This window comes from Saccostrea echinata, unplaced genomic scaffold (assembly GCF_033153115.1).
Source record: "Saccostrea echinata isolate AGI-Se365-2 ecotype Australia unplaced genomic scaffold, CSIRO_AGI_Sech_v1 ptg000033l, whole genome shotgun sequence".
Lineage (NCBI taxonomy): Eukaryota > Metazoa > Mollusca > Bivalvia > Ostreida > Ostreidae > Saccostrea > Saccostrea echinata.
Window position 1 is genome coordinate 639,274 of NW_026889782.1, and position 144,179 is coordinate 783,452.

At 34.3% G+C, this 144,179-nt stretch overlaps 3 protein-coding genes and 2 long non-coding RNA genes across 5 annotated transcripts; 4 read left to right on the forward strand and 1 right to left on the reverse strand.

Annotated features, from left to right (window-relative positions):
- The first annotated feature begins 594 nt into the window (after positions 1–594).
- On the forward strand, positions 595–1,490 carry LOC133198561 (uncharacterized). Its single transcript, XR_009722492.1, has 3 exons — positions 595–654; positions 853–888; positions 1,396–1,490. It is a non-coding gene; the product is annotated as an uncharacterized LOC133198561 (long non-coding RNA).
- Positions 1,491–3,780: 2,290 nt separating this feature from the next.
- On the reverse strand, positions 3,781–5,192 carry LOC133198562 (putative nuclease HARBI1). Its single transcript, XM_061334638.1, has 3 exons — positions 4,854–5,192; positions 4,504–4,758; positions 3,781–4,237 (listed from the first exon to the last, which is right to left on the reverse strand). The coding sequence occupies exons 1-3, from the start codon at positions 5,186–5,188 to the stop codon at positions 4,012–4,014; spliced, it is 816 nt and encodes a 271-aa protein (XP_061190622.1). The 5' UTR covers positions 5,189–5,192; the 3' UTR covers positions 3,781–4,011.
- Positions 5,193–26,993: 21,801 nt separating this feature from the next.
- Positions 26,994–28,345, forward strand: LOC133199068 (G2/M phase-specific E3 ubiquitin-protein ligase-like). The gene is made up of 4 exons (XM_061334955.1): positions 26,994–27,202; positions 27,497–27,601; positions 27,712–28,025; positions 28,122–28,345. The coding sequence occupies exons 2-4, from the start codon at positions 27,591–27,593 to the stop codon at positions 28,343–28,345; spliced, it is 549 nt and encodes a 182-aa protein (XP_061190939.1). The 5' UTR covers positions 26,994–27,202; positions 27,497–27,590.
- Positions 28,346–45,578: 17,233 nt separating this feature from the next.
- LOC133198563 (uncharacterized) lies at positions 45,579–47,143 on the forward strand. The gene is made up of 3 exons (XR_009722493.1): positions 45,579–45,643; positions 46,590–46,737; positions 47,071–47,143. It is a non-coding gene; the product is annotated as an uncharacterized LOC133198563 (long non-coding RNA).
- Positions 47,144–65,441: 18,298 nt separating this feature from the next.
- On the forward strand, positions 65,442–102,700 carry LOC133199069 (transient receptor potential cation channel subfamily M member 2-like). Its single transcript, XM_061334956.1, has 17 exons — positions 65,442–65,486; positions 65,903–65,924; positions 66,130–66,258; positions 69,612–69,955; positions 70,083–70,190; positions 71,524–71,601; positions 79,297–79,390; positions 81,331–81,486; positions 85,593–85,692; positions 89,965–90,196; positions 90,459–90,521; positions 91,332–91,484; positions 92,766–93,041; positions 94,683–94,875; positions 96,618–96,783; positions 100,706–100,911; positions 102,560–102,700. Exons 1-17 carry the CDS (start codon positions 65,442–65,444, stop codon positions 102,637–102,639), a joined length of 2,445 nt encoding a protein of 814 aa, XP_061190940.1. The 3' UTR covers positions 102,640–102,700.
- Positions 102,701–144,179: the final 41,479 nt, after the last annotated feature.

A 144,179-nucleotide genomic window follows, 5' to 3' on the forward strand; every position in this document is an offset into this window, starting at 1 on the left:
GCTCATGCGCAGTACGCTGTGCGGGAAAAGTGAAAGTAGCAGACGATTGCGCAACATGAGCGACAGTACTAGGAAAAGGAATTGGAGTGCCGGAGAAATATCTCTCCTCGTGGATCTTGTATCCGAGAGGAAAGATGTTTTGAGAGGGCGAGCCCAAATACTGCTTCTATTTCAAGAGAGTTATCATGTATTTTGTTTATCCTGCTACATATGGTTTTACATATGATGTCTAGAAGGAACTATTTTTAACAAATTTAGGCACATTTCTGTAGTGGAAACAATGATATGGTGTAAACAATAATGTATATGACATCCCAGTGTTTTTCAAATACATCAAAATTCACAAGACTTTAGCCATTGACCATGTTGACTGAAAAATTAAAGCTTTGATTTATTAGGTTACCTTCATTAGGTCAATGCAAGAGGTGGTTGTGGGTTAAAAAACATTAATTTTTATTGGTATTTAACCATGAAATGACAATTTGAAAACAGTTTTTTTTTCACAAAATGTAGAGAATTGAAACATTATAAATTTCAAAAAAAGAACATATACATGTGTATGCATATATCTGCAGTAATAAAAGTGTATTTTTACAGTGGTCATTAATACATGTAAAACTTTGGAGGATCAGGATGGCTCTAAAAGAAGTAAATGTAAGTAGTAAAAAGTGTTATATGTATATTTTTATTGATTTGCTTTTCCTTTCTCTCTCTCTCTTTCTCTTTATAAAATTCATACAGAATGAATTTTAATTATACATACTTCTTTACTTATTTTATGAGTAGAAAAAAGGAAAAATTAAAGTTATTGATTTTAACTGTAATTACCTAATAAATATCGTTTGATTTCAGATGAGAAACAAAGCAGTAGAAAGCAGAAGCACACAGGTGTGTTGATTTTATATGTTCATGACAGTTATCTTGCAAACACTGACAATTTTGGCCTCCAACTCCAAATACATTCATAAATCTTATATGATTTTTTTTATTGTCTTTTGAGTTATTTGAGTTATTTCATAATTAAGGACATGTTAGAGGAAAAAACATTTTATTACATTTTCAACAGTGAAATACTGTGATTTATTTATTGAATAAAAGTGATTTTCTCTCACAGTGTGAAAGGATACCAAAATGATATTCGCACTCGTGAAAATATCCAAAAATCCTGTCGCACTTGTGAAATAAATTCCATATTCATCTACAAAACATTGAATATCATCTATATATTTTATTAGATTTTAATTACCTTCCTGTTCAAAGAGAGTTAAATTCAATTTGTGTTTTGATTAAAACTGCTTTCATCTTAGCTTGTTTTACTATTATTAGAAGTCCATATATTATTTTAATTTAAACATTTTTGCCTAAGTGTATTTACTAATTATTCTTAATTTTTAGGAGAAGATACATCTGAACTTCTCATCATTCAGAAGGAAATGTTGGAGATAATGAGGGAAGATGTTGCCATCAAGAGGAGAATACTGGCGTCTTTGGAGGAGTTGGTGACTCTAAAGAAAAAAAAATAAACACCTTGAAGAGCAGGCCAAAGGCCCAACATATTTTGAGTTGTAATGTATTTATTACATGTGTGGCTAGTTTTTAGCTCACCCGAGCTGAAAGTTATAGTAAGCTTTTCTGATCACATTTTGTTTATTGTCCATCTGTCTGTAAACTTTTCATATGTTGACTTCTTCTCCAGAACCACTTGGCCAATTTCAAATCACAAAGCATTCTTGAGTAAAAGGGATTCAAGTTTATTTAAATGGTATCTTTTAAAAATCTTCTTCTTAAGAACCACTTGGCCAGAAAAGTTGAAACTTATATGAAACATTTTTAGCTCACCTGAGCCAAAGGCTCAAGTGAGCTATTCTGATCACTTTTTGTCCGGCGTCCGTCTGTCAGTCTGTCTGTCTGTCTAGCTGTCTGTCTGTCTGTAAACTTTTAACATTTTCGACTTCTTCTCAAGAACCACTGGGCCAATTTCAACCAAACTTGCTAAAAAGTATCCTTGGGTAAAGGGGACTCAAGTTTGTTCAAATGAAGGGCCACGCCCTCTTTCAAGGGGAGATAATAAAGAATTAGTGAAAAATTAATAGCATCTTTTAAAAATCTTCTTCTCAAGAACCACAGGGCCAGGAAAGATGAAACTCATGTGGAAGCAATCTAGGGTAATGGAGATTCAAGTTTGTTCAAATCATGATCCCCGGGGGTAGGATGGGGCTACAATGGAGGATCAAAGTTTTACATAGAAATATAAAGGAAAAACCTTTAAAAATCCTCTTCTCAAGAACAGCAAAGCCATGATGAGTCATATTTATATGGAAGCATCCTCAGGTAGTGTAGATTCAAGTTTGTTCAAATGATCAGGTAGTGTAAATTCAAATTTGTTCAAATAATGAACCCCAGGGTAGGGTGGGGTCACATTCAGGATTAATGTTTTACATGGGAATATGTAATAGAAAAAAATCTGCTAACAATGAACAGCTAGGCCATATTGACTAAGGTGAGCTTTGTGGCCAATGGGCCATGAGGATCAACTCTTCTTATCAAAGTGTTTAGCATTCATCTTTTTGTCTTTTGTGTGTCATCTGTTTACCTATCACATTAATGATTGTTTGTTTAATGTTACCTGACTGACCTTAATTCCGTGCTCCAACACAAAAATTTTTTACATGCTACACATAAGGCATACCCGGTAAATATATCTCAACTTCTCTCTTGTTAAGTATCCATTTTTACAGCTTTTGGGTAGACTGTGTAATAAAGAGATTTCATATATATAGTAATCATTCCCAAGTTAAGAAGGCGGGGGGGGGGGGGGAGGGTTGTGGCCATTTTCAGACTATATTGATCTCCTTTAGAAGAAGAGCTCCATATAAAGATATACAAAAATGATCAAATTTTAAAACTAAAATTTATGAAATGTTTCTTTACAAAATGAAAGTTGACAGGTTAAGATATACCTAAAAAATTAAGTTATATCTGATGGTTAATTTGTTGACCCCCCAGCCTCCTTAAGCAATTTTTTTCTGCTAAAACATGTTTACTTCTGTAAATGGCAGGGTCATATTAGTTATGATTTTACTAATGCATTCCCATGTAAAAAGTTTGGTTACATTTTGATCCCCTAGAGCTAATGTTGGGGCCACAGTATAAATTAAATGTTACAATTTTTGATTTTTATGTGAATGAATGGGAAAATACTTTGCTTTATATGTTCTGATGAAAAAAGCAAGACCGTGTTGATTCATGCTAGTGTTGGGGCTCTTGTTTATCTTCCTTTGAAATTTCATCCTACTCTGTGCAATGAAATATATTTATTTATAACAAATTTCCTTCAAATAGTCATTTTCAATCAATTTTTAGAATCTCCATTTTTTTCTGTTAGTTCATTTTAATATATAAGGAAATTATGATGCTGCTGCAAAGAAATATTTATTTTACAAAAAAAGTTCCAATTTCATTGGTTTATATCATATATTATAGAACAGTCACATGTATTACATACCGGTATTTTTAAAATGGATATACAAGAATCCAGTCTAAACATAAAGTTTTACATGTATGTGCAACATACATTAAACACAGCATTTTTTTTAAATTTGTATACAATTTTTGATCCTTGATTTAAATGAAATTTTCAATTTTTACATAAAATAGAAATTTGTCATTTGTTCTTAACACTTTTCAAATCTGTTAATTAAATTTTTATTTTAAAATAACCCTGTTTATGTGTGAGTAAACAAACAAATGTAGCTTTTTTTTCTTCTTGTTATAAATTACTTGTACACAGATAAATTAATTCAAAATTAAGAGTAAGAGTTTATCTTGTCATTTTTCCAGAACTCTGCCACATAAGAAACTTATTCATTTTTTGTTTCGTGGTGGTAAGGATGCACTAAGCCAGCATATGTCTTTTCAACCAGACAGTTACATAATAATTGAATCCGTAGAATTTTTAAAGGTATAATGATACCTGTGTATATATGAGGATAACCTACTATTGAGCTACCACTAAACAAAAAGATGAACAAGTCTTTCACGTTGCAGTGTACCATCACGATCTTGTCCCAGGCAGACAGTGTCCTCCTCAGAATTTATGTCAACTATATCACCCCCAGGAGTAACCAAAGGAACTTTCCTCTCGATGCACATGTTGTGCAATTTCATTGCAACACTTACCACCTTAATACACTTTTCAGGACTGAATGGCAAACACCCTCCAGTTTTGTGCAAGCACCTGAAAAAAATGACCATATTGAGCCTCATTCAATATTAATTTTGTGATTGATTGATTGATTGATCGATTATTGTTGTTTTACGCCTAGTCGGCAATATTTCAGCCATATTTCGGCGGTATGAATTTAAATATTGTAGGAACGGTTTGAAAGTTTTTGAGTTTCTCAGGCTATTAATTTTGTGTACATTGCTAGAAAACAATAACCCAGGTGAAATTAAATGCAATTTTTACAAGATTAAAACCAATGGTTGATGCTATACATGTACCTGAAACGCGATTTGAGGACGCCAAAGGCCCTTTCTACAACGACCCTTGTCTGTCCGTGGGCCTTATTATAGCGCTCCTCTGCCTCTGTTTGTGGATGCAGCTTTGGGGTCATTAAGTACGACTTTAAGGGGTATCCGGAATCACCAACCAACCAGCAGTTGCCTAGCCCCTCCAAAACCTCACGCAGCCTGCTATTGTTAAAGATGAAACTATCATGAACGGATCCTGGCCACTTACACACCATGTTCGTGAATCTGTAATATTCATATATCATAAGATATACACTATTGTTTATACTTGAGAAGTAAATGTACACGTATGAACAGTATATGAATAATCAGTCTCTAACCTTAAAGCTGAGTCAACCACGCCTTGAACGTTTAAGGCGTGATATCCTTTACGACATATGTACACATATTCGTCTTCCTTTGGAGCCAGGATAGGAATCAATGTCCCATCGATAGCGCCTATCACCCCAGGAAAGCTTGCAAGTCTGTAAAACTGTGTTTTGGTTTTTACGATTTCATGTTCTGATGTTGGAAATTGAATATTTTGCAATCGCAGGTCAAGGGCTGAAACAACTCTGTGTATAATTCTGGATACCGTGGGCTGGGAAATCCCGTGTATGTCCCCGCACTCTGACTGAAAGTCTCCTTTTGCCAAGTATCGCAAACACACCAGCATCTACACAATTAAATAAGACAAGATGTGTCTGTGAAACACCAGCCATTCAAAAGTCATGGCCAAGGTTAACGGTTTTTTAAAAGGTGAAATGTATTCGTACCCAAAGGAAGGTCTTGTCTTGAGGATTGCATAGGCGTTGGAAGCAAATTGAAAGTGGGGTGGCTAATTGAAAGTGGGGGGGGGGGGGGTTAAATCAACAAAAAAGGTAAGCCACAATTTTCAATGCCTATACAAATACAAATATTTAATTGGCACAAACACAATTACAGTAATTGGTAAAGGCCCACACAGAACACATTAATAAGTATAATAATACGGTAGAACACAACTAGAATACAAACAATTGGTGTAGCAAATAATGTAGTGTAATAAGTCTATCTTTGCAAAAAGGGGGGGGAAGCCCCCCCCCCCCCCCCGCGGTTCCGACGCCTGTGGAATATACATGTAAAATACGAAAGCCATAGCTCCAACCAATTAAAAGTTATGGGCAAGGTTAATCAACTAAGAGACAAAATATTTGATTTGACTATACTGTATGTGTATTGAGGGGGGGGGGGTTGAAGCGATTGGGGGTACGTGTGCTGAAATAAATGCCATAAAATGCATCTAACATTGTAATTTTGTTAATTTAAAAAAATAAAATTGCTTAACCTATTGTTCAAATTTAATTAATGGATCTCCACCCCACGCCCTCCCCCGAACCTTGGCTTGTGACGATGTGGAAAAAAGATTTTAGAATATAAACTTTAACCATTGATAAATAGCAATTTCCAAGGATATATCTTTCTTTTGTAAATATTCAGACAAAAATATTCTGATACCATTACCATACATTATTACTTCTCTGAATTAATAAACCGGACCGGGGGGGGGGGGGGGGGGTATTAGATTATTCCCACTGTGAACAAGCTATTTAAGCTTCCTTTTGGTATGTGAATGTTACTTTACTGGGTCTACAGACACTTTTCCTGAACTGAATTCCTCTTCATTTTTAATAATACAAAGTAGACAGTGAAATATTTGGTGTTTAAAAAATTATCGGGAGATTTTTACGATAAAGGCTTTCTATTTTTGATAGCAGAAATTTTGAACATCGGCAAGAAGTATATAAAATAAATGGGATGTTATCCATAAAAACTGCATGTATCATTAGAAAATAGGGGAATATTATCATTTAATAAAACAGTAAGGTAAAAAAAAAAAGAAAAGAACACAATACGAGTACACACAACGAGTCCCCTTTTTTAGAATTAATTTTACAATGGATTTCAATCGGGCATGGAATTCATACTTTAACAAAATATTAAAATGAAAGTAGTCTGTACTGGTATATTGAATGTATACCTGTGTTATTTCAGGTACCGCATAACTTCGGGAAGTTGGATTTCTTATATCATCTTTCACAAGGTCCGTTAAATGTAAAATATCCTCTCTTTGAAAACGGTACCGTGCTAGTATGTCACTGTCCGTCATTGATTCGAGCGGATTTGTTCTGTCTCGAAATATCCTCGGTGTAGGTAATTTTCTAGTTCTGTTTTGATTTTTTTCTTTCATTAATACAATTAATGCGGCGGCCATTTTTACCTCTAAGACTGTTACCATAGTAATCTTAGACTTACGACAGCCTCAGGGCACTCGTAAAGTTACGATAATTTTTTATCGTAAGATTATCGTAAGTATTTTTGTGAATAGCTCAAAGTCTCCAAAAAAATCTTACGACAATCTTACGTCTACGATTTATCGTAAGATCTTTTGTGAATAGATGTCCAGGACGAAACCTGCATGGCTCGTGCTATAACTATGCCATTTGCCAAAGCCAATCATGTCCTCACAAGGGAATGACATTCACTCACTGAAGGTGATGACGAGCGTAATTTAGAAAAGTTAATTTGGAAATATAAAAAAGTTCCTCAATGGTATTTTTCAAAAATGCGTCATCATCAGGATCCAGGACAACGACAGACTAAACTCACTAAAGAACTTTGTAGGTTTGTCGGTGTACCTACAGATCACCGTCTAGCCGTTTCGGATATTAATGCTTTTGAAGAATTTTTGAATGTTGATATTTTGGTGATAAGGGCTGTAGGCGGAAATAAATTTATCAAAACCCCTCCCGAAGATAGTATAAAACAACGTCTCTATTTATATTTATCACATGTAGAAGATAAAACTACTGGAACCAAAATTCCTCATTTCGATGCTATTGTTAATATTTGTGGGTTTTTTGGCAAGTCAAAGTTTTGCTCGCGTTGTTTAGTTCCGTACAAAAATTTACATCAATGTGAATCCACGTGTTACGTATGTAAAAGAAAAGAAGAGTGTAGACCATCTAGAGTGAAAATGAGTTGTAAATTATGTCATATGACTTGTCGATCACTCTCTTGTTACAAAAGTCATTTAGTTCCGCAAGGTAAACGAAAAGATTCGGCGTATGCCAGGTGGTGGAAGTGTGTCACATGTCAGAAAGTGATAGATCGAAAGGTGCTTGAACCCCCAAAACACGTGTGTGGCGAGTGGATGTGTAAGAGTTGCGGGAAATATGTCCCAGATGACCACCTGTGTTTCATACGCCCAAACGAAAGCAAGAAATCCATCCCCAAATTTATTTTTTTTTTATTTTGAGTGCACGCAAAGCGATTGCATTTTACAATGTCCCGAAGGATATACTCACGACCCGGCGCGATGTAAAGACTGCAGCGGATCGACTTCTTCGTTGTGTTCAAATTGTCAACAGTCGCATTGCGGAAAGTTTGAACACGTTCCAAATTTAGTCATTACTCACAAAGTTTGCGAGATGTGTATAGATGAACAACACATCGACGTTAAGTGTCAATTCTGCGGAACGCGATGTCCTGAATGTGATCATTTTGATCATGAAAATGATTGTATCAATAATGAACCATGTGAAGAGACCTGCGGTTTTCAAGGAGAAAATATTAAACAACAGTTTGGTCAATGGCTTTTTTGAGAACATCATAAAAATTATACCGCGCTAGCTCATAACATGAAGGGATATGATGGGTATTTTTTTATTAGAATATCTAGTCGAGAACAGTATCATACCGGAAGTTATCTATTCGGGATCAAAACTTATGTACATACATGTCGCGAATCAATTAAACATCCGAATTCTCGACTCTTACAATTTTTTGCCTTCAAAACTATCCAATCTACCAAAAGCTTTTGGTTTAAGCGAATTAAAAAAAGGTTATTTCCCTCATTTCTTCAATACAACTGATAATCAAAGTTACGTGGGGCCATACCCCGATCCTAGTCATTACGGATGTGATACTATGAGTAATACAGATCGAAGCGATTTTTTAGCATGGTATCAGGCGAAAATCGATAACAATAAACAATTTGATTTTGCCAAAGAAATTGTAGAGTATTGTCGAAGTGATGTTGATATACTTCGTCAAGCTTGTTTAAAGTTTAGAGAAACTTTGATGGAAATTAAAGGTAAAGGTGCGTTTGAATTAAATGACGAGGGGAATATTGAATATTATTTAAAAGGTAGCGTGGATCCGTTCCACCATGTAACCATTGCCAGTGTTTGCATGGTAGTTTTTAAGTCTAAATTTCTGCACGAGGACTTAAAAGTTAAACTTAGACACGAGGATGGAGTCTTATGGGCAGAAGCCAGGCGATTTGATGGAGAAGTTCGCGTAAACATTCCGGGAAGGGGGTGGGTTAACACACAGACCTTACAAGACGACGATTATTTTGTAGAGGAGGAGCAATTTATCGATAGTCCCCTTGCTCAAGTTCCATCATCGGGATATCATCGCGATCAGTATAGCAAAGCTTCATTTGAGTGGTTAGAATGGGTAATGGAAAAAGAAAAGAGAGAAGGAAATGTTCCGTTATATATAAGACATGCTTTAAATGATGGAGAATATAAAGTTCCAAATTCAAAATATAAATTAGATGGATGTTGTAGGGAAACAAACACCGCTTATGAATTTCATGGATGTCTATGGCATGGGCGTTCTATATGTTACCCGGAAAAACGTAGACTTCGCGTGCCGCGCACTAATCAGACCTTAGATGAACTGCTTGCATTAACTATAAAAAAAAGAAAAAATATCTCAAATCTCTCGGTATGACTGTTGTGACTATTTGGGAGCACGACTTTGCGCAGTGATGACAGACAACACTGAGGTGTCCGACTTTGTGGCCTCTTTAGACTAACAGAAAAGACTGAACCCCCGAGATGCATTTTATGGAGGGAGAACTAACGCCGTTAAGTTGTACAAGAAAGTCGAAGAAGATGAAAAAATTCATTATTTAGATATTTGTTCTCTTTATCTGTCCCGTTAACAAGTATTGTAAATATCCCCTTAAACACCCCCAAATCATAACTAGGGATTTTCAAAGCATTGAAAATTATTTTGGGTTAGCTAAAGTAAAAGTATTGCCTCCTAGAAATCTTTACTTTCCCGTTCTACCTCAAAGAATAAACGACAAACTAGTGTTTGCTTTGTGTAGGAGTTGTGCAGAACAGGAGAGACAACTGCGTTGTACTTGCCCTGATGAAGACCGCTGTATCACAGGAACATGGTGTACACCAGAGATAGTTCGGGCAGTTCAGGCCGGTTATAAGATTGTTAAAACGTATGAAGTATATCATTTTGATTGTGTTTCTTCACCTGGTGACCCTGAAATGACCTTTTCGGTGGATACATTGATTTATTTCTCAAAATAAAACAAGAGGCTAGCGGTTGGCCGACAGACATACAAATGGAAGATGATGCTTTGCAATATATTTTTGATAATGCAGCTAAGGAAAATATTCAACTAGACCGCGAGGCTATTTGCAAAAACCTCGCACTCAGATCTATTGCCAAATTACTTTTAAATTCATTTTGGGGAAAATTTGGGCAGCGCTTAAACATGCCTCAAACATCCTTTTTTCACGATACTGAAGCTGACAATTTTTTTTGCAAATCTTTTTGATCCGTCTAAAGAGGTCACAGACTTTCATATCATTAATGATGAACTGATCCATACTACATGGAGAAACAAAAGTGGTCTCGTTAAAGAAGATTACCAGACAAATATATTTATTGCAGCATTCACGACCTGTTGGGCCAGGTTAAAACTTTATGACGTTTTACACATGCTCGACAGACGTGTCTTATATTTCGATACTGATTCCGTTTTCTTTGTCAGTAGAGGAGACGATGTAGAACCAGAAATTCGACCTTACCTTGGACAGTTGACTAACGAGTTAGCTTCTCCTGATGATTACATTATAGAGTTCGTGTCTGGAGGTCCTAAAAACTATGCATTTAGATCACTTCAAGGAGAGCAGATCTGTCGCATTCGCGGGTTTTCACTCAATTATAAAAATTCACAAATCTTAAACTTTCGTTTCATGTTAGACATTGTTACAACTGACCAGAGCAAAACTTTGACTGTAACAAATCCTGCAAAATCACTAGGTCTAAATACTTGTATAAAATATATAACACTGTAGAAAATAAACAATATCAACTTGTTTATTCAAAGAGAGCAATACTACCAGATTCGTATGACACTTTACCTTACGGATATTGATAAGTGTACAATTTTTTTTAATGCTCTTTTTATCTTTTTTCTTTTATGTCCATGTAATTAAACCAGGAGTCTGGTATATTATAGAACAACATATGACAAGACTTTTTTTTATGATTTATTGTATATTTTAACAACATGAATTAAAATGTTCTGATTAAAGTTTAAACCATTGCTGCTTCTTCTTCTTCTTCTTTTGTATAGACTTGTGCACAGGAAACCCGGGTGGGGGTCCGTTTGTTTTCTTTTTGACGATATATCCAAAACCTTGTTGATTTTTCTTCTTTTCTTCCAATTGCTCGTTTGGTAAATTGTCTTTTTCTCCTTGAATGATCTGTGGCTCTTCTTTTGATTTTAAGAGTATGTCATATTTTTCTTTTGGTATTAAAAGTAACTCCCGAGACATTATTTAGTATACTCAATGACGGTTTCAGTAAAATAGGTGGTATTGTATGTTCCCGTAGTAATAGATTTCGTTTGGCACTCGTCTTTATCGACTTGCTGCTCAGTTTATGAATGGTGTTTTGATGAGGAGACAATCTCTTAATATAATACTTCGTTAATGGAAATGTCCCCTTGTACACGTTTAAAATTACCTCACATAAAGCCTGTTGTTGGTTTTCGGTCATCGTTCTTAATAAAGCTTTTCTTTGTTTGGGGTCCTCTGAACATAATGTTTTAAGGAATGCTGCATTTGATGTCGCCAGAAGGCTCATGGTACTCGAAATAACTCTTTTTGGTATTATTCCCTCGGTAAATATATCACGGTGTCTTCCTGTGGAAATATATGCGTGCGCAACCTATATTGATCTTGACTGGCTGGTTTCATATCAACCAATAAGTATCCGTATGGTTTTGATGTTGCTTTTTGATATGTGTCCTTGAAATACGAGGATTGCCCTGGATAGACTTGGGCCCCAAATGACAGTATCTGTCTCGAGTCTCTCAAAGAACAAAAAAAAAACACGTAATGACAGTTTAAAGACAAACTGCGAAAATTCTTTGACTGAAAAAATAAATTCTGGGTTAAAAAAACACTGTGCAATTCTTGTGATGTGCCGCGATGCTAAAAACTGCAACGGTTTCTTCACTTTTTGCTACCTGTGTCATTAAATCGTCTAAAATCAACACGATATGCTTCATATCTTCCGTCCATTCTTGTATTTGATCTTTGGACGGTAACCCTTGATATAAACCAAAATTCGGAATGTTTTGTTCCATGTCCTCGAACAAAGGTTGATACTGACTATAACAGTAAACTATTTTGTGTGGCGGAATTTCAAACATTCTGTTTGAATTCGTAAAATGCGATAAATAAAATGAGTTTTTCCTGACATTGTTGCGCCTGATATCATACAGGTTGTAGGTGATTGAAATCGTAAAACGGATTCGTTTTCCCAACAATGCATACTTCCTTCTTCTAGTATCAAAGCTCAAATGATCAACATTTGTACTGTGTTGAAAGTATTTATAAGCAACACTTTTTTTCTCCCTCTACAGATATTTACTTACAAACTCTTTGACATATGTATCGGGATTAGTACAGTGGAGTAATATTTCTATTATTTGTGACATTAAATAATTATAGCATTTCATCCATATATAAAACAATACATGATATCCACATGAAATACTCTCTTTGTTTTCGATCTGAGCATTATTGTATAAACAACTTTCAGTTATTTTGTAAAAACATATCAAAGGCAGCATTGTAATATCCTGGTGCATTTCCCAAACTGTCGTAAAATTCGGCATGTTTCGGACTGTGCATCCAGAACACTACCCAGTGACTTCCTGGCAGATATGAAGGGTCGGTGTTGCAGATGGGTATTTGGATACTGTTTGTGGTAGATTGTTTGAAGAAAATACACCTCTTAATACAGCAGCAGTATGTCAGTTATTTTTCGTTCGCGATAATAACTCACGGGCATTCATACTCGGGTGTACTTGATGTCTCTGGATTGATCAATTTCAAGTAAAGCGGGAAATTCTGCATAAGCCAAACAATTTATTATTTCTGTAGTATTCGCAGCAAATTTCACTTTTAATCTGATACTTCCCTGCCGAACTAAATTTATATACTCTTCTCCTAGATCACTTGGAGCGAGATTAATTGCGTAACCTGCATATTCCTCGCTGAACATGGTGCGCGTTATGCTTAGTCCGGCGTCTTTGTTCCATTTCTCAGCCACTTCAAATAGATTCACAAATGGTGTGACGTGATTCTCGTTCACTCCTACATCAATTTTCATGGGTCTTGCTGGAATGCTTTCGCCGTTCACGTACAATGCAATTTCTTCTGTCAAATTTTGAAAATTAAATATGTTTTTGGTGTAACTACCATTTACTGCAGCCTGTGAGATGAATGCAAAGCATGCCTTTGTTGGTAGATTGTTGGACCAAACGTTTTGCCATATAAAACTTCAGACCCCGAAGGACAAGTGTTCATCTTCACTTCTGTTCTTATCAACGGATATTTCGCTGTAGTTTCTTTCAATACTCCTGCATGATTAATTAACACCCCCACTGTCCACTTTAATCATGCAGGCTTTAAAAGAGACGTCCAACAGTTGTACTTTGTACGCAGGGGTTGACTCTGCACTCATAACCAATAATGATGCTCTACTCCGAAATAATTTTAGGTTTACGTCTACACCATTTAATATGTATTTATCCAAACGGAAAATGTCTTCGTACGAAGGTCCTTCTAAATCAAAAATTCTGCTCTCTTTTGTAAAGATATACCTTTTTAGCTCACCTGAGCTGAAAGCTCAAGTGAGCTTTTCTCATCACCCGTGGTCCGTCCTCCGTCCGTCTGTAAACTTTTCACATTTTCAACTTCTTCTCAAGAACCACTGGGCCAATTTTAACCAAACTTGGTACAAAGTACCCTTGGGTAAAGGGGAGTTTAAATTGTTAAAATAAAGAGCCAAGTCCCCTTACAAGGGGAGATAATCAAGAAAAGACAAAAATAGGGTGGGGTCATTAAAAAATTTTCTTCTCAAGAACCACTGGGCCAGAAAAGCTGAAACTTAGGTGGAAACATCCTGTAATAGTGTAGATTCTAGATTATTAAAATCATGACCCCCGGGGGTACGGCGGGGCCACAATAGGGAATCCAAGTTTTATATTGAAATATATAGGAAAAATCTTTAAAAATCTTCTTGTCAAGAACCACTGAGCCAGAAAAGCTGAAACTTATGTGGAAGCATCCTGTTATAGTGTAAATTTTAAATTGTTAAAATCATGACCCCCGGGGGTAGGGCGGGGCCACAATAGGGAATCCAAGTTTTACATTGAAATATATAGGAAAAATCTTTAAAAATCTTCTTCTCAAGAACCACTGAGCCAGAAAAGCTGAAACTTATTAAGCATGCTGTAATAGTGTAGATTCTAAATTGTTAAAATCATGACCCCCGGGGGTGGGGGGTGGGGGGGGCACAATAGGGAATCCAAGTTTTACATTGAAATATATAGGAAAAATCTTTAAAAATCTTCTTCTCAAGAACCACTGAGCCAGAAAAACTGAAACTTATGTGGAAGCATCGTGGGATAGTGTAAATTTTAAATTGTTCAAATCATGACCCCCGGGGGTAGGGCAGGGCCACAATAGGGAATACAAGTTTTACATTGAAATATATAGGAAGAATCTTTAAAAATCTTCTTCTCAAGAACCACTGAGCCAGAAAAGCTGAAACTTATGTGGAAGCATCCTGGGGTAGTGTAGATTCTAAATTGTTCAAATCATGACCCCCGGGGGTAGGGCAGGGCCACAATAGGGAATACAAGTTTTACATTGAAATATATTGGAAAAATCTTTAAAAATCTTCTTCTCAAGAACCACTGAGCCAGAAAAGCTGAAACTTATGTGGAAGCATCCTGGGGTAGTGTAGATTCTAAATTGTTCAAATCATGACCCGGGGGGTAGGGCGGGGCCACAATAGGTATTACAAGGGGGAAGCCTGGTAATGAACAGCATGGCCAAAGTTACTCAGGTGAGCGATGTGGCCCATGGGCCCCTTGTTGCCAAACCGCCGTTTGTTCCACCGTATGCATTTCCATCGTCCATTGTTGCATCGTCTAGGTAAAAAAGTTGTGATTGTAATTGCGATTCTGAGGCATCGGTGCCACTGGACAAGATGAGTTTTAAATAGGCTTTCCATGGGTAATAACTGGTGTTCAGAGATACTAATTTCCCGTTCATATATGTGTCTATCTGGGACCAAAGTAATTGTAGAGAGAGGTTTATGATACCAGTTTTTTCTTGGGCTGCTAAAGCTGTTCCATCTGCTTTGACAATTTTACATTTTGCATATAAACGGCTTCTACGTAAATCAATGTATTCGTTTCCTTGACCAGGTATGGAGATTTCAATCGGGGCATCTTCTGTGTTATATGCTGACACTGGTCGGTATTCCGCAAAATATATTTTTTCTACTGCAACTTGATTGGGCGGTACGGTAAATAAAGACAGTTCAGCAGGAAGTCCGATTTCGGTAATTTTGTCACTGAGAAAAGCCATTTCTTACAAACTCTTTTTTCCCTTTGAAAATATATTGGACGCCAAGTTTGTAACAGTTGTCTTTAATTTTTTAAACGTACAGTCTGGTGGTGGTCTTTTCCCTGACTTCTTCCTCTTCTTGATTGAAATGTGAGATTTCTGATCATTCTCCGCTTTTATACTAACTACGGGAACGTGTGGAATATTTTCACGAATTTCCTCTTTTAATTCTCCTTTGGCTCGTTCTTCTACTGCTGCGAGGGGAGTCACCTGTTTTCCTACTATTTCTTTCGGTTCTTCAACTGTAATATGTGGATTAACTGGTATCATGTAAGGCTTCTTAGAATACATCCCTGCAATACCACTGCCGGACTGTCTTCCTTTATAATTTCGAGGATTAAATTTTCCGTCTAACATGTTTTTGTAAAATGTCTTCCATATTCTAGGGTCAGATACGTACGTCGATCCAGACATTATTCTTTATAAACTTTTCAACTTCAATAACAATGTCACAGACGTTTCCTCTTTTAGAAATGAGGCGTCCTGTCCATTTGCATCCTTTATATATATGTGAACATCGTGGACCTGACCTAGTCTCGCGGACACTTCATAAGGATATGTGAAAATTTCATTCGGTGTAGATTTTTTCAAATTTACACGCCTTAATAGTGGAAGTTCTTTGTCCCCGACGATTGTGTCCTCACATAGATTTGTGTAAATATAACATACGTTTTTCTTTTATTTGAAGGTAAACAAGTCTCTAGTAATGCTACTGACCAGTGTCCCCTTAACGTTAATTGTCTTGGAAGATGCACATAAAAATCATAAGGCTTATTGTCCCTGTACAGATCAAGGCTGTCTGTGCATTTTAAAACCATCCGAATATCCATTACTTTAAATTTATAGGTCAATCAATTCTGATTTTTTAATCCAGGAATTGCATTTGGAAGGCCACTGGTACCAAGATACCAATACTTCTTTTTCACTCTTTCTTGTCCTCTCCTTTAAAATTTTATCCACTTTCCATACAGTGTCTTCCTTTTCATTGACTTTCTGCTGTTCCTGTGCATAAAATGTACCGGAAATTGGATCATCTGTATAGTCTTTTAGTCGGTATACTTCAATACCTTCATGTCGATATCTGTGGGTTATTACGAATATTTCTCCTGTCCATTTCTGATCGTATTCGCGTTGAAAGGTGCGTTTTAAATGAGAAATTCGAACTCGATCATTTACTTTGAACTTGTATTGCTTTCGTTTGGGTTTCTTTTTTATGGAAAACTTCTTTTTCCCATTTGCATGTTTATCTCTTTTTGTCCTCTCTAAAAATGCATTAAATCTAGCCTCTTCCTGTGTGTCTTTTATTACGTTTACTGGAGCCATGTTTCCTAGAGATCTAGTCAGTGTCGCGTTGATGCTTTGAGTAATGTTTGCTAATTCATCTACAAATTTGTATGAATATCTTTGTACAAACATTCGGTGTAATATGTTCTCAAGTTTCTGAATGCTACGCTCTGCAAAATTACTTTTTGTCTCATTTTCTGTGTAAATTGCGTGGACTCCTTCTTTCTTTAAAAACGATATCACCCATTTGTTTTTAAATTCGCTTCCTTTGTCCCTTCTGAGTATTTTAGGTTTTCGCCCTTTTGCAAATATTGATCGTAGACCTTTAATCACCTCATTTGCCGTTTTCTGTTTTAGTGGGGCTGTAAAAAGAAATCTGGAAAAAATGTCTTGTAACACCAAGATATACTGAATTCCGTCGTTGTGTTTTGTAATATTTTTAACATCTTGTAAATCGCCATCCCAGATGGAGTCAATTGAGTCAGTTATGATATGACGTCGTTTAAATTTCCGCTGCACTCTTTTGTTTGTAATGAGTAGGCATCAGTATCGGACAAAAATTGTCTGATTCTGTGCAAGCCAATTTTGTATTTCCCTTCACGTTTTACAACTTGGTATAATTTGTAGGGACCACTAAATGCAGCAGGGTGCTTTGTATCTGTCCATATATTTTCTAAATAACGTTCCTTTTCTTTGGACAACATTTTTATTAATAATTGAAAGTTAGATATGTTACATCTTTTCATATAAATAATTGTGTGTCTTCTTTTATCATAAAACTCAACCTTTTTTTAATTTCTCTATTCTGCATACATTACAACATATGTTAGATCATCATTTAATATTTCATATATTCGTTTGGATTACAGCCAGGACATTTTAACATTGACATTTGGTTGTCATGATCAAGATAACAATATCTAATATCTAACTCTTTTTGAAACCTCTTTCTGAGAACTGGGATAGTCTTTTTAAGTTCTTTCCACATATCAACAGGCAGAGAGATGCCCTTTCTAGTTGCCACGATATTTTCTGCGTCTTCTGGCTTCCACCATTTTCTTATATCTACCCACTTGTAACCCTGCTCCACTGTAACATGTACGTTATGACCCAGGTGTTCTTTATAAGAAACATTGCCATCTTCTTTTTGTGAATCTTCTATTGCTTAGTCAATTTCATCGATGCAATCCTCCGTTAATTTTTTCCATTTTTCTAGATGTAGAACTATACCCTTCTTTGATGGATACTTTCTCCCAGTAGGACTGGTGTCAAAATATCGTATATGTATATATACGCTGCCCTCATGTCTCTGTGCTGATACGTGACAATTATTTCCTATGTCATATTCCTCATCTGTTTTCTTCTTGTATGGTTTGACTCTCTTTACATCTTTTTCTTCCCCCGCATCTTCAAGAGGTCTCTTAGATGAAACTATTAGAAAATTGTCCATTTTTTAATTCACTGTATGTTACTTTACTATAGCTGTTTATATACATATTCTGTTTAACATTTTCCACACCCCTCTTTTTTCAACCATACATTTGCTGGGGCTATATTACACCAACAGTCTTTACTCCTCCTATCTGTCTATTATCACTTTATTCTTGGGCTATATCTGCCCAACCAATCATATTTCAGGGCTAAATATTTGACTCTCCTCCCCCTTTTACTTATCGTATGGGGCAATATCTGACCAACTAATCATCATTTGGGGCTATATCGGTGATTCTTCCCTCTTTTGGGTCTGCTTGACAGGTGGGTTATACAGCCTAACCAATCATCTGAGACTCCTCCCATACTATATCTGTGACCCCCCCCTCCCATTTGCTTGACAGCTGGGCTATAAAGACCCCTCTGCAGCACGTAACTTTAATAGCATTTCAGACTGACATTGTTAAAGCGTGTTATGAAACTTCATTTATCATAAAATTATAAAAGAATGAATTTTGGGTGTGTATGATTGCTGTACATTCTTGCATTTTCTCAAACTAAAATTCATCCTTAGTATTTAAAAAAGTGGAAATTCTGTGGCATATCAATAGAACATATTAAAACTGTAATCAAGAAAAGTGAGAATAAAAATGTAGAAAGCAAAAACCGATTCACCAGTGTTGACGGTAAGTGTGCAGTGATGTGTGCAAAGTCAGCAAATCTAACACGCCCAGTAAAAAGTAAACAAAAACAGTAACAGAGCTTGTGCCATGTTTACAAATGCAGGTGTTTGATGTAATGTTATGAAGAATATTGTTGTCACTGAATTTTAAAAATTCCTGCAAGTTCAAATCATTACACTGAATATTTTCAAAAGTTAAATTAGAAATTTAAAATTATAAACAAAATGGCAATATGAACTGTGTCCATGTCCCTTTAACATATCTACCTGGCAATGTTTAAGTAAAATTTGTTCTGTGTTTTGAAGTTAAATGTAAAAAAAGAGACTATATCTTAATTGGTTGGTACTTACAGATACTACTTGGTAGATGAAAGAAAAAGTGAGCAAGCTCACATACCCCACGCTCCCCAAAAACTCGACAATGCAATACGTAATGAATGGCACAGTGCATTTTAAATACACAGTATAATTCAAAAAGGGGCATTACTTGCAAAAAGTCATCACGTCAAAACTTCTAGCATATAAGGACATTCAAATCTTTGCATGTTACAAATTTAATTGGGCTGAAGTTTCTAGATAAATAATGGAATCAAAATTTCTTGGTACTATACAAATTTATACATTATGTCTGAAATACCTACAAAGTTTCAGGAAATTCAGTGCAGGAGTTATGCTGACAAACAGTTATTTAAATTCCTCAGAGATTTCGATTTGTTAATGAGTGTAAGTCCATGTCCTACACATGGCAATTTACACATTTAAATAATTGATGGAAACAAAATCATGATGTAGTCATATGAATTTGTTTATATACTGTACTTATGAAATTATTTAAGGCAAAGCACCAAATTGAAGGGGGGGGGGGGGGAGAACTATCCAAGATTTTGTGTGTGTGTGTTAAATCATAAATATTTTGATCTCAAAATCAATAGGGGTCTTTTAACGTCATAAAATATTTCACATAAAATTTTATTACAAAAGCTGATTCCAGTGGATTTCCGTAAAACCTAGCTGGAAAGTTTCTTCAATTATAGGCAAATCTCTTAAGGCAAATATAATGGAATCGGAATTTCCTGGTAATATTCACATCTACACACTGTGTACTAAATATCTGCAAAGTTTGACCAAATTCTGTGGAGCGGTTTAAGAGGAGTTGCACTGACAAACTGCTGATCTCTATATTCAAGATATGGCCACAAATCTAAGTTGAAAAGTGCCGAAATTCCCAGAAAAATAATGGAATCGGAATTTCCTGGTAATATGCACATCTACACACTGTGTACTAAATATCTGCAAAGTTTGACGAAATTCTGTGCAGCGGTTTAAGAGGAGTTGCGCTGACAAACTTTTCATCCCTATATTCAAGATACAGTACCGACCAGACACAACCTAACAGAAAGCGAACCCAAAGCGCACCCCGGGTTCGCTGCCTGGGTCCGCTTGGGGTTCGCTGTAGCGGACCCCGAGCGAACCCGGAGCGCACCCCGAGCGAACCCGCAGCGGACCCAGAGCGAACGCCGAAAACGAACCCCAAATTCAGTAGCGAACCCAGCAAGCGAACGCGCGTTCGGTGTTGCGTAACTGATCTGTCAATCAGGATTAGCGATAAGACGTGTTAACCAATCAGCGCGTCGACCGATCAGCATGCCAGTTTGTCATTCGATGTAAATAAAACATTCTACAAGCAAAGCGTGTTTATGTTCAGTGTGAAATTATTATTAACACGATTAAATAAATATTTATATTTATAAATCAATATCTAGGTAGCATGTTATATTTATACATTTATTTTCTTTATTTTTTATTTTTAAAATCCATTTATTTATATTGCGTAAATTTATCAGACAAAGAGTTCTTTAATGTATAAAAGAAAATAATGGTTATCACAATTGTTACTGAAAAAAAAAGAAAAAAAGTATTTTGAGAAATTATAACACTTCATTATCTCAAGATACTGTACAAGATTAAGTATATGTACGTGCTTTCATTCATTTATTTTATTTTCATAATTCTAATTTACATTTTTGTTTAAATCCAGATCAACATCAAAATTATTAATCTTCGTAATTGAAAAAAGTAAAAATAAATAAATAAATAAATTAAAAAAAAATAAAGAAAGAACAGCATAAATGTACATGTACAGTATGTCCAATCGTAAACTACTATGGTATTATTTTGATTTATCTTTTACAAAAAAATAATGTAAAGCTTGATTTACCTTGTTGTTGTTTTTTATTATTATTAACTGAAATAAAAAGAAAAAAAACAACGCGCGACTTACATATACATTATTGAACAAACTAATTATCGGTAGTAAATAAGCAATATAATAAGTCGTACAGTATTGAATTCTTTTAAATAGCGTAACTTTAAATGATAAAGCGTATTTAAGATGTTTAACGATTTTTTTTCTCTGATGATTGGTCCCGTTAACTGCTTATTGTGGTCATGATATTTTTATATCAATACATCAGAAATGTACATTTTTACAAAAAAAAATATTAATTCCCAATACTTACATAAATAATTAGTCGACAAATGTACACGACATTATTGTCGGGGTTACTTTCTATCCCTGATACTTACTATTATTTTAATTTCTGGAGATGAATGAATTTTAAAAAAAAGCTGATTTTTGAATTCATAAATGGAAAGATGAATATAAGTATTCATTCATTATTTAGGCCACTTCTAAATTTTTTTACCCCCATACTGCATATTATAAAATCCAATGGAATCAAAACTCACAGTCAACCTATATCATATGATAGAACATGCTGCATTCGATCATAAATTACATTTTTACGTATCAGAAAGATAAAAAAAAATTCTAAGTCGGAGAATTAAATTAATAATTATTTGTAATCTAAAATACCTATTAAATCTTATTTACATGTAGTTTCAAAAATATTTTTTTCTATAATATTTTTTTTCAGTTTTCCAAAGTCGATTAATTGCAGCAGTAAATATTTTTAATCTAACATATCTATTAATAATTTTTTGTTTTTAAAATATCCACTCCTAAATATTTTTAACTATTTTGTGTAAAACGTGATCGTTCGTGTATGTTGTCAACAATAACATTGCAGCCACTGCACATGCACATGTATCGATCGCCACAAAAACAACGATCGATTTCACTGCTGTATTTGGAATAAACAAGGGGGCGGAGCTTACTGGCGGCAAGATTAAAGCGGGGTCCGCTTCGCGCATGAGTGCGTAAAGCGAACCCAGAAAGCGAACGCTGGGTTCGCTCTAGCGGACCCAGAGCTAACCCCGAGCGAACGCAGAGCGAACCCGAAGCGAACCCAGAGCGCACCCAAAATTTCTGAAAGCGGACCCGTAGCGGACCCCGAGCGAACCCAGAAAGCGAACCCGGGGTGCGCTTTGGGTTCGCTCTGGTGTTAGGTTGTGTCTGGTCGGTACTGTATGGCCAAAAATCCAAGTTGAAAAGTGCCGAAATTCCCAGAAAAATAAAGGAATCGGAATTTCCTGGTAATATGCACATCTAACCATTATGTCCTAAATATCTGCAAAGTTTGACGAAATTCTGTGCAGCGGTTTATGAGGAGTTGCGCTGACGAACTGTTCATCTCTATATTCAACATATGGCCAAAAATCTAAGTTGAAAAGTTCCGAAATTCCCAGAAGAAATAAAGGAATCGGAATTTCCTGGTAATATGCACATTGACACATTGTGTACTAAATATCTGTAAAGTTTGACGAAGTTCTGTGCAGCGGTTTATGAGGAATTGCGCTGACAAAAAAAACAGGACTGCCGGACTGACTGACTGACCGACGGAGGGTCAAAAACATTATACCCCCCGCAACTTGTTGCGTGGGGTATAATAAAGTAAAGGTTTGGCAAGAAATCTTTTCTCTAGATTCTCTAGATTTATTGAGTTACTGCCAAGTTGCAATATTTAAATTTCACAACCATGCTTAGAAAATTGACTTCATTTGCATTAACAGCCAAATAGTACGGAAGCCCATTAGTGCCAACTTATATATATAAAGAAAATCCTATATATAAAAGCATACCTCTATATATAAAGAAAATGCGAAATATAAAATCTAAACCTAGATATATATAAAGGAAATGTGATATATATAAATAAAACCTCGATATATATATAGGAAATGCAAAATATATTAACAAAACCTCGATATATATAAAGAGAAATGCGATATATATAAACAAAACCTCGATATATATAAAGAGAAAATTTTCCACGTGACCTGTACTGACCTTTATTACATCAGTGATGCCCCCAGCATCCCGCTGAGAGGCTCCTTGTCTTAATACAAAGCATCACAATTCATGTTTGAACGCAGACTTACAAAATGAATAATTGTCAATCTTGTGGTGCAGAAGATCCAAGAGACATCTTTTGCTCAATTTGTGGCGAAAAATTGGCGTCAGGAAGACAAGATGGTGAGTTTATATCAAAATACGTTAATTTGTGCATTTATAAGGTTACTAGTTTACATTGAATTACTAGTAATTAGATTTACACGTTTATGAATTTGTTTTGCATAATACCCGGTGAATTTTAATAACGGGCTTATATGACGGGGCGATTCCTGCATGTTTCTAATACGCCATTATTTTGCGTGTTTTTATATATTAAGTATTTACATCTACAATTCACACTATATGTCAGTTCTGCACACCCTCAATCTCTTCCTTTGTTCACATCCTCTCATACATTGAAATTTTCTCACATTAAAGACCTCACTTTTTGAAGTCTTGTTTAGTTTCATAAAATCAAATCCTCATGCAAACTCTCAATTAACTCGCACGACACTCATACGAAACAATGCCATGTAAATCTCTCTCTCTCTCTCAGTTCAGCACAAAGATATATAGTCATATTACGGAAATGCCACAAAGTTAACCTCATTCTTTAATTCCATAACCACCCTGGTGTCCTGCAGGGAGGCCAGTTTCACACTTTACTCTCAATAAACAAGTTGTGCAGCAGAAGATTAGTGTAAACAAATTGGGCCAACTCCTAAAAGGTTTTGGTTTCTAAATAGCTAGTTTGACATGAGCACATAAATTATGTATTTGAATCAAGAAAAGTTATATCAAATGTCATGGAGAGAAAATGAAAATCGGACTTGAATTTATTCTATATATTATTTCTTTTCGTTTATTTTCTTTTTAGAAAAGATTACTGAAAAAAATGAATGCCTAGGATTGATATATATATTTTTTTTACGTATTTGGTCTTAAAGGATGGAAATATCAAAATTTTATATAAAAAAAAATAAGATGTTAAAAAGTCTACATTGTTTATACTCCAGCATGCTACAGGTGTAGAGGTTCACGACGAGATATTTTTGACTCGGCTGTCAGATAAGGAGTGTATGGAAGTTATAACCGAGGCTCTTGTAGGAGTAAATTTTTTTACCCCCCCCCCCCCAAAAAAAAGTATATCAAAATCTATGAGGTTTAAACTTTTACTTTACTTATATTCATATGACTAAAGTTGTTATCTTCATTTGGTATTTTTTGGGCGGGGGGGGGGTGTCTTGTACCTTCTGGAAGATACTTCTGTTCGTAAGCAAAGATATAGCCGTGCTTTAAAAATGTTACAACAAAGGCTATGAATAGATTAATAGTTTTCATCGTTATTAAATGTTTAAAAGATAAATTTGTTACATTTCCATATTTCTTCAAAAAATGAATTTAATATGTCCGCAAATAAGTAAATCTGATAAGTGTATTCAAAAAGTGTTTATCCCTGCTGCTTTGCGGGACATGAATGATGCATTTAAGAATGGATGTTGATTATGTAATATGCGGTATAATGTGATGATAATAATGATATTATGATTAATATTGGTTTGCCGTCCAATGCTCTCGTCTTGACTGGGTGTGAAACACTCCATTAATTATACTTTTATTAATAAAGTCGACTCTTCCAATAAGCCTTGACTAAATCTAGTTCCTGTCTGACAACAGGATGTGAGAAATTTAATAAATTTCGGCGGGATGTCAAAAGTACATGTATATAATACAAATCTTCTATATAATGATTATCAGTACTTAAACAGTTGATCTTTTTTTTAGATGCAAGTTTCTCGACAAGAGCTTTGCCTTTCTTCAGAGACTTCAAGAAATTTCGGAAAGAGAAGGAAGCAGAGAGGAGGGAGACCTTCACCTTACGAAAGAGCAAGAAACCAATGCGAGTTAAAGTAAAATATAAACATTTTTTATACTGTTAAAACCTCAAGGCTTTTTTCCGAAATAATTATTTTTACAAACCCCTCAGGGTGAAAATTAACGGTAAATAATGTTGTTTATAGAAATTCTTAAATCATCATGAATCATTATCCATTTCTTCAACACCCAATATAATTTTCTAGTGTTCTTGGGAACACTTCCAATGACTTTAATTTTTTTGACTGATGTGTAGGAATTATCTTTAATACCAAAATCATATCCATTGTCAAATAGAGTAAATATTGCAATTTAGGCTCAGTAAGCTCTGTATAACTGCTATATTTCTCAAACGACAGGATTTCTTTTGACTGAGAACACCCGATTTATTCCCCTGGATCCGCCGCTTCATTAAGCGTTCGAATGTTGTTCAGACCGAGTTTTTTCTCTGAGATTTAGAAGTCTCGCTATGTCTCTATTCCATACAAAACTCTAATCCTTATTTTGAACTACTGTAAGTGAGCAAGTAGTATAAATACATTGTTTACTTCTCATGCGGTTAGACTGAACTAGACACCCTGTAATTTATATTTTGTACCTGTATCTTAAGAGCTCGTTTCACAACGGTAAAAGATCTTCCCTCCTTCCCGTATTTTTTCCCGTACTTCTGTTTGAATTTCATTGCAAATGCACCAATTTCTTATGATATAATATATTAAGACACAAAATGATTTAATTTTGATTTAATGGGCCCTGCGAAATGCGTGAAAACTGCAGAACATGTAACTTAACAAATACGTAAAATGTTTGTTTGTTTATTGTTTAACGTCCCTCTCGAGAATTTTTCACTCATATGGAGACGCCACCACTTGCCGGTGGAAAGCTGCAAATTTTGACCTATACTCGGCACTCAGGGCCATTGAGCAGTGAGGGATCTTTTTCGTGCCACCACCTACTGCGACACGGGACCTCGGTTTATACGGTCTCATCCGAAGTACCGGTCTCCACGTCCCACAGTGGGATTCGAACCCGCGACGTAAGGATCAACTCCTTACTCCGCGAGCGAACGCTCTAACCACTGCGCCACGCAGGCGACCAAATACGTAAAGGTACACTTTCTAAAATTATATATGCACAAATAATTTTAAAATTTAGAAATTAAAAAATATCCTCATAAGATCAAAATACAAATCATGACAAGGCCAATGATCTTATACATCTACACATCATAACTTTTCTGACCGTTGATACTATCTAAAAATGAACTATATATTCAGGCATGTAGCAACGGGGGGGGGGGGAGGGAGGGAGGGGCAATGGGGAACTCTCCCCCACCACTTTTTTCCAAACATCACTTGTTATATTGGAAATATTTATTGAAATCCCCCCAGGTAAGTCGATATTTTTTTTCTGGTTGCCGGCCGCTCCCCCAACTTTCAAAAACGATGTTTGTATGCTCACTGGTCAGTTGATTGGGTTCATTTATCTTTTTATTTAAATCCATTGGCGCATTTTTAAATAGCCGAATTTTTTTATATATATATTTCATAGATAAATGTCGAAGTGATGAGACTCACCATTTGCACACTGAAATATCAACGGGCAAGTCTACTACCAATAGAAGTCTACCCGAACAATACAGAAACTGAAGTCCTGAAGCTTGCAACAGATAAACACCATAAAAACAACAAAATGCTCCCGACAGACGAATACATTCTCTTATATAAAGATGGATCCAGGGCAAACACTATACCGGGAACTACAAATGTTTTTACAGTTAGAGGATATAAAGATTTTCTAGGGAAGCCATTCCAGAATATCCAGTTGTACATATGCCCTAAAACAGAATTTGAATCAAGTAAGTAATTTCGAGCTAGGATGGTCTGTATTTTCATTCAGAGTCACTTTTTATTCCTGTTATAGAATCATTAATGTCATTAAAAGCATTATCATATTCTCCAGATGTATCAAACAGCAGCGATTCTAATGATCTTCCAGATCCGAAACCGAATAACAAGAATGAAGTAAGAACTACAGTACATTATACTTACCGGTATTTATTTTCATTTTTATTTTGTTTATATTCTTATACGTATGTATATATATTTTCGGTTGAAGGTATGTGACGATTCATGGGAGGAGCTCGAAACACCTGAAATACTAAAACGTAAAAGGCCAACTAAAAAATCAAGAAATCGCGGACATGAAAGAGAGACCCCGAAATTTAGATACAGAAAATCCAGCACCAAACCCAGAGAATCGAGCACTTGATCCAAAAACAAGAGCAACAAAACAAGAAAACGACAAAATGGAGCAACCCTCAACCTACAGGTGTTTATAAACAACTAGTACCTTACAGTAACATAAAATTAGTGTGGGGTAGGTGGGGCTTAGTGGGTTCCAGTATTCCCAATGAGCAAATTTTCCATAATTTTACATTAACTTGATGGATTTGACTGTACTGCAATAAAACGTTTGTACATGACAATTTCTAGGCATATGTAAAAGCAACAAAAGAAACTCTATCTCCGGAAGAAAAAAAAACATATGATGACTAAGTTCTGTTTAAACGACTGTTTAGTTTAAAGAATTTAAAAATAACGTGATTTCTTTTCACATTTTAAGTGAGTATATAACCATTATATCAGATGGTTAAGATGAGGAGGACGATCTCAATCCACTAAGTCCGTCTGAGACAAAAAATACGCAAACAGTGAATATGGCTTGCAGGTGAGTATTTTGATATTTGATTCTATAATTTGAAGTACTCAGACACCCAAAAATACACTTTAGTAGAGCTTGGAATGTCATGAATTTATAACTAAAGGGCCTTATTTCAGTTCTCAACCATCGAGATCAACTGTGGAAATTCTCCAAGAACTTTCTCTGCAAATACAATCAAATACCATCTCCCGATTTAACATAAACAGAAGAAATGTGTGGGACGGGGCTTGTAGAGGCTTCAAAAGGTCCACATTTGCTCCAAACAACATCTTGCTTGTTAAATTTACTGACGATACTGGATTGTCGGAGGAGGCGGTAGACCAAGGCGGACCAAGACGCGAGTTTCTCCGTCTTTTAATGGATGCACTACAGAACAGTACTTTGTTTGAAGGTCCAACGACGTCCAGGATTCTTACCTTGAATAGCCATGGTAAGAGTGATCATGAAAATATTCACAGAACAATTTAATTAAATAAAAATAACGTTCATGTACTAACATTAATATAATGAAATGTCTCTTCACTAGCTATACAACGGGATGAATACTATCTGGCTGGTGTTATGGTTGCCGTTGATCTAGTACATGGAGGTCCACCTCCAATGTTTTTTTTCAAAATTTTGTTCGATATGTTGGTTTTTGGTCCGGAAAATGTACATCCCACGATTGACGATATCCCCGAATCTGAATTCAAACAATCACTCAACTCAGTATTTACTTTCATACAATTTAATGCATTTATCATTTCATAGTAAAATAATACCTTTAATTTTTTCTTTATATAAATACGTTTAATGCTATCTTGAGTTATAACAATTTTCTCATTCATTTATGACGATTCCTCAGATAATGCAAAAGTACAATGGAGGCCAAAAGCAGCACTTTGACTTTAGCAGGTTGCTTCCATTATGCGAGATCGCTGGAGGACAAAGTACCAATAGTAAGAGATATGACAAGATGGTACTGTCTAGAGAGGGCACGCACGGCATACGAAAGGTATTCTTTTTATACCCCCGCTTGAAAAGGGGTATATAGTAATCGGAATGTCCGTCCGTCTGTACGTCCATCTGTTACGCTTTGGGGTACCCATTTCTTATCCGCAAATCCTCTTATACCACTGAATGAAATTTAATGAGACTTTCGCAAAATCTTTGTTACATAATGCCATTGTGCATCACCTATTTTATTTTTTGATCGGACGCGTATTTCGGGTTTCCCGTAGCAAAACATGGACACTGCCATTTTTTTTCTATAATATTGAAGGGTTCCTATCTTTTATCCGCAACTCCTCCTATACCGCTGAATAAAATGTAATGATACTGTCACAGATTCTTTATTACATAATGCCATCGTGCACCTTCTATTTTAATTTTTGATCCAAAACTTATTTCGGGTCTCCAAGAGCAAAACATGAACTTTGCCATTATAATCATACGGGAGGCGGATGTATCATTTAGTGATCTCGGTGCTCACAGTACCTCTCGTTTAATTTAAAATAAATCTAGATTATATTAATGTAATTATTATAATAACATTCCAACGACAAAATTAAACATTAATCTACTTGTAATTAATCTTTGATGTTTCCGATTCATTTTCAGGTAATTGTATAAAGTCTCTTTTTTAAAATTTTGTGTTTAGATTTAAGGCAGGTTTACAAAGCCTCGCTGTTCTGGCCACCATTCAATCATATCCAGAGAGTTTCAGAGGTTGTCTTATGTTTAGCGACACCAAACTCACAGCGATTTTGATAGAGGACATATTTCGTCCAGATGTTAGTGCGGTCGGAAGTAACCGGAAAACAGTAGAGGATAGATTGATTGGGTATTGGAGGGACTACTTACAAGATGCAGAGGGTATTGGCCTTTGTTTAATTTTTCTATGAAAATTACTTTCTATAGAGAGAAGTTTTAGACGTATTTAATGGTTATTTCCAATTATTCCATAAAAAATTATAACGAAACCATTTTTTTTGTTTTCGAGTATAAAAATATCATACTGCATATTGTTTAAAGATTAAATATAATTTGTTTTAACAGAGGGGGCCACTGTGGTGACTTTAAAGCATCTGCTGATTTTTGCCACTGGAACGAACAGAGTGCCGTCACTTGGACTCAGTCCTTCTCCTGTTCTATCGTTCCTACACGAAGAGGAGGGGGGAGGAAAATTCCGAATTGCTAATACCTGTGGGAATGAATTGAAAATTCCAATTCATTCGTCCTTTGAAATGTTCAAGGAAAATATGGAATTCGGAATTTCAAATGCCCCAAATTTTGGTCGGGCATAGTTAAATTACCTGGTCTTTGGCCAAAAGATCATAACATGAGAACAGACATGCCTAAATTTCAAATTAATTTTTTTTACTTATAAAATAATTCTGATTTATTTTTCATTGGTTTGTTTTTGAATATTAAACAAAATTGCATCTTTTAAACATACTTGTTAGATAAATCAAGCTAATCAAATTCTATTCTTTGACTTAATCTGTCCTCATTTTATGGTCTTTGTTAATTAGGGCTTACGTACATGTAAATTGACTGAATTGCTATCTTATTACTTCAAAAAGATGAACATTGCTTCACATGAATTTGATACATAACTATATTATTTACATTTCTGTATAAATGTTTGAAGCTCATTTGATATACAAAAACTGGGAAAAATACTTTATATGAAATCGCTATATCATTCAGCGGAATATGTGCGAGAGAGAGGGTGCATTTGTGTGTGTTTATGCCATTATCAAATACATGTTAATGACAAATAAAGCCATGTTAATTCGCATTCATTGATTTTACTTTTGTTACTTTATATGTTACTTCTTTGGACATTAATATTGCAAATATGAATATCTTTAAAGTCCTTTTCAGTAGGTACTGTAAATGTAGGTATTACTCGCCAGATATGTGCATTAACTCGAGGTAATTCTGTAATGCGCTTTCAACATCAATTGCAGTTCTCCAATGAAACCTCGATTTTACTAGGTTAGGATATTCGTAAATTTCGGAATCGTCACAGATAGACTTAGATTTCGTGTTTTGTCGGAAATGTTCGATTTCCTGTGCTGAGACGGGCCTTTTAAAGTCACATTTAGAATAAAGTTCTGGTAGAAAACAAATTTCGTTCGGAATTCCAGCGGGACAAGACCCAGTATTTGGTCTTATTCTGTGACAATTCCATGCCATTGCAGTTTCATTCAACTGCCTTTGGATAAAGTCCATGAAACAGTATTGAAAACATGAACGCTGAAATTTATTATCTGGATTATAGATCCCAAAGTCATAGATGTCCGAAAAATAGTCTATCCACCACTGTGCTCTGTTCCTTTTAAAATAACTCCACCAAGCTTCTATTCTTTGATTTCTTACAGACGTTACATAGGAATGACTAGAAGGTGAATATTGTCTGAATTGTAGCTAGAATACCATTTTCAGTGCCTGGGTCTGTTCGGACATTTCTAGGAAATCCTTGCAATTGTTCGACACAATTAAGAAAATATTCTCCTATTACAGCCGGGTCGCTGTTAGATGCAGCCACCTCTAACCAAAGAACTCGTCTTGAAAATCCGTCAATTGCACCGTGAATGGCAAAACCATATGGTTTTAACTTGTCAAAGCCATCAATATGCCATGTAAAATTGGGGCCATTACTTACAAAGACACGCCTTTGAAGACGGCATCTGATTCTTCTTACACTTCCCTCGGGATTCAGTCTTTGTAATACCCGCATCACTGTATACTTAGAGACACACAACTGATATTTAGACTTCAACAGTTTCCACATTTCTCTGTAGCCTACATTTCCGCAGGGTCCACTTAACTCTAATCTAATTTTTTCTTCTACAGTTCCTAGAGGAGTTGGGTTTTTTCTCCGAAACAAGTTAAATGATTTAAGTCTTCTTTTAAGAGTCCTTAAACTCCATTCAAAACCATGATATATGGTCAGAAACATCAGTATTATATCGTAAGAATATCCCTCTGACATATACGCACTGAGTAATTCCTCTTCAGTCTTATACAGTGGCTGCAACGTTATTGTTGACAACTTACACGAACGATCACATTACACGAACGATTCTGCGCGATTAACGCACGATAAAATCTGTTACACGAACGATCCTTCACGCACACGATTCTTCACGTTAAACGATCTTACACGATTGCTAACGCAAACGCACGATTTTTCACGCAAAATAGTTCAAATTCTTTAGGAATTGATATTTTCAAAACGAAATAAGCCTTAATACTTATTTTGGATTTCAAATAATTATTGATATTATTTTTATTTCATCGACTTTGAAAAAAAAAAATGGATATTTCTGGAAATAAATACATTCAAGACTGATTAATTTTTTTAGATTACAAATAATTATTTACGTAAATCTCCGACTTAAGAAAACTGATTTTTTCTTCGTTCTATCAGAAGATGTACATGTATGTGGACCGTGAGTTTTGATTGAATTGGATTTCATAATATGCAGAAATTAAAGGTTAAGTTTGAGAAAAAAAAATGGCATGAAAATGAATTAAATTATAAGTTATATCCATGTTTCCATTTGTGAATCTCTAAAGTTAACAATTATTTTACAAATCATTTATTTGCAGAAATTATAAAAAAAAAAATTTAAAGTAAGCTCCAGAGATAAACACTGATGAACGAAACCCCGACAATCATGTCGTGTACATGTACATTCGCCGACTAAATATTTATGTAAACATTGAGAATTGTTTATTTATTTATTTGTAAAAATATCTATTTTTGATCTATTGATTTTAAAAATATCTTGACCATAATTAGCAGTAAACATAATTAACATTAGAGAAAAAAATCCTTAAATATCTAAGTACGGTTTATCACAACAAGAGGCCCAAGGGCCTTAACGGTCACCTGAGTACAATACAACAATTTAGAGGATCCATAAACTGATAAATGAAGCTTTGTTGCCCAAAAGCAAGAAAAATTGTCTGATTAGCATCAACAAAATAATTGGTGTAGTATCTATCTGCCATGCAGACTATTAAAAAAATGTCTATTATTTAATCCCATATTATTACTTCTCACAATGGCCTCTCCTGGCCTTTGAAGAACATTTAAAAAGATAAGTTATTTTTGTCTCATTTTTATTCATCTATTATTTCCAAGTCATTAAAACTATGAAAGTACTTTTTTTATTATACAATAAATTGTCTTGCATAATTCTCTTATTCTATTAAGCTTTCAAATACGTTATTTACATTGATTAATTATCAGAGGTGAATGGCAAAGGGGAATAACTTTGCTCAGCAGAATACAAGTTAATAGAGCCCTGGCCAGGACCAGAACACTTGACTAAATGGTACAGGTGTTCAAAATTCTGGTAAAAATACCCTTGCATGTTTAAAGTTTTACTCTGTTTGCCTTGAACATCCCCAGAAGCATAAAAGATTTTCAAAGAAATGCATTTTCACCATATTATTAAATAAATAAAGCCCCATCCTTACACCAGAACATCTGACCCATTGGCCACGAACTCACAATTCTGGAAGAAGCACCCTTTCTCATCATAACTATACACTTGTTTCTTTACTTTATAACCAGTCGTAGAAAAAAATATTTGGAAAGAAATTATGCATTTTCACTATATAATCAATAGAGCTCCCTCCCCCCCCCCCCCCACCAGAACCCCTGACCCAGGGGCCATGAATTTCACAATTTTGGAAGAGGCATTCTTCCTTATCATAACCATGCACTTCCTTTGTTTGAAAAATACCCAGGAGCAGAGATGATTTTGAAAGAATTCATGCCTTTTCCCTATATAATCAATAGAGCCCCACCCTAACACCAGAACCCCTGACCCAGGGGCCATGAAATTCATAATTTCCGAGGAGGCAGTCATGCTCATCATAACTATGTACTTAGTTTATTTAATATCCAGGAGCAGAGACGATTTTCAAAGAATTGATGCAATTTTACTATATAATCAATAGAGCCCCACCCTAACACCAGAACCCCTGACCCAAGGGCCATATAATTCACACTTTCTGAAAAGGCAGCCATGCTTACCATAACTATGTTCTTAGTAAGTTTATTTAATACTCAGGAGCAGAGAAAAAGATTTTCAAAAAAATTAATGCAATTCTACTTTATAATCAAAAGAGCCCTGCCCTAACACCAGAACCCCTGACCCAGGGGCCATGAAATTCACAATTTTGGAAGAGGCACTCTTGCTCATCATAACTATGTACTAAGTTAGTTTATTTAATACCCAGGAGCAAAGAAGAAGATTTTCAAAGAATTAATGCATCTTCACAATATAATCAATAGAGCCCCACGCTAACACCAGAACCCCTGACCCTGGGGCCATGAAATTCACAATTTTGGAAGAGGCACTCTTGCTCATCATAACTATGTACTTACTTAGTTTATTTAATACCCAGGAGCAGAGAAGATTTTCAACGAATTAATGTATCTTCACTATATAATCAATAGAGCCCCACCCTAACACCAGAACCCCTGACCCTGGGGCCATGAAATTCACAATTTTGGAAGAGGCACTCTTGCTCATCATAACTATGTACTTAGTTAGTTTATTTAATACCCAGGAGCAGAGATGAAGATTTTCAAAGAATTAATGCATTTTCAATGTAATAATCAATAGAGCCCCACCCTAACACCAGAACCCCTGACCCTGGGGCCATGAATTTCACAATTTTGGAAGAGGCACTCTTGCTCTTTATAACTATGTACTTAGTTAGTTTATTTAATACCCAGGAGCAGAGAAGAAGATTTTCAAAGAAATAATGCACTTTCACTATATGATCTATATAACCCCACCCTAGCACCAGAACCCCTGACCCTGGGGCCATGAATTTCACAATTTTGGTAGAGGGCTCAATGCTTATTACAATCATACCAACAGTTTGACTGCTTGATGTCCTGGAGTAAAGAAGAAGATTTTTAAAGATTGCATTATTTTTGGTGGTTTTAGCCCCACCCCTCAGGCCCCAGGTGGGCAGGGACCATGAAATTCACAATTTGTGTTCCCCTTCACCCATAGATGCTATATGCCAAATTTGGTTGAAATTGGTTAAGCGGTTTCAGAGAAGAAGCTAAAAATGTTCAAATGTTAACACACAACGCACACCGCACGACGCACGCCGACGGACGAGAACGGATAGCAATAGGTCACCTGAGTGACCTAGGTGACCTAAAAAATCACACTATTTGACGAGAACACTATATTGTACGACCTACTTTATTGCTTATTTCCAAGCGATAATTAGTTCGTTCTGCTTTCAATTATATAAATTTTATTTGGATTGATAAAAAAAAAAAAGCAGACAAGCGAAATGCTTGTATAACAAATAACATTCCGATAAAAACTTAAAAAACGAAATTTACACGTTTCTTAACGCACGATGAAAACCGCAAACGATTGAGTCTGATACACGCACGATCTCGCACGTTACACGAACGATCACGCACGTTACACGAACGATTCTACACGATTGATTTGTCAACAATACAGACCTGTTTACCCAAATTGTTGTCTCCCAGTATTTTTCATCAGATTTGTCAGTGTGATTTGGCATTTGCCCGTAAGATTTCACTTTTTATCGTCTGTACATATAAAACAAGAAAACAACTACATTTCTGATTACCAAAACATGGTTTAATAACAAAGCAAAACATTATACACTGCTCTCTTTTGAGTGATTTCTGTCATTTTTTAAACCACCGCGTTTGGGCAACTTAAATGTTTAAAAATTTTCTCTTCTTTAGCGATTAAAAAGCGTCAATTAGTACTATGACAGATAACGAAAACAAATTGCTAAAATCCATATGAACGGACTTCCGTATTTTCGTTATAGCAAAACGTAAGACGTATTTTGGACTGAAAATCCGTACAAAATACGGCGAAATCGTAAGAGTAAACAGGTTTGACAATAACGTTGCAGCCAATGTAACTTCTCAACTGTGGAGCCAAAGGTAAAACAGCAATGTTTCTTTTTGTTAAACATAGAACAAGGAAGGTCGTCAAAATAAAGCTCATCTAAAATATATATAAAAAAATAGATAAGCAGAAAAAACTTTATAGATTTAGTTTCAATATAAAAATCTACAGAGTATTTGCTTTTTCACAAATTCTACAACTCACTGATACATCGTATTTGAAATATAGATAAAAAGTATGAAATAATACCATTCTGCTGCTTCTGTGAACGTAATACAGGAGTGCTATTACTGGTTTCTCCCCTGCCAGGGGTTAACCTGTATATCATATGATGAAGAACTGTGGGATAAAGGTCACGCGATGGAAAATTTTCTCTTTATATATATCGCATTTCTCTTTTTATATAGCGAGGTTTTGTTTATATATTTCGCATTTTCTTTGTATATATCAAGGTTTTGCTTATATATATCGCATTTCCTTTATATATATCGTGGATTTGTTTATGTATATCGCATTCCCTTTATATATATCTAGGTTTTGTTTTTATATATCGCATTTTCTTTATATATTGAGGTTTGCTTATATATATATATTGCTTTTCCTATATATATATAGGTTGGCACTAATGGGCTTCCGTAAAATAGTTAAGATGAAAATGCTTATATCTTGTCCTATCATTTGTAAAATATATTTTGAAACTTTCTGAACCAGTTTAGAATGTTAGTATTCCAGTATTCAAGAAGTTTTGGACTGTTGTATACTTATGCAGATAAATATGTATTCAACAAGGGATAGACAGATGTCATACCTTTTGGGTTGCACTCTAATGCAGGAGTACATATATCCAAGAAGAATTAAACAGGGGTTTTAGAGCCTTTTGGATGGGCATTCTAATGAAAGGACGCAAGAAACCCAAGAAGAACTGGACAAGTGCCCATAAAATATTGAGTTATATTCTGCTGAAGGGATGTAGGCATCCAAAGGGAGTTGGAAGGTGTCCAATACCTGTTTGGTTGTATTCTGATTAAGGGATTCAAGAGTCCCAAGAAGAATTGGACAAGTGTCCATTACCTGTTGGGTTGTATTCTAATGAAGGATGTAGATATCAAAGAGGAGTTGGACAGGTGTCCAGTACCTGTTTGGTTGTATTCTGATGAAGGGATTCAAGTAACCCAAGAAGAATTGGACAAGTGTCCATTACCCGTTGGGTTGTATTCTAAGGAAGGGATGCAGAAAACCAAGAGGAGTTGGACAGGTGTCCAATACCTGTTCGGTTATATTCCTATGAAGGGATTCAAGTAATCCAAGAAGAATTGGACAAGTGTCCATTACCCTGTTTGGTGGAATGTAGGTATCCAAGAGGAGTTGGACAGGTGTCCAATACCTGTTGGGTTATATTGAGATGAAAGGATTTAATTAACCCAAGAAGAATTGGACAAGTGTCTTTTACCTGTTGGGTTGTATTCTTAGGAAGGGATGCAGATAACCAAGAGGAGTTGGACAAGTGTCCAATACCTGTTGGGTTGTATTCTGATGAAGGGATTCAAGTAACCCAAGAAAAATTGGACAAGTGTCATTTCCTTGTTGGATGGAATGTAGGTATCGAAGAGGAGTTGGACAGGTGTCCAATACCTGTTTGGTTGTATTCTGAAGAATGGATTCAAGTAACCCAAGAAGAATTGGACAAGTGTCCATTACCTGTTGGGTTGTATTCTACGAGAAGGAATGCAGATAACCAATAGGAGTTGGACAAATGTCCAATACCTGTTGGGTGGAATGTAGGTATCCAAGAGGAGTTTGACAGGTGTCCAATACCTGTTGGGTTGTATTGTGATGACAGGATATCATTAACCCAAGAAGAATTGGACAAGTGTCCAATACCTGTTGGATGGAACGTAGGTATCCAAGAGGAGTTGGACTGGTGTCCAATACCTGTTGGGTTGTATTGTGATGAAAGGATTTCATTAACCCAAGAAGAAGTGGACAAGTGTCCAATACCTGTTGGGTGGAATGTAGGTATCCGAGAGGAGGTGGACAGGTGTCAAATGCCTGTTGGGTTGTATTCTGATTATGGGATTTATGTAACCCAAGAAGAATTGGACAAGTGTCATTTACTTGGATGGAATGTAGGTATCCAAGAGGAGTTGAACAGGTGTCAATACCTGTTGGGTTGCATTCTGAAGAAGGGATTCAAGTAATCCAAGAAGAATTGGACAAGTGTCCATTACCTGTTGGGTGGAATGTAGGTATTCAAGAGGAAGTGGACAAGTGTCCAACACCTGTTGGGTTGTATTGTGATGAAGAGATTTAAGTAACCCAAGAAGAATTGGACAAGTGTCCTTTACTCCTCTTGGATACCTACATTTCACCCAACAGGTTGAACAGGTGTCCAATACCTGTTGGGTTGTATTGTGATGAGGGAATTTAATTAACCCAATAAGAATTGGGCAAGTGTACTTTACCTGTAGGGTTGAATGTAGGTATCCAAGAGGAGGTGGACAGGTGTCCAATGCATGTTGGGTTGTATTCTGATGAAGGGATTCAAGTAACCCAGGAAGAATTGGACAAGTGTCCATTACCTGTTGGGTGGAATGTAGATATCCAAGAGGAAGTGGACAGGTGTCCAACACCTGTTGGGTTGTATTGTGATGAAGGGATTTAAGTAACCCAGGAAGAATTGGACAAGTGTCCATTACCTGTTGGGTGGAATGTAGGTATTCAAGAGGAAGTGGTGTCTAATACCTGTTGGGTTGTATTGTGATGAGGGAATTTAATTAACCCAATAAGAATTGGGCAAGTGTACTTTACCTGTAGGGTGGAATGTAGGTATCCAAGAGATGGACAGGTGTCCATTACCTGTTGGCTTGTATTCAGATGAAGGGATGTAGATATCCAAGAGGAATTGGACAGGTGTCCATACCTGTTGGGTTGTATATGTTGCATGTTAAGGGGTGTAGGTATCCAAGAGGAGTTGGACAGGTGTCCAATACCTGTTGGCTTGGATTCTAATACAAGTTTATATGTATCCAATAGGAATCGGACATCATTCAAAAGACTTGTTGGGTTTCTCATCAAATGCTTGTTTTAAGTATCCAAGAAGGGTTAAACAGGTGTCTGAGATGTGTTAGGTTGTCTTCGTATGTGTATTGCATTTAGGTAAACACATTCCAGTATGAGGTATATTTAAATATATATCTTAATTTGCCAGGAATAATGTGGATGGTAACAATATTTACTTCTTAAAAAAGCTATATCACAGAAATTTTGAAAAAAAGTGTGTTCCAAATCAAAGGTTTACAGTTTTGTCTAAATTTACCTGCAAACAATTAAACAACCACAGATTTGGTATGAATCAAGAATTATAAGAAAAATCTCAATAAAGTTTTGGACATAAGCATTTATACCCATTAAGATTTAAACAGTTACTACCCAAAGAATGCTCTCTCGTATGTACACTTCTTTTTATATCCAATAAACAATATCCAAGAAGACGTGGACTAATATATAACCTTGTGTATGTCCGTCCGTCCCTCCGTCTGTATTTCTGTCTGTCTGTAACACGTTCGTTTCCGCGCGATATCTCGAGAACCCTTTGAGCTTTCGCAATGAAATTTTGCATAGCAACTCCCTATGGCAGAAAAAAGAGCCCTTTTTATTTTGAGGTCAAAAGGTCAAAGTCAAAAATTCTGTCTGTTTTAACACTTTCGTTTCCGCGCAATATCTCGAGAATCCTTTGAGCTTTTCTACATAACAACTCCCTGTGACCTAAGGAAGACCCCTGTTGATTTTGAGGTCAAAAGGTCAACGTTCAAGGTCGTAAATTCATACATTCCGTCTGTGTGTAACACTTTCGTTTCCGGGCGATATCTCAAGGAGCTTTTGCATTGAAATTTTATACCATAACTCCCTAGGGCCTCTCTCGCCCCTCCCATAGTGTTCCGCCCCGTTTTTTCATTATTATTTATTGTATTAAAAGTCGCTTGGCACTATTTTTAGCACATGGACATGTGGAGAGTTATTACCTATAATACAGGTTGTCGGCGGACTTTGTATTCTTATTACATCTATTAGAACTTTTTAGTAAAGGCTAAGTTAGACACCATGTATTGTGTAAAATGTTGACAATATCGAACATGAATATAAACATTATTATGTGACCTAATGTTTCCATTTAATTTGCTATATAATCATGTGCCTCCGTGGTCTAGGGGTATGACTCTCGCTTAGCATGTGAGAGGTGCCGGGCTCAAATCCCGGACGATCTTTTTTTTGGGGGGGGGGGGGATTTTTTTTTTTTTTGATTTACTAAATGATAGTATTCTTTATGTGAAATGAAAAAGTAATGACATCTGGCTTGTACAAACTCATTAAATCATTATTACAGTGTGATAAATATTCTATATAAAAAGAATCTTCTATACACATATTAAAGAATAAGCAATCAAATCTTTATATCCATATTGGCATTTTTTAATTGCTTCAATATACATGTATACATTTAATTATTCTACAAATCCAAGGGGGGAGGGTCTGACCCTCCCCCCCCCCCCGAACTGCGCATGCTCTTCTTTTTTTCCCTAAGCGGGGGACACAAATTCTCTAAATTAGCTTGTTTTGTATAATTAGTTTGCATACCTTGGATCCTTTACAGGGTTTAATTGTACTCGGGTGACCGTTCAGGCCCTTGGGCTCCTTGTTTAAAATTACACTCTGCAATAGGCATGCCCAAGTCCATGAAGGGGCTATGATTTGTAAAATTTAGAATTTACACAACCTCAAGAAGGTTCCATATAACTTTCATCTTCTCTGGTTCAGTGGTCCTAAGAATTTTTATTATTAAGAGTATTTCAATGTAGAAAAAAATATTAACCATTGTGGCCAAACGCTACTTTTGGGGCTATGAATTGAACATTAATTCAGTTCCTACATAACCCTTGGAAGCCTTGAAATAAGTTTCATTTTTTCAGGTCCAATAGTTTTTGGAAAAAGATTTTAAAAGTTTTATGTATATTTCAATGTAAAACAAAATTGATTACATATTGTGACCCCATCCTACCCACGGGGGCCATATGCCTTGAACAATTTAGGATCTATACTACTCAATTAAGTTTCCACGTAAGTTTCATCTTTTCGTGACCAGTAATTCTTGAACATAAGATTTACAGTTTTCCCTATACATTTCAATATATAGGATATTGATTGGGTGCCTAGATTGGAACAATTTAGATTCTACACTACCTCAGGAACTGCCATATAAATTTCATCTTTTCTGGTTCAGTGGTTTCTTGAGATATTTTTTCCATATATGTAAACGTAAAACTTTTTAATTAACTACTGTGCGCCCCCCACCCCCCACCCCCACCCCACCCCTTTCAGACAATAAACCTGTACCTGTTAAACGCACACCCAGGTAGAGGATTTAAATGCCTTGTCGACTTTTGTCTAACACTTGTCAGTAATTTGATCTTTGCAATTTGATTTTACATCGATGAATCCCTACTGGATTGTAGAGTGATTCGGGTGATGTTACACAAAAAGTAAATTTACCTTAAAAGTTTCTGGTGTATGACGGAAAGATCTGACTTTTTTTGTTATTTGCAGTCAGCAATGAGAAGTCATAAAGCACCTTTATCAGACATGAACAGTTGGATTTCTAATAGTTATTTATCGATAATATCGTCCTGCAACATTTTATTGGTCTTTATAACTAGACCACGTACAATGTAAACGCAAGGCAGATAATTTAAATTATTTCAGATATGTGAGAGGATATACTTTCCTAATTTACATTGTAAAATCTTTGACATACTAGTTAAAAAAATTATTCTCGACATGTACTTTAAATTACTTTACGTCTACTTTCCCAGTTTAATATGGGCGGCAAAATTAATGCGTTCCTTGAACACTTTAATGATCGATCAAATCTGTATTAAAACATGACTCTCAAGAAAATACTTAACATATGAACCATTTCAGATGAAAAAAAAGAAACAGTAATTCATCAAATTCTAAACAATTGTTTATATATACTTTTATTATATACCCAAGTGTGTATCACTCAATTTTACTGTAGATTTCGTACAATCACGTGAAGGTGTGATCCGACTTTCCGGATCACCACACTGTGGTTTTCTGAATCCATATCACTCCTCTCTGAAATTGATGACGTAGCACACAGGAACATGACGTTATTTTTCATGCGCATCAAAAAGTTCCTTGACAATATGCTTTGTTTAATGGAAAAATCTTATATCATTGATCTCAAAAGTTTTTTTAAAACTATATTTTGCTAGTTGTAAGGGAGGTATATAATAAATTTATCATTATAACAGTAACTTGATCCGAAGAGTCGTATCACGTCGAGTTGACAGGCGCGGATCATCAGATCAAACGAGACGCTTCGCGTCGCGTCTCGTTTGATCTGATGATCCGCGCCTGTCAACTCGACGTGATACGACTCTTCGGATCAAGTTACTGTTATAATAATGTATATGCACCATAGTTTCTATAATTCGCAAAAACCAGTATTCACTCTAAACCATTATTGGCGACTAAGGAAATAAGGAATGCCGAAAACAATTCGTTGAATTGTATTTTTAAAAAAGTAATATTTGCTTTTCTGACATAACTCCTGATACATGCCAATAAAAATGAAACCAGACCAGCTGTTTTTGAGACATTTTCGGCAAAGGAAGACAGAAAATATCTCATATTCGGAGATTTTTTTTTTAATCAATTTGATTTTTGGATATCGGAGGACAAAGAATTAAATTGACCGTTTGTCTTATCATCCAAAATCGAAGCCCTTTTATCAGGCTCCGACACTGTATTTAAATACAGTCAACTCTTTTGTTGAACATAAGCCAATGTGCAAATTACGTGTCCGCTAACAAAACAAGACATATTTCAGAAAACAGTCCATTTAGTAATCAATTGAAAATTTTGAACAAGTAATCGTCTCCAACAGCTCTTTATTTGAATGGGATATTTAAATGCGTCGAAGGTGTATATTCCCATCAATTGGGCCTTCTTTTCAAAGCATAAGGATTTTTTTAAAATTTGTTTTGAGTTTCTTTTAGATAACTTGGTTAATTTTTGAAGGAGTAATTATATACATGGATTAAATAATTTGCATTGATTAGGTAAGGATTTGAAATGTCGTTTTATTTCAAAAAGTACAGTTATAACAGAAGTCATTGCCTTTCATAAGATCATTTTACATTTACATGCAGTTTTGTCAAACGTTCTTTTTCCTGTATGAATGATTTTTCGACACAAATTAAAAATAAATACACGTTATCAAAAGTTTCTCATTTTTGTGGGGTGGGGTATTTACGAATATATGTATTTCAATAATTTAAATTTTAAAAGCGGATGTTAATTATTTCTCGAAAGATAAAGCCAATTATGAAAATGTAAGAAGAAAAATCAATTCTCGGTCAGTGTGTTTATTAATTTTTCTGTGCTTCAATTTAATTATTTGTAGATAAATTTAAACAAGCCAAAGTAAAATGGACTTCCTATCAGAAAAAGTATGGGAACCTTTGTTTGAGAGATTTGGAAAAGAAACTCCAAGACTTGTCTTGTCCGTAATCGGTGACTCGGACAGCTTCGTTCCTCGGGCCTGGCCTAAATCAGTTTTTCAGACGGCGCTTATTGAGACTCACAAAAGCAGCGGAGGAGGTAAGTGTGAAAAAAATATAATCTACATCGCAGATGAATGCTAGTTTATACATGCCAACAAATTAAAAAGATTCTAAAGTTTCGGTAACAAAATGTTCCCTAGACTATTTCCATTTCATTAAAAAAAAAGGTTTACGCTTTTTCTTTGTCCCGTTACTAATTACCGATGTGTTCATCTTGAATGGCACTGAGGGTGTCACTATAAATATTCTTTCACACATGCGAGCACCAAAGGTATTAATTTACATAATGTTCTCACAAACATTTATTGCATATACCCATGATTCTTTTATACTTTTACTACACGTAGATCCAGAGCACAATGGTTTGTACAGCACGTAGCAGACATTTCTCCTCAATCAGATGTTTGTTTAAAAAACCTAATAGCTCTGACGCTCCTGTCTTAATGCGGTATATCAGACCCCTTTGTGATTTGACTTGTAGCAGATAAATCTATCAAATCTTGGTTTAAATGACCTGTGAAGGTTGTAAATATTTGTAAAGTGCACTATTACAACAGTTATACTCTGAAGACATAAATTATCAAATCCAAGTATTGAATAAAAGTTAAGATATAAAACATTACACAAGAACTTATATTTATTTGACTTCTGCATAAACAAGGCTAGAATAAACTTTCATAACATCAATCTTCAGTACAATTTAAAGAAAAAAATATAAATCATTAACTTTGAATTCACCATCATATTAGCAAGTTTTTTAACCAACATACCGATACTAATTCTTTTGAAGTCTAAAAACTGACTTACAAGAGGTATGAACGTAAAGGTGTATCTCATTATTTTGTTAAAGAAATATTGATTCACATTCTTATATCTATTATCGAAGAATTTGTTCAGTCCAAGGGATCTTTATTTCTTCATTCAGACACCTGGATACTGTACGGTAATAAGGATGTGGGTGTATCGAAGGTTGTAAGAGACGCAAAAAACGTTTACACAACAATGGAGAAGTCACAGAGAAGAGACGAGATTAGGTTGATTGGTATTTCATCACCTGTTTCTACTTCCGAAGACGTTATAAATTTTGGAGAACAAAACAAAATAAGTGTACGTTATTTTTAAAGGAGGAAATTTTTGTTTGAACAGTTTTTTTAAGAACATAACCCACCTTTTAATTCTTAATGGGCAATTGCTAAATATTCTTTTAAGTGTTTCTACTCTTTTTTGTTGCGTGCAGAACAAAGTGACACTAAAGGAATACTTTGCTCGGTGTCTGTCTATGCGTCTGTTACATCCTTGATAATTGGTAGTGTACAGGATTTGATTATTTGCTCATAAATTGCTTAAAGATGGTCTTTGTAAATTACATTGATCACTGGCCTTTGACCTACTTTTCAAAATACACTACATGTATAATTCTTATATACACACATTCTTTTACCTTTGAAAGGTAAGTCTCTTCTATTTACCATGAACGAGGGTCGGTCAACAAGTTTTGCAACAGTTTATCATTATACATTTCAGTTGTACTTAAGAACTCCTATAATCACAAAAAAGCATGCTTTTACCTATAGTCTTTGCAAGGAAATTCTCTTGTAAAGTACGCATGGTTACTACACTGAGCTGAAACCTAATTAAAAATTGTCTCTCCGATGAAGATGAATATGAGGGCTTATGTAAAAACTTCGCTTCGTAACAAAAATCGCCGAAGAACCCATGTGGAGAAATGTGGTTTTGATATGTAGAAGAGCTAGTCTTTCACAATGTATAATTTTGAGAAAGAAAAAAAATCAAAATTTAAAAAAAGAGAGAGAGAGAGAGAGTTAAAAGCTAACAATCGAACTAATCGATTGAAATATGTAGGGAAACCAAAAAATGTCGATGTGAGCAACAAACATGATATCTGAAAAATCCAGATTTACAGCCAAAGACATTGCTACATATAAGACACTTCATTTTTCATCACCTTCAAGTTTATAGAGTTCTCTGACAAAGGGAATGGATCTAAAACAATATTTCTATGAGATAGTTGCCTCATTTCCCTTAGGTTGCCCTAGAGAAAACACGCATAAAATGTTCGAATGGTGTAGTAAAAAATAAAGATATTTACTGAAGGTATAATAAGTAGTGACCCCCCCCCCCCCCCCGAACTGCGCATGTAGATAGTCTGCAATTATGGCTAATGACCTGTACTAACCACTAACCCCTTCAACCCCCCCCCCCCCCCAAATGAAATTATCTACTGGGTTGTCATGTTTTTGAAGATATATTTCCATCATGAACACAGTCCTAAGATTGTGTTTATTAAAATTTTTAAAATGTACATGTTTTATATACAATTTCTCTTTTTTTTCAGCCAAACAGTGTTGTTTTAAATTTGTTCAATCTACTAGAATTGGAAGAGTTCATTCAAGAACAAACGGTTTCAAACTTTACAAGCTCAAGTACAGGGGAACATATTCCAGGATTTGGTAATTACATTCAGAATGAAATATCTATAAATAAAATTAAGTGTATAGATAGATTTATCGTGTTTTGTTTTACGTCCCGTTCGAGAATTGTTCACTCATATAGAGACATCACCATATGCCGGTGAAGGGCTTCAAATTTACACCTTTACTCGTCACTGAAGGGCAGTGAGCAGTGAGAGTTCTTTATCGTGCTGATGCCTACCGTGATACCGGGCCTCGGGTTTTAAGGGCTCATCCGAATGACCCGCCACTTTCACTTCAAAGTGCCGAGCGCCTAGCGAAGGAACAGTTGCTGCCTATTTTCTATCGACTAATGTCAGTCGCGGCCGTGATTCGAACACACGACCTTCCGATCACAGAGACATAGTGTATTGGGAAAAAAGTACATGTGCACTGTATATCCAATGCTTTAAGTACATTTATATTGAGTTTTCCACATACAACAATTCTAAGTTTTACAAAAGTAAAGTTGCATAAGTAAATGTCAAGTTTTTCATACCCAAGTTCATAAACTAATGAAACAACCGAGACCAGTGCTCACAGCCAGTCACAGGGTGCTAGATACGTATAATACACATTTATTCATATGAAAAGTACTTGTATGTCAAAATGGCTTGAGGTTTTCACATTAATTTCATATGTCTTTTTTGTCTCTTTCTCATGAAAAAAAAAATCACATGAAATTCATGTGAATTTCATATAAAATTTATGTAAGCTACTTTTGCCTGTATACAGAGCCTAGCTGATTTGCCTATTATTTTTTCCCGGGATAAAGCAAACAATTTTCACTTTAATTTCTAGAAAAGTCAGAACTTTGAAAAAGCTACGAAAAGGACTGTTTAAACTTTAATAAGAAAACGTGTAAGAAACCAACTTGTACAAATCATTCAAATATATCGAAAAATTGGTAGGGATTATAAATTTTGAAACCTTTTTTCATCGATAGCCATGCACATACCAATTGTGATAATCCTAGTGGAGGGTGATGTAGATGACATCAAACATGTTGCTAAAGCTGTTCACAGAAAGGTTCCTGTAATTGTCATCAAGGGTTCTGGAAAAGCTGCGGATATTATTCTGGACTATCTCAAAAGGTAACCTTTAACATCACATATGATAAGCCTTTCAGTAACATGTCTTTAATATCAAGGATGTTTAGTTGAAAATTCTTCAAAAATACAGCAAACTGAGTATTGTTATAATGTGCAATTTTAATTTTTGAAGACTTTGAAAAGTCATGCCATAACTGTTTGTTCTGTATTTCAGATAAGGTTAAACTGGTTTGAAAATGATGAAACTTTAGTGCTTCGATCATTTCATGAAACTTAGTCATATCTAGTTGATATCGATAACATTTACAATGTAAACTGTTGTGGAAGCGCTACAAACGACAATATACATACATGTGAAAGATAACTTTTTTACAGTGAGAGCAACCTTCGTAGCCAGGCAGCACTTTTATTTGGACTTAAGTTTGAAGACAAACATTTCAAAGAATTAGAAAAGAACCTCATAAAACTTAAGAAAAGACCTTGGATGGTAATATTTCTGTATATCTCTTTTGTTCCCTCTTCTAGCATATTTTTTTTTTCACTTTCACTATACCATATTTTGTTTATGTTTTTATTAGGTCACCTGAGTCACTCAGGTAACCTATTGCTATCTGTTTTCGTCGTGCGACGTGCGTTGTGCCTCGTCCGTTAACATCTGAACATTTTCAGCTTCTTCTCTGACACCACTGAACCAATTTCAACCAAATTTTGCATATAGCATTTATGGGTGAAGGGGAAAAACATTCATGAATTTCATGGTCCCTGTCCCCCAAGGGCCTGGGGGGTGGGGCTAAAACCACAAAAATTAATACAATTTTTTTTAAAATCTTCTTTACCCCTGGATATCAAGAAGTCAAACTGTAGGCATGATTGTAATACGCATTACGCCCTCTATCAAAATTGTGAATTTCATGACCCCTGGGTCAGGGGTTCTGGTGCTAGGGGTTTGGCTATATAGATCATATTGTGAAAGGGCATTATTTTTTTTTGAAAAGCTTCTTCTCTGCTCATTGATATCAAACAAACTAAGTACATAGTTATGATGAGCAAGAATGCTTCTTTCAAAATTTTGAATTTCATGGCCTCTGGGTCAGGGGTTCTGGTGGTAGGGTGGGGCTATATAGATCATATAGTGAAAGTGCACTATTTCTTTGAAAATCTTCTTCACTGCTCCTGGGTATTAAACAAACTAACCAAGTACATAGTTATGATGAGCAAGAGTGCCTCTTCCAATATTGTGAAATTCATGGCCCCTGGGTCAGGGATTCTGGCGTGAGGGTGTGCTATATTGATAATATAGTGAAAATGCATTAATTCTTTGAAAATCGTCTTCTCTGCTCCTGGGTATTAAACAGACTAAGTACATAGTTATGATGACCACAAGTGCCTCTTTCAAAATTGTGACATTCATAGCCCCTGGGTGAAGGGTTCTGGCGTTAGGGCAGGCTCTAATGATTATATAGTGAAAGTGGCTTAATTCTATGAAAAGCTTTTCCTCTGCTCCTGGGTATTATTTAAACAAACTAGGTGCATAATTATGATAAGCAAGGATGCCTCTTTCAAAATCGTGAATTTCATGGTCCTTTTGTCAGGGGTTCTGGTGTTACGGTGGGGCTCTATTGATTATAATAATGACAAGTTTGGCTTTCCAGAAAGCCTGAAATGTCATCTCTTTGGCTTCATTAATGTCACAGAATAAACAGTGGAATGTTATATTATTTTTTCAGCTATTACAGGCAGTAGTATCGCTTTTGAAAAAATGGGGGGGGGGGGGGTGGAGGACAAAAAAAATAATCGACGATTTATCTGAAGAATCTTCGACAAGGGGAAAAAAGGGGCTATCCAAACTCAACATTTTCATTTCTTGGAGGGGAATGAGGGATTACAACTTTTCCGACAAACATATTTTAAATTATAATACATTCTCATGGGATGATTTGACGTACCATACTGCAACAAAAGGTGGAAGAGGGGTCAAGGGTGCGCCTCTTCAATGTTTGGTGCTATATATGTGCCTGTATTATTTTACCTGTTGTAAATATGCTTTATTCAGTTTAAATATATTTTGTATAATGTCTGTTAAAAATTCTAACCACTGAGAAATATTCGTAAAAACTATTTAATTCATATATTGCGTTTTTTTTCATAAGTTCAGACTACCTAAATTAAAAAGATCTTTCTATTTGTTTTATTACTTTATATAATAATAGGACTTTCCTGTAAATTACACAATTTAAATCAATCACGTTTCAAAGATATTAGAAATTTAAAACAAAAACCGATTTATTTACCGATTCAGATTTTAATTAACAGACACAGTTTGTTTTTTTTAATCAGTCGAACTATGGAAACATGAGGTTATTCAAGTTCAAAATCGGTGAAAATTTTAATTTCAACGTAAATAACATACCGGGGTATATCATGTTTAGCTACACCCAATCTCGTATTTTTATTTTTTAGCTCAGATACGCCATATATAGCTTTAACAATTATTCCGAAAGAAGTTGGATAAAAACTTAGCGTTCCTTTCCTTATTTTCCTTAATCGTGTCCTCTGAAGTGATTTGGCCATCGAGCCACTGGGATTTGATTGATTATAGAGCCACTTTGAATATCAAGGGAAAAATTGAGACACTCCTGTATCATGCCCTTCTGCTGCCCATGCAGATTCATGTTCTAACGCTATATTATGTATAATATAAGTACATGTACATGTATACTCTCCTGGGAAAAAAATCATGCATAGAAAGGTAATAAAATTAAAACGTTACCATTTAAAATTAAGTATTAACACACCGAAAAGAACCCCAATCTACCAACATCGATTTTATAGGCTGTTCCATGAGACACACATTTAAAATTTAAAATTTTGGCTTTATTTCAAGAATACGAGGAATGATTTTTTTTACCTTTTCTCATTGACAAAAAACACAAATTAGAATTGCATAAATAAAATTATAACAGTTGCTTTGTTTATTAATTCTTAAAATCTGGGCCAGGTAAAGAAAACTATCTTTTTTTATACTTTTCTACAGGGGTAAATTTAAATAAAAAAGAATAAAGTGCACACATCCGAGAAAATACTCATATAATGATTCTTTATGATCTTTATTCCAATGCCTGCAGCACTGAGTTACATAAACCAGAGACATTTATGTTCCTGCCTAGATTGTGCTTTTAGGTAAAATTTCTTTTCTTCGAATTTTATTTATTTATTTATTTATTTATTTTTTTTGAATAAGTTCTGTTTTATTTTTCATATATATACGGCATTAATTATCGATTGACTAAAGTGCACATAAAAGTAAAGTTTTTGCCATTGTATATATGCATTTAATGTGAGTTGTTATTTAAATGTTTTCACTGCATGTTTTCTTTCGTCAGTAAATCTTGGATCCACGCCTTGGCTTATACATTCAATATGCCATGTTCCCTGCGCGCTGACCATCGTTTTACGCAATAGCCTAGATACAATGTTTATGTGTATAAACCGTTAATGAAGACCCACCACCACCCAAGTGATCCTACCTCTATTACTCTTAATGAACACTGGTGTAGTTTTACTTTAAGATGGACCATTTTGTTTAATAATAATAAGACAGAGTTTGGTCAATTTTGTTTACATCTCTATATTTAGAAATCGTGTCATCGTCAGTTCCAATGGCAGCTTACACTAGGACTTCACTTCCGGTGATTCAAACTTAATGTGTCATCTCCCGAGGGAGATGACAAAAATGCATTAATTCTTTGAAATCGTCATCTCTGTTCCAGGGTATTATTTAAACAAACTAAGTACATAATTATGATAAGCAAGGGCGCATGCCTCTTCCAAAAATGTGAAATTTATGGACTCTGGGTCAGGGGTTTTGGTGAAAGGGGGGGGGGCTCTATTGATTATATAGTGAAAAAGCATAATTTCTGTGAAAATATTCTTCTCTGCTCTTGGTTACAAAGCAAAGACACTAAGATAATAGTTATAATGAGCAAGAGTGCTTCTTCCAGAATTGTGAGTTTAATGGCAACTGGGTCAAAGGTTCTGGTGTGAGGACAGGGCTCAATTGATTATATATAAAGAATGCTTTAATTCTATTAAATAATCTTATCTGCACCTTGGTGTTGATTGATTGTTTACGTTCCAGTAAATTCGTGAATATTTTAATCATATAGAGACGTCACCATAAACCGGTGAAGGGCTTCAAATTTTGACCTTTACTCGGCACTCAGGGCCATTGAGCAGTGAGGGATCTTTATCGTGCCAACGCCTGCCGTGACACAGGGCCTCGGGTTTTAAGGTCTCATCCGAAGGACCCGCAACTTTCACTTCAGTGTGCCAAGCGCATGGTGAAGGAGCAGTTGCTACTTATTTTTTTATCGACTTAGGTCAGTCGTTGCCGAGATTCGAACTCACGACCTCCCGATCACGAAGCGAGCGCTCTACCGTCTGAGCTACCGTGAACAGTCACCTTGACGTTGGGAAGGTACACAGAGTGCATGGTTATGACGATCAAGGGTGCTTTTTACAAATTTTTTGAAACATTGGTCTCAGGGTCAGGGGTTCTGGTGTTTCTGGAAGGGGGGGGGTATGATAATATAGTGAGTCTGAGAATGTGTTAATTTTTGTAAAATTTAAATTTTTGAATTTCATGACACTGGGTTATGGATTTTGGTGTTAGGGTAGGGCTGTGTTGTATCTGTAGTGAAAATTCATTATTTCTTTGAAAATCTTCTCTGCTCATGGGCATATCGGAAGGAAACAGGTTAATAGTTTTAATAAGCAAGGGTATTTTTCCCCTGGGCCAGAAAAGATAAAACTGATATGGAAACGACCTCAGGTAATAGAGATTCAAGGTTGTTCAAAGCACGAACCCCAGGGGTAGATCGGGGTCACAGTGGACCATCAAAGATTTACATAGGAATACATAGGAAATATCTTTAAAAAAGCAAAGCCATGACTTGTCATATTTACAAGGAAGCATCCTCAGGTTGTGTTAATTAAAGTTTGTTCAAATTATTACCCTTGGGGGGGGGGGGTAGGTTGGTGCCACAAAAGAAGATAAAACTTGTAGGAAAAACATTGTTTTGAAATACTTGTAGGAAAAACATTTTTTTCAAAAACTTCTAAAGCCATTATTTGTCAAAGAAATAAGGTAGCATCCTCAGCGTAGATTCAAGTTTGTCCAAATTATGCCCCCCCCCCCCTCCCCTTAGGAATAGGTTGATACCACTCATAAATACTGAACGCTTAGCCAAAGTGCTCAGGTGAGCGATGTGGCCCATGGGCCTCTTGTTTTTACTTTTTTTGTCTTCTGAGCCAAAGGCTCAAAGAACTAATTTAATGCTGTGGCCATTTGTGCAATGTGCCTAAACTTTTTAGAATATGGGCTATATCTCAAGAACCCCTTGGTCAATTTTTGTCAAATTAGTAATAGAGTATCCTTGGCCCATGGGCTCTCGTTTATACTAAAACTAGGGATGTGACCCTTAAACAAGGGGAGATAATTAGGAAAATAAAAACAAAAGTACTGGTTGTTAAAAAATCTTCTCAACAAGAACCACTGGGCAGATTATCTCCAAACTTGTATACAAGGATAAGGATATGTTGTAAATTAAAAACTGTTCTAGGCATCACCCTGGGACAAAAGGCGTGGTCTCAAGGTCACTTCAAAAGTGACAAGAAGTACGTTATGTTAAATCTTTGGTATTTTGCTCACTATAGGGACTAGGATCATCAAATCTTGTCAGTTGATACATCTTAGAACCTCATATCATTTTGACTCAAAAGTAGGTCACAAATGTTTTTTGAATTTTGCACGCATTTCTTTTTCAAATTATTAAAGAGGCATATTTTGGACACTTTAAGGTAGTATGAGTGTGAGATCAAAGTAATGGAAAACAAATGATTTTGGTATCAATGGATACACATATGTATAACGGATGCTTGATTATAAAATAAAGAAAAAGAGTGTAGCCGTTTGCCATCTACGGGTTGTCAAACTAAGGGAGGTAACTCTGTGTAATTTTTTCCTTAAAAATATAGTCCGTATATCAATTTAAATAAATAAGTCAAATATGACGTAAAATTTTAAAATATTTATTTTTAGTAAACATGTAACATCAGTTCTAACATTTAAAACAATAAAAAAAATTATAACAATTTCTACACTTTACTCGCAGCGCCAACTATGATGTCTAATTTTGAACAGCAAAATACATAAATTGTGGATCAAATCAAACTGTAAAGCACAGACAGAGTAATGGAAATAGAAAAAGCAACTTATTTTCATAAAATATAATAACAATCAATCAATGTGTCCAAATTTCAGAAAAAAGAATGGAGCCATTTTGAAAATATTCAGCCCGAATTTCCTCTGATCAGCTTTTCTCTGCAAAATTTTCATGTTTACGACTGCTCTAAAATTGTCTTCAATTACAATTCAATAAGAACAAATTAAATGGAAAATGAACTTGGTACAGTATTTCATGAACTATATATTACCTGAACAACTTTCATTTGTAACATTTAAAAAAAGTTCATGTTTCATAATGTCCTCACAACGCCACCTATATCGTCCATTGACTCACAATGAAATATGGAAAATGTGAATCGTCATCACATATTTTACAACATACAGAATAATGGAAATAAAAAAAGCATATTATTTTTATGAAATATAACAACAGTCAATCAATGTTTCCAAATTTCAGAAAAAAGAGTGGAGCCATTTTGAAAATATTCAGCCCGAATTTCCTCTGAACAGCTTTTCTCTGCAAAATTTTCATGTTTACGTTTTACAGTAAAATGATGCCATTTACATTTCCAGATTATACATATATATATATTGAAAATGAACATGGAACAAATTGTATGAAATATATATTATACCTAAACTTTCATTTCAAGCAATATAACAATTATTTCATGTTGTTTGATGAGCTTAGGCAGCATTAACTTTTTTCGAGTATATTTCAAGCAAAATATTACAAGTGTGAGTCAAAACCAAGTTTGACAACAGAGTAGTGGAAACATTAAAAATAACTAATATCAGCAATTTCACATATGATTCCGTAGCTCAGTTGGTAGAATGTCAGCTCGATAAGTGAGAGGCCTGGGTTCGATCCCTTGAACGTGACGTACATAAGGCATGTATTAGGTAGCAAATGTTCCTTCTGCAAACACTCAGCATTTGAAGTGAAAGTTGTGGGGTTGTTCGGATGAGACCATTATCCTCGAACATCTACATTATAAAAATAGGTCATGTGTCACAGTATATGCTGGCTCAAAGAAGAATTCGAAGAATATTTCACTCTAATGGAGATGTCACTGAATTAATTAATACACACCAGCAGCAAACTTTATCAGACCTGCCTACCCTTTTCATTGCGAGGGTGTAATTTCAATACTCATTTTGGCGGAATTTCAGAGGTGAAGGTGTAATCCTGTATGTTTCCCTAGTTTGATGTTTTGGATGATACTATATTTTCACTAATATAGAGACGTCACCATATACCGGTGAAGGGCTTCAAATTTAAACCTTTACTCGGCACTCAGGGCCATTTAGCAGTGAGGGTTCTTTATCGTGAAATAGCCTACCGTAACATGGGGCCTCGGTTATTAAGGTCTCACCCGAAAGACCCGCAACTTTCACTTCAAAGCGCGGAGCGCTTGGCGAAGGAACAGTTGCTACCTATTTTTATCGATTTAGTTCAGTCGCGGCCGAGATGCGAACTCACGACATTCCGATCACGGAGCGAGCGCTCTACTGACTGAGCTACCGTGACGGTTATACATCGTTGAACAAAGCAAGCATGAATGTTTCGTTTTCAAATCATTTATTGACAAAAAGTCCATGTGTTGTAAAACTGGTATCCTAAATGCAGTCGTATCAAACTTATTTTACTTATAAGCCTAATGAACTTTAGGAAAATTTCTAGAAAATCACAAAATTCAGAGTTTTATTTCCATGTTAATACAAATTCTGCACTATCGCGCTATTTCGTTTTCCCTACATTTACTTGTCTCTATGTTGTTCTAAAGCAATGTAAGAATAAACTGAATTGAAAATTAAACTGACTTTACTTATTACACATATCATTCAATAGTGTTTTTTTTTTAATTTTTGGCATGCCACCCGTTTAAAAGGCATAACTACAAAGTATATTACGTATGTTGTTTGTATCGTAAATAATCATATCGTGAAAAACCGAAACCCTCTACTAATTATTAATTACCTTCTCGTTTTAATTTAAGAAAGCCTTTACTTTAACTCCCAAGTTAGCCTTTCATTTAGTTGTCTAGGAAAAATATTTAAAGGCGTAAAATTAAATTTCCATGGCGTAACAGCGTAGTTTTATGGTAAAAAGCGGAAGAATTACGCCAAAAGCGGACGGGTAGGCAGGTCTGCTTTAAATTTGCAGCCCAAATTCTGTCATACCTCTTCCCAGTTGGTATATTGTTTACCAGCTTGCAGGATGTATTACTGCAAGGTATCTGCAATTGAACAAAATTGCATTCAATATTACACCACGAGTGCTCAATGAATGGAAATTATATATATATATATATATATATATATATATATATATATATATATATATATATACACACACACACTAGTATATATGTGTGTGTGTGTCATTTTATTTCTCATATCAATATTTTATACTAAAACCATAATAATAACAAGAGGCCCACTGGCCTCCTCGGTCACCTGCCTACCACTTGCCCAAGGGGCAAGATAATTACTATAGCTTTCAATTCACCTACATCCATTTCAAAACTATTCAAAACTTGTCCAATTTTTTTATTGTAATCAATATAATTGAACAAATAATTCACTGTTAATTGAGTTTTATTTCCTCTAAAAAAGTAGTTAGATTTTTCTGTATTAAAAAAATTCTTGATAACATCTCTTTAAAAGTGAAGCTACCCCTTAATTTAGACAAAATTGAATCCCTTCAACCTTATAAGGATGCTTTGTGGCAAGTCTGGTTGAAATTGGCCACATAGTTTTGGAGAAGTTATGAATGGATGACGCACACACCTACAGAAATAGGTTACCTGAGTAACACAGGTGACCTAAAAATTCTAGATTCTTATCTATGCCCACATTTATTTGCCTTTGCTCTAGTTTTTATTTATATGTTTTCAAATAACTAGAAATAGCGTTGAACTAAAATTAGGCATCTTCGCTAGCCAAGGGTTTCCGATCTGAAATCTACTCTACAACCCAGGGGTTGTAGAGTAGATTTCAGATCGGAAACCCTTGGCTAGCGAAGATGAAATTAGGAGATATCCATATTCTGTGGGATATTGGTTTCATGATAAACATTCTTTGATCACTGCTAGTTATGCTGTTGTTCGGTGTTTCACTTAGTACATCATTAAATAAAATGTACATTCAATTCCCATTAATTACAATAAATGGCCAAATTATGCTAGAGCAATCTTTGTAAGACTATATACAGACTTGTAAGGCAAACTAAACAGCCAATTTGTTTTAACTTGTAATGTAAGGCAAGCCTTACTACATGTATGTGTACCGGCTTATATGGATAAATATAAACAAAATAAAAAAAAACTTTAAAATGGCAGAGAGATCGTATGTTTGAATTGTGGTTGAAAGCGCCTACTGAAGAGAGAGACCACACTTCTGGCAGGCTTGTAAGACACCAAGCTCCACAATTCTCCAACCCTCTGTCCATCCAATGCTTTTGCATGAGCTGGTACAATCTCTTCATGATCCACAACTTGAAAACTGGGAGTGCCATACCCTTCATGTATTGGATATTTATTTAAAAACAAACTTGAAAGTACTTTTTAAGATTTGAGATATATTTTCAAATGTAATTTGTATATAAAACAAAAATTGTATGCATTCCATTAGCTCAAGATTTGATACTTAACCGATACTGATACAGAACTGGTTATCTTTTTTCATACTTGTGTGTAAAATTTTCTGTAATGAATTTAATATATAAATATTTTAACATTAAGTTTCTTGCCGTTTGACCCAAAGTATACTGATATGACCTCGAATGTGATCCTGACTTTCACTATGAATTGACTTTGAATTTATTTGACTTTCCATTCAAACTTTCTATGGAAGTTATTAATAAATCACAAGAAATTGTGTTCTCAAGTGATCTTGAAATAATACCCCTTAGCGTAAAAAAAAATATGTTAACTTTATGCAGACCAACATTTTTTTTCCACACCACAACCCTAACATTACTTCTTTCATATGTACATTTGTATCCCTTATCAATCCTCACAGTGTATGTAAATAAAGATAAAGGAATTAATCTGTAATAAAATTACAGTATTAAAATCCTTTTGCAATGCAAGTTTAACTTTGATGGTCAATTAAAGTTTAACATTTGACTTGTCTACCAGTTTTGCACTGCACTAAATGCCCATGGTGGTGACCCATGCAGTATTGACATGTTTTTGTTCGAAGTTCCTACACAAATTGAATTAATAATTAGTATTATGAATCAAATTCATTCAATTTTAAAGACATATTTTCCAACAGAAAATCTCTCCTATTCATACCTGGGTCTGAACTTACAAGTGTATGAGTTGAACGCTAGTGCTACCCACATGCGGGGGGGGGGGGGGGGGGTCAGATGGCTCAACGAAGAATCTTGGTTGCTGATGATATCACTTGGCATTTAAAAGTTTATCAACTTGCACAAATATTGATTAAGTCAATAAAATATCTCCGAACTTTACAGATTAGTTTCCTTGCAATCTCCGAGCATTTTGTTTACATAAATGCCGGGGCTACGTACTTTCTATTTCACAACGGGGAATAACTGTAATCAAAAGAAAGGACTTCTTGAAGAAAAATGTTATCATCAAAAGCAACATGAATCACTTAATCGCTCAAAATTTCTTGATACGGCTGATTCCTTGTTAATATATGAATTCCAACAACATTTTTATTATGGCTAGTAACATTTACACAGTTCTGAGATCGATTAAGGATATGTAATTTTAGCCTTCGTAACCGTCGTTTGATGGACTAGGCCTACATTATGATTTGCCGCTTTTCTTACTGGTTTTTGAACACATATGGTCACTATGACACCGCATCCACCTCTGCCTCTGGGCTTCTGACTGGTTTTTGTACAAAAAATTCCGTTTGCGGGTGGCAAAGCCGCCCTTTGCATGTCCCATTTTCTCTCGTCTGTCAGTTCGGGAAATCGCGCGTTGTAGTTACTATGGAGATCGGAAACGGGTCAGTTGTCGTAATAAAAACAAGACATACTCGTTGGCAATGCAGATAATTTTAATTCGTATTTTTATCGATAAAATATATGCAGGGAAAGTAGATGCACAGCATAATTAATTATTTAATGTTTCATACACTTCAACTGACGTTACATTGAATGCAATTTTCATTCCACTTTGTGTTAAAAAGCTCACACTCATTCAACCTTAAGACCTATGATAATCAAACTTTGTCAGTTGATGCATCTTGGGTCCTCGGAGTTTATCAGCTGGAAAGTAGGTTACCGTGACTTATTTTCAGCTCTACTGGTCAGAGACCAGAAAAGCTTATGCGATAGTAAGGTGTCCGTCCCTCTGTCTGTCTGTCTGTAAACAATTTTTCAAAACGCTACTCCTCCTACAGTTTTGGTCTGATTTCAGTATAACTTGGCACAGTACACAAAAATACATAATTTAGTGCATCTGTTTTTGATTTCGATGAACAGTTTTGCCATGGTTACTAAAAATAGAATTTTCTGTGAAATTCCTTTAAAATGCCTTTCCTCCTACAGTTTTGGTCTGATTTCAATATAACTTGGCACACAACTAGACTACACTAAGATACATAATTCAATGCATCGGTTTTTATTTTGATGAACGGTGTTGCCATGGTTACTAAGATAGAAATTTCTGTGAAATTAATTTAAAGTGCTACTTCTCCCACAGTTTTGGTCTGATTTCAAAATGATTTGGCATACATGTAGACTACATTCAGATACATAATTTAGTGCATCAGTTTTTGATTTTGCTGAACGGTGTTGCCATGGTTACTAAAAATAGAAATTTGTTAAATTCCTTTAAAACGTTACTCCTCCTTTAGTTTTGGTCTGATTTCAATATGATTTAGCACACAAGTAGACTACATTAAGATACATGATTAAATGCATCGGTTTTTGATTTCGATGAACGGTGTTGCCACGGTTAATTAAAATAGAAATTTCTGTGAAATTCTTTTGAAACGCTACTCCTCCTACAGTTTTTGTTTGATTTCAAAATAACTTGGCACACAAGTAGACTACATTAAGACACATAATTCTATTTACATTAAGACACATAATTCTATTTATCACTGCACGTTGCAAAGTTTCAAATCCAAGTGCTACTTTTTCTTAGTTATATGTACAGACCAGTAGAACTACAGTCTCATCAGAGACTTCTGGTTGAATTATACTGCATATCTTTTACAAAACATTTAAGGACATTATTTCAGATAATGGAAGGTTTAGGATCATCAAACCCAGTAAGTTGTTTCATCCTGGGGCGTTAAAACATATTTTTGAAAAAGTAACGTTAGGTTTATCGTTAGTTATACGAGATAGTTTTCTCATTAATACGAAAATAATACCAGTATAGTACTACAGTACCCGATCGTTATTCTTTACAGGATAGGATACACTCACCAACAGGATAAAGGCACGATATGATAGGACACACGCATTTGTAAAATGACAGTAGTTTTTAATCGATTTTGGATGAATCATTATCAGTTGAAAATAACGAATGATACGTACATGTGAGCATAAATATATTTGCGCAAGATTGTTACTATGACATATCTGTAGTTTTCTTGTCAGTAATCACATTTTGTTAATTAAAGGTGATTAGAAACAGATTCGAAGTCAATATTTACTCAAATTTTCTGTATAATTTCATGACTTATATGTTGCTATAGCATTTCATAAGAAAATTTTATAAAAAATCTTATTTTGTCTGGAAATTATTGAAACGTCGAATTTCTGGACGCGTTTGATAGACACATCCTTTTACTTTCACAAATTTTAACTTTATCCTTATTACTTTAGAAAAGTAGCAGTTGTGTTGTTTATTAATGAAAAATATTAAAACTATAATGCAGAAATTTCAGAGTAGAAATGTAGAAAGCACAATCCTCTCACCAGTTTTGTCAGTCCGTGCTCAGTGGTGTGTGCAGAGTTTAACAATTGAACACACCCGGTGAAACGTAAACATTAACAACAACAGAGCTCCTGCCCTGTTTACAAAAACGGTTTACGTTTCACGGGTGTATTCAAATTGTTATACTCTGTACACAACACTGAGCACGGACTGACAATACTTGAGTGAGTGGGTTTTGCTTTCGCACATTTTTACTCTGAATTTTATTTTCTGGATTATAGATGTAATATTATTCATTAAAACACAACAGAATTGCTACTTTTCTTAAGTATTAAGGATAAAGATAAAAATTGTGAAAATGCAAGGATGTGTTAATCAAAAGCCTCCCGAAATTCGTAGTTTCAATAATTTCCAGATTAAATAAGTTTTTTATTTTATTTTCGTGTGAAATGCTATAGCAACATATAAGTTGTGATATTATACAGAAAATTTGAGAAAATTTTAACTTCAAATCTGTGTCTATGCACCTTTAAAGCAACTCTATGACGAACTGAACACATTATCACTGTGTTGAAAACAATTCATAAGTAGATATTTGTATTCGCTTTATTTTCGGGGGAAATGTCGTCTGACCTTAAAACAATAAAACTAGTATGCTGTTTTTATCTTAAACTCTTTATAATGTACACTACAAACAAATTTTACCGACTCGACTTTATTTCCAATACTGACTAATTCTACTACATGTACAGTTATTGCCGAGATCAAAGAGATGCCATGCCCATTATTATCCAATAAATCACGAATGTCATCAAAAGATTATTTGATCAGAAACACATATAAAACTTGTTAACAAGAATTAAAAATGTGACATTAGAATGTAATACATAATTAGACTTTATCATCGTCTCGGTTTCTGCAATCTACATGATGTGTCTCTTTTTATAGAGGTTTCCATGGACCTCCGAACAACATGTACACTACATGAACTTACGTTAAAGCAATTGAGTCGACAACAGATTTTGCTATTTTAGAATCATAAAAAATATTTAATATATGTTGCAAAAAATATTATAAATTATAAAAGGATAAATGTTAACCAAAGAAAGTTCGAATCCTCTGCACTCCTTTGCAGGCAATACACACGTAAACAAGTTGACCCTGGTGTTCGACATGGCGACCCAATTCGTTTCTCTATAGAAAAACGGTTTACGTTTCATGGGTGTATTCAAATTGTTATACTCTGTACACAACACTGAGCACGGACTGACAATACTTGAGTGAGTGGGTTTTGCTTTCGCACATTTTTACTCTGAATTTTATTTTCTGGATTATAGATGTAATATTATTCATTAAAACACAACAGAATTGCTACTTTTCTTAAGTATTAAGGATAAAGATAAAAATTGTGAAATTGCAAGGATGTGTTAATCAAAAGCCTCCCGAAATTCGTAGTTTCAATAATTTCCAGATTAAATAAGTTTTTTATTTTATTTTCGTGTGAAATGCTATAGCAACATATAAGTTGTGATATTATACAGAAAATTTGAGAAAATTTTAACTTCAAATCTGTGTCTATGCACCTTTAAAGCAACTCTATGACGAACTGAACACATTATCACTGTGTTGAAAACAATTCATAAGTAGATATTTGTATTCGCTTTATTTTCGGGGGAAATGTCGTCTGACCTTAAAACAATAAAACTAGTATGCTGTTTTTATCTTAAACTCTTTATAATGTACACTACAAACAAATTTTACCGACTCGACTTTATTTCCAATACTGACTAATTCTACTACATGTACAGTTATTGCCGAGATCAAAGAGATGCCATGCCCATTATTATCCAATAAATCACGAATGTCATCAAAAGATTATTTGATCAGAAACACATATAAAACTTGTTAACAAGAATTAAAAATGTGACATTAGAATGTAATACATAATTAGACTTTATCATCGTCTCGGTTTCTGCAATCTACATGATGTGTCTCTTTTTATAGAGGTTTCCATGGACCTCCGAACAACATGTACACTACATGAACTTACGTTAAAGCAATTGAGTCGACAACAGATTTTGCTATTTTAGAATCATAAAAAATATTTAATATATGTTGCAAAAAATATTATAAATTATAAAAGGATAAATGTTAACCAAAGAAAGTTCGAATCCTCTGCACTCCTTTGCAGGCAATACACACGTAAACAAGTTGACCCTGGTGTTCGACATGGCGACCCAATTCGTTTCTCTATAGAGGAAACGATGAGCCGCATTTTAGAACTGTTAGTAGGATAAAAATAAAGTTCTTGTTGTCTACAGAAACTATTTCTGAATTATATCAAGAATATTTTGGAAAGTATGTTTTTTAGATATAAAGAACGATTCAAATCGCAAAGAAAATTGGGATCTGTCTGCATCTTACTGAGCAACGGTACAAATAATTTGATCTTTTAGCATTAAATTGTAACCTTTAGGTTAATCACTTTAACCTTTATCATATTTTACCAAAGTGATCAGGGCAATTAATATAATCTTATTTTATGTTAAATAGTTTGAATAATATTTAAAACTTTTAAAAACCTTGCAAATTAATGCGCGTAAACTATCAAGTGACCTTTTTACACTTATAAAGTATCATAATTTGGGGATTAAAAAAATCTATTAAAAAGCAATAAAATAGTTTCTTGTTCAAACTTGCTACGACTTAAGTGTTGATTGGTTCAAATTATCATATAATTTAAAATAATGAAAGAAAAAGTCAGGGCCTGTAATGTAAATTTTGAAATATTGGTCAAAATATTTGATTGTTTTGAATATATATATTTCTAAACTATATGTCCTAAGTTGACCAAACTTGCATGAATGATACAACTAAGGATGCAGACTACTGGAAATGCTTCACGGATGCTGGATCTGACTTACATTTTCCAGATGACTGTTCAGGTTAACGGTTTTGGAGCAGGTTTCTTATAAAGTAACTATTTGCCCTACCTGGACCAAACATATTTGGACGATACATCTTAGAATGCACACTACTGGACTTGCTTCAGATGCTGAATCTGACCTACATTTTCCAGATGAGTGACTTGCTTAAAAATTTTGGAGCAGGTTCACTCTAAAATAACTATTTGCCGTACCTGGACCAATCTTGCATGGATGATACATCGAAGGATGCACACTACCATGGTTGCTTATTATGTTGAATTTTACCCACATTTTCCAGATGAGCGTCCAGATTAAAGTTTTTGGAGCAGTTTCTTTCCAAAGTGATTATAAATCTTATGCTTACCATCTTTACACTGAAGATACTTTTATTGATGCACACTTCAAGGGTTGCTTTGGATTCGGGATTTGACCTACATTTTCCACATGAGTTAACAGGTTAAAGTTGTTGAAACAAGGGGCCTATCTGAACCAAACTTGCATAAATGTTCATCAAGGAATGCAATCTTGCATGGATGATACATCGAAGGATGCACACTACCATGGTTGCTTATTATGCTGAATTTTACCTACATTTTCCAGATGAGCGTCCAGATTAAAGTTTTTGAAGCAGTTTCTTTCCAAAGTGATTATAAGTCTTATGCTTACCATCTTTGCACTGAAGATACTTTTATTGATGCACACTACCAGGGTTGCTTTGGGTTCGGGATTTGACCTACATTTTCCACATGAGTTACCGGGTTAAAGTTGTTGAAACAACGAGCTTATCTGAACCAAACTTGCATAAATGTTACATCAAGGAATGCAAACTACCAGAGTTGCTTCAGATGCTGGATATGACCTACCTTTTCGAGATGAGTGATTAGGTTAAAGTTTTCGGAGCAGATCTATTACATGTACCAAGAAATTACAAGGTTTATCTGAACCAAACTTGCATTGATAATGCATCAAGGGATGAACACTCCCAAACTTGCTTCAGATGCTGGATATAACTTACATTTTCTGAATGAGTAACTACATGTAATTTAATTTTTTTAGATTAGTCCATACCTTAGTAACTGCAAGCCCTATCAGACCAAAATTGCATAAATGGTGCATCTAGGGATGCACACTTCTAGATTATTAGTTTAGTGTGGGATTTTGCCTTACTTAAAGACATCATTCGTTGAGGTGAGATCTGTAATCTCTGATTACCTTTGTTTTATATTTCACACCGAATCGCCTTGAACAGAAATACATCTATGTAATTCAATCCATAAATCGGTCTTCTCTTCTAAAAGCCACAACTTTTCTAATGGTTTTATAGACCAAATAAGAATAGTCATGTCTATTTTTACAGAATAGTTTTCTTAATTATACCTGCAGAGTTGGATATTAATAGCAATATTTGACAGGAATCAATTTTCTGTGACTATGTGTAAACAGCTTAATTTAAACATATTTTAAATATAACTGTGCAGAAAATATTGTAAGAAGCATAAATATACACATACATAATGTGCTTGAACTATCTTTCTTAGGACAATGAGGGAATTTTTATTCATTTAGTATTTGTTTTTGTACTGTTCAAAGCAAAATAATATAATCTGGTCTGGTAATATCTGCACTAAGAAATTTTAAATTTATTTTTGTCAAATCACTATCCTCTCATTTATTTTGGCTCTGTTTGATTTTCATAAATCACTCAAACACAGATTAGAATTGAAAATGGTCATTTATTAATTAAATGACGTAATATGAAAACCAAAAAACTAGTTACAAAAATTATCTAACAAAACCCGAATGTATATTAAAAACATATATTGTCAAATCCGAGTCGAAAACATCTCTAATTGTAAAAAATCATTATGCAAACATGAACACAGAGTATTACATAATATATTCAACGTTATGTTCTTGAAAATCAAAGGTGGGGGACCAAAAATTGCCACAGTATTACTTGAAAAGTAATACCCCCCACCCCAAAATGATTGAGAGATATACAATTGTATAGCATATGTACCTGACATATGTCAACGGCAAGAAATTGAAATAAAATCAAATACATGACTAGGTTTCTACCATTAGAATTTAACCTGAACACAATAACAAACATCAGAAATATTCCAAATTATTCGTTCATCTTGCGTTCACCGTTTACTTTGAGCTCCCGTTTGCCCTCCGATCGCGTACTGCGTTCGCTCACTGTTCACCGTTTAATAGTTGCGTTCAGCGTTCACACCGTTCGCTCTGCATTTGTTCTCTGATCAAGTAGGAAAGCATAACGTTTGACTATAGTCTATAAAAATATTCAAGTAAGGCATCTTCATTAAACCCCGTATTTGTCCCGGATTTTAGTTGAAAAATGACCTCTAGAAATAACGTTTCTGTGTTATGTTTCGAATTTTTTTTTATGTCATGCGAATGCTTACTAATGCTTTAGTAATATTGGAGATGTGTAGGTTCCATAACCAGTGCGAGTTAGTAACCTGTTTTTTTGTTTTTTTTCACAACTTGAGTACCTTAATTTTTCTTCTTAATTTTCAAGAGACACGAGGCTATTTTGAAAATTAAAAAAATAAAGAAAGAAGTTTGAGAAAACTGGTTACTAACAACATGAACAAGCACTGGTTAAAAATTTAGTATCCTTTTCTCCCATCATACAAACATGAACTTGGGTGTTTTGGTGAGATGAACATGGCGCTGAGGAAGTTGTCCATCCCGTTAGTATTTACGTTCCTGGTAATATAACTCGATGATCTGTAGAAATTAAATATACAAGGGAAAATTGAACAAGATTAAGATTTTAAATGTAGATGCTTATTAACATACACTTTACCTGCATTTTATGTCATCATAGGCACGAACTTTGAAAATAGAGCCTGGAAAAGCAGTCAATTAGAATCGTCGTTGGTAGAAGTAGCCATGAACACGAAAAAAAAGAACTACAGCGCGGGAGTGATGAAACTCGGTTAATAATGAAAGAATATATGTTCTGATTGTCATTTACGTATTAGCAGATTTAGCTTAACAATCAAAAATCATTCGTATCCAAAAGTTATCAAATTTACATTAGAAGAAATTAAAAAAGGTATTGCTAACAGGAAGTATACATTTAAGTGATGAAAAGCTCAAATTACGGATAAAAACTCTTTCAGTTACTGATAGCTACAGAAGAGGGTAAACACCTCTGCAAAATGTTGATACATCCACTTGTCCAAACGTGGTTTCTGGAAAGAACCTATTTCTACTCGAGAAATATGATGTTAAATTTAGTGTTATGAAGTCAAGTTGATTTTAAGAATTAACTTTGTTAAGAACTATCACGAGAAAAACTTGAAATGATGACCCATTACCTTTAATGCTGTAACTATATGTTCAAAAGACAAGGCAGAGATAAAAGAAGTTTCATTTCAGGTGAGCGAGTTTGACACAGAAAATGATGATCCATTGATGTTTCCCAAACTGGTCGGTGAAGCGGTAGTGAGAGGGTGGGCACTGGAAAAAGTACATGGTACGGACAACCTATATAGCGTGTTTCATTAAAAAAAAATTATACTGCCCTAAAAAATTATAAAGTTATTGGTTTTTACTTTGTTTTTAGCTTACATGTGTCAAACTCAAATTCAATTTCAAGACGTTGAAGTTCAATGTAAAAAGAAAATCGGTTGAAGTGTTTATGTTATGTTTATGTTATAAAACGATAGCTGGTGGAAATCTTAATTCCGATGGTCAATTTAGTTGGAAAATATTCATTTCTCTAAATTCGATTTGCCAATGGATTTTAATCCTTGACATTTTACAAAAAATAAGTACATTGGCAAGATATTAACTTTTTAACAAGGACAAGAAAATATAAAATAATTAACAAAGGCATCGCAAAGCGGAGCATCCCCTCGCAAAAAAGAACGTGTATCAACCTCGAATTATAACTAACGTTACGCAAGCACTCAATCATCCATTTCTATATAACACCCCCCCCCAACTCCGTTGTAAGAGGATATATTTTATATTGAAGGTTAACACACTTTAAGTTTTTATATACTTTTATAATTCTCATCGTTCGTCTCAAACCACTGTTCGGAGTCCGCATATATAGCTATCTCCTACCCGTGGCTGCTTGATCACATAAAAATTGTCGTAATCTTGAATAATTATGCATCTATGCTGTGATGTCGTGTTCAGCCAATGACAACATTTGTTTCCATTGCAATATTGAAATCGACAATTGACATCATCAGTAAACAGAAAATATTTCGTAAACTTCGATTGGGTATTGAAAGATCGCGTGAAAGTTCATTTTCCGACTATGCTTTACTTGCGTTGGTCAATATTTTAATGAGCAACGAAATATTCTCTTCTCATTCAACCACGGCCAGAATGGGAGAGGATCGTGTATTTTGGTCGTGGTTTGCGACGATTTATAATTCTAAGTAATTAAGTAAATACAATGACTACATGTATGTTCAATGTTATGAGGTCCGTGATCAGAAAGAACTGCGAACGATAGTATTGTTCTCCCGCCTACCTCCAAGTCAATTTTCAAAAGTTATAATCCGACTTGCAAAAAATTTGGATGTTAAAAACATAAAAGTACTGAATTCCCTACATAGGGTTCTCACTTTCGATAAAGGAATACTTTTGAATCAAATGATTTAAAATTTTACTTTCTATTGACATATATTAACATATAAACACATTTTAAATAAACAATCACTGTACAGATATAGACATTAAGAAGTATTTAAATTGTCTAGTCCTTTCTCTACAGTTTAATTACTTCTACACGGTTAATACCTTTGTGTTGCGTTTCCTTTTGCAAAATTACATCCTTACTAAATTGTAATAACATTAAAGTGCTGCATGTGATGTCATTTTCGTGCATTATTTTCATTATTTTTATGCCCTGCCAGGGCGGGGGCATATAGTGTTTGATGCATTTGATTTCCGTCCTTCCGTTTGCCCTTCCGTTATATTTTGCGTTTAGCTCAGTTTTAAAGAAACCATTCAAGATATTTTTATCAAACATCATATGCTGATGTTAACATAAAATATATTGATGAGAACTATTCAACTGCATCAACATTTTTTTTACCTTGACCGTTCCTTTGACCTTAAGGATGACGTTTACTCAGATGACAAAACAACCTACTGTACATTGTACAGCTATGATTCTTGTGTTATTATTCACTTTTAAATAACTGGGTCAATGACCTACAGGTGTACTTTCCATCCTAGTAGCCCCTGAGTATTTCTCGAAAAATACCGCAATTTTTTTTACTCTATGATCCATATTTTCTTTACTCACAAAATATTACAGGTAATAAAACTCTTTTGATAACGAAAATAAAAGGAATGGAAAAGTTTATTTACATATAAATAAACAATTCGAGTTTGAGCCATAAACTAGTTAATTATTTCAGTCAGAATTTCCTCTGTCAATTTTCTAATTTTTACCTGATTTTAACATACTATTACAAAAATCTGAATGATAAGAACTCTGAATTATTTATGGCCTCAATTAACTTTTATTGCCCTTATTAGTCCCCTACCGGTGAAACCGGAGGGGACTATAGGTTTCCTCTGAGTCTGTCCGTCCGTCTGTCTGTCCCTCTATCTGTCTGTCCCACTTGGTTTTCCGCACTTTTTTCCTAAATGCTTGCAGATATTGAGCTGATTTTTGGTATGTGAGTGTATCTTGTTGAGTTACAGATCAAGTTTGCATTTCGTTCCGCTTCATTGATTTTTGACGGAATTACGGCCTTTTCAATTTTTACGGGTTTTCCGCAATTTTCTTCTAAACGCTTGTAGATATTGAGCTGATTTTTGGTATGTGGCTTTACCTTTATTAGTTATAGATCAAGTTTGCATTTCGTCCCGCTTCATTAATTTTTGACAGAATTATGGCATTTTCAATTCTTAACGGGAACCAGATTAAACTTGCCGGTAGGGGACTAGTATTGCTAATGCAATACTCTCAGAATGCTTGTTCTGCTGGTATTAAAATTATATGAGGTCAATGATCAAATTTTTTATATATGTTGTCCGGAATGATTTTCGTTCATATTTTTGAAATTCTTAAATCCAAGTCTTTAAATTATTTGAAATGATACATGAGCTTTAACACACATAATATTTGAAGAATGATGTTTAAAAACACATATAATCTTTTCTTTGTGAATAATGTTGCAAGAAAAAAAAATGTGACAAAAAAAAAAAATCAAAATTTAGTCCTAATTCCCTCTGCATCGCCATATGTTCTTGCATGTTTTCATCAAATAATAAAAAAAATAAAATTTTTAAATTGATAGTGAGTTATAACATGGCTTTTTTGTCTTTTAGATCAATTTTTGATTTTACATCTTGCACTTTATAGCATTCCGTTTTTGTCATCTAAAACCTTGAGCAAACGTCATCCTTAACCACACTTTAAGAAAATGAGTTTAGGAAAGTTTCAAAGGAACATTTCTTATATTTTTTCAAACCTTATATGCTGATAGATATTGGAGAAAGCTATTCATATTCATCGACATTAGCTCATGCACTGATACAAAATATGGTGAAAATTTAACCAATGCGTCCATTTTTATTAATTTACTTTTCCAATGACCCCTGACTTTACCATTTATTGCGTATAAAACTCAGTTTTAAAAAAATATAATCAAGGAAATTTATACACTAATACAAATTTACACTGTTATATTTGTAATGGTCCCTGGGCGGGACATTCATTCCTATGGACATATTTTTAGTTCTCTTCTTAAGATAATGCTGCCTTTAAGACTAAGTATGGAATTCTTTTGATAAATGTAACTATATATTGTTTTATTTACTTATGATGTTGTTTTCCTGAACTGACTTGAACAGAATCACCCCCGTTACCAGAAAAAGCCGTTTTATACGAAAATTCTTCGAATGAAGGTTTGAAAACTCCAACATATGAGCCAGATGTTGCTATGTTAAAGGAAAATGGTTACTTGGGAAGCGAAAATAAGCTTGACAAACCCGTTATTTCATTGAGTATGGAAAATTACACAGACGAAATCACCAAAGACAAGACAGTTTCAATTGCCAAAAAAATATTGACGTCTTGGGGCACAGAGGGATATGTCGTGGATTCAAAGTTTACATCTCCACCCTCACTTCCGCTCTATTTCTATGTTGGGTATCAAGTGTTGCAGGAACATAAACTTCTAATGGAATGTGGCCATGTAAGTGTAGTAGAAATTGTTGGCATATTTTATATAAACATGTATGTGCTGGATAGTGTAAAAGTAGCTTAATGTAATACACATTAAATGATGTATATTGACTAACTTAAACGTTACTCTATTGTAGATATTATTGTTGGAAGCTCTCAAATTTAATCGAACCGATTACGTCAAGGTTCTCATGGATAATGGCGTATCCATCAAAAAAGAAGACATAGTAACACTCTACAATTCTGTAAGTTTTTTTATGCCCCCATTCGAATAAGGGAGGGCATATTGCTTTACTGCTGTCTGTCGGTCCACCAATAGTTTCCGTTCATTTTCTTCACAGAGGTTGCACATACTAAAATGAAGTTTTGTATACATATTTTACATAAAATATTTAGGTCTATTTTTGTTTTGGGTACGATGGAGTAATTATTGAGAGAGTTATGCCCCTTGGACTTTAAAAAAAATTCTAATTATTTGCAGTTTCCGTTCATTTTCGTTGCAGAGGTTGCACATACTGAAATGAAATTTATTATACAGATTTATCATAAGAATATCTAGGTCAGTTTTGTTTTGGATACGATCGAGCATTTTTTGACAGTTATGCCCCTTGGACTTAGAAACATTCTAATTATTGGGGGGGGGGGGGGGAGGGGGGCATAAGTTTTTCACAATCATCTCGTTTTTCTAATTTCTATGAACGATAATAATTCAAGTTCAATATCAAGAATGTTATTAATATCTATGGTGTAAGCAGTTTTGTCGGTGGAAGGATTGTGTTTCATTGTCCGCTTGCTTTAGGTAACTTTCAAATTTTCCTAATTTGGATGCCATCATTAAGCTGGTGGAAAGCTGTAAAATTAGACCTGTACACAACCCTTGTGGCCATTGATCAGTGAGAAATCTTTGCGCCAGCACAAATTGCGACGCTTAACCTCGGGTTATACGGTTTTATTCCCACGTTCTTCAAATAAAACAGTGCCAATAATAATTTTGAAAACTTATAATGGAAGGTCACTACATTTCTTGCCAAAATTTTTAAAAACGATACAACTTTTATTTTATACTAAATTTTCTTTTTCTCCATAACAGTCACACTACATCGGCATTATTGCCTGCACTCTCAAGCGCCAGCAACTACGTCAGTCCTTTTCTACAGGAATACGCATGCTTTACAGACTGAATTGTCTATGGACATTTCCGTTATTTCCCGATCATGACAATGAGCACAGGGCGGGTGTGACCGGTCCGCAGGGGATGCTCACTCCTCCATGGCACTTGATCCCATCTCTGATCTTTTAGAGGCCCATGTTTGTTCTCACAGGATGAAACTGCCCCTTTAAGTCAACGGAATGGTCACTGAAAGGTCTGGAAAGGTGACTGAATGACAGAGCTCTGCCATTCAGTCACCTTTCAGTTAACTGAATGGAAGAGATTCATCCTGTGTCTTCTCCTGTTTTGTATTGTTTAAATGGACTCTTGAGCTTTAATACTATTCGTCATCTCCATGTATTTCATCGATCACTGTTCCCTATCTTCACCGTTTTTTATTACTTATGAGATGTTATTTTTTTTTAAAGACTATACGTTGTACGAGTTCAAACCACGGGTCAGAAGTGGAAGATTGTAATTGTTTAGGAATGATGTGGTTAATGAAGGTAGGTCGGAAACAATAGGAATGATGTGGTTAATGAAGGTAGGTCGGAAACAAGATATAAAAGATTGATTAATTATGTGTTCCAGAAAAGGGCTACTACAGAAGAATGAAAAGACATTTTAGTCCTACTGGTGAGAGACCAGAAGAGTTTATGCGATAGTAATGTGTCTGTCGTGCGCCTGCCTGTCTGTTCAAATGTGTAACCATAAACATTTTGTTAAAATGCCACTCCTCCTACAGTTTTGGTCCAATTTGAATATTACTTGATACACCATTAGACTACACCAAAATACATAAGTTTGTTAATCGACTGTCGATTTCGATGATCGGTGTTGCCATGGTTACTAAAAAGAAATTTCCGTAAAATTCATTAGAAACGCTACCCCTCCTACAATTTTGGGATAATTTTAATATAATTTGGTACACAATTGGACTAAAACTAAGATATATTATTCTATTTATCGTTTTTTTTATTCGATGAATGGATTGCTATGGTTAGTAAAAAACAGAAATTTTCGTATTTTTTCCAGAAGGCTACTCCTACATTTTTTGTCCAGTTTGATTATAACTTAATACATGATTAAAACAGTTACATAATTTTGTTTATTGCTTTTTATTTGGATGAACGGGGTTGTCATGGTTACTAAAAAAAGAAATTTCTTTGAAATTCTTTCAAAACGCTACCCCTCCTACAGATTTTGTCACGTTTCAATAGAACTTGACACACAATTATACTTCATTACGGCGAATAAATCTATCCCTTTTTGGATGCACGGGGTTCCAATGGATACCAAAATTATAACATCAGTTCTTTGTAAGGACCAAAGTATTACTGTTGGGCTGTGGCACCCACCATGAGCGATTTTCATGAAAATTTTTCTGGTGATTAATTCCCATACATTATGACATAATCAATAATTAAAATTTAAGGTTACTACCTTGGTTGCCATTTATATAGAATTATAGAACAATTTATAGAATTATTTTATAGGGCTGTGCGATTTTATCGATATACCGGTATATTCGTGATTTTTTATTGCGCGATACGTATCGTGATGCGGAGACTAAAATACTGGTATTTAGTTTATTTAGTTATAAATTACGGAAATGAGTAATTCTTTTGTTTAAACCCTTCAGGGACTGCAAAAAATGTTGTCAAACAAAGGCATCCTAGTTTCCATACATGCTTTATTAATACATAAATAAAATTGAAAAAGGGTGAATTTATATTTTCACACTATATTTGATAGAAAAATCATGGAAATCTACATGTATTTAAAATCAAAGTAAAAATTATGTGTAAAAATTTCTTCAAAATTCTATTCCTCCTACAGTTTTGGTCCGATTTCATTAAAACATGGTACACATGTAGAGACTTTGCTAAGATACATAATCTTTTTATTAGTTTTTAATTTTAAGAAACGGTGTTGCCATGGTAACTAAAAATATACTTCTGTGAATTTCACAATAATCTTGGCACAAAAAGAGACTTCACTATATATAAGCAACACAGCTAGGTTAAGGACGCCCATAAAATATACGCTTTAAAATATTCAGAGAAAATGAATACAATCTTAATATTTTTTTAACAGCATTAGTTTTTATTAATGTGAATTGTGGTGGTTGCACTTGTATAAAATCGGGTCACTGCTGATTACGGCCAAAGCGACATCGCTTACATCAGCTGTTTTTTCACTTGACAGGTTTAAAACTAGAACATATATGTACTTCTACAAAGATCTTTAAAGTTCAACGATATACGTATCTTTCCGCTATAAAATTTATTCCCTTTTCTTAGAAACAAATTTCTTAACCTAAAAAGTACTGGGAGCAACTTCCCCATGTGAAAAATTTAGCCGTCTTTCCATGAACTCCAGACATAAGATGTAATACGCATTGGAATAATGTTACATTACGGAATAAATAAACAATGCACAACCGGCCCCCAGCACTTTTAAAACTAGTAAGAATAATAGCTACACATGTTTAAAAATTCAAAATTTATAGTGAAGCGGATATCGATGAACTTGATATTTTTGAGGGGCTTGACTATCATTCTAGCACGTTACTGTACAAATACTCCCCACGGCTATATATAAGGTCTACATATGATCAATGTAGTTTGACAATAAAATGTTGATTAATATATTTCAGTACGTGTCTCTTTATTGCTTGTCGTATTTATTTTTATTTTTACAAACTTAGTTTGTAATTATTAGCGTAAAAGCTTGATCCACGCCTCAAGTACTGAGAAACTGCCTATCAAACTAAGAAATGACGTCATCTCAGTAAGTACAACGAGATAAGCTGGCTTTCATTTTACATACGCTAAGTGCTATTATGGCAAGATTAGTTGCACATCCGTTTACTTTTACAATATATATGAGAAACGAAAGTATTTGCGTGTGTTTTAAAAAGAACATATAGTATTTATTCATCGAAATTCATTTGTATTGATTTAACGTGACGTCATTATAGCTTTCCCGAACCTCTGCATATCCTGACATTAATATGAGAGTCCTTTACCTAGCTGCGAAGGTTCATTATCTTATTTAACGCCGGCGTCATAATTTCAAGACCAAGTGCTACTTTTCTGTACCCTTGTTAAGTAAAAACCAGTAAAGCTACAGTCTCTTCAGAGACTTCCGGTTTGTCTTCTGTGTTTTTTTTCACATAATGGAAAAATAATTATAATAAAAATAAAGAAAATCAATTGGATTTTATCAGTACGCATTGAAATTAAGATTTTATACGTAAAGCTAAAGTAAGGTATAAATATGTAATCTCCCGAGCTTCCGGTATTCCCAGCTTATTTAAAGTACGAGATCTCGCGAGATCTTCCTTCTTCAGAGAGGCTGAGAAAGTAGTAGCTATTCCTAGAATTTATTATTTTTAACTCAAATTTTATTAATAATACCATATTTCATTTATTCATAATTATTTTTTTTTTCAAAAAAAAAAAAAAAAAAAAAAAAAAAAAAAACCAAACAAACAAAAAACAGAAAAAAACCCCACATGAACCATTATTAATTTACTTACTTTTTGTTAAAATAAGAAGTAGAAAATATATTTACAGATTTAATTCAAATACATGAAAAACTCAATAGTAGTCATCATCTATGACAAAAACAACAAAAATATGCAAGATGTACAAGTTAACGTTTTTATTAAAGTTTAATTAAAAAAAAAAAAACATTTCTCAGCTAATAATAGTCATTGCTTTTTCCCAGAAATCGCTGCTGAAGTCAATGTCACTCAAAAATGGTCTGTTTCTCTATATCTTTTATTTCACTTCCTGAAATGAAAAGAGGAAGGAAAATTTAAATCACTGATATTAACTTTTAAGGCTAACAACAATTATCAGTGTTCAATGGGTGGGTGGGAGTACCTTACTTCAGCTTTACTCATAAAATCTTAATTTCATTGTGTGCGCTAAAGCGCACTGATAAAATTTCCAATTTTATGTCGTACAGCTGAAATAAGGTATAAATATGTAAATTCAAAGCAAGAATTTTCTGTCTTTCTGTTCTCTCTCTCTCTCTCTCTTTTCTTTTTTTATTTATCATCAAGTGTTAATATTTTATCTGCAAATTCATCTTGAGCCTCAACAGGTTTATTGGAGTCTATTGAAAGTGCTAGCAGATTTCCATTTAGCCCTAGACATGACTTGTGCCAAAGAAAGACCAAATTTAAATGCTTTAGAGGTACAATTACCTCTGGTTGAATGAGCCTTAAACACATTGGTGTCTTTCCTGCCTTTCCAATCATTGTATTTAACCACCCTGCTAAAGTGCATGGTTTTACCCCTTTATGAGGGTTAGTACAGCTAATGAAAAAAAGTTGTTCCCCTCCTCTTAACTGTTCTGTTTTCTTCAAGTATTCTTTGATACAATTGTGCACATTAAGTTTGTCCTTATCTAATTTTGGGAAATTCACTTTTTTCTGATTTTCTGTTTACCTTTCGTGTTTTGGTTAACTGTGTAATTGTGAATATAATTTTATTACTTTGAATTTCCATAAATCGAATATCAAGTTTCTGAAGTTCAGAAACTCTACTTGCAGAGGTTAATGCCATTAGGGTCAAAGTTTTTAATGTTCTTTCTTTCAGAGTTAAATTTTGATTTTCCCCCATTGACTCAAGATGTTTAAGAACCTTATCAACGTCCCTGGTTTCATTATATCTAGGAAGAGGCGCCTTTCATGACCTGTTTTATTAAAGGTTGAGTCCAGTGTTCCAAACAGCTGCTGTAAGCTGACTGGGTACCCTGACTCCAGGCTGCCGTGAGTAACTCTGAAGTTTGTTTTGAAACTCCAAGCATTTCTTGGGATTTCCGGAAATTTTCTAAGCCACCAACTTTAGAGCACCGTTTAGGATCATTGGATGACCCCCCCACCCCCTTGGTGACATAAACAGATTTCTCTGTGGTGGCAGTAGAATTGGTTTCGCAATTGTCATTTGTAATAGGAGTGGATGAAATGATTGGGTCTGCCATACAGGTGTTATCATAACTAGCCCCCCCCCCCTCCCTCTGGAGTTTGGAGAGACACTTAGGGATCATGCAGAATGGAGGGAAAGCATATGCTTTCTTCTTCTTTTCCCAAGTTGTCGGAAATTCATCCGCCAAGAGAGCTAAGGGGTCGTTTTTCCAACTAATATATTGGGGAACCTGAGCATTCCAATGATCTGCAAACAGATCTATCTTATTAGGTCCAAGTATTTTGTTTATTTGCCTAAATATTGATGGAATCAGCCTCCAGCTGTTTATGCTTACCTCCTGAATGTTCCTGCTCTCCCAGTCGGCTATGCTGTTCTGGCAACCTGGGAGATACTCTGTTGTAAGAATGATCTTTTTCAACATGCAGTATATATCCATATTTCTTTCGCAATTGTATTGAGAATATGAGATTTTGTGCCCCCCCCCCCCCTTTTGTTCACATAAATGACCGCTGTCACATTGTCCATCTTTAGATGCACATGAATATTTTCCATGGTGTTGGTCAAGGATTTGATTGCTATTACTGCCGCTTTCATTTCTAATACATTTATGTGCAAGCTCTGTTCCTCCAAGGTCCCCCATTCTTATCTTGAGAGATGGGCAGTGGAACCCCCCACCTACCTTTCTATGCATTTGTCTCTATCGTCAACTGGGGGCTCACAGTTAAGATTTGTTTCCCATCCCAATCTCTTATTTTTTTGACCAACTATTGAATTTCTGTTTTGCATTGACTGGGCAACTCTACAATTTTCGGATAGTTCTGGGATCTTATTAAACACTTTGTTTGATGCATTTGGAGTTCCCTCATGTACAAAGCTGCAGGTATTACTGCCTCTACCGTTGCGTTTAAGGACCCAATCAAACTTGCCAGTTCTTGAATTGTTATCTGTCTTGTCTTTTCTTGATTAGGTTGTTTACTTTTGTCTGAGGCAGGGAAACTGTCGCGTTGTTTGAATCCAATTGGAATCCCAGAAACTCTAGTACTTGGACAGGATTTGTTACAGAGTTTTTCCAATTTATCACCCACCCCAGATGATGTAACATCCAAATCAAAGAGTCTCTGTCCTTTATTATGCCCTCTTCTGTCCGATTCATTATCAACATGTCGTCTAGGTAAACCACAATTCGAATCCCAATTCTTCGTAAAATTGCCATTAATGGCTTCAGAATTTTTGTGAATAAACGAGGGCCTGAAGCCAGACCAAAGGGAAGGCTTTTGTATTGTAGCAACTTTCCCTTCCAATTGAATTTTAGGTATTTCCTGTGACTCGGGTCTGTTGGGACACAGAAATAAGTATCCCTGAGATCTATTTTGCACATGTCTCCTTGCCTCAGAGTTGTTTTCACAACTTGAAACCCTTCCATTTTGAAGTGTTCGTACCGTATGGACTCGTTTAGCTTTTTCAAATTGAAAATTGGCCTTAAGCCTCCATCTTTTGGGGGGCAAATGAATAAAGTACTCAGAAATTGACCATTTTCTGGTTCTGCAATATCCACTGCGTGTTTTGTCATCATGTCTTTAATTTCCTGATCTAATGCCAGTTTCTCCTCTTTCGAAAAATTCATTTGATTTTGAATGGGCAATTTCTGAACAGGTTGATTTACGAAGTCCAGTTTTATTCCACGAACTGTGGACAGTATTTGTTTGTCTGATGTAATTTTTTTCCCGAATTTGTCAGAAAATGAGCAATTCTGCCCCCTAACGGTAGCCGAGTCTGATCTATTTCCACAAGACCCAGATGACAAATCAGTGAGTGGAGATGGCAGTGATCTGATTTTACTTTTGTGATTTAATAAACAATAAGATCTTGGGTTGAGCAAGTTGTAAGATCTATGTTTACTTGGCAATACATACCTGGCTTTGAATCGCATTTTGCGGTTAGTTGTTTAGATGTCTGACTTATCACCCTTAGTTTGTTCTGGTTTATTCGTCCTCAATGTAGTCAACCCCCAAGCCTTTGACGAATTACTCTTGCTGCCCGAGGGTCCCTCTGGAAAGGGCTGAACTCTTTTGGGCGGTCTCATCTCCTAAGCCATTTCTCATGCTCTTTTTCTGTTTTTGGCTTTGCAATCTAAAACGATGTAAAATTCTGATCCAAAAAGTTTTAGTTCCTTATCAAAATTATCATTAGGATATTTAATGACAGATGTTGCATTCACAACACTTTTAAACAAACTTAGCCAACCAGGTTAAACGTCTTTCATAAAGACAGGCTGTATTAACCTGTCCTATCATCAAGATAATTTTTTTCAACGAGTTCTGTAACTTCTTGAATTGACTTGCCTGATTTGTCCCCATCTTGGGCTCTATCTTGCTCTTTCCAAATCTCAGCAAGAGGGCCCAAGCATCTGGATACTTTCTTCTGGACATGTTACAGAGCCTGGTCTTGGAGTTTGAAAACTTTAAATGCCCTTTTGTCATTGACAAGGTCTTCAGTGTATGCATCTACCTCCGGCGGATTAAGAAATCCATTAGCCGGTACAGGATGTTTGTCAAGCACACTAGTGTTAATACGCTCATCACTAAGGTGAGTGGTGAGAAACTTTTTCACATATTTTTCTTAGCTGGTATCTAGCCTGTACTTGGAGTCAAAATCTCCTGGATCAAACCGTTTAGGTTCACAGGCGTCATCATCATCAGTGCGTGGACCAACGCCCGCAAATTGTGAAAAAAGACGAAATTTCTCCGTCAGAATCGGCAGACTGCATAGAATAGCTATCTGAATCTGTCTCAGCATAAGGTTCAGTGTTTTCCCCTTCATCTTCATCCATCCTCTTTCTAGGGATGACAAAATTGTCCCATCTTTACTTGGGCTGTAATGGCGGCGTAATAATATCGTTGCCTCTTGACGATTTTTTTTCTCTGACATAATTTCAGGACTGTTATCGTCCAGAGAGGCCTTTGAGCTGCTCTCCATCCCTCAGGTCACGTAAAATAAACCTGATGGTGAAATGATAGCTGTACGCACAACGTACAGCAAAGATGAAACTCGATAAAAAGTAATCCAAAAAAGACGCAGCAACAACTTTAGAAGCCGAGCGGAAGAAGGAAGATCTCGCGAGATCTCGTACTTTAAATAGGATGGGAATACCGGAAGCTCGGGAGATTATATATTTATACCTTACTTCAGCTTTACGAAATAAAATGTCTTTTGCTTGAGGTGTGAAATACTTTGAATTTTTTTTTTTAACTTTTTCAGTCCATAAACAAACAAGAGGCCAAGAACTGTTTTAATGTAGAGACGGCTGTAAATGCTCCACAAACCATTTGCAGAGAATTGCTCGACTACCAGAGTACGTACCGGTCTTTATATGCTCCAATGCATAGCTTAAGCATGCTTTCCTTTAGTAGCTGTAAATTAGTCAATCATATGTAGCGCTAATCAGCTTAGAGGCAATGCAAAGTACGATTATACACCGGTCTAGTATACCATAATAAGAACTTGCACGAAATTCCCGTTCCGTCTAGATCTCTCTCATTAGAAACCAGACCCCAAGACCATAAACTGAGAACAGACTTAAGTCAAAATTTCAAACCAATATAACTTTTGAAATAATTTTGATAATGAAAGATGATTTTAATCATGAATTTAAATGTTAAATAAAATTGCAAAATTTTAAGCAAATACATTAAATAAGACTCAAGATATTGAACATCAAATTTTTGACTTAAGTCTATTCTCAGTTTATGGTCTTGGGGCCTGATCTGTTTCTCAACATGAAGCTAACCATGGCTTTGCTGTTTTAGCAGGAATTTTAAAGATTTATTTCCCTTTATATCTATGTAAAACTTTCATTGCCTAATGTGGTCCCAAACTAGTCCTGGGGGTCATGATTTGAACAAACTTAAATCTTTGCTATCTAAGGATGCTTCCATATAAATATGACTTGTCATGGCTTTACTGTTCTTGAGAAGATCTTAAAAGACTTTTCCTATATATTCTTTTGTTAAACTTTAATCGCTTATTGTTGCCCCACCCTAGTCCGAGGGGTTATAATATGAACAAACTTGAATCTTCACTATGTAATGAAGCTTTCACTTAAGTTTCATTTTATCCCCTGGCCCTGTGGTAATAAAGAAAATTTTTAGATGAAGCCATTTATATTTTTGACAAAATCTTGATCATTTCCCCGTGAGAGAGGATGGCGCCCTTAATTTGGACAAATTTAGATCCAAATAACCAAAGGATTCTTTTTGGCAAGTTTGGTTGAAACTGGCCCAGTGGTTTTTGGAAGTCGAAAATGTGAAAAGTGTACAGACGACACACAAAAGACGAACACCGGACTCCCGTTGATCAGATAAGCTCACTTGAGTCTTCGGCTCAGGTGAGCTAAAAATTAAGTATACCATCATGGCACACGTCAAATATTTTGGTTTATTTCACATTAAAGAGATGATCGTGCGTAGAAGAAAATCATGTCAACGTTGGTACATTCCTAATATTAGATGTATACCTATGGTGTAGTTACTAATTAAAACAAATGATACATCCTTTATTTCTCAACTGGTTGTGTAGCAATTTCACAAATGCCAATGTGCAGCTTTGTTCATTGCACAATGTATTATAATGAATGTTGAACAATATTGTATCCTTAAAAAAAATCTAAACACAAATCATTATGCTTATTCTTAGACTTTACAACTGTGATCTTAGTGAGCATGGCTCTCTGTGAGTTCTTAGTTGACCTTTTTAAGTTAAAATGAAGAAATATATATAGTACAATACCAAATTAATTTTAATAACTTTATACCAAATCAAGTTTAAAATTAAAGGCTGGCCAACAAAACTATTTCAATTTTAGAGTAACTATCAATTGCAATTAAGAGGCCAGCTTCTTCTGTCCAGTATGCCCGAGAGATAAAGATAACATCTGATGATCAGAAATGCTCTAAATGATTAAGACTGACTTCTTCCATTAAGTAATACCTAAAATGACAGTTCTACTTCGTCTCTAATCTCAGTAATGCAGCTTGAAAAACCATTGCTTGAAAAGTTCACCCATTGGACAAGTTGAACTTCTCTTTGTTATTTAAAAAATGAAATAGGAAGGAGGAAAGTGAGAACTGTTAAATAGCAATCTTGATAACGTTTTATAGCTTTTTAAAGGGAAAATATTGCAGGATTTTGAAAAATAAATTTATATTTCAAAAATTTAATTGAAAAGTGACCTGATGGGTTCGATTTAACTTTGTTTACCCTTGTTTAAAAATTAATGTATTCATAATTTTACAGAAAAGAAAACGAAGGGAGTAACTCCTGATACAGAGAGTAAAGAAGTCCGACAAGAAGATAATAGAGCCCGTTTTGAAGATATACTTCTATGGGCATTGTACGCCAATAGGCCGGAGATTGCAGAAACAGTGTGGCTAAGAGGAGAAAACCAGCTTAGTATGTTATTTGATTACAGTCAATTTCCTGTCTTTAATTATCAAAATCCGAGTTTTAAATACTTTCAAAAAGATAGCTGATTTTAACTTGGAGACAATGAGTCATATAGACTTTTGACTTTAAAATCCACACAACATGATATAGCAAATCTATTCAGAGACAAAACATCGATGTCCAAACACAATATTATGAGAAAACTGCATGTCCCTTGATTGTCCGGCTGTGCTTCGGTAGATTTTCAACATTTTTAAACCTTCCCTAAAAAAAATACTACAGTTAGTTTTCTGTAGTTAACTATAGTTTACTTTAGCAGCAAACCTTTTTATGCCCCCGTATCAAAGATTCGGAGGTATACAGTTTTTGCCCTGTCCGTTCGTCTGCCTGTTTGTCCGCAAAAACTTTAACCTTGCCCATAACTTTTGATTGGTTGGAGCTATGGCTTCCATATTTCACATGAATATTCCTTATGACAAGACCTTTTATTTGGTAACCACCATATTTGACCTTGACCTTGGAGTTTGACCAAGTTTTGCAAAATTTTACCAAACTTTAACCTTGGCCATAACTTTTGAATAGTTGGTGCTAGGGCTTTCATCCTTCACATGTGTAATCCTTTTGACAATACCTTCCTTTGGATACCAAGAGTTGACCTAGGAGTTTGACCTTCTTTTAAAAAACTTTAACCTTGGCCATAATTTTTGAACAATTGGAGCTAGGGCTTTCATACTTCACATGTGTAATCATTGTGACAAGACCTTTCTTTGGATACCAACAACTTTGACCCTTTGACCTTGAAGTTTTACCTCCTCTTGCAAAACTTTAACCTTGGCCATAACTTTTGAACGGTTGGTGCTAGGGCTTTCATACTTCACATATGCAATCCTCATGACAAGACCTTTCTTTGGATACCAACAACTATGACCATTTGACCTTGGAGTTTGACCTCCTCTTGGAAAACTTTAACCTTCGCCATAACTTTTGAACAGTTGGTGCTAGGGCTTCATACTTCACATGTGTAATCGTTGTGACAAGACCTTCCTTTAGATACCAACAACTTGACCCTTTGACCTTGGAGTTTGACCTACCTTTGGAAAACTTTTACCTTGGTCATAACTTTTGAACGATTGGTGCTTCGGCTTTCATATTTCACCTGTGTATTTCTTTGGAGAAGACCTTTATTTGGGCACCATTAATTTTGACCATTTGACCTAGACCTTGATGTTTGACATACTTTTGAAAAAATCTTTAACCTTTTCCATATCTATTCAATTGTTGCTGCTAGGGCTTTAACCTTTTCTATAAGTTGCCACACGGGGGCATCAGTGTTTCACAAACATATCTTGTTACTATAGTAAATCAAAGTATTTTTATTATGGAATTCAGATTGCTATATTTTTTGTTCTTCAATTCATATATGCACATTTTTTTTTTATATTAAATGAAATAATTATTTGTATATTAACACATTATTTCAAACTTTTATATCACTGCTGCCGAATTTAAGAGATTTTAAGCTTTGAAATCTCGAAAAATTTCCAGAGTAAAGTTTCAGAGTGAATCAAAGTTTCAAAGTTTTAAGCATAGTTAACTATAGTATACTATAGTTAACTATAGTTTTCTATAATTAATTATAGTGACTTTTTGTTACGGTTGTTTTAAAAATAACTTTGCTGTTGGTATAAAACATTTATTTGCCAAACTTGGGTGCTCCCCCCCCCCCTCCTTTAAGAAAAAACATTCATTTTTTTTTTCTTTTTCTATATTGTTCTTGCAAAATCAACACACGTTTATTCTCATTTTAATTATTAAAAAGATGTGTTTGTGAAATACTGATGCCCCCGTATAGCAGCTTGTGGCGAAGGTTAAAGTTTCTCAAATACAAGTCAAACTCCTGGTCAAGAGATCAAAAATGTTGGTACCCAAAGAAAGGTCTTGACTTGGGAAATATACCTGTGAAATATGAAAGCCCTAGTTCCAACCGTTGAAAAATTATGGCAAATGTTTTAAGTTTTTTTAAAGCAAGTAAAACGGCAAGGTCAAGGTCAAATGGTGGCCAAGGGAAGGTCTTGTCACAAGTGATACACATGATCGTGAAATGTGAAAGCCCTAGAACTAAATGTTCAAATGTTATGACCAAGGTAAAATTTTATTTATGTCAAACTCCAAGGGCAAAATTGTTCGTATCCAAAGGAAAGTCTTGTCACAAGGAATATACACGTGAGGTATAAAAGCCTAAACACAAACTGTTTAAAAGTTATAGCCAAGGTTGTAGTTTTTTCAAAAGTAGGTCAAACTCCAAGGTTAAAGGGTCAAAGTAGTCGGTATCTAAAGGAAGGTCTTGTCACAACGAATGCATATGCGAGGTATAAAAGCCCTAACACCAACTGTTCAAAAGTTATGGTCAATGTTATTTTTCAAAAGTAGGTCAAACTCCAAGGTAAAGGGTAAGGGTTGTTGGTATCTAAAGGAAGGTCTTGTCACAAGAAATGCATATCTGAAGTATGAAAGTCCTAGCACAAACATTTTGAAAGTTATGGCCAAGGTTAAAGTTTTTGAAATGTAGGTCAAACTCCAGGCCCAAGGTCAGAGGGTCAAAGATGTTGGTATCCAAGGATGGTCATATCACAAGGAATACACATGTGAAGTATGAAAACCTTAGCACTAACTGTTCAAAAGTTGTACCCAAGGTTACTGTTTTTTTCAAAATTAAAGAAGGTCAAACTCCAGTGTCAAGGTAAACAGGTCAAAGTCATTGGTATCCAAAAGAAGGCTTGTCATAAGATATTTACATGTGAAATATGAAAGCCGTAGCACAAACTATTCAAAAGTTTTTTCAACAGTAGGTGAAAATCCAAGGTCAAAGGGTCAAAGATGTTGGTATCCAAAGGAAGGTCTTGTCACAAGGAATACACATGTTAAATTTGAAACTGTTTAAAAGTTATGGCCAAGTTTTAAGTCTCATAAAATTTTGCGAAAGTGGGTCAAACTCCAAGGTCAAGGTCAAATATGATGGTACCCAAATAAAGGTCTTGTCAGAATAAAATACACAAGTGAAGTATGAAAGCCATAGCTCCAACCAATCAAAAGTTAATGGCAAGGTTAAAGTTTTTGCGGACGGACAAAAACTGTATGCCCCCGAATCTTCGATTACGGGGGGTATAAAAATCCGGTGTTATAACTTAACAATCCGCAGAGTTGTTGTCGCAAGAAAAGAGAGTCCGTCTTGCATAAACTTCCGACCATAGTCAATGGCTTTAACCCTTTCTGTTTGAATTTACTGACAAGCTCAATATATATATTAACCTTAAAAATTATAGCATTATTGAGAAAGTTAAGACTGATAATTATATTTACTTTACAATCTTGTTAACCTTTTAGTGGTATATTTATAGGAGATGAAGTATCATTATGTCTTGTCGATTAATGTATCTTTGAGTTGTATCCTCCAAGTAATAGGTTCTCTGACCAGATACTTAAATTGTTCACCATATCATGAGGTCTCTGGGGGTATTTCATCAACACTGGAGTAGTTGGTGTGGGAGAGCAATTCCAACCTATTCTACAAACAAATATTATCGAAACATTACCATGGAACGATTTGACTATCCTGCAAAAACGAGAGTGGAACCAGCCTTTCAATGAACACTGTCATAAGGAAAAAGTTGTGTTTGGAAAAAAGCCGAGGGGGGGGGGGGGGGTTACATGCTTGAGACTTCAAATCATAAATAATTGAAGCATGCCGGAGTGTGTCTACCAAACAGTCTACAATTTATGTGATACACTGTTGCCAAAACATCATCGAATTTTGTTAGTTGGTCAAGTTAGGTATCCGTGAATTGTAGATTCTTCAGAAAATTAGGTCATAGTGATTAATAGATTCCTTTCCACATAATTGCACCAAAATGAGCCCAAGGATCTTCATGCGTCATTTGTTAATGATTCTACAAAAATAACTCCAAATACTGCATATCAATAGGTCACATGATTAACTCTTTTTACTTGTATCTAAATGTTTTAGTTGACATGCCTTAATAGTAAGATATTATCCAGGATAAAATTGGTCCCCCTGTATAAGTTGATTAAACTGGTTAAAAAATTTATTGCAGTGACTGGTCTGGTGTGCTATGAAACATTACGGAAGTTATCAGAGAGTGCGGCTGACGTAAAGGAACAAAATTTTTCAAAGGCCTTGTTGGATCATGCGCAGTACGTTGCTATTACTTATCGTTTGTCTGTGTGTTTCTATGTTGTTTAACGTCCCTCTCGAGAATTTTTCACTCATATGGAGACGCCACCACTTGCCGGTGGAGAGCTGCAAATTTTGTCCTATACTCGGCACCTACGGTCATTGAGAAGTGAGGGATCTTTTTCGTGTCAGCACCTACTGCGACACGGGACCTCGGTTTATACGGTCTCATCCGAAGGACCGATCTCCAAGTCCCCCAGTGGGATTCGAACCCGCGACGTAAGGATCAACTCCTTCCTTCGCGACTCTAGAGCAGACGCTCTTATCACTGCGCCACGCGGGCGACCTATTACTTATTGTAAAAAATTAAGTGCATTGTCTGATTTCGACAATAGTAGAAAAAAGGGTTGTCTAAAAAGAACTCGGACGTTTAAAATATTTTACAAACAAGGTGACTAGCATTATTCATTTTGCACATAATTGATATTTTCCGTTTTTTTTCCTTTTGGTCCAAAATAGGAGGTTGTAATGTTCTATGCTTGTGGAAATGGCATTTAAAGGGTGTTAAATATGGGTGATTGGAGCACTGCAATTTCCTTTTTATTTGTAAAAATAATATTGTCAGCGATTCTTTCTTTCGAATATACTGACCTATACTGTGAAAAAAATTACACCGAGAAATACTCTTTGATCTGAAGTACTTGTATGTTAAAATTCATTAATTTCTCACTATAAATGACAATAAAATAACGTTATATGCATAGTCGCATTAAGTTAGATATTGTGAAAAAATGCCGTCGGGCAATAGTGATGCCTACCAAATTATAATTCAGTATTGTGTTGAGCGGAATATAATTCTATACGAGAAAGAAATAAATGGAAATAAAAGAATGACACAAACACTTATATTTGACATAGCTTTATACCCGGCAAAAGAAGTTGAACAAATCAATGAACACAATTAGCATATTTTGCATAAAATGACTTCATATAACAAATGGTACTTTCCCCATAAATGATCATAAATCAAAATACCATGCACATTTCTGATGTATGTTCAATTGATTTTCAAATAAAAACTTCTCATCTTGAAAATTGTAAGAAAAGTTATCTTTACAAATGGTATCCACTTTATGGATTATTTAAAAAAAAAAATTGAAATAAATAAATAAAATTCTAAGTTCAACAACTCGTATTTTTTCCTATAAATAATCAAAAATCAAAATCCAAGAAAAAATGACCAACAAGTAAACTTTATAACTTGAAAACTGTAGAAAGAATTGTCCGGGCGAATGTGATACCTTGTATGCTATATTTTCAAAAATGACCTAAGCTGGTAGTTTTCTGATAAATAATCAGATTTTAAAATTTTTACGAGAAGCGCTGACTTTTACATAAACGGCTAACGATTACACTGGAGCAATATACGGAAGCTCTTTTGCGATATAAATAATTAGCTTAACAATTAATAAAACGATAATAATGGGACAATTCAGAGCACATATTCCATTTTGTTGAAAGAGAACGATAGCCGTCTAATCCTCCACCCTCTCCCTTCCGACTTTCACCAACTCCTGCCAAGTTTTTCTTTCGGAATGTTTTTTTTTCTTCCTTTTTTTATACCTTTAGAAAATGAGATTGAAAGGATGTACTACCCTTCACGATTGATTGTTGTCGTACGTCCCGTTTGAGAATTTTCACTCATATAGTCAGCCGTCGACTATATAATTCAGTGGTTCTCGCAAAAGTCCAAAATGCTTGTCATGTTTGTGTACAATTGACCTGCAAAATAAAAGTTCCCAAAAAATTGCCGGAAGAGTTATCCGGAAAATGATGTACACTTTTATCAGCCGCCTGCCATACCCCCATTTACCGGATCTTTCCATTTTTAATTAACAAGCAATAAAAATATATGCATGTATGTATAAGAATTTTCTCAATAAACGTTAGAGTTGAGCATATTCAGAGAAGAAACTTGAAAGTGGCGGTGTACGATGTACCGTTTTTTTGGCTTATATATTTGATAGCTATTTATAGTTTTCTATTTTAAACATTTGCACCAAGTTTATATTCTAATTACAAAATTAAAATATTTCTTTAAAAGAACTAGAACAGTTGTATAATTTAAAGTTTAGTATGTAGAGTATTTTCGTTTGTAGTATACAGTAAAACTCGGCTATAGCGAAGTCCTGGGGACCTATGAATTTACTTCGCTTTATCCGTAATTCGTATTATGCGTACAAAGAATTCGTTAAAGTATACATAGTGAATTCCCGATAGAGGTTTTTGTTCTTCAAGTATGACTACCAAAATGTATTTAGGGAGGAATGAAAAACAGAGGTTACTTGGAGTTCAACATTTATCGTATGAGGTAAATTTCAAATACAAATTCCTACAGAAATATTGTCAGTTAAACATTCTAAAAATTCAGATCTTTGAAAAATAGGTAAAAAAGATGTAAATATCGTTATTTTTAACCCTTAGGAGACACACATTTTCGGTATATCCGTATATTTACTGTTTCCGTGTTTGTTCTATCCGTTACATTTTACAAAGAATTGTTAAAAATTTTGCCGGGGATTCCAGAAACTTCACTATGTCCCTGAATTTGCCATATCCGTGTTCGTACTTTTGCTGGTGGATTTTTTTAAGCATAGATAAACAACCAGATATTCTGACTTAGAAAGCTTTGCATCATTATGTTTTCTGATATGAATTCAATATATAGGGCACTTATTTATATATTTTAAAATATGCCTCATATTTTTAATTTTACGTTGTGATTATAAATTAGTGCTCTTTCAATTTCATGTGATAAAATTCCTTCATAACATGGTGAGAAATATATATATATTTTTTTGAGAAAGTAAGCCTTTGTTGGTGATGAAAATCAAAGTTTTGAATTTTGAATTTCTTTTTTTCTGATGAAATTTAGAACAGAGGAACATTAAAACTTAGCCAAACTTTTGACTACTTTTATGCCCCCGCTATAAAAGAGCCGGGGCATATAGTGTTACCCTGTTCCGTCCATTAATGACTTTCCGTTCATTATCAGCAGTTGCAAACATTCAACTCAAATTTGACATTTGGATAAGTCACACGATTATGCAGGCCAATTTAGACTTTGGTCATTGTCCGATGAATTTTGACAGAGTAATCCCTCATGAACTTAGAAAAAATAAGAAATTTTCAGTTTCTGCTTACTTTTGTAGTGATGTATGTATAAGGTTGAAATTGCATATGCAGGTATTTAACCAGAAAATACAGGTCAAGTTCGAATTTGGTCGTTGTTCGATGATTTTTGACAGAGTTATCCCCCTTGAATATAGGAAAAAAATTACGAAATTTTCAGTTTCCGCTCCCTAGCAGTTATAGAGTCGCCCGCGTGGCGCAGTGGTTAGAGCGTCTGCTCTAGAGTCGCGGAGTAAGGAGTTGATCCTTACGTCGCGGGATCGAATACTTATGCGGGACGTGGAGACCGGTCCTTCGGAAGAGACCGTATACAGCCAGGTCCCATGTCGCTGTAGGTGCTGGCACAAAAACGATCCCTCACTGCTCAATGCCCTTAAGTGCCAAGTATATGTCAAAATTTGTAGCCTTTCATCGGCAAGTTTAGTAGTTTGTAGGGTTGAATGTATAAGTCTGGAATTACATATGCAGGTATTTTACAAGAAAATAATAGGTGGAATAATAGGTTTGAATTTAGTCGTTGTTCGATGATTTTTGACAGATTGATCCCTCTTGAACTTGGAAAAGACCTACTATGGCATTTCAGATTTTGGCTGCCTATCGGGGCATTTGTGGGGTTACGACACATCTAGTTTTCCCAAGACTTTCTCAATATATTTGCTCTATTTGTTACAATATTACAGTAGTCTGCGAAGAATTTTATCTAATACGAAATCCAGCTTCGACGAAAGCATCTCACTTCACAAAATAAATTTGAATTTAGTCTGCATGGAAATCTAGAATCCAAAATTATTAGTTTTCTACATGCCTTGAAAAAAGATAAATAAATAAATAAATGAAAACTTTCCAACATAAAATCTTATCTTTTGTTTGGAATTTGATGTGATTTTTTCGGTGAGTAAAGTTCGCAATTGTAGAATCGAGATATATTGTTAGTAAAAATACAATGTAAAACTTTCAGTTTTCAGAAAAGTTTCAGAAAAAAATATGCTCAAAAGCTCAGGATCGAACCTCCTTAATTTAGTACTTAAAAAAGCAGTACTTCAAGGACAGCTAGTATCCAGTAGGGAAGCAATGATTCTCAAAAGATCTGTACTTTGCAGACTGTTTTACAAGAGAACGTTGGACCTTCTCGATTCTATGTTTGAAACTGACTCCAGAAACACTTTAGATGTTCTTGATGACTTTGTGGACATCTGGGGAATCAAAAGCAACCCACTGACATTTGCTTATGAAAATTTCATGTACGAGTTTGTTGCAAAACCAGCTAGTCAGAAACACCTCAACAAAACCTGGTATAACAACCAAGCACCACATCTTATCCCTTGTATTAAGGTAATATATGTATTATGTATTATGTATTATATATGTATGAGAGGAAGAGAGAGCAGTTTTATAAACGAGGGTTCAAATACAGTACAGTTGAAAAAGGTGGGAATACAGTTCATCAAACACAGGGAAATCTTTGGCTTAGGAAGAAACTTTTTTTTTTCAAAATATATTATTTATCAGTCGGAATATTCTTTGTCCAAATAAATGAATTTAATTATTCAGATAACAAAAGATTACACCTTGTACACACCATATTTGTTTACAGTCAGTATCTCAGCATCCCTGCAACGTTCTTCGATCTCCCCTGTCAAAGTATGTCTTCAACTATGTAAGTATATTATGTCAGTGTATAATTTGTTAGCAGTAGAAATACCACAGGATGAGACTCTGCCATTCAGTCAACTGAATGTTCATTGAAAGGATTGGAAATATGACTGAATGGCAGCTTTCTGCCATTCCGACACCTTTTAGTAAACTTCCAGACAGTAACTCTTCAGTTAACCGAATGGCAGAGATTCATCTTGTGTAATCGATATTTAAGAAAAAGGGTTTACGAAAAAAAATGCACCATCTAGTTGAAATGGTCACATAAGAAAAAACATGTTAGATCATAAAGTTGAACACGACTCGTAAAAAGGCAGACGTCATATTATTTTTCCCATCTCCTATATCAGCTCTTTGCTATATCCTTCGCATTCGGTACACCTGACTGCTTTCTTGTCACACGTACCTGCGTGAAATGGACGACAGGTGTTCATATTAGTAATCTAACATTACCTTTGTTTACATTTTATTACAGTTAACGTGTATTTGTGTTTGTACTGCACTGTCCTGTGCTACTGATACAAGTTTCTTTGGTAACGTTCTCTTGTGGAAGAAGCACACAGTAACTGTTACTTTTGTCCTACCGAGAGTTTTATAATAGCTATGTAGAACACGTCCGTCAACACCGGTGAAAACTAATTTCACTGAACTGTGACCAAGTGAACGGCTTATATAGGGGCCAAACAGGTGATGAAAAATGCAGAGTAATATTGCGAACGACGGTCTCTGCCTTTTACGAATCGTGTTCACCTTGAATGAAACGATCAAGCAGGATTATATCTATAAAGGTGTAATGATTTGTTTTCTTTCCCAGGTTCTGTTTTTGTCTATGCTGGTCTGTTATAGTGCGTTTGTATCCACCAGTATTGCTACCAAATATTACGTCAGGGACATGGCAAGGGTGTTTGAATATTACGTGTACTTTTGGGGAGCTGGTGATCTCCTAGAAGAGCTGTTTAGCTGCTTTGTGAGTCTTGACTGTAATTTCAAGTTCCATAATTGAAGACCACGCTAAATCAAACATCATATTTTATTTTTGTTAAGTCGTACAAGGAAAACACTGGACTTCCTCGTAAAAATCTACTGCATACAATTGCAAAATAAAGGAACTCTAGTTTTCATTTTTTCACCCTTATACTTCTAACAGAACCTTCACTGAGCTATCTCAATTGATTTACTAGATAGAATACTAACCCCAAAAAGTCGTAGACAGGTTATACAATTTAGTTTATTTTTGCTAACATAACTATCTTTTCTTGTCACAGTAAAAGACACCGTTTACTGATAATGAATTTCAAGATTCGTAAGTATAACTATTTTAATAAAAAAAATAATGTAAAATAAAGGAAGCGTAATACTTGTAGATCTGATCGGCACACGGAAGCAAACGTAATTTACGTCTCTTTTAACATCATGGTCACTCTTTAAAAATGCTGGCCTCTGCATGCAGCACGCGTCATTGGTTTTTCAAATACAATGGCAAACCACTCTTTACTCAGGAGAGCAATAAAATCATCAAGTGATCAGATTCAAATTTAAGTCCTTGTAAGGTCGCCTTAAGAGGCAAAGAATATACAGAGTTTTACGACGACCGTGATCCCTAACGTTTCTAAAATTCTGAACTTAAAAATCCTATTTCCGATGCAGGGATAGAATTGACCTTAGTCTCTTTTAAATTTTATAAACAACTTTTACTAATATTGTAGTGTGTTATTTCCCTTCTATATCTTTTTTTCTCTTCTGCATGAGGCGGAAATACTATATAATTACATCCCTATGCATCGAAGACACGTTTGACGACATCATTAGTGGTAAACGGGATTAAGAGTACGCTTTTAAAAAATAGTCATCGCTTCCGTCAGCCACGAAAATTGTTAAAATTGAGCGGTTTTCTTATTTAATTGATATAAATTTGAATTTAATGTTTTACATTTTATCAGAAAAACAAACGCAAATACAATAGTAATATCCCGGATTTTGAACGTGCGCTGACAGACTATATCGAACTTCTTATAAATCGTCATAATATTATTACTTTGAAAGATTTTCATTTTAAACCCCTCTATTTTAATGGACATTAGTTGAATGATAACTATACAAAATTCGGTTAGTTTTGGTTGAATGTTTACAAAGTTCTAAATACTGTCCACGACTTTTTGGGAGAACCCTCCTATGTACAGATTAATGATACAAACCTTGCAATCATTGAAAGCTTGCAATTTACTCGTGTGTTTAATATTTTTTTCAGGGAATTTTTCATGACACTGACACTGAAGGGAAGTCATACCGCAGTAAATGGACTATAGTTAAACGATACCTGAATAACTTTTGGAATTTAGTTGACATTCTGTCTTACCTATTGTTGATCAGCGCGCTGTTTGTACGACATATGCACCCGTCCGAAAAGTTCACCGTATCACGCAGAATGTTTTCCTTGTCACTACTTATTATGTATCTCCGGTTTCTGGAGGCATTTCTGATGATCAGAACACTGGGACCTACGCTAATAATGATAAAGGAAATGGTAATTTTTCTTAAGATATAAAGAAGAGATAAATTATGTATATTAGAATTGCTTTGTAGGTTAAGGACGCCTTCATCATTATTCATATTGATGTCATGGTAAACCAACTCTCTGGCCTGTGTTACGATGGCATCCATGGCAACCGTCCTTTTCGTAAACACTGATTTAAATGTCGGACGTCCTCTTATCTGTTGACTCTTGAGCAAACCTCACTGAATGCAACTGTTTTACCTAAAAAATACCTCAGAGGGGATATCATCTCTGTGTGGCCAATACTTTAATTAGTTGGAAGCGACTTCATTTTATATGAAATTTTAACATCGTTGATGAAAATACATTCGAAGTGGGGTTTTTTTTCGAACTTGCCAGAAAGGTCCGAGAAGGTGCGATTGATTACAATGATAGAGGCAGATTTTGGAATTAGCTGTAGTAATGCAGCTCTTTCTGATAATTTTTGCCCCTGTCATGAAATTGCCGTTGACATTTAGTGTTATCCATCTCCATTTGTCGTGAATTTGACTTTTTTACGGTGCTTGTAGACAATGAGACGGTTTTTTAAATATCGAATCACAGGTTACATTTAAGGAAGCCGGGCTTAAATTATACGGGAAATTTTACCATGACATCACAAAAAATAACACTTCTTCATAAGATAAAAAAATAAATTTTACACTGTTTAAAAGTAAAAACCTAGTACAATATGCAATTGTGTGCTTAGTTAAATCTAAGACAGTAAGGTATAAACAATTGGCTGTGAACACAGTAAAATCTGATGCAGTTTTGTCCGCGAATGTTCTTGTAGATGGCTTTGACAATGTTATTCAAACCTTCCACAGGTATAATAATCACTATTTGTAGTTGTGCAAATATCATTTAAAATTTTCACCAACGTTGCCATTAGAATAAAAAAAATAATTAAACAAATGTTGCTCTCACGTCAGCATTTTGTGCTCTCAGAAGTTTCATTTTAAAAAATTCTTTTTCACTCTTACCTCAAAATATTTTTGCTTTTTATTATTTTTATGTGAATTTTACGTGGCGATGTCTATTTATAAACTAAAAAAAAATGTATTAGCAGTTTCTTGATACGAGTGGCCAAAAAACGTTGTATATACGTTTTAGTTTGATCTTTTTTAAAGTTGTAGATTTTTCAATTTTTTCGATTTCCTTATTTTTTTTTTTTCCTTATTATTCCTAAGGTACGTAGAGACCCATCTATGAAGCTTTTATATACATGTATTACCATGCAGTTTCTTGATATGATTAATAAGATCTTAAATATCTTAGCATTTCCAAAAAAATAGGACGAACGTTTCTTAAACACTACAATCTGTCCATTTTATTTTCATTTATGTAGTTTACGGGTACTGCACTGGAGTAATACACCTACTATGAAATGTAGATGTACAACTCCTCTTGTGAAGGAGAAGAGACGGAAAACCTTCCTATTGCCATAGCAACAAGTTTCTATTAAATGAAAGGAACCGTATATAATATATAGCTGGGGGCGCACTTTTATTTTCCTCTTTTCAAATAAAGAAGATATGCCCTATTTTACCCCCATTTCTATCCATTTCCTCATTAAATATACAAATCTATTATAAATTACTTTCTTATTTACAAAAAATAAAATTGTTTTAGCTCAAGGACCTGCTTGCTTTCATCATCCTGCTTGCCGTGGTGATCCTTGGTGTGGGTTTCTACTATCATGCAAATCTTTGGCCGGATCATGTTTATTTCTGGGGAGGAGGGTGGACAGACTGGAGAATCTGGAAAGTCATTTACTATCCTTATTGGCAGCTCTACGGAGAAACATTCAACGACTTCCTAGAAGGTACGTCTCGAATAAATGTACGGATTAAGCAAAAACGATTTCTTTGTAAGTGATCACACCTTCATACCTATGAAAACTTTCTTTTTCATATTATGACCTCTTTTTTCACTGGCCTCAATAAAAGTGGATAAATTTAATTCCTCATTTTGTATATTTGCTCGTATTATCTTTTACTCGGCATTATTGATATCAAAGGAGATGGGTGAACAAGGCGTGCAGAATTCCTATAGCTTCAGATATATAAATAATTATTTTCGATTTGTGAATTTTTTATTTAAAGTACAGTTCTCATTATTGAAATTTATAAAATTGTAATACACAAAACTTTTCTTAGGAAAATTTTCTCGGGAAAAATTATTCTGTTATTAAAAAAATAATGTGGTATTCGTATGGTACGAACCCTAGCAATAAAAATCCTGAGTATCATTTTCATTTGAGACTAACACGCTAACTACTACGCTACACAACCCCTGATGAATAGTGGCATTTAAATCATGTTTGTGATATGACCCTTCTCTAACAAAAAAAATATAGTTAACTATAGTAAATCAGAGTTTTCAAAGTTATCACTATAGCGTCAAAGTTATTACTGTATTAAATCAAAGTTTTCAAACTTATCACTATAGTAAATCAAAGTTTTCATAGTGATCACTATAGTAAATCACTAAAGTAAATCACTATAGTAAATCAAAGTTTTCAAAGTTATCACTGTAGTAAATCAAAGTGTCAAAGTTATCACTATAGTTTACAATTGTAAACTTTAGTTAACTATAGTATTTTTTGTTAGGGTTGACTAAATGGACGAGTATTTCTCGGAAAGATGCGAATGTTTTGTCAAAAAGTGTATTTTTAAGGTGTAGTGGGTCTTTGCTCCATAATTTCGTTTACCAAAAAGTATATAAGACCAATGACAAGATCGAGTAAATTTACTTGTTTCATTTTAATTGAAAAACCAGCTGTTTATGATGTCAAAAAGCTTGGACTTTAATTTATCGTGGGGAATGGTTGTATAAATTAAATATATGGATATAACGAACAGTATTCAAGCTCAAAAGTCCATTAAAGAATACACATTTTGGAGCAGAGCAAACACGAAGCTCTAAAACATCAGAGGTGGGATCAGGTGCCATGGAGGAGAGAGCATCCCCCGCCTGTGCTCCTTGTTATGATCGGATAATAACGGGAAAATCCCTCAACGATTCAGTGTGAGATTTATGCAAATTGTAGAGATTTTACATAAAGTATACTTTAATGGTAGATAAAATATCAATGAAAATTTTGTTACTATTGAGATTTAATTTTTCACCTCCATGTTTGTCGCACTATAGGCATTTTGCTTGCCCATCTTCTTTTCGTAAAATTCACTCACTTTAGTTTCTTTGCTTCTTTATCCCTTCACTTTCTACCTTTGCCGTCCTCCCAAATAAATCTAGATCTAATGTTGTTTGTGTACATTTATAAATGTCATTTTACAGCAATTTCATAATTGCTTAACCTATAGAATATTTTGTATTTTAGCACCACTGTCCTTTTCACTCTAATTATTGTGTGGTATTTATGTGAGCACTATATGAAAAAATGTCATGATTAACTATGCCATTGCTTATAATGATTTTTCGAAATGTTGATATAAAAGACAGAACAAGTAAGTCACTAAAAAGTAATGGCCTTGTTTAAGAATATTTAAAAATATATACTAGTACAGTAATTTTCTAGACGGCGAAACTTTTGCTTCAATTCAGGAAATTCAGGACCATGTGCCGAGGAATGTACAACTAATGAGACTATCTGGTCTGACGCCTCTGAGGACAGATGTCCACAGGAAGATTGGACAGTAGGGGCCGTGTCCGCACTCTACATGCTGTTCTCAAATCTGCTGCTAGTCAACTTGGTCATTGCTATGTTCAGGTAATGGTTGGCCCTGTATGGGTATTACAAATCAAAAGGGGGCATATGGTGTTTAAACCTCTCGGTCGTAAGTTTTGGTTGTCATGGAAAAAGTAGATGAAACTTATTAATTTTAGAGTCTTAAGGTAAATATGCTCTCAATATTAGAAGAAATTTCAGTTCAGTATGCTTGACGGATACAGATTTGGTACACTGGTAAACCCCAACCCCCAGATATTGTCTGTGATACGTACAGACAACAGACGTAGATGTCAAGAGCGCTCTCCCCGCGCCTCCATTTACTGTTAGTTATTACGTCATTATAGTGACAGGTCTCGATGTTTAATTATTTTTACAAAGGACAGGTACACAACAAAATTACGATTAACAGTGTATGCGATAAGACGATTATTCTGATATCTATAATGAAAAAAATAATTAAAACTGGTGAGGATGTTATAAAAACCAAGGTCTCCGAAGAGAATGTAGCTCTACTTGTTTGTACCTAAAACAGTAACACTTGGACTTAAAACTTAAAACAAAAAGTCATATTAAAATGAGACAAAAACTGTAGAAGGAGTAGCGTTTTGAAAGTATTTCATAGAAATTTATTTTCAGTAACCACGGCAACACCGGTCATTGCAATCAAAAACCGATAAATAAAATAATGTATCTTAGTTAAGTCTACTTGTGAGCCAAGTTATATTGAAATCAGACCAAAACTAGTAGGGAGTAGCATTTTGAAAGTATTTGACAGAAATTTCTATTTTAAATACCATGGTAATACTGTTCATCAAAATCAAAAATCCGATACACAGTATTATTAGATTGACTATCTTTGATGACGAAAACAGTGAAAGTCAAATAAAAACTTCATCATAATAATAATTTAACCTGTCTTGGTATGTTCAGTGATGGAATGACAACACAGCATAATGACACACAAGTTACTGTATATTTAAAAAAGGAAAATAAAGGAAGACAACTCTTGCATGTTACATCCCGTGTCAATATTTTTCTGTGTTTCAACAATGGTGCATGAATATTCTGAAATTTCAGATGAAAATCAGACTGGTACTTAAGTAATATTCTAAAATTATTTGGGCCTTGTATACCTGTATTATCTGCTTTTTATTTGCCAGTGTTCACTTTCCCAACTTTTTCCTGGGAAAGATAACTCTATAAGAACTCTGTATGTTTTAAACATGCCATTTTTTATGGCAATTAGGCACTGCTACTACTTGTGTGCCAAGTGTGTTTTGAAAAATTATTTACAGACGGACAGACAGACAGACGGACACCTTAAAATCGCATAAGCTCTTCTGGTGTATGTAGAGCTAAAATACTTGATATGAAAATTGATTTGACACAAAAATTGTCAAATTACTTAGCACACAAATACCTTATATATTCTCGGCATATTTTGAAACTATAACCCTTTTTTCGGTATTTATATTCAGTGTTAACTGTTATTTTGATACACCTCTCAAATTTCGATCCCGAAAGATTTGTAGTATTTATCAGCTAGAAGACGTTTAAAGTGAAATACATGCTATTAAACATACATAAGAGTATAAGTCTATAAGATTGTTCCAAAACACCAAATTTGTCAGTCGTATCAATTTTGACGTAATATCAAATGTATTTCTTAATTAGCATTATCTACATTCATGAACTTTTCACACAAATTTATTCTCACACAGATGATATCAACAATAAAAAATGGCATTTTACTAAAAATGTAAATGGTAATAGGGTTAAGGTGTTCGCCTTCATAGCAGAGGGTCGTAAGTTCAAATTAATGAGTAGGTTAATATTTATTCCTTACTTAGCATAAAGATTTAATGATGATGTAGATTGTTGAACGGTGGTTTTAAGACGTCATGATGGCATTTTGACATTAAGGACTTCCACGTCTTGCTTAATGTTTACTTCAGGACCGCCTAGAAGCCACCATAAACCACACATAATCCATCTTTACGCTACCTTTATTCAACTTGAAAGCTGAACACGATTCATAAAGGCAGAGATCTATGTTTGTCCGCCATATTACTCTGCATTTTCCGTTTGCTGAACCGCGCCTCTATCAGCCGTTCACTTGGTCTCGGTACAGTTTAATCAGTTTTCACCGATGTGGACGGACGTATTCTACATAGATATCGTAAAACTCTCGCAAGCGACAAAAGTAACTGTGCTTCATCCACGGCAGAAGAAAAGTTACCAAAGAAACACACATGTGTTGCACAGGTCAGTGCAGTACAAAAAACACAAGTACACGTAAATTGCAATAAAATATTAACAAAGGTAATGTAAGATAACCAATACGAACACGTGTCGTCAATTCCACGCAGGTACCCGTGACAAGAAAGCAGTCAGGTGTTACGAATTCGAAGATTATATCCCATTGCTGATTTCGGAGATAGGAAGGCTAATATGGCATTTGACTATTTACAAGTCATAGTTAGCTTTAAAGGAGAGGAAGATGGCTTAATAGTAGCTTAATTATGGGATATATATTACTTGAAAGATAGTTCAAGGGTGCTTTAAGATTGTTTAAAGACGATCTTTAATCACAATTGAAGCCCATATATGCTACCTTTAAGCGAGGAAGTGTTTCATCTTGTGTAAACTCTTCCTTCCCAGACTATACAAGTATAAATGAGAGAGCTACTTTAAGCATTCCTTATGTAACTTAAGTAATTTAAATCCTATAATGAAGTGTAAAATATAAGATAATTTTCCTATCAAAAGTGCATCTAAATTCAACAAATTTTAATGATAGGTAAGCTTTTGAGGTAAGTCATTGTGACATAAGCAACAAATGTTACTAGTGTACGCTAAAATTTAATTTTTCTATTTATTGAAATGGCGCATTACAACCGGAATCAAATTATAAGAATATACCGTTTACTCAACAGCTGTACCATTTTTCTTGACAGAAACCCAACTTTATACACTTATACCATTAAAAGATGACTCCTCTAAATTTTGATGTCTTAAGGGCAAAGGGTTTAGTGTAACTACTGTTGAAAAAGATATCCTCTGCTAAACACGTCTTGTTTACTCTATCTTGAGAGCCCTTTTCCTTGACAGACATCAAAATAAATACACTAGCACCCCTAGGAATAAGAACCCTACTGATTGAGAGGTCACAATGTCAAGGGTGAATCTAGTCTTGACAGAAAGATGATCTCCTCTAAATATCAAGAGAACCCTTTTGCTTCACAAACCTCAAACTAGGTACACTGTTACCCTTAATAAGTAGACGACATGTTTGATATTAAAGTCGCATAGTTTAAGGTCAGGGCTCAAATTGCACACATTCCATACTCAGTGTTAACCCTCTTCAATATTTCAACACCGGCTTCACATAAAAGGTGAAGATAGAATATAGTGACCAATGTCATAAATACAGTAAACAAAACAAATCGTGAACAGCAAAAGAAACTGCGGACCCTTAGAAACACAAGAGGTGGGATCAGGTGCTTTGGAGGCGTAATCATTCCATGTCGACTGGTCACACCCTATTTGAGCCATAGTACTGACCATGTAGACGGAGTATTCCATAGTTAAAAACAATGACCTAACAAATGGTATGAAAAATGTCAGACAGATAGGTTGTATTTACAGAGTCATTATAACGATCGTAGATTTCGGGAAAAGCTGACTGTAAACGAGATTGTTGAAATTCTTGCAGCCTCAACTTATTTGTCAATAGCTTGCCTCAGTTTAAAAATTGATTATATTCGGCATGCTCTTGCGTATCAGTTATGGAGACATAAACACCATGTGCAGGCTTGTTTGTATATTGCTACATAAATTAGGGAGGATCCATGTGTGCTTCAATAGACCTTTTTGAAGTGATTTATCATATTTGTTATGAAGCAACGATACAATTTTTATATTCAGAAGTAAATAATAAGCATGAAAATCTTTTTAACAGCTCGACCTACGAAAGAGTGACAGCTAATGCTGAAAACCTTTGGCGATTTGAACGTTACACCGTGATTATGAATTACAAATATCGAGTTCCCTCTCCCGTTAATCTGGTGTGGACATTCTACAGAATATACCGGGTTATCACCTGTTGTTCATGCGGCAAGAACTTAAGTTCTTGCTGTTGTTGCTCTCCGGACGAGGAAGTCAAAGGTATGTGGTTCAGCTTTTGATTTTGTACACAGTTTTAATAAAATCTCGGTGGAGATTCGACTGGGCTAGATATCTGAGTGACTTCTTCACCGAATATCGGGACAGTCCTTCATAATTCGCGGTTTGAAATTCAGCTACGATTTCGGCCGGATAAAGCAAGAATTATTCAGGTAGGCAACACTGCCGTTCACTTCAATTAAGTCATTTCGTTGTTAAATTTACTCTGTCGGTATTATTTCTACATTGCTTACCGTCTAAGCATGTAAATCTTAACATAAAAACATTCACTGAAACCTCCGTTCAAAATATGGCTCCTGTGACGTAATTTTTTTTTATCTCCTTGCATTAAAGAGTTCCTATAGTCTGTTTTCTTTTATTTGATTCTGAACCACTGTCTACGGTGGCTATCGTAAATAAGGATTTAAATATTTTCATAGAAATATCCTTGAGAAATTATTTTCTGATGATCAGAACAGAAATACAAATTGAAATTAATTTAACCAGTGGGTGGGAAGAGAGAGAGAGAGAGAGAAAGGGGGGAAGGATCGAGAAATCTTCAGTATATCTAAGAGTTTTCTTATGCATTTTCTTAAAACTGTTCACTGCCGAAAAATAAAATTAGGATCACATGATTGTTGAAGTTAAATGTCAACAAATTATTTATTTTTCACATTTTTTGACATTGGTTGAATTTTCTAACGTATATGTTTAACTTACTTTAATATAAAATAATGCGTTAATTTGTCAATGCTTTTCTTTAAAAAGAATAAGTAAACTACATGTACAAAATTCATGATAAAGGAAAATATTGCGTTCACTGAGATTCACTATCATTAAGCCTACTGAGTTTTTTTTCATTATTTATAATTCTTTTTTCAATTAAATTTAAATCTAATTTTTATTAAATATTTAATTTAATTTAATTTTATCTGTAATTTTGTTCTCATAAATATCTTCTTTTTTTGAATATCACTATATTTGAACACATTTTGTACATTATTTGATGTGCAATAGCCAGAGTAGATAGTGGTTTGGAATCTCATAAAAGAAAACAGACTATAGGAACTCTTTAATGCGATGAAATAAACAATTACGTCAAAGGAGCCATATTTTGAACGGAAATTTCAATGAATGTTTTTATGTTGGGATTTACATGCCTAGACGGCTAGCAATGTAGAATTAATAGTGACAGAGAGTTAATTAAACAACTAAATGACTTAATTGAAGTGAACGATAGTGTCGCCTATATTTGAATAATTCTCGCTATTGTTGTCCGAAGTTGGGACAGAATTTCAAGACGTAAATTATGAAGAAATGTTCCACGATTCGGTGAGGACGTCAATTCAAATATGTAGCCGAGCCGAAATTAAGTGTTAACAATGATCAAAGTTTTAAAGAATCTAATGTAATGAATAATTATAACGTTGACAATTTTCATATATGTAACCCAATTTGGAACATGATATTAAATCAGTTTTAAAAATGTAGAAAGTGGTTCAGTTTATAAACTTGGGTTTCAAACATCATTCTACCTGAAATGATGGTAATATATAACGGTTATGGTTAAAAAATCCAGCAAAAACATTTAGGTTGAGAATCAGTATTAAAAGTAATGAACATTGTTTTTGGAATGTTTTAACTTTTTCAGAGGACAATTTGGAAAATCGAAAAAAATTCCAGAGCATAATGGCACAAAGAGTGTGTGATAGATTTGTTTTGACAAAATAAATGTACCACAAAAGTTTATAGATGGAATATGGGGTATTGTGTTATGAAAAATTTGCTGCAAAGGTCTTAATTACATGTATATATTTAAATGTATTCCTCGTTTTTGTATTTAAAAAGAAATAAATATTGTTGTAAATCAATTTGTTTTATGTTTTACTGATTTGAATTACGTTTCAAATTTTTAGTCCAAATTTAAATGAGATTAAGTTTAGAATAAGGATGATGTCAACGGAGTATATCGAATCTATTTGAGAGAAGCCATCAGTCCGTTATTCCTTGCACATGATTACTAAAAGATTTTAAAACTTACTGGATCTATTAAACAAACTCTTATTTCCAACAATAAGCTGCGTCTTCTAGTACGGGAAAATCAGTATGGACGAATAAAATAAAGCGAATTTGACAATTATATCAGTTTAAAAAAAAACAAAACACCCCCCCCCCCCCCAAAGAAAAAAAACAAAAAAAACAAAACCAACCAAACAAAAATAATAATAATAAAAAAAAGAACAAGATTGTATTACAATTCAGATACGCGAGTTAGCAGACATTTTTATACCTCGCCATGAATATGGCCGGAGATTTAGTGTTTGTCGTGTCCTTCTTCCGTCCTTCTGTCACACTTTACCTCAGTTTCAAAGAAAGTATTCAAGTATTTGTATTGAGCTAAGTTTTTAAGAAACTACAATTTATAACTCAAGATATTTTTATCATATTTCATATGCTGATAAATATTGATGAGAACTATTCAATTGAATCAACATTCTTTGACCCTGATATATCCTTTGACCTTGATCTCACTTTTTTCTTGTATTTGTGATTCTTTCAATTTCAAGGAAACTTATTTTTATCAAACATGTGATTGGAAAACAGGGAGATGGTGGCATAGGTGTTGTAGACATTGAATTGAAATTTAAGGCCTTAAAGGCTGCATGGACTAGATCCTTAGTGAAAAAGAATTGTATAATTAGCAAAATAGTAGACGGCTATTTAAATCGTCTTAATGTTGACGTCAATTATATACATGTATTAACGTTATCGGAGACAAAACCCTCAGACTTTAGAATTATTTCAAACCTTCCAATTTTTATAAAGAAGTATTCTGTTGTTTTAATTATTGTAAAAGATACATCGACTAAATTATCTAATGTAAGCTCAACAACCAATATGGAATAAAAATACGATTATAATGAAAACTAGATACTCGTTGCGAGCAACGAGAGGTCTTCCGTCCGAATAACCATCCTTAACTGTGATATTCTTTGCACGTGAAATTACATTTATATCTGGTCGTTGTAAAGACACCTAAAAATTTAACATGGGTCTTTAAAAAAAGATTTTTTATTTATTAAAAAAAAAAAAGAAAAAGAACACAGAATTCACAAAGAGGAAAAAAAAGTTCAACATCATTGATAAAGATAAAAACATAAATTTAAGCAAAAAATTCAGATATAGTCGTGATTAACCCAAGATCGGCTGCCCGAAAAGAGCTAGGTTCACTTTATGCATAAAATGGCCCTGTAGATATACAATTTATTGACTAACACTTTATGTTACATTTTAAACATCAAGATAAAGTAGAGACTTAGTGTTTTCATTTCCTATTAAAAATTTTTCTCCTTATAGCCAAGGTCTTCGAAAACAGGGCTCATGAAATTGCAATGTTCTTGAATTTTAAGGAAAACAAGTATATTTGAGTACTTTCACAGAAGAGAAATAATATGAGCGCACCCTCTGATCTTAAAATGTAATCCTTAGAAATAGTTCTATCATCTTATAGCTGCATATTTAAGATCAGAGGTTACGCTCTATATTAAATATCGAAAATAGCTTTAAAAATTGGCTTTGTAGAATTTTTCAGGATATGAGGAAAATGACACATTTATGACGTCATAATGCAATAGCTAGCCAGAAAATTACGTCATTTTTGATAGATACGCAGTCATCAAAGGTCTAAATGATATTTAATGCATTGTCAACTAAAACCAAGCAGTTTCAGTTTTTCTGAAATTCACAGGGCCAAAAGAGGCCCTAAGTGAACCTTGTTCTTTAATATTGAAACCACTACACTAGCGCAATGTACCAGCCATCACCGATGTTTACCTTACACTCATTCCCTGAAGTAACGAGTGTCAGGCAGGTTAATCTTTTTTTCTTATAGTGTGGAATTATAGGATGAAAACTAGCCAGCTAAATTTTGTGCAAGTACTAGTAGATTTACATCGGATTTGTTACTTGAGTTTTAACAATAACTGATAGCAGAGAAAATAATCTGTTACTGATAAAAACTAAAAAAAAAACTATTGTGTTTACTTCCTTTATTCTTTATGCATTCAACTTTCTATTCTATGCAATTCCAAATTCAGACATGTCCGTGTAATCCTTTTCTGTACTTCTACACTACTGCATCAGACCATTTGTGAAAGGCGGGTCAAGATAATTATTTCGCGCCAAATGTCACGAGTAAATCTTCGCGCCTTTTCTTTGGAATGTGTCTTCGATTGAATAAGTGTACGTGATAGCTTCAATGAAATTTTTAAATTGATATGTAGCTATAGCCTGATTTTCTAGCCTAAGAATGTGTATTTATCACACTGTACATATAACATACCGTATACGGACAAGTAACATAAATGCAGCGCTAAGTTTTCTTACACATTTTATATTCCTCTTTACCCCCAAAGTGGATTATTCCAATTAGTAACACATTAATGAAAAAACTGGAATGTTTCGGAGCAAAACACGTCTCGCCATATGACGCTCAAGGAATCTGATACCTATTATGTTCAGTAACTTGCATCTATAAAGGAATATTGCCCTACTAAAATCAAAGAAAAATATCATTGAAGTTTATTTTTCTCTCATTTGAAATTCTACTTTCAAAATACAATTCGGCAACCCTCCAATTTATGATACAATTGCATAGGTATCTAGCTACATATACATTTGTACCAACATGTTTTCCTCATTTTGTCATATCACAATTGCATCTATGCACATTAATTAGTGCAAAATTCAACTGCAAACTCTCTATGAGGGAGTAAAAAGACACGCTGATATTGTGCCGTCAAACACCGCTGCTCTGACGTCGAACGACATAGCCCCCCCCCCCTTAAAGATAAGATCTTATATTTGAGCCCCAAAAAGTGAGAAAAAATTCGGACATTCTTTGGATTGAATCCGGATCGCCCACATGAAAATTCAACATGCTAACCATTACGCTATCAAACATCATCGCTTAAAATTGAAAAATGATTATATTTAGAGTATGGGTTAATCAATTTTCAAACAAACTACATATTTAGCATTCTTGTAAGACTCTTTATTTAGCCTATAAACATCATGAAAAAATAATGAAAAACAAAAAAGTTCAAAAAATTACCCTTTTTAAATCACTTCCTGTGACGACCGGAAGTGACGATGACACACGAAATGTTTCCATCACACATCTACAAACCAAATTCTAGCATACCTGAAAGTTTCAGACTCCTACCTTTAACAGTTTCTGAGAACATTCATGGACTAGATTTTTAGTGGAAAAAGTGAAAAATTGTAATAATTCCCGACCGGAAGTAACTTTTTCCAAACTTTTTCAATAATTGAAAATGGCATGAGATAACACATCATACCTGAAAATTTGGCTGAAAATGAATGAGTAGTTTTTGAGATATTGCGATTTGAAAAGGTCAAAAAAATAAAAATGAAAAATAATAAAAATAACTAGATACTTATTGCCTAGGCAATAACAGGTCTTCCGTTTTCTTGACTTCTTGTAAAAAAAACAACAACACAATCTTCTCAATAAGATTACTCTAAATAATTTTAAACAGTTACCTCAAGGCTTCCAAAGATATGTAAATACAGATAAAAACAAACAGAATTACTTCTCTGTTTTCTTTATGTACTTCGTCATGAACGAGTGTTCCAAACGAATAAAATGTTCATTCTACACCTAAATAATTCACAACTGATCATCCCTAAAAGTTTCCATGAAAAACTACTCATGTTTGAGACAACTTCTGGTTTTTTTGGTTGGCACTTTCGATGAAAATAATTTGTATGGTCATGGTCTATCTAACATCTGCATTAGCCAAACATTTCTGCAAAAAGAAAAACACGATTTTTACATGATGTAAATAAACTGGTGACTGACTATAAGTTCTGAAAGTTTTTAACTTCAGTCATGTACTGTTTTTGAGCAATAAGGTGGAAAAAAAAAACTCAATTTGAGGACAGAAAAACACGCGACCGGAAGTGCATTTTCCTAAGATGGTTGACTTCACACTAGACAATTGCAGTCTCAATAACATATGTAAAAATCATTTCAAAAACTTTATCAATAAGTGATATTCTTGGGAATGTTAAAAATCCCAATAACATAGTTTCTCTGTTATAACCGGAAAGTGTCGTTTTTTGTTTCCAGTGAGACCAACACATATAGAAACTGTGAAAGAGATTCAATTATATGATGCAAGTTTTATTTCAAAAGTGAAAAGTTTAAATTTTCGATTTCTTTGATCACTTCCTGTAACGACCGGAAGAGACGGCTGACGCTATAAGCCCAAAGAGTTTTGCCTACTCATTAAGTTCTATTACTCATATAAGTTTGGTGTCTTAATCTCTTACCGTTTCTGAGATCTCACTTTGACAAATTCTTATTTTGCGGACAGTAAAACATGCGACCGGAAGTGAATTTTACCAAGATATTTGACGTTACTCTAGACATTTGCAGTCTAAATAACATATCTAAAAATCATTTCAAATACTTCATCTATAAGCGATATTTATTGGAAAGTAAAATACTCAAATTATGTAGTTTTTCTCTTATAACCGGAAGTTGACGTTTCTGTTTCCGGTGGGACTAACATATTTCGAAACTGTAAAACAGATGCAATAATGCGATGCAAGATTTAATTAAAATAAGAAAAGTTTTCGATTTCTTGGATCTCCTCCAGTGACGACCGGAAGTGACGGCTGACGGATTTAAACATATTCTGCAAACGTACTTGTCATGATCTATAACCCCTGAAAGTTTGAGGTCTTAATTTTTTACCATTTCTGAGATATCGTCCGGACATGATCTTTTTTGAAAAAACGGAAATTGAACATATCTGACGACCGGAAGTAAATTTTGCAAAATCCTTAAAAATGTGTTTAGTTTATTTCATTTTTCATAATCCCTGAAAGTTTCAAGAAAATCCATCGAGCCATCTCTGAGAAATCGCTTGGACAAAAAACGGGAAAAAAATAATAATAACTAGACTCTTGTTGCCATGGCAACAAAAAAGTCTTCCGTTCTTCTAAATCTGTAAGAATTTGCTTTTTTTCTGTGTAAAAAACATATATATCATATTTACTGTGAAAGAAAAAAATAACTGGAAAAAAGTCCTTTCAGTACTTAAGGTACTTTGATTTTCATTATCAATCTTGTATAAAACATTTGGCACCTATAAGAGATATACGTATATCATTAGCAATTTAAAAAAAAAATTGTTTGCAATCATTTCTAAGACAAACAATCCGTACTATCATAAACTTCACTGTGTGTATGTTTTGGCATAATTGTGATGGTGTTATAAAAAAATATAATGAATTAAGTTAGTATCACATTAAACGTAAAGTCACTGAGTTTTGGAAAGTTATAATATCAAGATTTGACAGCATACCTATAAGACAGATTATTCAATTACAGTAATTCTTCAGCAATCGATTGATTGATTATACGTATGTTGTTTAACGTCCCTCTCCTGAATTTTTCACTCACATGGAGACGCCACCACTCGCCGGTGGAGACTGCAAATTTTTGTCCTCTACTTTGGCACTTATCGCAATTGAGCAGAGGGGAATCTTTTCTATGCCAGCACCTTCTGCGACAAGGGACCTCCATTTATACGATCTCATCCAAAGGACCGATCTCCACGTCCCACAATCGAAGTTCATAATACCGAGATATTTTATTTTTTATTTTATTCTATTTTTTCACAAGTTTGTTGCATCAGATTTACTTAAAGATCATACTTCAAGATCATTTCGAACTCAGGCTACTTAATTGCAGTGCATACAGCGTCAAGTGATTTTGATTGACAGGTCAACACAGGTGCACTTCGTGTGATACTTTTTAAGCTGAAAAATATACAGGATATGACCATGACTGACTATGAAATCAGAAAACATTTAATAAAGAATGGGTGTGACCGATATAGAACTAATTTTGATCTATGTAAATGGATAGGAGGATCGGGATTAAGAGGGAATCTCTCTCTCCCCCCCCCCCCTCTCTCTCTCTCAGACGTAAATTGAACATTTCATAATGACAAATCTACCATTATAGAATATGAAATTCTGCATACATGTAAATGGTAATTATATTCACATGTTCCAGATTTAAATCTAAAACGAATATATAATTCAAATGCATAGCTGCACGAACGTCTCCAAATATTAATCAAGACGGGGGTGGGGGCTTCAAAGGAATTAGATAGTTTTATGTTTTATGAATTATAAGGAAAAGTACGGACGTCAGTTGCATGTACATAATTATATATCACTGCATAAAATTGTGTTCATTCAGGTATGCTTATCCCACATATCAACTGACCTTTGCAATTTTTTTTTCATGTTTTTTTTTTTCAAAAGAAACATATAGCGTACCATTATTTCACACAGAATCGCGTTTTCACATATTTTTTTTTAACTCTTTGAGTATTTCCAAAGATTCCATGCCCAAGAATCGTCTTTTCACATCTTTTATAATTCCTTGGGTATATAGAGTATAGATTATGTGTCATAAATAATTTAACTTTTTATCAAATATACATGTAATAACCAAATCTAATCTATAGATTGATTTTCTTTCTTTTAAGTGGCAGATATCAATTTATTTATAAAGGCTTTAAAACAGTACTGTATTACAATTTTCTATCGCTCAATTCCTTTTTGAGTGTATGTAATATTTTTTTAATATCGAAAATAAAACTCGGAAATCGGGATAATTTCGCATTCAAATCATAGAGAATAATAAATCGTCTACATTATAGAAGGCTTATAACTATCGTATTCTGAACTTACTATACGAGATAGATAAAACTGCATGCCTGTCCATCACTATAAATGTATATTCAGTGCTTATAATATATTTACTTGAATTAGGTACCTAGCATATATATCAATTTTTTTTTTAGATATATTCATGTGTAAATCAATTAACTGTCAATACAGACTTACACTACACTGGCAACTTTAAACTATACATGCACTGGAAGTGGTAACCAACGTACTCTTATATTTAGAAGACTGAATATGGAACGTCTAAATATTTTGATATGGAGAGTGTATATGTCTCCGACGTCATCGATACTATTTCCGCCTTTATCTCGAAAGTTCTATTCTCACTTACAAGTCAGAGTTATCTTTCTTTGTCCATTGTTTACACACTAGGTAAATAGGGGAAATGACGGTATCGAAAATCTGCAAAATGTGGAATCTGATTTCAAAACAAATTATATATTTAGTATTTGTAGAATAACCTCTGTTATACATAATAATATCTTGAAAAAATATTAAAAAACAAAAAAGTTAAAAATTGACCAAATACAAGTTCACTTCCGGTTCGGACAGGAAGTACCGGAAACACACGGAAACAACTTCGAAACAAAGAGAATGTCATGATCTAATACTCCTGTAAATTTCACATCTTTACCTCAAACCGTTTCCGAGAAAAATTCCGGACAAAAGTCCATTTAAAAATTGGAAATTCGGCCGTAACTTCGGACCGGAAGTGAATTTTTCAAAAAACGGAATTTTATATAAACTTCATATATCAGCCTACTATCATGTGAAAAATTGTGAAAATCTATCCAACCATCTCTGAGTAATCGCGCTCACAAAATTTGGGAGGAATAATAATAATAATAATAATAATAACTAGACTCTTGTTGCCATGGCAACAAAAAAGTCTTCCGTTCTTCTAAATCTGTAAGAATTTGCTTTTTTTCTGTGTAAAAAACATACATATCATATTTACTGTGAAAGAAAAAAATAACTGGAAAAAAGTCCTTTCAGTACTTAAGGTACTTTGATTTTCATTATCAATCTTGTATAATACATTTGGCAGCTATAAGAGATAAACGTATATCATTAGCAATTTTAAAAAAAATTGTATGCAATCATTTCTAAGACAAACAAACAGACGAACGAACACCGTACTATCATAAACTTCATTGTGTGTATATTTTAACATAATTGTGATGGTGTTATAAAAAAATATAATGAATTAAGTTAGTATCACACTAAACGTAAAGTCACTGAGTTTTGTAAAGTTATAATATCAAGATTTGACAGCATACCTATAAGACAGATTATTCATTTACAGCAATTCTTCAGCAATCGATTGATTGATTGATTGATTATACGTATGTTGTTTAACGTCCCTCTCCAGAATTTTTGAATTTTTCACTCACATGGAGACGCCACCACTCGCCGGTGGAGACTGCAAATTTTTGTCCTATACTTTGGCACTTATCGCAATTGAGCAGTGGGGAATCTTTTTTATGCCAGCACCTTCTGCGACAAGGGACCTCGATTTATACGATCTCATCCAAAGGACCGGTCTCCACGTCCCACAATCGAAGTTCATAATACCGAGATATTTTATTTTTTATTTTATTCTATTTTTTTTTACAAGTTTGTTGCATCAGATTTACTTAAAGATCGTACTTCAAGATCATTTCAAACTCAGGCTACTTAATTGCATTGCATACAGCGTCAAGTGATTTTGATTGACAGGTCAACACACGTGCACTTCGTGTGATACTTTTTAAGCTGAAAAATATACAGGATGTGACCATGACTGACTATGAAATCAGAAAACATTTAATAAAGAATGGGTGTGACCGATATAGAACTAATTTTTGGTCTATATAAATGGATAGGAGGATCGGGATTAAGAGGGAATCTCTCTCTCTCCCACTCTCTCTCTCTTTCTCTCTCTCAGACGTAAATTGAACATTTCATAATGACAAATCTACCATTATAGAATATGAAATTCTGTATACATGTAAATGGTAATTATATTCACATGTTCCAGATTTAAATCTAAAACGAATATATAATTCAAATGCCTAGCTGCACGAACGTCTCCAAATATTAATCAAGACGGGGGGGGGGGGGGGGGGGGGGAGGAGGCTTCAAAGGAATTAGATAGTTTTATGTTTTATGAATTATAAGGAAAAGTACGGACGTCAGTTGCATGTACATAATTATATATCATTGCATAAAACTGTGTTCATTCAGGTATACTTATCCCACATATCAAGAGACCTGTGCAATTTTTTTTATCATGTTTTTTTTTTCAAAAGAAACATATAGCGTACCATTATTTCACACAGAATCGCGTTTTCACATATTTTTTTTTAACTCTTTGAGTATTTCACAAGAATCCAAGAATCGTCTTTTCACATCTTTTATAATTCCTTGGGTATATAGAGTATAGATCATGTCATAAATAATTTAACTTTTTATCAAATATACATGTAATAACCAAATCTAATCTATAGATTGATTTTCTTTCTTTTAAGTGGCAGATATCAATTTATTTATAAAGGCTTTAAAACAGTACTGTATTACAATTTTCTATCGCTCAATTCCTTTTTGAATGTATGTAATATTTTTTTAATATCGAAAATAAAACTCGGAAATCGGGATAATTTCGCATTCAAATCATAGAGAATAATAAATCGTCTACATTATAGAAAGTTTATAACTATCGTATTCTGAACTTACTATACGAGATAGATAAAATTGCATGCCTGTCCATCACTATAAATGTATATTCAGTGCTTATAATATATTTACTTGAATTAGGTACCTAGCATATATATTATTTTTTTTTAGATATATTCATGTGTAAATCAATTAACTGTCAATACAGGCTTACACTACATTGGCAACTTTAAACTATACATGCACTGGAAGCGGTAACCAACGTACTCTTACATTTAGAAGAGTGCATATGGAACGTCTAAATATTTTTGATATGGAGAGTATATATGTCTCTGACGTCATCGAATACTATTTCCGCCTTTATCTCGAAAGTTCTATTCTCACTTACAAGTCAGAGTTATCTTTCTTTGCCCATTGTATACACACTAGGTAAATGGGGAAAATGACGGTACCTAAAATCTAGAAAATGCGCAATCCAATTTTAAAACAAATTATATATTTAGTATTTGTAGAATAACCTCTGTTATACATAATAATATCTTGAAAAAATATTAAAAAACAAAAAAGTTGAAAATTGACCAAACACAAATTCACTTCCGGTTCGGACAGGAAGTACCGGAAACACACGAAAACAACTTCGAAACAAAGAGAATGTCATGATCTAATACTCCTGTAAATTTCACATCTTTACCTCAAACCGTTTTCGAGAAAAATTCCGGACAAAAGTCCATTTAAAAAGTGGAAATTCGGCCGTAACTTCGGACCGGAAGTGAATTTTTCAAAAAACGGAATTTTATATAAACTTCATATATCAGCCTACTATCATGTGAAAAATTGTGAAAATCTATCCAACCATCTCTGAGTAATCGCGCTCACAAAATTTGGGAGGAATAATAATAATAATAATAATAATAACTAGACTCTTGTTGCCATGGCAACAAAAAAGTCTTCCGTTCTTCTAAATCTGTAAGAATTTGCTTTTTTTCTGTGTAAAAAACATACATATCATATTTACTGTGAAAGAAAAAAATAACTGGAAAAAAGTCCTTTCAGTACTTAAGGTACTTTGATTTTCATTATCAATCTTGTATAATACATTTGGCACCTATAAGAGATAAACGTATATCATTAGCAATTTAAAAAAAAAATTGTATGCAATCATTTCTAAGACAAACAAACAGACGAACGAACACCGTACTATCATAAACTTCATTGTGTGTATATTTTAACAGAATTGTGATGGTGTTATAAAAAAATATAATGAATTAAGTTAGTATCACACTAAACGTAAAGTCACTAAATTTGGTAAGTTTTAATATCAAGATTTGACAGCATACCTATAAGACAGATTATTCATTTACAGCAATTCTTCAGCAATCGATTGATTGATTGATTGATTATACGTATGTTGTTTAACGTCCCTCTCCAGAATTTTTGAATTTTTCACTCACATGGAGACGCCACCACTCGCCGGTGGAGACTGCAAAATTTTGTCCTATACTTTGGCACTTATCGCAATTGAGCAGTGGAGAATCTTTTTTATGCCAGCACCTTCTGCGACAAGGGACCTCGATTTATACGATCTCATCCAAAGGACCGGTCTCCACGTCCCACAATCGAAGTTCATAATACCGAGATATTTTATTTTTTATTTTATTCTATTTTTTTTTTACAAGTTTGTTGCATCAGATTTACTTAAAGATCGTACTTCAAGATCATTTCAAACTCAGGCTACTTAATTGCATTGCATACAGCGTCAAGTGATTTTGATTGACAGGTCAACACACGTGCACTTCGTGTGATACTTTTTAAGCTGAAAAATATACAGGATGTGACCATGACTGACTATGAAATCAGAAAACATTTAATAAAGAATGGGTGTGACCGATATAGAACTAATTTTTGGTCTATGTAAATGGATAGGAGGATTTCTCTCTTCCTCTCTCTCTCTCTCTCTCTCTCTCAGACATGTAAATTGAACATTTCAGTATGATAATGACTAATCTACCATTATAGAATATGAAATTCTATATACATGTAAATGTAATTATAACCACATGTTCCAGATTTAAATCTTAAACGAATATATAATTCAAATGCCTAGCTGCACGAACATCTCCAAATATTAATCAAAACTGGGGGGGGGGGGCTTCAAAGGAATTAGATAGTTTTATGTTTTATGAATTATAAGGAAAAGTACGGACGTCAGTTGCATGTACATAATTATATATCATTGCATAAAATTGTGTTTATTCAGGTATACTCATCCCACATATCAACAGACCTGTGCAATTTTTTATCATGTTTTTTTTTTCAAAAGAAACATATAGCGAAGCATTATTTCACACAGAATCGCGTTTTCACATATTTTTTTTAACTCTTTGAGTATTTCACAAGAATCCAAGAATCGCCTTTTCACATCTTTTATAACTCCTTGGGTATATAGAGTATAGATCATGTGTCATAAATAATTCAACTTTTTATCAAATATACATGTAATAACCAAATCTAATCTATAGATTGATTTTCTTTCTTTCCAGTGGCAGATATCAATTTATTTATAAAGGCTTTAAAACAGTACTGTATTACAATTTTCTATCGCTTAATTCCTTTTTTGAGTGTATGTAATATTTTTTAATATCGAAAGTAAAACTCGGAAATCGGGATAATTTGGCATTCAGATCATAGAGAATAATAAATCGTCTGCATTATAAAAGACGTATAACTATCGTATTCTGAACTTAATATACGAAATAGATAAAACTGCATGCCTGTCCATCACTATAAATGTATATTCAGTGCTTATAATATATTTACTTGAATTAGCTACCTAGCATATATATATTAATTTTTTTATAGATATATTCATGTGTAAATTAACTAACTGTCAATACAGACTTACACTACACTGGCAACTTCAAACTTTACATGCACTGGAAGCTGTAACCAACGTCCTCTTAAACTTTGAAGAGTGAATATAGAACGTCTAAATATTTTGATATGGAGAGTGTATATGTCTCTAACGTCATCGATACTATTTCCGCCTTTATCTCGAAAGTTCTATTCTCACTTACAAGTCAGAGTTATCTTTCTTTGCCCATTGTCTACACACTAGGTAAATAGGGAAAATGAGGGTACCGAAAATCTGCAAAATGTGGAATCTGATTTCAAAACAAATTATATATTTAGTATTTGTAGAATAACCTCTGTTATACATAAAAATATCTTGAAAAAATATTAAAAAACAAAAAAGTTGAAAATTGACCAAACACAAGTTCACTTCCGGTTCGGACAGGAAGTACCGGAAACACACGAAAACAACTTCGAAACAAAGAGAATGTTATGGTCTAATACCCCTGTAAATTTCACATCTTTACCTTAAACCGTTTCCGAGAAAAATTCCGGACAAAAGTCCATTTAAAAATTGGAAATTCGGCCGTAACTTCGGACCGGAAGTGAATTTTTCAAAAAACGGAATTTTATATAAACTTCATATATCAGCCTACTATCATGTGAAAAATTGTGAAAATCTATCCAACCATCTCTGAGTAATCGCGCTCACAAAATTTGGGAGGAATAATAATAATAATAATAATAATAAAAAGAAACAATACAATCACTATAAGTCTTCCGTTGTGAACGGAAGACTTAATAATAAAAAGAAACAATACAATCACTATAAGTCTTCCGTTGTGAACGGAAGACTTAATAAAAAGAAACAATACAAACACTATAAGTCTTCCGTTGTGAACGGAAGACTTAATAATAAACAGTAGAATCACTATAAGGTCTTCCGTCTGAAACGGAAGACCTTAATAATAATAATAATAATAATAACTAGAAACTCATTGCGAGCAATGAGAGGTCTTCCGTCCGATTCTGAAAATAAAAACGAAAATTCAGGCTCAGAAAATGATGAAAGAAATTTAGACACTCTGGAGATTAAACCTGCTCGTCAGTGTGAAAATCCAATGTGCTAACCATTAACCATTCACTTTTTTGCATCACTTCCTGTCATGACCGGACGTTACGGCAATACAAGATTTTCTCACAGTTCATATCAACTGATGACGTACTATCAGTCCTAAAAGTTTTAGACTTCAGTCGTTTACCGATGCCGAGCAATATTGTGAGAACAAATTCTAATTTTGAGGACAGGTAAACACGCGACCGGAAGTGCATTTTATAAAAAATCTCTGACTTTTCTCTTGAAATTTATAGTATCTTCAACATACAAAAAATTATTTCGAGTACTTTATCGATTAGCAATATTTATGAGAATGTTATAAATAAAAATAACGTAGCTTATCTCCTAAAACTGGAAGTTGACGTTTTTGTTTCTGGTGGAATCTAACATATTTCAAAACAGCGAAAGAGATGCAATAAAGTGTTGCAAGTTTTAATTCATAAAAGAAAAGTTATTTTTTTATTTTTTGATCATTTCCTGTGACAAGCGGAAGTGACGACTGACATGTTTAACCCAAATGGTTTCACTTACTCCTCAATGTCCATTACTCATACAAGTTTGGTGTTTTAATCTTTAACCTGTTTTTGAGATCTTTCTCAGAAATCTTCTCATTCTAAGGACAGGTAAACACGCGACCGGAAGTGAATTTTTGAAATATATCTGAGGTTACTCTAGGCATTTCCACTCTGAATAACATATTAAAAATTCATTTCAAAAACTTTCTATAAAGAATATTTATGGGAAAGTAAAATACTCAAATTATGTACAGTAGTTTTTCTCTTATAACCGGAAGTTGTCGTTTTTGTTTACGGTGGGACCAACATCTTTCGAATCTGTGAAAAAGATACAATAAAGTGATTCAATTTTTAATTTTAAAAAGAAAGTTGAAATTTTCGATTTCTTTGATCACTTCCTGTGACGACCGGAAGTGACGGCTGAACTCTAATGGTTTTGTCTACATCTTAAGGTCTATTGCTCATATAAGTTTGGTGTTTTAATCTCTTACCGTGTTCGAGATCTTGCTCAGACAACTGACAATGTGATATTCTTTGCATGTAAAATTATATTTATAAATGCTCGTAGCAAAGACGCCTAAAATATTACATGGGTCTTTCAAAATGCAAGGATATTAAAGATTTCTTTTTAAAAATGAGAATAGCGCAGAATTCGCAAAGAAAAAAAAAAACGCTCAATATCGTTTCTAAAGATGAAAACATAAATTAAAACTAAGAAACGAGAAAGAAAATTCAGACATAATTGGGAATTTAACCCAGATCGCTTGCTTTAAAATTCAATATGGAAACCACTACACCAGCGCAATTTTACCATCCATCATCGATTTTTACTTTGTATCAATGCTTGAAGTAACAAGCGTCAAGGAGGATAAAAGCTTTTTTTTATATACGGCGGAATTATAGAATGCAAACTAGCTAGCCAAATGTTGTGCAAGCAGATTAACATCGGAATGCGTTGAGTTTAATTAAACAATAACTGTCAGCAGAAGAAATAATCTATTACTCATGAACTGATGATACTGTTTACTTCTTTTATTCTTATATTCAACTTTTTATTCCATGCAATTCCATATACATGTATTTCATGTCCATGTTATCTTTTTCTGCTCTTCTGTATCAGACCATTTTTCTACTATGAAAAGGGAGGGGTGTTACAATACATTATTTCGCACCAAACGTCACGAGCAAATCTTCCCGCTATTCTTTTAAATGTTTGTTCTATTGAATGGTTTCCATCATCATGTATCATATGTACTATACAAATTACTAATTTTATTGCTTTAAGAGGTCAGAGTATTTATGTTTTCAAAGACAGATTATCCATTTCCAAAATCTGTCAGATCCTATAATTCCTGTACATCTCATTGATCCTTATGCTAGTTTCGTTCAACAAGACGTTCGGCTGTCTCCGTAAACTCCGACCAGCTCGTCGGAGTTTACGGAGACGGCCGCCATTTTGCCCCCGCTTCAAATTTTAAAATGCAAATATCTAGAGTTTGAATTTATCAATTTTAAAACAAAATACATATTAAGTATTTATAGAAGTGTTTCTATTAACTAAAATAATATCAAAGAAAAATATTGAAAAACAAAAAAGTTGAAAAAATCAAGTTTTGAAATTCGCTTCCGGTGGAGACCGGAAGCATCGACCACGCACAAAAACTTGGTCAGAACATCTACAAGTCATGCATTATCATCTTTGACATGTCTCCAGTTCATATCTTTAGCCGTTGTTGAGGAGATAGAAAGACAAAATTCAATTCAAAATCAGAAAATTGGCCATTAAATGGAACCAAAAGAAATTTTTTGAATTTTCTCTTCAAATGCACAAAGTTCATAATAATGTCCATTATCCCTGAAAAAATCACTGAAAACCACTGAATAGTTTTTGAGAAAACGCGTGCACAAAATATGGGAGGAAAAATAAGAATAACAATAATAAGAAACAGTAGAATCACTATAAGGTCTTCCGTGAAAACGGAAGACCTTAACTAGATACTCGTTGCGAGCAACGAGAGGTCTTCCGTCCGAATAACCATCCTTAATTGTGATATTCTTTGCTGAAAAAATTACATTTATATCTGCTCGTTTTAAAGACACCTAAAAATTTAACATGGGTCTTTAAAAAAAGTTTTTTTATTTCTAAAAACCAAGATCGGCTGCCCGAAAAGAGCTAGGTTCACTTTATGCATAAAATGGCCCTGTAGATATACCAATTTATGTTCCATTTTAAACATCAAGATAAAGTAGAGACTTAGCGTTTTCATTTCCTATTAAAAAAATTTCTCCTTATAGCCAAGGTCTTGGAAAACAGGGCTCATGAAATTGCAATGTTCTTGAATTTTAAGTAAAACAAGTATATTTGAGTACTTTCACAGAAGAGAAATAATATGAGCGCACCCTTTGATCTTAAAAATAAAACAGGTTATGTAATCCTCAGAAATAGTTCTATCATTTTATAGTTGCATATTTAAGATCAGAGGTTACGCTCTATATTAAATATCGAAAAATAGCTATAAAAATGGGCTTTGTAGAATTGTTCACGATAATAGGAAAATGACGCATTTCATGACGTCATAATGCAATAGCTAGCCAGAAAATTACGTCATTTTTGATAGATACGCAGTCATCAAAGGTCTAAATGATATTTAATGCATTGTCAACTAAAACCAAGCAGTTTCAGTTTTTCTGAAATTCACAGGGCCAAAAAAGAACCTTGTTCTTTAATATTGAAACCACTACACTAGTGCAATGTACCAGCCATCATCGATGTTTACCTTGCACTCATTCTCTGAAGTAATGAGTGTCAGGCAGGTTAATCTTTTTTTCTTATAGTGTGGAGTTATAGGATGAAAACTAGCCAGCTAAATTTTGTGCAAGTACTAGTAGATTTACATCGGATTTGTTACTTGAGTTTTAACAAAAACTGATAGTAGAGAAAATAATCTGTTACTGATAAAAACTAAAAAAAAAACAATTATGTTTACTTCCTTTATTCTTTATGCATTCAACTTTCTATTCTATGCAATTCCAAATTCAGACATGTCCGTGTAATCTTTTTCTGTACTTCTACACTACTGCATCAGACCATTTGTGAAAGGCGGGTCAAGATACATTATTTCCCGCCAAACGTCACGAGTAAATCTTCGCGCCTTTTCTTTGGAATGTGTCTTCAATTGAATAAGTGTACGTGATAGCTTCAATGAAATTAAAAAAAAAAATGTTGCTATAGCCTGATTTTCGAGCCTAAAAAATGCATATTTATCACACTGTACATATAACATACAGACCCTGAAACGTGCTACTACCCCAAAAAAGCGTGTGACTTTCGTGCGCTTTTCGTTTCGTGCAAACCGTGTAGCGTTTCGTGTAAACCGTGCAGCGTTTCGTGCAAACCGTGTAGCGTTTCGTGTAAACCGTGCAGCGTTTCGTGTAAGCTCCAAAGCGTTTCGTGCAAACCGTGTAGCGAGCGTGCGAGAAGCGTGTTAGAAACGTGCGACTTTCGTGTAAGAACCGTGTGAGAAACGTGCGACTTTCGTGCAAGAATCGTGTGAGAAACGTGTAGGATTCATTCGGAAGTCCTTTTATTTTAAATATGGTTATTGATGGATCAACATCTCATTCTGTGGTGTTTGTAACTAATATTATTCGGATATATATCATACCGGTGGTATTTTAAGAGTGAAAAAAAAAATACGGAAACAACAAAATAAAATTACTCGGTAATGTATTACATATTTGTTTGAGTTTCTTTCTTTTTTATTTCAATAAAGATGGACAGAAAATGTGTTAAAAGTAATTAATTATATGCACATAAATTTTAAGGTATTGATTCAATACATTTTTTAAAGGGAGCAATACAGAACATTTTTTAAAAGAAAATTCATTAGGAATGCGGTCTAGTCCTTTTCATTCATTTATTTGAATTTCCTCACCATTTTACAATTATGGGATGTGGGATTATAAGAAAATATCGGTGATTAATACGAAATAATAGATAGATATGGCAGGCGTGAAAAATAAAACGTAAAATTTAGTGTGTTGATATAAATGTGAAGTATTGGAATTCTAGGCCGGGGAGCACAGTTTACTGATTTTCTTTACAAACGAACATAATTTTCTTATGTTATAAGATTGTGATACAAAAAATTTTGAAACGATGAATCATTTATAGTCTTTTTATGCATAAAATTGGCTGATTAATAATAGTCATATAAATGAATTATAATTCATGTGCATCGGCAAATACAGGGTTAAATATTTCCGGGGGGATCAAATGAAAATACTGAGTTTTTGTTGTAAACAAGTCTTTTATTTATAATTTTCTTTTTTAAAATAATTCAATGCTTTTTTCAGGGTGCACCCGATGCACCCCTTAAAAAATATTGGAATCTTCATTACACTTTCAACACTCTCCTTACGGCCGTGATCAAGGTCATTTACAACAGCGATCACGGCCTCCGCGTGCCGGGACTGAAAACTTGTTCTGCAATTATTTATTGTCAGTCATAGCTAAGATGACACCCGAAAATAACGATTGATTTTTAATTCGTGAAATTAAACAGTTTTATTAGTATTTAATGGGTATAAATAAATACCCGTGGATTTTATTTCTTAAATTTATCCTATTGTCTGTAAACTGAATTAGTTTGCCAGTGCATTCGTGAATAAAATAAATCCTGAATAATCACATATTAGTTGTTTTATTAATCACGCAGTTCTAGAGCATATTTTTTAGTTTTTAGGACATTGGACATGTATATATATTGAGTGTATTGTTAAGAGTCGCGACTATTGATTACACAATTATTGATTTTTTTGTCTAGACGGGGTTGGAAATCAAGGATTTTAAAATGTGGTGGGTATAATATTGTTTTCATTTGATAAACGCAATGCCTCAAAAGAGAACTAAAGAGTCACAATACCTATCCCCCGGCTTCTCTACCAGATTAATTAAAGTTTAACTCTGTAATGAAATGATATATGTACCATTCTGAATAAAGAGCATTTAATGAATTAATGTATCGGGTCCTCCTGGATATAAGGGTATCCTTTTTTTCTTAGAACGGGCACTTGTTTCTACAATATATTTTTTCCGATGGTATACTTACTGAAACAAGTGCCCGTTATATTTAGTCATGTACAGATTTGAAGATACAACAGTAAGATCTCGGTAACCCCCCCCCCCTTTCCTGCACAATGTTCCTGTTAGATGCAGTTAACATACTACCTTTGCAAATTATAAACAGAACTTAATTTAATCAAATGAATTTTTTCTTTAACTAAATCAAAAAAATGTATAAATCAATCAATAATAAAAGAAAAAAGGAAAAGAAAATCAATCCGTTTACAGAAATCATACGCAATTTAATCATTTTTTTCCCTTCAAATCAATAGCTAAGTTTAATTGTCAGTAATAAACAACTATTTAATATCAAACTATAATTGGAAAAAACATCAAATGCTGTAAAAGATTATGATTTACAAATATAGTTTTTTTTTCAGTGCGTAATTTAGAATCTAGTGAAAAAAGGTTTGTACACAGACGATAATATGTATTTCACCGGGCGGGTCACATACTCAATGACAACTATTTATTAATTACAACTGAACATTGAATATTTTATCTGTTATTATAGTACTGGGGTAGCGAGTTTTAATCTTAACTTAATCTGAATGATTGCAATTCTTAACTAATCTTTGATTAATCCGTAATAATTGAAATAAAGTCCGAAAGATTCCGAATAGAAAATCCAGATCGAGGCTAAAGCGTGCGAGAATCGTGTACAAAGCGTGTGAGAAACGTGTACAAAGCGTTTCGTGTAGGCTTTCGTGTAAACCGTGCAGCCTTTCGTGCAAAGCGTTTCGTGTAAACCGTGTAGCGTTTCGTGCAAACCGTGTAGCGTTTCGTGTAAACCGTGCAGCGTTTCGTGCAAACCGTGTAGCGAGCGTGTACCGTTCGTGCAGCGAGCGTGTGGGGTAGTAGCACGTTTCAGGGTCTGTACCGTATGCGGGCAAATAACATAAAGGCAGCGCCACGTTTTCTTGCACATTTTATATTCCTCTTTACCCCCAAAGTGGATTATTCCAATTAGTAATACATTAATGAAAAGACTGGAATCCTTCGCAACAAAACACGTCTCCCCATATGACGCTCAAGGAATGTGATACCTATTATGTTCAGTAACTTGCATCTATAAAGAAATATTGCCCTACTAAAATCAAAGAAAAAAATCACTGAAATTTATTTTTTCTCTCATTTGAAATTGCTATATGTTATTCAATCAACATGAGAAAATAACAAATTCTACTTTCAAAATTTATTTCGGCAAATCTCCAATTTACGATACAATTGCATAGGTATCTTGCTACATATACATTTGTACCAACACGTGTTCCTCGTTTGTCATATCACAATTGCATCTATGCACATTAATTAGTGCAAAATTCAACTGCAAACTCTTTATGAGGAAGTAAAAAGACACGCTGATATTGTGCCGTCAAACACCGCTGCTCTGACGTCGAACGACATAACCCCCCCCCCCCCAAGATAAAATCTTATATTTGAGCCCTAAAAGGTAAGAGAAAAATTCAGACATTCTTTGGATTGAATCCGGATCGCCCACGTGAAAATTCAACATGCTAACCATTACGCTATCAGACATCATCGCTGAAAATTGAAAAATGATAAATATTTAGAGTATGGGTTAATCAATTTTTAAACAAATTACATATTTAGCATTCTTGTAAGACTCTTAATTTAGCCTATCAACATCATAAAAAAAATAATGAAAAACAAAAAAGTTCAAAAAATTACCCTTTTTAAATCACTTCCTGTGACGGCCGGAAGTGACAACGACACACGAAATGTTTCCATCACACATCTACAAACCAAATTCTATTATACTTGAAAGTTTCAGACACCTACCTTTAGCAGTTTCTGAGAACATTCACGGACTAGATTTTTAGTGGAAAAAGTGAAAAATCGTAATAATTCCTGACCGGAAGTAACTTTTTCCGAACTTTTTCAATATTTCAAAATGGCATGGAATAACACATCACTCCTGAAAATTTGGCTGAAAATGAATGAGTAGTTTTTGAGATATTGCGATTTGAAAAGGAAAAAAAAATAAAAATGAAAAATAATAATAATAACTAGAAACTCATTGCGAGCAATGAGAGGTCTTCCGTCCGATTCTGGAAAAAAAAACAACGAAGATTCAAGCTGAAAAAGTGATAAAAGAAATTCAGACACTCTGGAGATTTAACCCTGGTCGTCAGCGTAAAAATCCAACGTGCTAACCATTAACCATTCACCTTTTTGCATCACTTCCTGTCACGATCGGAAGTAACGGCGATACAAGATTTTCTCACGATTCAAATAAACTGATGACTGACTATCAGTCCTGAAAGTTTTAAACTTCAGTCCTTTATTGTTGCCGAGCAATATTGTGAGAACAAATTCTAATTTTGAGCACAGGTAAACACGGGACCGGAAGTGAATTTTATAAAAACTCTGACATTTGTCTAGACATTTGCAGCATCTACAACATACATAAAATTATTTCAAGTACTTTATCGATAAGCAATATTTATGAGAAAGTTAAATATCAAAATAACGTAGTTTATCTCCTAAAACCGGAAGTTGGCGTTTTTGTTTCCGGTGGAATCAAACGTATTTCAAAACAGTGAAAGAGATGCAATGAAGTTATGCAAGTTTTAATTTAAAAAAAAGAAAAGCTAAAATTTTTTATTTCTTTGATCACTTCCTGTAGCAAGCGGAAGTGACGACTGACGCGTTTAACCTAAATGATTTCGCCTACTTCTCAAGGTTATTACTCATAAAAACTTGGTGTTTTAATCTTTTACCAGTTTTTGAGATCTCGAGCAGAAATCTTCTCATTTTAAGGACAGGAAAACATGCGACCGGAAGTAAACTTTTGAAAGATATTTAAATTTACTCTCGACATTTGCAGTCTGAATAACATATTTAAAATTCATTTCAAAAACTTTATCTATAAAGAATATTTATTGGAAGGTAAAATACTCAAATGATGTAGTTTTTCTCTTTTAACCGGAAGTTGTCGTTTTTGTTTCCGGTGGGACAAACATCTTTCGAATCTGCGAAAAAGTTGCAATAAAGTTATGCAATTTTTAATTAAAAAAAGAAAAGTTGAAATATTTTATTTCTTTGATCACTTCCTGTGACGACCGGAAGTGACGGCTGACGCTCTGAACCCAAATATTTTTGCCTAGATCTTAAGGTCTGTTGCTCATATAAGTTTGGTGTCTTAATCTCTAACCCTTTCCGAGATCTTGCTCAGACAACTTCTCATTTTGAGGACAGAAAAACACGCGACCGGAAGTGAATTTTACAAAGATATTTGACCTTACTCTAGACATTTGCAGTCTGAATAACATATTTAAAATTCATTTCAAATACTTTATCAACAAAAGACATTAATGGGAAAAAAATACTCAAATTATGTAGTTTTTCTCATATAACCGGAAGTTGACGTTTTTGTTTCCGGTGGGACCAACATATTTCGAAACTACACAAAAGATGCAATAATGTGATATAGGAATTAATTCAAAAAAGGAAAGTTAAAATTTTACGATATCTTTGATCACTTCCGTACACGACCGGAAGTGCCGACGACGAACGAAAAGTCGATTCCACAAATTTAGAAGTCACGTTCTATGCTCTCCAATAAGTCTCCAGTTGATATCTTTAGCCATTCTTGAGAACATTCACGGACAACAATCCATTTAAAAATCAGGAAATTGCCCATAACTTGGAACCAGAATGGAATTTTCCAAATTTTCCTTGAGATGAACAAACTTCATACAATGACTAATTTTTCCTGAAAGTTTCACGTAAAACCACTGAATAGTTTTCGAGAAAACGCCTGCACAAAATTTGGTCAAAAAAATAATAATAACTAGATACTTATTGCCTAGGCAATAACAGGTCTTCCGTTTTCTTGACTTCTTCGGAAAAAAACCCCCACAATCTTGCCAATTAGATTACTCTAAATAATTAACAAAAGTCATCTCAAGGCTTCCAAAGATATGTAAATACAAATAAAAACAAACGGAATTACTTCTCTGTTTTCTTTATGTACTTCGTCATGAACGAAAGTGCTCCAAACGAATAAAATGTTCATTCTACACCTTAATTATTCACAACTGATCCTCCCTAAAGTTTCCATGAAAAACTACTCATGTTTGAGACAACTTCCGGTTTTTCGGTTTGCACTTCCGGTGATAATAAATTGCATGGTTATGGTTTATCTAACATGCGCATTAGCCAAACATTTCTCTAAAAAGAAAAAAACTGTAACAATTCACTTTTCTGCATCGCTTCCTGTCACGACCGGAAGTGACGGCAACGTACGATTTTTACATGATGTAGATGAACTGAGGACTGACTATCAGTTCTGAAAGTTTTAGACTTCAGCAATGTACTGTTTCCGAGCAATTTGGTAAACAAAATCTCAATTTGAGGACAGAAAAACACGCGACCGGAAGTGCATTTTCCTAAGATGCTTAACGTCACACTAGACAATTGCAATCTCAATAACATATATAAAAATCATTTCAAAAAACTTTATCTATAAGCGATACTTTTGGGAAAGATAAAAATCCCAATTACATAGTTTTCTCTTATAACCGGAAATTGTCGTTTTTTGTTTCCAGTGAGACCAACACATATAGAAACTGTGAAAGAGATTCAATTATATGATGCAAGTTTTATTTCAAAAGAGAAAAGTTGAAATTTTTGATTTCTTTGATCACTTCCTGTGACGACCGGAAGTGACGGCTGACGCTATTAACCCAAATAGTTTTGCCTACTCCTTAAGTTCTATTACTCCTATAAGTTTGGTGTCTTAATCTCTTACTGTTTTTGAGATCTCACTTGCACAAATTCTTATTTTGCGGACAGTAAAACACGCGACCGGAAGTGAATTTTACCAAGATATTTGACATTACTCTAGACATTTGCAGTCTAAATAACATATTAAAAAAAACATTTCAAACACTTAATCTATAAGCGATATTTATGGGAAAGTAAAATACTCAAATTATGTAGTTTTTCGCTTATAACCGGAAGTTATAATAACTAGAAACTCATTGCGAGCAATGAGAGGTCTTCCGTCCGATTCTGAAAATAAAAACGAAAATTCAAGCTGAAAAAGTGATAAAAGAAATTCAGACACTCTGGAGATTTAACCCTAATCGTCAGTGTGAAAATCCAACGTGCTAACCATTAACCATTCACTTTTTTACATCACTTCCTTTCACGACCGGAAGTAACGGCGATGCAAGATTTTCTCACGATTCAAATAAACTGATGACTGAATTTCAGTCCTGAAAGTTTTAGTCCTCAGTCGTTAACTGTTGCCGAACAATATTGTGGGAGCAAATTCTAATTTTGAGAACAGGTAAACACACAACCGGAAGTGAATTTTATAAAAATCTCGGACTTTTCTCTAGACATTTCCAGTATCTACAACATGCATAAAATCATCTCAGGTACTTTATCGATAAGCGATATTTATGAGAAAGTTAAATATAAGAATAACGTAGTTTATCTCCTAAAACCGGAAGTTGACGTTTTTGTTTCCGGTGGAATCTAACATATTTCAAAACAGCAAAAGAGATGCAATAAAGTCATGTAAGTTTTAATTTAAAAAAGAAAAGTTAAAATTTTTGATTTCTTTGATCACTTCCTGTGAGAAGCGGAAGTGACGACTGACGCGTTTAACCCAAATGGATTCACCTACCCCTCAACGTCCATTACTCTGAAAATTTTGGTGTTGTAATCTTTTACCTGTTTTTGAGATCTCGCTCAGACAACTTCTCATTTTGAGGACAGGAAAACACGAGACCGGAAGTGAATTTTTGAAAAAAATATTTAAGGTTACCTTAGACATTTGCACTGTGAATAGCACATTTAAATTTCATTTTAAATACTTTATTTATAAAGAGTATTTACGGGAAATTAAAAAACTCAAATTATTTAGTTTTTCTCTTCTAACCGGAAGTTGTCGTATTTGTTTTCGGTGGGACGAACATTTTTCGAATCTGCGAAAAAGAGCCAATAAAGTGATGCAATTTTTAATTAAAAAAACAAAAGTTGAAATTTTCGTTTTCTTTGATCACTTCCTGTGACGACCGGAAGTGACGACTGACGTTCTTAACCCAAATGGTTTTGCCTACATCTTAAGGTCTGTTGCTCATAAAAGTTTGGTGTCATAATCTCTTACCGTCTCCGAGATCTTGCTCACACAACTTCTCATTTTGAGGACAGGAAAACACGTGACCGGAAGTGAATTTTACAAAGATATTTGACGTTACTCTAGACATTTTTAGTCTGAATAACATATTTAAAATTCGTTTCAAATACTTCATCTACAAAAGATATTAATGGGAAAGAAAAATACTCAAATTATGTAGTTTTTCTCTTATAACCGGAAGTTGACGTTTTTGTTTCCGATGGGACTAACATATTTCGAAACTACAAAAGAGATCCAATAATGTGATGTAAGTATTGATTTAAAAAAGGAAAGTTGAAATTTTACGATTTCTTTGATAACTTCCGTAAGCGACCGGAAGTGCCGACGACGAACGAAAAGTAGCGACCCGGCTAGTACCTATCACGAACTATAATCCCTGAAAGTTTGACATTGATATCTCTTGTCGTTCTTGAGATTATCCGCGGACAAAATGTCATTTTGAAATCAGAAAATGGTCTGTAACTTGGCACCGGAAGGGAATTTCCAAAAAATCTCTCAGATAGATCAAGTTCATGTTACAACACACTTTTCCTGAAAATTTCATGTAAATCCATCCAATGGTCTTCGAGAACTCGCGTGCACAAAATTAGAAAGTCAAAAAAATAAGAATAATAATAATAACTAGATGAGATCTCGTTGCGAGCAACGAGTAGGTCTTCCGTCCAATTTCTCGATAAGATGAGATATTATTTTGACTATGATCTTTGTCAAAAGATAATAATATATAGACTGCCCTAATTAGATTTCATTCTTTTGATTTATATACCATTATCAAAGAGCTATAGATGACATGCTTTTGGCCCCTCTGGGCCCCTAGTTTGAGGGGTCAGCCTCTTTTTCTTGATATCAATTGAAAGGTCTTGTGATTTGAAAACGTTTTGTTCAACAATTATTCAGAGATTTCCTTTCGTTGTGAAGATATGCTGAATGGAAATATTTAGGGGCCATCCCTCAAAGTCCTTAATGGGGCCATTTGATAAAAATGGAAAGGGTACATATTGTTTAGAACATTATTCTGACTATCTTTTGCTCAGTATTGCTTATCAAAATATTCCCCCTTTACGAGATATAAAGCGTTAAAGATTCAGCATTTTGGCCCCTTGTGACCCCTAATTACGTAACGTATGGTCAGTATCTTATCATATATTGTTGTAAATCGTTAAGATAATCATTTTTGCTTCAGGAATGTATTACAAATTATTGATCGTTAAAGAGTTAAAGATGAAAGAGTTTTGGCCCCCCTGAGCCCCTAATTTGAGGAGTCAGCCCCTTTTTCTTGATATCAAATAAAAGGTCTTTTGATTTTGAAGACTTTTTGTTCAACAACTATTCAGAAATCTATTTTCGTTTTCGAGATATGCTGAATGGAAATATTTAGGGGCCAGCCCTCCAAGTCCTTAATGGGGCCGTTTTGCAAAAATTGAAAGGTTGCATATTGTTTAGAACATTATTCTGAACATCTTTTGTTCAATATTGCTTTTCAAAATATTCCCCTTTTTTGAGATATAAAGCATCAAAGATTTAGCATTCTGGCCCCTTTTGGCCCCCTATTACGTAACATATGATCAAAGTTTTAAACCATATAGTTGCAAATCGATAAGATGAATATTTTTGCTTCAGTAATTTATAACAAAATATTGATCGTTCAAAAGTTATACATGAAAGACTTTTGGGCCCCCTGAGCCCCTAATTTAAGGGATCAGCCCTTTTTTCTTGATATCAATTGAAAGGTCTTGTGATTTTGAAGATTTTTTGTTCAACAACTATTCAGAAATCTATTTTCGTTTTCGAGATATGCTGAATTGAAATATTTAGGGGCCAGCCCTTCGAGTCCTTAATGGGGCCATTTTGCAAAAATTGAAACGTTGCATATTGTTAAGAACATTATTCTGAACATCTTTTGTTCAATATTGCTTTTCAAAATATTCCCCCTTTTTGAGATATAAAGCATCAAAGATTTAGCATTCTGGCCCCTTTTGACCCCTTATTACGTAACATATGATCAAAATTTTAAAACATATAGTTGCAAATCGATAAGATAAACATTTTTGCTTCAGTAATTTATAACAAAATATTGATCGTTCAAGAGTTATACATTAAAGACTTTTGGCCCCTCTGAGCCCCTAATTTGAGGGATCAGCCATTTTTGTTTGATATCAAATGAAAGGTCTTATCATTTTACACATCTTTTGTTATACATGTTTTAACAAAATATTTACAGGTAAAAAGATATAAAAGAAAACGTGTCAAATTTTGTGAGATGTTTGTGAGCCTATTTTTCGAGCCCAGGCGAGCTTCAACGCCATTTGAGCTGGAAAGATATAGATGCCCAATTGCACATCTACAATCTTTCCTCTATCTTCACTGAAAATCTTAACTCAATAGCTTTAGTCGTTTAGGAGGAGATTCCAGGACAAGCCGACCCTCTGAAAATCAGAAAATCGTCAATATCTCACGACCGGAAGTGACGTCATCAAAAAACAAAAAAACCTATCAAGATCAATTGAATATCTTTTACATCTGAAAGTTTGGTGTAAATCGGCCCAGCCGTTTCTGAGAAATCGCGTGCACAAAATCGGTTGGAAGAAAAATAATAATAATAATAATAATAATAATAGGGAAAAAGAAACCGAACGAAAACAATAAGGTCTTCCGTTGGAGACGGAAGACCTTAATAAGAAACAGTAGAATCACTATAGGTCTTCCGTTGAAAACGGAAGACCTAATAAACAGTGGAATCACTATAAGGTCTTCCGTCTGAAACGGAAGACCTTAATAATAATAATAAGAAGAAGAAACAGTAGAATCACTGAAATGATTGTATCCATAACATTTGTTACAGGTTTTACCCAATGCCGGACAGGAATCCTTTTTCATGGCATGTTTGGTTCCACAAAATTTACGCTTTCTCCTTGTCCTGTGGTTTTTAGAATCCGTGTTTTCTTTGTGGACTTTTGTTGGGAGTTTTTCTGTTTGTCTTAGATTCACTTACTTTTCTGCAAACTTCCATGGCTTTCTTTCTTCATCTCTTCAGCTTGTTGATTAGCCTGCTCATAGGATTGGCAAATCTTAATTACTTTCTTTAGGCCCACATCATCATCTCTCAATAGGAGTTGCTGCATTTTCCATGTGCAACTGAAAACAATCTTTTCTTTAATCATGCGGTCCTCCTTTTTGAAATTGCAGGACGCTGCCTATATACGCAATTAAGTAAGAAACTGGTCCAAAGGTTCGAAATACTGAATTGTGCAAAATATCTGCGATTCCGCGACTTCGCTTTTGCGAGGATTACAGTACTGTCCAATTTTGTTGAACACATCCCGAGGTTTGCTCTCATCCACACCGGGTGCCCATTCAAAGTCATCATATTTTTTTTATAAAGTCGCTCACCTCAACAATTGATTATAGTTGCAGTCTGAATTTCCTCCCAAATGTCAGTAGTTCCGCTCGCAATCAGATAAAAAATTTCTACTTGGCGTTTCCAAGGTATATAGTTTTCCGATACATTAGCAGTAAAGTGGTAGTCGTTAGTTTGGATTGCTCAGAGCACTCGGAGTAGCTTGTTCAACTTGTGTGGCTTCTCCATTCTCCTCAGGGGGCGCAATAGTTTTATATCGGTCACACGTGGAGTGGTAATTTGTTTCAAATTTCAATGATACTTACAAGTTTGAAATAGAAAAAGTAATCAAATTATGATGTTTTAGTTGAATGGAACTACTTTCACCGCTGCCAACATGTTGATATTGACCAGGTATTGACTTTGGAGTCACTTTTTGAGCCTGAATATTGTTCGTTATCTTCATGTATTTCATTATAGACAGACGAGAAGCTGACGGAAGAACAATTTTATCTAAATTGAGCGTGCGCATATAACACATATATTGAGAAAACATTCATAACATAATAGACATACATAATACATCAACATTTTGCTCGTTCCTTTATATATGGGTTGAATGTAAATAATTATTAAATGGTGCGATACAACCGTCACGGTAGCTCAGTCGGTACAGCGCACGCTCCGTGATCGGAAGGTCGTGTGTTCGAATCACGAACGCGAGTGACCTAAGTTGATAAAAAATAGGTAGCAGCTTTTCTTTCGCCAAGCGCTCGGCACTTTGAAGTGAAAGTTGCGGGTCCTTCGGATGAGATCTTAAAAACTGAGGTCCCGTGTCATGGTAGGCGTTGGAACGATAAAGAACCCTCACTGCTCAATGGCCCTGAGTGTCGAGTAAAGGTCTAAATTTGAAGCCCTTCACCGGTAAATGGTGACGTCTCTATATGAGTGAAAAATTCTCGAATTGGACGTTTAACAACATACAATCAATCAATCAATAAATGGTGCGATAGAACTTATTATTTGGATTTTTTTGAGCGAGTCTTTTTTTCTTATATTATAGCACACATGGCTTCGTAGTCTATCGCATTTACGACGTTGAGTAGTACATTTTTTTGTATCATTCAAACGTAGCAACGATGTATTATAAACGATAAACTTCTTCCAATTTTAATGTTTGGTATCCGATCGAAGTAAATCAGGAAACTACTATGATAGGTAATATTTACAATGTTGAGTACAAATACCAGATGTAACACATGTGACAACTAACACTTTATCGTCTGAATAAGAATTTTTAGTTGCAAGGTCTTGTTTAATAATCAATATATTATTTAAAAAATCAGTATATGATCATGAAAAATAAGTATTGTTAAACTTACCAAAAGATCCTTGATCAATGATATATGGAACTTTGTTATTTGGCCACAATTTTCCATTGAAATCGATTTCAAAGTTTCTTTTTCCAATATGCCTTTCCTGTTTTCAAATGGATGATTTTTTAAAGAGAAATTCTGCTACTATAAAGGATAACTTAATTCACCAGAATTGAAAAAGAAGCGCTATACAAATATAGCCCTTATATGAGGTCGATCCATAGATATATCGACTTCACAGAAAAGCATTTCGACTGAGCGCGAAGTTGATATGCTTTTGTGTAATGTTGATATACCTATGGATTGACCGAATCAAAGGGCTACATTTGTTACATTATTTTCCAAACAAATTCATTATGTAGGAATTTGTAAGTTTTAAACATTTTTCACCATTACAAACACCTCTTTGGATTTTTCCTAAGTTTCTTTTTATATTAACTCAAGTCAATATCGTAAAATATAATTTTGTACATGATAGAAAGCAAATCAATCAGATTTTGAGTTACACAGTAAAATTAATATCTATTAATTAAGGCTTGTAAGATTTCGACACGCGAAAGTCAAGGAGATGTCCATAAGACCTGATAGTGAAATAAGTATCATACGTTTTCAGTTTACATTGAATGTCACGAATATATCTGGTAATTCAAGCGACAAAGAATTTACATTTAAGATAGTTGTCTTAAATCATATCAGTTTTATTCAGCTTATTTTTCATTTAATCTTCAGAAAAGAGATATTCTTTTAAACTAAAAATTAAAAACAACGTGACACATAAGCTTTAACCTGGTTTAATAAATAAATAAATAACAAAGATAACCTACAAAATAAAAGCTATTAATTGTAAAATAGTCATCCTTTCAGACTAGCTTTAATTTAATTAGCATTTTTAAACTAACAAATTTTATTACGCATATTTCAGAAATAAGAAAGCCTTTCCTTTACAAAGAAAACAAAACATACACCGTGAACAGAGAACAGTGGCATTTTCAATCTTACTCAGGCCAAGTAAAAGCAATCAACGAATACGTTACAAAAAGTAGGCCCGAATTTGTAAGAAATACTTACCTGCATATCAGTCACTTTTCCTTTAGTTTGCCTAAGTTCCTGTTCTACGGGGTTCTGGCTGTGAGTTATACTGGGCTGAAATCATACACATATAAAACGTTTTTTCTTAATTTATTTGAATGAAATTTTCTTTTAAGGTCTGACGACAGTTTCCTAACTTGTATATAACTTATTCAAAGATATCGCTATTTTAATACATGTATGTTTCCTCTCCAAATACCGAGGTACATTTGTTATTTCATGTAGAGGAATTCGTGCAATATTCCAAAGGGTTGTATTTCCTTTATAATCCTATTGGGAATTAATTTACTTGATGAATATCAACATTTTTGGTATATATATTTTTTAGGCATTCTGCAAAATATTTAATGAAATCAATGATAAATTAAGAAGCAATTTGACTGTCTTCAGTAATATTTTTTTGAAACCAAGAAATTTTGTTGTTGTCTTACTTTTCATTTGATACATTAAATTATGCATTCGTCTTTTCCCCTGTTCCTGTCACTCATTGCAAAATAATCATTCTGTCACAGTAGCAGATCCAGAAATTTTATGAGGAAGGGGGTGGGTGGGGGTGGGTTAAGGATTTTTTTCAAAGAAAAAAAAAGGTCTCCGAACTCCAGAATCCTATTAAGTAAGGGGGAAGGTTGGAGGGTAGGGTTTTTTTTCCGGCTAGAATCCCCCCCTTTTTTTATTTAATCAACGTAGATAGTAATTGCTGGAAACTTACCTGTGGAATACATTGAGAATATATACAAAAACTTTACTTTCTAACAGAACACATCACCACATTCTTTCGAACTTTCTTATTTAAAAAAATCATGCGTATGCTAAATGTTTCTTTGACCAAAATACGAAGCAATGATAATCATCCTTTTTGCTGATTATTTTATTTATTTTTGAAAAAAATAAATTAATAAAATATCGCAAACCTTGTATTCTTTTCCGTAAACAACAACAGTCTGTCCGTAAAGCTCTTCCTCCTAAAAAGAACATTACCTAGTCTTGAAAAACATGCTATTAAAATACTTATCACATTCGCAAACAGTACACTTAGAACTCCTGACAGGAAACTGCATATTATTACATAGCAGGTAGCAGCATTGTTTGTGGCCTCATTATTGTAATGTAATTTAGAGAAACTTGGAATTAAGGACATACGCAACGTACTTTTCAAAATTTTAATCTTCATGTTATTTTTCATTATACTATCAGTTTAAATCATAGTACCATCAGATGTTCTTAAACAAAAAAATCGGAATACATTACCAGGGGTTTTGAAAGATATGAATGATAAAAATCCTTCTGCTTTTCAGTAAAAATTATACAAAAAAATTACGAAATACATGTACATAATTATAGCTGAAAATTCCTCAAAATGTGTTTTAGAGGAGGTAAACAGCATTATAAGAGTCGAAAACTTACTGGAACTCTTAAATTACTGAAAATGAATGAATTATACTAATAGTTCTCTTTCTAAGAGATTTTTTTTTCGAAATTGTATGCCTGTTTTAAACATTTTTTATTATTCCCACAGTAAAATTGAATTTGAATTACCATGCTTGTACTAGATTTTCAAGGGAAGTACATTAAAATCATTACAAAGATACTTAGCGGGTTCTAGTAAATGTTCTTCCAATCCTTTTTCGTCGCCCACGTGGCGAAGTTGTTAGGGCGTTTACTCTAGAGTCACGGAGCAAGGACTTATCCTTACGATGCCGGTTCGAATCTCACTTCGGGACTTCGCTGTACAGTTAAGGTAGCAAATGGAAATATCGGCGAATCTTTTAGATAGAAAATGCAACCTTTACAAGGATGAGCGACTCTTTTTAGGACTTAACTATTATCGGACAAATGCAATTTTGAACTGAAAACTACATGTTGAGGACGATTAGATTTCTTATTTAGACTTGTCATGTGATGTGGCAGTCACGTGATTTTAGCAAATATACCTGAAGTATTGAGGTCATATATAAATTCCAATATTGCAAGGGCATAACCAAGTTAAAAATCTAAGTTTAATTTATAACTATTTTCAACACTCTTTGTAGTTTATGAAAAGTGCTGCGAACCTATATTCTAGTATCTAATTGTTAAAATTACATTTGTTAGACCGTATGTTGAATATTTCGCTGGTCAAGTACAATATAGATATAACTAGAAACTCATTGCGAGCAATTTGAAAATAAAAATGTAAATTCAAGCTGAAAAACTGACACTCTGGAGATTTAACCCAGGTCGTCAGCGTGAGAATCCAACATGCTAACCATTACGCTATTTCAACTCCCACTTCAAAGTGAAATTGACAAATATCAAGTTTGGATTTATCAATTCGAAAACAGATTATATATTTAGTATTTTGAAAGGAGGCTATCTTAACCCTACAAATAATACAGAAAATATTGAAGTTGAAAAAATCGATTTTTTAAATTCCCTTCCGAAAGCGACCCGAACTAACGACGACGCATGAAAATGTCCCTTCGCTAATCTAGAAATCATGTTCTATCATCTCTAACAAAAAAAAAAATACAAAAAAAAAAAAAAAAAAACACTCAACATCATTTATTAAATTGAAAACGTAAATTTAAGCAAACAAATTCGGGATTAAACCCAGATCGCCTTCGTGAAAATTCAATATGGAAGCCACTACACCAGCGCAATTTTACCAGCCATCATCAATCTTTACTTTGTATCATTGCCTGAAGTAACGAGCGTCAGGGAGGTTAAAAGTTTTTTTTATATAGTGCGGAATTATAGAATGAGAGCTAGCTAGCCAAATTTTGTGCAAGCAGATTCACGTCGGAATTCGTTACTTGAGTTTGAACAATAACAAATAATCTATTACTGATGAACTGATGATACTGTTTATTTCCTTTATTCTTTGTGTATTCAACTTTTTATTCCATGCAATTCCATATATCTGTATTTCATACAAACGTGTCCGTGTAATCTTTTTCTGCACTTCTACATCAGACCATTTTTCTACTATGAAAGAAGAGTCACGATACATTACGTCACGAGTAAATCTTCGCGCCTTTTCTTTGAAATGTATGTTCTATTGAATGGTCTCCATTCTCATATATATTATTGTGTGTACCGTACAAATTACTCATTTTATTGCATTTGGAGGTCAGAGTATTTATGTTTTCAAAGACAGATTATCCATTTCATAATCTGAAAGATCCAACAATTCCTTCATATTTCATTGATCCTTATGGTAGTTTCGTTCAACAAGACGCTCGGATGTCTCCGTTAACTCCAACCTGTCAATCAGCAATCCTCGACTGACTCCGCTACGCTCCATACAAACCTCGGAAGTGATTGGTGGAGAAATATCCATCATATCGATTACATTTCTCCGCCGGAAACTGCCTTTTAACTCATTTCATATTTTACTCTGCATAAAGTTCTTCAAACATTTTTTTCTCTTGTCTAATTCTTCCTTGGATATTGATTTTGATCACAACATCATGTACGTAGTCTTTGAAAGCAAAACATAGTGTTGGGCGTGCTTGAAAGTAACTCAGACTTCAAAGGTATAACATTTTGAGGAATTTCAAATAAGATCACATGACTGTATCAGCAACATGGTAGAACACCACTGACGTCCGAGGTTAGTGTGCGAGGAACGAGCCAACCGAGGAGCTCCGAGTGCCAACCTGCTCGTCGGAGTTTGCGAAAACAGCTGCCATTTTTGATCCGCTTCAAATTTTAAAATGCGAATATCTAGAGTTTAGGTTGATCAATTTGAAAACAAATTATATATTAAGCATTTTCAGAAGTGCTTCTATTAACACTACTACTATCAAAGCAAAATATTGAAAATCAACAAAGTTTTAAAAAATCAACTTTGTTAATTCGCATCTGGTAATGACCGGAAGTAATGACGACGAACGAAAAGTCACGTCCTGGCTAGTATTTATCACGATCTATAATCCCTGAAAGTTTCACATTGACATCTTTTACCGTTCTTGAGATTATCCGCGGACAAAATGTTATTTTAAATTCAGAAAATGGTCAGTAACTTGGCACCAGAAAGGAATTTCCAGAAATTCTCTCGGATAAAATAACTTCAGATTACAGCACATTGTTTCTGCAAATTTCATAAAAATCCATCCAGTAGTCTTCGAGAAATCGAGTGCACAAAATTAGATGGTCAGAAAAATAATAATAATAACTAGAAACTCATTGCGAGCAATGAGAGGTCTTCCATCCGATTTTGAAAATGAAAATGTATATTCAAGCTGAAAAGGTGATAAAAGAAATTCAGACACTCTGGAGATTTAACCCTGGTTGTCAGAAAATCCAATGCACTAACAATTAACCATTCACTTTTTAGCATCACTTCCTGTCACGACCGGAAGTAACGGCAATATAAGATTTTCTCGCAATTCAAATAAAATGATGACTGACTATCAGTCCTTAAAGTTTTAGACTTCAATCGTTTACTGTTGCCGAGCAATATTGTGAGAACAAATTCTAATTTTGAGGACAGGTAAACAAGCGACGGGAAGTGAATTTTATATAAGAAAAAAATCTCTGACGTTTCTCTAGACATTTGCAGTATCTACAAAATGCATAAAAACATTTCAAGTACTTTATCGATAAGCAATATTTATGAGAAAGTTAAATATCGAGATAAAGTAGTTTATCACCTAAAACCGGAAGTTGACGTTTTTGTTTCCGGTGGAATCTAACATATTTCAAAACAGCGAAAGAGATGCAATAAAGTGATGCAAACTTTGATTTAAAAAAGAAAAGTTAAAATTTTTGATTTCTTTGATCACTTCCTTTGACGACCGGAAGTTACGACTGACGCGTTTAACCAAAATGGTTTTGCCTACTCCTCTAAGTCTATTACTCATAAAAGTTTGGTGTTTTAATCTTTTACCTGTTTTTGAGATCTCGCTCAGACAATTTATCATTTTGAGGACAGAAAAACACTCTACCGGAAGTGAATTTTTGAAAATATTTGAGGTTACTTTAGACATTTGCAGTCTGAATAACATATTTAAAATTCATTTCAAATACTTTATCTATAAAGAATATTTATTGGAAAGTAAAATACTCAAACTATTTAGTTTTTCTCTTATAACCGGAAGTTGTCGTTTTTTTTCCGGTGGGACCAACATCTTTCGAATCTGCGAAAAAGATGCAATAAAGTGATGCAATTTTTAATTAAAAAAGAGAAAAGTTGAAATTTTCGATTTCTTTGATCACTTCCTGTGACGACCGGAAGTGACGGTTGACGCTCTGAACTCAAATGGTTTTGGCTACATCTTAAGGTCTGTTGCTCATATAAGTCTGGTATCTTAATCTCTCACCGTTTCCGAGATCTTACTCAGACAACTTCTCATTTTGAGGACAAAAAACACGCGACCGGAAGTAAATTTTACAAAGATATTTGACATTACTCTAGAAATTTGCAGTCTGAATAACATATTTAAAATTCATTCCCAATACTTTATCTACAAACAACATTAATGGGAAAGAAAATTACTCAAATTATGTAGTTTTTCTCTTATAACCAGAAGTTGACGTTTTTGTTTCCGGTGGGACCAACATATTTCAAAACTACAAAAGAGATGCAATAATGTGATGTAAGTATTGATTTAAAAAAAGAAAGTTGAAATTTAACGATTTCTTTGATCACTTCCGTAGGCGACCGGAAGTGCCGACGACGAACGAAAAGTAGCGACCCGGCTAGTAACTATCACGAACTATAATCCCTGAGAGTTTGACATTGATATCTCTTGTCGTTCTTGAGATTATCCGCGGACAAAATGTCAAATCAGAAAATGGTCTGTAACTTTGCACCGGAAGGGAATTTCCAAAAAATCTCTCAGATAAATCAAGTTCATTTTACAACACACTTTTCCTGTAAATTTCATGTAAATCCACCCAATAGTCTTTGAGAAATCGCGTGCACAAAATTAGAAAGTAAAAAAAATAAGAATAAGAATAATAACTAGAAACTCATTACTAGTAATGAGAAGGTCTTCCGTTATACTACTTCCTGTTTGCATCAACATGTCTTTTCCAACGTCGGTATTAGCCTAAAATTTATGTAGAAACAAAATAACTTAAAAAATTACTTTTTTGCTTCGTTTCCTGTCACGACCGGAAGTAATGACGACACACAATCTTTACACGATGCAAATGAAGTGATGCCTGACTATAAGTCCTGAAGGTTTTAGACTTCAGTCTGTTATTGTTGCCGAACAAATGTGAGAACAATTTCTAATTTTGAGGACAGAAAAACGCACGAACGGAAGTGAACTGAATAAAAATCTCTGAATTTTCTCTTGACTTTTGCAGTATCTACAACATATGTAAAAAACATTTCAAATACTTATCTACAAGTGATATTTATGAGAAAGTTAAACCACGAAATAACGTAGTTTATCTCATAAAACCGGAAGTTTAAAGTTTTTTTTTTCCGGTGGAATCTAACATATTTCAAAACAGCGAAAGGGAAGCAAGAAAGTGATGAAAGTTTTAATTTTAAGAAGAAAAGTTGAAAATTTTGATTTCTTCGATCACTTCCTGTGATGACCGGAAGTGACGGCTGACGCTTTTATCCCTATGTGTTTTGCCTTCTCACCAAGTTTTATTACTCCTGTAAGTTTGGTGTCTTACTTTCATGCCGTTTCCGAGATTTGATTTTCAGAAAATGTTCCGAATATTCGACTATCGTTCGAATAGTGCAACTGAATAATCGACTAAGGAAAATAAATATTTTGACATCCCTAATTCTAATGCAAGTAAAACAGACAAAATATTGAAAGAAATAACTGACACTCTTATTTCGCTTCAGAAAGAAGTGACGTCAATAAAGGAAGGCCGCAGTAAAAGTGTGCAATCAAGTTTAACAGAAAACAGCCTGAGGCACCAAGCAATAGTAAAATGTTTAAGTGTTATTACTGTGGAAGACCTTGCCCATTGAAGAGTAAATGCAAACGCTATCTTGCTTTACAGGCTAACCACAGACCGACACAAGTGAGCAAGACAAGAGTATACTCAACATCAGAGACAAACAGTATAACTTCAGATAAAGGAAATGTTTCAAAATTGAGTTGTCGAGCATCAGCGATTATCTGTAAAACTGGTGAATCAGGTATGTTTGTAGAAATAAATGTAAATGAAAAACCATTACACTTTCTGGTTGATTCAAGTGAAACGGTTACTTAAATATCAAGGAGAGTGACCGAAGACATTTTGCCTACTGACAAACAATTGGAGGAATTGAAATCTGACATTTTGGTAGCAGATGGTACGCCACTGAGGGTGTATGGTAAACATTCATTGCAGTTAAGCATTCAGGGAAGATATTTCAAACACATGGTTGTAGTTGCAGACTTAAGTGTTGATCGAATTCTTGGTCTAGATTTTATGAGGCCGAATAACTGTGTTTTAGATTTTTCAATGGATACTCGGATAATTGGACAGGAGAAAATACCAATTTCCTGTCGGTAAAAGGGTAAGATTGGTTGTTTCAGAGTTTCTCTTGGGGAGGACATAAAATTCCACCTATGAGTGGGATGCTGACGCATTTAATCAGTATGGATATACATTGTATTGTTCCTTCAGGGGGCATAGTCGAACCATGCAAGCCATTTGAAAACTCTGATACAGCATTAGTGGCAAGAACACTAGTGAAGCATTGTACTGATAACAAAGTTCCTTTGCGTTTAATGAATGTTCATAATGAAATTAAACAGTTGAAGGGTACATTTATTGCTGAGCTAATCCCAATTCAAAATGTCATGGCGGCATCTGTATGCAAAAGCACGATAGGGAGCGAGGGAATTTCAGAACTGCCAGACCATTTACATGATTTATCTGAAAGATCAAGTCAGGTGGTATGTCATTTAGGAACAAGCAAGCTATCCTCAAGTTACTTCTGCGTTACCAGACATCATTTGCAAAATCTGATAGAGATCTAGGAAGAACAGATATCATAAAGCACAAGATCAACACAGGGGACAATCCTCCAATAAAGCGAGTTCCTAGACGAATACCAGTCCACATGTAAAAGGAGATAGATGTTCACATTGATGACATGCTGAAGCAAAATATAATAGAGCCTTCGAGTAGCCTTTGGGCATCAGGCATTGTCTTAGTGAAAAGAAGGACGTTAGCACAAGATTTTGTATTGACTGTCGCAAACTGAATGAACAATGTAACATAGAATGATGCCTATCCATCACCAAGAATTGATGATTCTCTGTGACCAATTGAGAGGGGCTAAGTGGTTTTCCACTTTAGACTTATGTTCAGGATATTGGCAAGTGGCTGTCAATTCTGAGGACAAGCAGAAAACGGCATTTACTACCAGACGTGGTCTGTATGACTTTTCAGTGATGTCATTTGTGCTGTGTACCGCGCCAACCACATTTGAGCGTTTAATGGAGACGGTGTTGAGAGGCTTGCAGTTTGAAATGAGCCTCATTTATTTAAACATCATACTTTTTGGGCCATCATTAAAAATATCTTTGTTTCCCCTAACCCGACCCTAAAATCTCAAGTTGGGTAGGTAGGTAAATTATTTTTTTTTATGACAGCAGTTTTAAAAATTCCTATCTTTATAAAAAAAAAAGGAACAAAAGAAACGGATTTTTAAACTGAATATCATACAAATGAAGCAACATTTATGGTAAATTAATTCACAAATATTATTCATTTGAACTTGCGAAATAACTCAGGCCAGCGTAAATTTACTGAAATCGAAATATTTACAAAAAGACAAGAATCGCAAATACTCAACCATCGGACATCCGAGTATATTTTTCAAACCTACTATCATCTTCGAGTACTTACACAGACAAAATGTCAAGGGCCTCGCGTGGTGCAGTGATTCTAGTGTTTCGTTTTGGAGTCGCGACGTAATTCAGGGGCTTATTCTAAGTCACGGGTTCCGACAAGGGATTGGTCAGTCGAATGAAACCGTAAAAAACGCATGTCAAGGGTCGCAGTATACATGTAGATGTTGGCACGAAAAAAGATCCCTTACTGATGCTTAACTAATGATCAATGGCTATAAGTGCCGAGTAAAAGTCTAAATTAGGTGCCCTCCACCGGCTCAACAATTTCTTAAAAATATTTTAAAGCAAAGAAACAACCTATTTTCAAGGGCCTAACTAAAGAAAAAAAACACTTTACGTCTCAGGAAGCCGTACCATAAGCCAGTTTTAAAGATTTCAATACTATTTGGAAAGAGTGCACATGTATAAAGAATATTTTATTCAACAAAACCATATCTAAAATGATCAAAGTTTCATATATCTTATGGTATAGTCATGAAGTTAATACCCCATAGATAAAAGGTAGGAGGAAAGGACATCTGAATTATATTTATCAAGATGAAATAATTATAAAGACATATTTACAACTCCTATGGTCCTTTATAGTAAAAATAGGATCATACATTACCTTTTTTTTTAGATTGAAACAAATGAAATGCAATGAAATTTATTGATATGTATACACAAGGTCGACCCCTCATCTGCTCATGGGGCAGGCTTTGCCATGCCTACTTCGTACGTTTATCTTAGAAGACACTTGTAAATACCATCTTAACACTCCTTAGTCATGGTACAATTAATCCACGTAATGTCTCAAGAGTGTAGGATTCTAGTAAGTTAAAGATTATCAGATTATATAATAAGATTCATACGTCACCATTGTTTTATAACACGAACTAACCCTCCCTGGCCACATGTTGTGGGCGCCAAATGAGAGTAAAACAAAAGCCGCCGTTCTTATAAAAAACGGACTTTGATGAAATTGTATTTTATAAAGTTTAAAAACAATAAAAAAAAATATTTATATAATCTTATTAAAAAAACTTTTCAGTCGGCATGTTTTAAGTGGGTCGGTCGCGTTAGGGGAAACAAAGGTACTTTTTATTTTGGCCTTGGCAAGTCTTGAATGAATGAAATAGAACTTGTCTCATGTTTTTGATTGTCTTGAAGCTGCTGGCTTAAAACTGAAGCCTAACAAGTGTACTTTTTTTGTGCGACAAGTAGAATTTTTGGGTATTTTGGCATATCAACGAGCCCATCTAGTTAGAAGTGATATCATTTTAGGTTTAGAAAATTTGTTAAAAATATTGCAGCTATTGCAAACCGTTTGCATGATCTAACAGCAAAAGACAAGAACTTCAAATGGACAGAGGAATGTCAAGTTGCCTTTGAGAAGCTTGAAGCAGCTCTCACTTCTGATCCAATATTGGCACACCCTGATTTTAGTACAGAA

Bases quoted from the DNA above. Each gene is read 5' to 3' on its own strand.
- LOC133199068 (XM_061334955.1), top strand. The intron at 28,026-28,121 runs GTAAGAGTGATC...TCTCTTCACTAG, and splicing joins TCTTACCTTGAATAGCCATG to CTATACAACGGGATGAATAC.
- LOC133198562 (XM_061334638.1), bottom strand. From the start codon at position 5,188: ATGCTGGTGTGTTTGCGATACTTGGCAAAAGGAGACTTTCAGTCAGAG. The intron at 4,759-4,853 runs GTTAGAGACTGA...TGAATATTACAG, and splicing joins GTGGTTGACTCAGCTTTAAG to ATTCACGAACATGGTGTGTA. The intron at 4,238-4,503 runs GTACATGTATAG...CATTTTTTTCAG, and splicing joins GTCCTCAAATCGCGTTTCAG to GTGCTTGCACAAAACTGGAG.
- LOC133199069 (XM_061334956.1), top strand. From the start codon at position 65,442: ATGGCGCTGAGGAAGTTGTCCATCCCGTTAGTATTTACGTTCCTG. The intron at 70,191-71,523 runs GTAAGTTTTTTT...TTTTTTTTAAAG, and splicing joins TAGTAACACTCTACAATTCT to ACTATACGTTGTACGAGTTC. The intron at 96,784-100,705 runs GTAATGGTTGGC...TCTTTTTAACAG, and splicing joins TTGGTCATTGCTATGTTCAG to CTCGACCTACGAAAGAGTGA.